Source organism: Salvelinus alpinus, chromosome 4 (assembly GCF_045679555.1).
Source record: "Salvelinus alpinus chromosome 4, SLU_Salpinus.1, whole genome shotgun sequence".
Taxonomy (NCBI): Eukaryota; Metazoa; Chordata; class Actinopteri; order Salmoniformes; family Salmonidae; genus Salvelinus; species Salvelinus alpinus.
The window spans coordinates 73,445,737-73,589,915 of NC_092089.1; the positions used below are offsets into that span (position 1 = coordinate 73,445,737).

The 144,179-nt window shown below is 42.1% G+C and overlaps 4 protein-coding genes and 1 long non-coding RNA gene across 12 annotated transcripts in view; 3 read left to right on the forward strand and 2 right to left on the reverse strand.

The window, feature by feature from the left end:
- Positions 1-1,333: 1,333 nt before the first annotated feature.
- npm1b (nucleophosmin 1b) lies at positions 1,334-23,026 on the forward strand. Of its 2 annotated transcripts, XM_071398954.1 has the most exons (11): positions 1,334-1,424; positions 1,734-1,816; positions 2,563-2,682; positions 4,416-4,509; positions 4,638-4,729; positions 4,877-4,935; positions 5,051-5,129; positions 6,495-6,593; positions 18,416-18,526; positions 19,617-19,691; positions 21,092-23,026. In XM_071398954.1, the coding sequence occupies exons 1-11, from the start codon at positions 1,373-1,375 to the stop codon at positions 21,143-21,145; spliced, it is 918 nt and encodes a 305-aa protein (XP_071255055.1). In that variant the 5' UTR covers positions 1,334-1,372; the 3' UTR covers positions 21,146-23,026. The 2 variants fall into 2 exon arrangements, with proteins under 2 accessions (XP_071255055.1, XP_071255056.1); XM_071398955.1 differs by lacking the exons at positions 19,617-19,691; positions 21,092-23,026 and adding an exon at positions 19,409-19,576.
- A 6,839-nt stretch (positions 23,027-29,865) lies between these two features.
- fgf24 (fibroblast growth factor 24) lies at positions 29,866-60,798 on the forward strand. 3 transcript variants are annotated; one of them, XM_071398958.1, is made up of 5 exons: positions 29,866-35,483; positions 49,875-49,911; positions 53,460-53,637; positions 55,714-55,820; positions 58,977-60,798. In XM_071398958.1, coding segments are annotated over exons 1-5 (603 nt in total). In that variant the 5' UTR covers positions 29,866-35,481; the 3' UTR covers positions 59,256-60,798. The 3 variants fall into 3 exon arrangements, with proteins under 3 accessions (XP_071255059.1, XP_071255057.1, XP_071255058.1); XM_071398956.1 differs by lacking the exon at positions 29,866-35,483 and adding an exon at positions 46,004-49,714; XM_071398957.1 differs by lacking the exon at positions 29,866-35,483 and adding an exon at positions 46,004-49,714 and having other exon boundaries at positions 53,460-53,628.
- Positions 60,799-111,483: 50,685 nt separating this feature from the next.
- Positions 111,484-127,999, reverse strand: LOC139572514 (uncharacterized). The gene is made up of 3 exons (XR_011674442.1): positions 127,861-127,999; positions 112,433-112,552; positions 111,484-112,319 (listed from the first exon to the last, which is right to left on the reverse strand). It is a non-coding gene; the product is annotated as an uncharacterized lncRNA (long non-coding RNA).
- Positions 128,000-130,788: 2,789 nt separating this feature from the next.
- LOC139574416 (polycomb group RING finger protein 1) lies at positions 130,789-138,601 on the forward strand. 5 transcript variants are annotated; one of them, XM_071398962.1, is made up of 9 exons: positions 130,789-130,950; positions 131,743-131,845; positions 133,312-133,464; positions 133,735-133,806; positions 133,893-133,995; positions 136,470-136,515; positions 136,766-136,852; positions 137,159-137,239; positions 137,752-138,601. In XM_071398962.1, exons 1-9 carry the CDS (start codon positions 130,864-130,866, stop codon positions 137,800-137,802), a joined length of 783 nt encoding a protein of 260 aa, XP_071255063.1. In that variant the 5' UTR covers positions 130,789-130,863; the 3' UTR covers positions 137,803-138,601. The 5 variants fall into 5 exon arrangements, with proteins under 5 accessions (XP_071255063.1, XP_071255061.1, XP_071255062.1 ...); XM_071398960.1 differs by having other exon boundaries at positions 130,789-130,949; positions 131,736-131,845; XM_071398961.1 differs by having other exon boundaries at positions 130,792-130,950; positions 131,740-131,845.
- A 3,200-nt stretch (positions 138,602-141,801) lies between these two features.
- Positions 141,802-144,179, reverse strand: part of lbx2 (ladybird homeobox 2) — a 2,508-nt gene continuing 130 nt past the window's right edge. Inside the window, exons 1-2 of the mRNA XM_071398965.1 lie at positions 143,586-144,179; positions 141,802-142,894 (exon numbers count right to left, since the gene is read on the reverse strand). The exon at positions 143,586-144,179 is cut by the window's right edge and continues 130 nt beyond it. Of these exons, the coding sequence (XP_071255066.1) occupies positions 142,434-142,894; positions 143,586-143,910 (786 nt within the window). The 5' untranslated portion in view covers positions 143,911-144,179 and the 3' untranslated portion in view covers positions 141,802-142,433. The remainder of the gene's footprint in view (positions 142,895-143,585) is intronic.

A 144,179-nucleotide genomic window follows, 5' to 3' on the forward strand; every position in this document is an offset into this window, starting at 1 on the left:
GCAGTCTTATGGCTTGGAGGTTGAAGCTGTTAAGAAGCCTTTTGGACCTAGATTTGGCGCTCCGGTGCCGCTTGCCGTGTGGTAGCAGAGAGAACAGTCTACGACTTGGGTGGCTGGAGTTTTTGATAATTTTTAGGGCTTTCCTCTGACACCACCTGGTTTAGAGGTCCTGGATGGCAGGAAGCTTGGCCCCAGTGATGTACTGGGCCGTACGCACTACCCCCTGTAGCACTTTGTGGTTGGATACCGAGCTGCTGCCATACCAGGCGGTGATGCAACCAGTCAGGATCCTCTCGATGGTGCAGCTGTAAAACCTTTGGAGGATCTGGGGACCCATGCCAAATCTTTTCAGTCTCCTGAGGAAGAATAGGCATTGTCGTGCCCTCTTCACGACTGTCTTGGTGTGTTTGGACTATGATAGTTTGTTTTTGATGGGGACACCAAGGAACTTGAAGCTCTCGACCTGCTCCACTACAGCCCCGTCGATATGATTCGGGGCGTGCTCAGCCCTCCTTTTCCTGTAATCTACGATCAGCTCATTTGTCTTGATCAAGTTGAGGGACAGCTCCTCTCTATAGGCTGTCTCATCATTGTCGGTGATCAGGCCTACCACTGTTGTGTTGTCTGCAAACTTAATGATGGTGTTGGAGTCGTGCTCAGCCACGCAGTCGTGGGTGAATAGGGAGTGCAAGATGGGAATAAGACCCCCGAGGGACCCCCATGTTGACGATCAGTGTGGCAGATGTGTTTTTGCTTACCCTTACCACCTGGGGGCGGCCCGTCAGGAAGTCCAAGATCCAGTTGCAGAGGTAGGTGTTTAGTCCCAGGGTCCTTAGCTTAGTTATGAGCTTTGAGGGCACTATGGTGTTGAACGCTGAGCTGTAGTCAATCACCAGCATTCTCACGTAGGTGTTCCTTTTGTCCAGGTAGGAAAGGGCAGTGTGGAGTGCAATAGAGATTGCGTCATCTGTGGGGCGGTATGCGAATTGGAGTGTGTCTAGGGTTTCTGGGATGATGGTGTTGGTGTGAGCCATGACCAGCCTTTCAAAACACTTCAGGGCTACAGATGTACAGTGTTACTACACATGTATAAAAGCAATATTAATGGCAAGTGTTACACACCATTACAAAACAGCAATATCATACTACAGCAGATTTTCAAATCTCAAGTATCACAGGATTGTTTATAGTTCCTTTGCAATGTCTCCATCTGGTGGACGTAAACCACAGTGGGGTTCCCCCCTTTTTGTCCCACCCAGGCTTTGATTCGATTGGACGAATATGATTTCCATAACTTCCTTTTAGCTATCCCATTGGCTACCTGAGCTGTCACTTGCCTTTACGGAACAGAACAATAACATTCAGGGGGAAAATGGCGGAGGATAGCGTCCCAGATTTAACCAGACCTCAAATGTATTTATTTGGTGAGCACGTCTGTACTGCCAAGATACATTTTAGTGCACAGTTAGTAATAGCAGACATTTTTACTTTGTTACATAGCTATAACTCTCCCAAACACACCAAATGTCTATATTAAGCTAGCAATGCATATGAGCTTCTCGCGCCAATTCAGCAATACCCTCTTTTGTTTGCAAGTTAGCTAGCTAGCAAGCTAGCAGGCTAGCTAGCTAGCTTAATTTGTTATCAATGATACTGTTACATTTCTGTTTTCAATGTAGAATGTCAACAGCTATTTGCTTAGAGTTTGCTAACCTGTGTGTTGTGAACATCAGGTTGTGCACTCAAATCGGACAAAAAGGAGTTCAAAGTCGAGGTGGAGGACGATGACGCGGATCATCAGCTGTCACTCAAAGCAGTAAGATTATGATGCCAGTTCTGAGATCGAGTTTCCATTACAGAATATCATAATATTGTAGCTAGCTAGCTACTTGGCCAACATTTCATCATGGCGTTTTAAAACAATAAAAATGTAGTAGGTCGTGACAACTGATGCATTTCACTATGCTACAACTACCGTGAGGTAATTTAATTTTAATAATTCAGCTAGCTGTATGTTCTTAAATATTCTAAATCAAGTCCATTTATTTTTACACTTTCTGCAGTATATTTATCTTTGCACCTGTGCAGACTGTGCAGAATTTCTTTTGACAAATACAATGAACACTTTTAGTTTATTTAATGGAATATCTAGTCTCTATTTCACCTGTTTCCCTTTTGTTTCATCACTTTTGGAAAATAACAGAAATCCCTTTGTACCAGTACACCACAATACCAAGTTCACCTTTGTCAACATAATGAGTAGAGATTTCTACTAGTCACAGTTCTTTGATGTGTATTTAAAGGAATAACATATTCATCAACAGACAATGTTTTTCTTTATTTTCTTTGTTTTCTGCTCGTTTCCCTACCTTTGCAAATGAGCCCGTTCCTCTCCTCTAAATAGATATCCTCATTGTAACATTCTTTCAGTCACTCTCCCTATTTGCCATCAAGCAAAGATGATGATTGACAGACAAATGAGGGAGACTGGAGGGTGTTGGCGTGTTCCAACATGGAAAAACATACAATATCATATCTGTGAAACAGCTGTTGGTGTTGCAGGTGTGCCTGGGTGCGGAGGCCGAGGATAAGTTTCACACGGTGGAGATCGAGGGCGTCACATACGACGGAAAGACCACCAAAATTCCACTGGCTGTGCTGAAGCCGTCCGTGCTGCCCTCTGTAAGTGTTTTAGAATGATGAATCGCCCTAGTTCGTGCTCTTACTCACCTTAAGCTTTAGGAATGCTCTTTTAACCCTGTCCCTTATTCCACTTTTGTAATAGCGAAAAACACTCCACTCCATTACCATGCAATTACTCAAATAACGTGTTGTTACTGTAGTAATTACAGTGTTACTACACAGGTCTACACAGATGCTACAGGTATTTTTGGCCATGACCCAAGTCACAACACTGGGCTGGATTCAATGAACCACACAACCTATTACTATCTTTCCTCACGCTACATTTGTGGCTATAGAGACAGCGACCTACGCTTGTTATTTAGTAAATACTTTCTTAACTCTATTTCTTGAACTGGATTGTTGGTTAAGGGCTTAAGCATTTCACGGTAAGGTCTTCGGCGCATGTGACAAATAAAATTAGATTTGATTATGACAAGGCCATGCCAGTGATGGGCTAATTCTCCATGATGTTAGCCTGGTTTCTCCTTAAGCAAAGATGGGCAACTTTGATGGGGGTAGGGGCCACAAAAAAAATCTGAACTCATGTGGGGCCGCAGTGGCTTGGGGGTCTATGTACCCACATCTATACCCAGACATGCAGTCAGAGCCAGCCTTAGCCTTTTGGGGACCTAAGTGCATTTTTTGGGGGGAGCCTACCAAAACAATTTATAATAATAAAATATTGCCGTTTTAAAGCAAGTTTTCTGTAATTCTACACATTTTAACATAGGGCGGAGAGAAGATATAGATATTTTATAACTAACTTAATACAAGAGAAAAATGTGCAGTTTTACAGCTAATTTCCTGCAATTCTACACATTTTGCCATAGGGTGGAGAGAAATCTTTGCCGTTTTTAAAATGATATCTGAGTGAGAGTGACTAACAAAATCAATGGGGGGCCCCCAGCTAGACTAACTTACCAATAAATAAAACGTGCTATGTGACTGACACAAGTTAAAAAGTGATGCACAACCACATTTCAAAATTGCAGCTTGTGTATTCTAATATTCTAACTCTCAGCAGTAAGTTGAGACCCTGACTGAATTCCCCCTAAACATTTTGTTTTTGGGGGGGGGATTGATCCACGATCCTAAAAAAAGGCCGCTAGTCGCCCATCCCTGTCCTAAAGTAATCCAGTTTCTGCATATTAAATGGCAAAAATCTGACTGCCGCCCTGATCCAGAGGTCCAGAGAACACTGTCGCCGTTTCTGACTTCTATTGTTGTAACATGCTTGGCTTGTTGGCTGCTGCTTGGCTTGTGTGTGTTTTGGTTCTGGTTCAGGCTTGAAAACACTAGCTGTGAGTGGATAATTGTGTTACTTTATGGACGTTATCACTACCTGAACACTTCAACAGTAGTTACTCTAATACCTACACCTGTGTTTTGTTTGGTTACCATCACCACCAGAACAATGGCCTGGCACTTAGGAATTCACATTCACAACTGGCTGCACCCACAACTTTTATATTTAACAAGCAGATACAAGTGAATAGATGTTTTGATTTTAATATGGTAATACATTAATAGATCATTTGATAAGACCCTTTTGCTAGCAGATCCATGGGATTCCTTCCCCATGGGGAAAAAGCTAGTTGAATTTACATTCTCTAATGTCATTTGTGACGTTGTACTTCTACGTTTGATAGTTTCAACTGCTCATAAATGTGAAACAATTAAAAATATTGATACTTTTATTCCTAATTTTAATGCTCTCCCCTGTTTTGCAGGTGAGTTTAGGAGGGTTTGAGATCACCCCTCCAGTAACCTTCCGTCTCCAGTCTGGCTGTGGACCAGTGTACATCAGTGGACAGCATTTTGTCAGTGAGTGACTCTTTATTTGCAGTCTGCTGGTTTAGTTGTTCGTATACTCTCTTCGGGCTTGATATAAGGTGACATTTTGACAGTACAAGACATCAGCGCTGAATGCGTAACCTAATCTCAACTTGTAGGTGTGAAGGACTCTGATGAGGAAGAGGAGGAAAACAACACATCACCTGTGAAGAGGCTGTCAAGCTTGACCTCAGGGAAGCGTCCTGCTCCGGTATGTTCCTCCTGCTGTGTTAACTCATGCAACAGGCACATAATGGGAGAAATATATTGTATTGTATTCAACTGCATACATACCATATTCCTCATCAGGCCTTGTTAACAACAGTTTTACATACATTGTGTTTATTTCCCTTTGCAGAAGAAACTGAAAATGGAGTCAGATGATGATGATGATGACAGCGATGAAGATGACGACGAGTATGAATGTTCTCGTTTGTATTTCCGGTTGTTTGGTGTGTCTTGCATCATGTGCCTTTGATGGGCCCCCATTAGATAGCCTGACAAATAGATTTTCTTGTTCTATTCATTGTAGTGATGATGACGACGATAGTGATGAAGATGAGAGTGAGGTGAAGGTACAGAAAGTTCCAGCCAAACCAACCATAAAGAAAGTAAGCCCTGTTATTCTCTGTTCTCAAACGTAGCGACCACAAGACCTTGACTAATGACACTGGGTATAGATGATGTACCTTATATGTCCACTAGGTGTCATGTTAGACAAAGACTTGTCCATGTAGACTAGTGCCAATAGGAGATCCAACAAGTAGTATTATGTCATCTTAGATAGCTAGGATTGTGACACATTTCACCAGACCTTGGAATAGCCACAGGATAAGATGTTTCACAACATAATGTAAAATGTTGTAGGCATATTTTATTGTCTTACATCAAGTCTCATTTGTGGTATTGCATATCAGTGTCAAAGACCATTTTGTCAAATTCTTGTTATTATTGCAAGTCTGGTAAACTAGACATGTTTTTAGTGCTCTGATTTGCACTCGCTGACCGGCGGCCATTTTGCTGGAGACGAAGCGGGGGAAACTTTTTCATCTTGTTCCCTCTAGTACCCATCTGGTTTTTCGAGACTAAAACACAGGGTCTGCGGGTATAATGATCGGATTTCTCCTCTGTAATCTACCTGAACACTCACTGTTTCACCAGCACCGTGCAGAGCGAGACGCAGTAAAGACAACTTGAGAAACACAGCCCACACGTCTAGGCTTGGGAATTCCCATTTCCTTAACCCCCCGCCCCTGCCCCCTCTCCTCGATAACTTACCTAGGCCTACATGTCCTGTCCCTCTGTCCTCCTGCTGTCTATCTTTCGCTTTCATTCCTCACTTTATTCTCACACACCGCCCCCCTTCTCTTGTCCAACAGTTTCTCATTGCACCTGGCCTTTGTCTTAGAACAGTGTGTGTGTGTGTGTTTGTGTGGCTGTGTATCGTTGTGTGTGTTTGTGATTTGAACTGTGCCAGGCCGAGAGAGATGAAAGCGAGGCAGATGCACATACCTGATGTGAGCACTGATTGTAGCCCCAGGGCCAGATGACAGCTGAGCCTTTCTGTCACCTGTTGATTTATTCTGCTATCCCCCTCTACAGACACACATCTTTATTCTACTTCCTCTTCTTTTCTTTGCTCTCTTAACTCTTTGTCATGCTCATACTGTATTATAGTGATGAGCAGTGACAGCATGGGTATTAATACGCTTCCTGGGTTGAAACACTGAGAGGATGGCGAGCATACTAATTACTGTTCCCCCAATACACTATTTTACTAATTTCCCATTTCCCTCCTTTTGAAGATCTGACTGAAGTAGTTTATATAGACAGGCAGGCAGTCTATTTTGACAACAGCAACACTTTTTTTGCTGTCAACATGTCGTCATCCCAAATTAAAAGATTAGTGGAAATTGGATTTTCTATTTTGTATGGTGCTTCCTGCATGTCTCCTAACTAGTTCCGTTGTCTCTCAGAGCCCGGAGCCTTTGGGGAAGAAGCCGAAAAGTGTGACATGGGCGCAGAATGGCTCACCAGGGAAACAAGGGGGACCATCAGCTAAACCTCAAACCAAGGTAGGTCAACTCTTACACCTGTTTAGACCTCTTTAGACCAACATGAAACCAGAGTAATTACTCACATCCAAATGAAGCACTGGTGTCTGCTCCCAAAAGTGGTCTTTTCATTTGGCAGGTAAATCGTAGAGTTTTCAATCTATGGGTAGGCTGGACACCTGACATTTTTAACAATGCTTTTTTCTGATAAAAACTAGTTCATTGCATCTGGCGTGGAGCCCAGTTTCATAATATTACCATATGTCCCAGCTGCTTGCCGTAGTTTTGAAGTAATCACGGAATAACAGGCCTTATTTTAGGACATTTTTCACCCTGCCAGCTCCTATTAGTTCTCTTGACCACCAACTCGCTTTCCGAACGTTCTATTTCCAGCTTATTGTTCTACGTCACAATGTCTGCTTTGATATTGTTGGCAATGAGACCTGCCCACGTTGCTGGTAGTTAAAATGTAAACAACAACAAAAAATTAGGTCGTCCCATTGTTTTCTATGGGGGAAATATAGGTATGTCTGCCTATTTCGCCAAATATCTCGCAGTGTATATATTTTCCTTTTTTTAAATAAATTGGACACCATTTTAATCACGAGAATCTCCTTTCTAATTATATAAGGCTGGGCAGTGTATTCCGTTGTCATCAAACGCTAGCCACGAAATACCTTTTGCCCTTGGAACGCTGAGCTCCCCCCATTGTTTTCCTATGGAGAGGCATGCTGGTATATTTCGCCAAATATCTCGCAATGTGTATATTTAGATTTTTTCAAGTCGGACACCATTTTAATCATGAGAATCTCCTCTTTAATTATGTAAGGTTGGGCAGTGTATTCCATTGTCATCAAACGCTACACCAGAAATAGTCAGAAGTTAAAAATGTTTTCCTACTTCATCGTTATGCAGACATAAGCACACTTGGCACCTTCGAGGTACGGATATTTACTTTCTACACAGGTTGTTATTTTTCAGTTTCGTCCTAAGAACAGATTGTAGTGGTAAAATAAAAGGGGATACATTTTTTGATGCCATTTAGGCTAAATGGAATTCTAAGAATCACTCCAGTCAAAACAGGCTCTGCCAACGTTCGATTCCATTCATTTGCTATGGGCGCACACTCGTGTTCCAGCTTAGCCAACGCTCTTTTGCCATTTTTCAGTCTTGAGTGAATTTTGACTCGTTCTATTGTCCAGCCTACTATGGGATAAGATCATGTGATTCCAAAATAGGCCTGGAGCTGAGGAGGCAAGGAGAGATTCCAAAGAGTTGTTTGTGGTTAGGCAGTTCCAAAGCAGACAGTTTAAAGGGGCAGTCCAAAAGCAGACAGTTTAAAGGTGCATTTGTGGTCTAGGCTTCAAAATAAACTCATGGAAAACACATGTTCTCTGCCAGCTAGTTTAGAGAGAAGAATCTTAATAACAGTGTTATGCTGTTGAACATGAAAAATGGAAGATATCTTTCAGCATATAGGAGTTGTGATGCGCATAGAGCATACACATCAGCTGTTTGTTCCACGAAATTGCTGTTCATGGGGGACAGTATAGAAAATCCTGCCTGCCCTAGCCACATTTATGTTAAGTTTGTCACAAGAGACTACATTTTCTGTAAATAAATCTTATTAATACCTATGTATTTCTGTAGTAGTTACACAGTCACATTTGAATGTTCACAATAAGACACATGCTTATTATGTAAGAGGTGTCTGCTCATAAGACAACTGTTCCAGAAGTACTTGCCAAACCTTCAGCAAGCTGCATTTAATTAAAGCACTGCAAAAGAATGTGATAAATCCAAGTAGCAATTAGCTCAAGACTGGTGCTTAATTACTCAGGTGGAATTTCTTGGACAGCGGCCTTACAAACCCGAGGATTGAACTCTCTCTGTGTTAAACAAACACATCTGACCCCTGAACACGTTTCCCAGGATGGGGTTTAAGACCACGACCTCTCGGCCTGACCTACCGTTTTGAGTTGCAGACCACCTTTGAAGCCAAAACAACCCTCCCTCCCACCTTTGTAACCTTCTCATTTTCCACCCCTCCTTAAGAATGCCCTAATCAGCCCCTCCACCCACCCACGTAGCCCCCCAAAGGAGTCTAGCTTAACTTGAAACAGTAGCAGTGACCTTTTGTCGCAGTCATTTCTCTCTTGTGTTGACATAAAATAGACTAGCCTCGAACAGCAACAGGTTGTTTTTGCCTTAATCAAATTACAAATGTACTTAAATTAATGTATGAGAACCTCTCATTTAGATTTTAAAATCTTCATAGCAGTGTCTCAAAAATTCAATCTCATTTTCTCTCTAACAATATGTCAGGAAAGACGCCTTCAACACTTCCTGTCATGACAAGAAATGATCAAAATCCTCACAGCACGTTGTTTCGGACTGAAAACTGTACCCTTTGTACGTGATGTCAGACACTAATGCACAATGAGGTGAGACTTGCTATGCTAATCACCCGGGGTGGTGCATAGCCCTCGGGGCAGCGTGCGGTGTGGTAGAGCGAACGCTTGCTAATCTAGCTAATTCTGTAATGGCCGCTGTTCACCACGTCATAACAGCCGTTGTTAAAATGCTAGTGGGGATTAACCAACAGGCTAACCTCCGAAACCTCCTCAGTGTTTTCCCTAAGTACATGGAATAACCAGACAAATAAAAAAAAATAGCCAGCCAGGGAGTTCTGGGATGGGGGGGTTTAGTTTTCCTCCATTTCCGCTCAGCTGCCCGCAGCCCTGTTCAGTGAGCACGCAGAGTCACTCTGCTACAGAGCAGGAGGGGAGGGTCGAGGAAAGGGGACAGTGGGAGTTAGAGGCTGAAAGGGAGGAGAGTATGGCCAAAGATGACGCATGGCCTCCTATGTAGGGGCTGAGTGAGTATGGTTGGAGAGTCAGTATCATTAGCTTTTATAACCTTCAGTCTTTTTACTTTTATCATTTTTTGGAGAATATTGAGGCTCTCTCCACTACCAATTGTTCCCGCAGTGAGGATTCAACATCTTCATCACATTTTTTCACAATTTATCTGCAGAACAAAACGCTGTGGTAGCGATTCAGTTCCCGGCGTTCACTTTGAAGACCTGTTCAAAAAGAGGCATTCGTTTGCAAACAACCCATCACTAGGCTACACTGACAAGTCACTTTAGAGATCACTGACGAGTCACTTTAGAGATCACTGACGAGTCACTGGCATGTCTTGACATGGGCTTCAAATCCTAGGAAAATACAAACAAGATCTTTGGTTTACTGTCCAGATGAGAAGCTATGGACATATAACTACGTTGTATGATTTATGAATATCAAAGAGACATAGGAGATTTACTTTATTCAGTCAGATCGACACCTTTTATGGACTAGCCAACACTTCGGTCGTCAATCAAAGCACACTAAATAGCCTATGCACCCAGACTCCATGGCTGGCTATATGAAACACGCAAAATAAAATATATTGTTTCAAAAAACAATAACTAAGTGGATTTCAACTCATCGTACACATTTACATTACATGGGACGTGTAAATTCACTCACAGTAGACGATGAAGAAGCATCATGCTCTCCCTCGTCTGTAAAAAGAAATTTGACTGAAACCCCAGTGCACAAAATTAACCAGTACCGAGAGGCAGGACAGACAGCACACTGACAAACCAGCAGTGTTCCCCTATCATCGCTCGCTTTGTGACTGACAGGCGCCTGTCCTATCAGTAGCTCACTAGAACATGCATATCGTTCATTCTAGCGGGAAAAGGCTATATAGACTTTTCTGACAAGCAAATTTAATATTTTAAATGAAAAGAAGCCTAGTTAGTTTATGGAAACTAACTAGGCTTAGGGAAAACCCTGGCCTCCTGCCAGTTTAACCCCCCAGTCCCACCCTACCTAACCCCGACCCCCTTCCCTCAGCAACCCCTCCACCCCTCTCCACAGCCTCCTCACACCCCTCGCTTCCTGGACACACCTTCTCCCAATTGCTCTCATTATGAGTGTTTGATGTCAGGGGCAGCAGGCAGGTTTCTCCCAGAGGAAGCAGGCGTTTTCTTAGTGCAGGTGACTGGTCATTAGGGTGGCTCGTCAGATCCTTTGCCAGTACCTTTCTCACCATATTTCTTAACTCTTTGTCCCGTTGTCTACGCTTTTTGGTTCCAGGAGAATGGGTCGATATGACTGTCATTTGAGTTTGTTGGTCTAAAGTTGAGTCATCTATGGTGTGTTAGTGCTTTTGATTGATGGAAGTTGAAGCAGGCTGCCTGCTCTGTGATGATGCCTCCGAGCAGACGCCACAGTCATTAAACTGTAAGATGCTCTGCCTGGGATTCTTCTGAGAAGACCTGCATCGTCACTTTTGGCAACTGATGGACACCCAGTTCAATTTGCATCTGTGTCTTGCCTACCTGTTAACGATTATTTTAATCACATCTCAAATTTTCCAGATTTTTCAATTGTGCTGCTTGAATAAAGTTGAGAGGGAAAAAAGTTTTTTTAGTCTTGGGAGTCGGAAGTTTCTCAGCGAACCGTCGTTTGTCTCCTTACCCGCTCTCCAATGCCCCCCTACAAGACACCAAAGGGACAATTACTACCTCACTCAGACTTTGCCGGCAGAAGTGTCATCATGACCATGTGTTTGAATCGGAGACGAGCGATTACCTGAAATGCTAGCGTGCAAGTGATTAAGTCACATGTCCCATCTGTAATCAGTGTCTGGCGCAGATTAAACAGCATGCTCTGTCTATCTATCAGCTGTTTCAGGTCCACAGCTGTCATTTGGAAGTGGAGAGCCGCCCCCAAATAATAAATACGCCGGGCTTTTCTTGGCCGGGAGCCAGTGGCATGTGGGCTTTTTAGAGTCGGAGGTGTGAGGGTGTGTGTGTATATTTGTGCGTTTCTTTTGTCCTCTAATTTTATACCTTTGATCTGTGGGATGAATGTCGATTTCTGCTGAGGAAAGAGAAGATTATTGCATTCTCCAAAGGGAAGAAAAAAAGAACCATGGTCTTGTTTTTTAACCGTTCGGTTCAATCTACTTCTTAAACCCGTGTCTACTTTTGTAAAGAGGCGTAGTTTCCAAAAAAGAGGTTCCTTTATTCATCCCACAATTAAGATACTGTATCTAGTCTCTGTTATTATTTCAGGTAATGATCAGTGTTTACACATTACTTTCAATATGCTTCAAATACAATGGTTTGAATTAGCAACAAGCCTCTTGTCACTGTCCGGATCCACACACTTGTTGTGGACGCACACAAACTGATGTTGCCGTGGTGATTCTGAGTGACATATAATTCGAACGTGTTAACTTTGAATATGCTATCGTCATTGGCTCCCATCACCTCTTTAGCTGCTATCTTCACATCAGTTATTGTACAGTTGAAGTCGGAAGTTTACATACAGATTAGCCAAATACATTTAAACTCAGTTCTTCACAATTCCTGACATTTAATCCAAGTAAAAATTCCCTGTCTTAGGTCAGTTAATATCACCACTTTATTTTAAGAATGTGAAATGTCAGAATAATAGTAGAGAGAATTATTTCTTTCTTTCATCACATTCCCAGTGGGTCAGAAGTTTAAATACACTCAATTAGTATTTGGTAGCATTGTCTTTAAATTGTTTAACTTGGGTCAAATGTTTCGGGTAGCCTTCCACAAGCTTCCCACAATAAGTTAGGTGAATTTTGGCCCATTCCTCCTGACAGAGCTGGTGTAACTGAGTCAGGTTTGTAGGCCTCCTTCCTCGCACACGCTTTTTCAGTTCTGCCCACAAATTTTCTATAGGATTGAGGTCAGGGCTTTGTGATGGCCACTCCAATACCTTGACTTAGTTGTCCTTAAGCCATTTTGCCACAACTTTGGAAGTATGCTTCGGGTCATTGTCCATTTGGAAGATCCATTTGCGACCAAGCTTTAACTTCCTGACTGATGTCTTGAGATGTTGCTTCAATATATCCACATACTTTTCCTACCTCATGATGCCATCTATTTTGTGAAGTGCACCAGTCCCTCCTGCAGCAAAGCACCCCCACAACATGATGCTGCCTCCCCCCTTCGGCTTGCAAGCCTTTTTATGGCGGTTTTGGAGCAGTGGCTTCTTCCTTGCTAAGCGGCCTTTCAGGTTAAGTCGATATAGTAGTCGTTTTACTGTGGATATAGATACTTTTGTACGCGTCTCGTTCCTGAGCGGTATGACGGCTGCGTGTTCCCATGGTGTTTATACTTGCGTACTATTGTTTGTACAGATGAACGTGGTACCTTCAGGCGTTTGGAAATTTCTCCCAAGGATGAACCAGACTTGTGGAGGTCTACAATTGTTTTCTGAGGTCTTGGCTGATTTCTTTTGATTTTCCCATGATGTCAAGCAAAGAGGCACTGAGTTTGAAGGTAGGCCTTGAAATACATCCACAGGTACACCTCCAATTGACTCAAATTATGTCAATTAGCCTATCAGAAGCTTCTAAAGCCATGACATAATTTTCTTGAATTTTCCATGTCAACTTAGTGTATGTAAACTTCTGACCAACTGGAATTGTGATACAGTGAATTATAAGTGAAATAATCTATCTTTAAACAATTGTTGGAAAAATGACTTGTGTCATGTACAAAGTAGATGTCCTAACCGACTTGCCAAAACTGTAGTTTGTTAACAAGACATTTGTGGAGTGGTTGAAAAACAAGTTTTAATGACTCCAACCCAAGTGTATGTAAACTTCCAACTTCAACTGTATGTTTATATCTAACATTCAAAACAGCAAAGATCTTTTCAAAACCTTTTGACATCATGCACCATCATTTATTGATTTAAAAAAATATATATTTGACCTTTATTTAACTAGGCAAGTCAGTTAAGAACAAATTCTTATTTACAATGACGGCCTTGAGCACGGTTACATGTACATACACAATAATATGATTATTGTGCGTAGTCGGATTGATTTAATAGTTTGTTTAAAACCTTTACATGCTTTGCAAGAAGAACGATTTCCATAAGAATCCTTTTCACATGACAAATCTGATATCAGGCTACCGATGGGACTTTTGATAAATGCAGAAAATCGATTAAAATAAGACGTTCTACGGCAGTGGCCATGTTATTTTTGCGATACCGTTTTGATTCTCAGTTCTGACATATGGACTTTGTATGTGAAAGCTCTTTCTAAGATGTGTGCTTTCAGTTTTTCTGAACTCACTTCACTCGTGCATAAAAGGGGGAGGTTTGTGCTACCGGTGCTGGCACATGTACAGATCAAATACACCGCTGGAACATCGATTTAAGCTGTTTACATGTCCTAATAATTAGAGGGATTGCTCAGAATCAGGTGTTTTAATCGGTGTATGCTTACTTTGATTATGACCGATTAAAGATAAGCAGAGTAAGGTGTTTACTTGACTATTGCCATACTCGGCCTACTGCCATAATCAATTTAATATCGAATTATTAGTCTCCATGTAAACGTACTCATTAACCCTTTACACTCGTTTGAATTGGCCTATATGGATAGGGCTAAGTTGAAATGTTTCTAACAGAGAAAATATGAAAAGCATATGCATGACCATCGTAGCAATTGAAAGAGAACAGCTTGGAGATCATGGGGAAATTATTAGACCAAAGTTGAGGACACAACAGTTCACCTGACAAGACTGAATCCAAACACACTGTTACACTGTTGATTTTATGTGAATTTTACATTTACTGTAATTTTCACCTCATTTGTTAACAAATTCTGAAAGTATTCTGGATACATTCAGTAACATGATTAGAATATTCCTGGAAAATGTGGAGTAGATGCAACATAGACCAACACAGGTTCATTCTGTTCAGAACAACACAGGGCATGATGCCATGTCATCTTGTAACTGTACATCAAACATAGTGATCGTGAACGTTGACACTGTACAGTGCCTTCGGAAGGTATTCAGACCCCTTGACTTTTTCCACATTTTGTTACATTACAGACTTATTCCAAAATGTATTAAATAAATAAAAATCCTCAGCAATCTACACAGAATACCCCATAATGACAAAGCGAAACATGTTTTTAGACATTTTTGCTAATTTTTTAAATTATAAAACAGAAATACCTTATTCACCTAAGTATTCAGCCCCTTTGCAATGAGACTGGAAATTGAGCTCAGGTACATCCTGTTTCCGTTGATCATCCTTGAGATGTTTCTACAACTTGATTGTAGTCCACCTGTGGTAAATTCAATTGATTGAACATGGTTTCGAAAGGCACACACCTGTCTATATAAGGTCTCACAGTTGAAAGTGCATGTCAGAGAAAAAAACTGGGAGGTGAGCAAGAACCTGATGGTCACTCTGACAGAGCTCTAGTGTTCCTCTGTGGAGATGGGAGAGAACCTTCCAGAAGGACAACACTCTCTAGCACTCCACCAATCAGGTCTTTATGGTAGAGTGGCCCGGCGGAAGCCACTCCTCAATAAAAGGCACATGACAGCCCGCTTGGAGTTTGCCAAAAGGCACCTAAATACTCTCAGACCATGAGAAACAAGATTCTCTAGTCTGATGAAACCAAGATTGAACTCTTTGGCCTGAATGCCAAGCGTCACGTCTGGAGGAAACTTGGCAGTATCCCTACTTGGAAGCATGGTGGTGTCAGCATCATGCTGTGGGGATGTTTTTCAGTGGCAGGGACTGGGAGACTAGTTAGGATCAAGGCAAAAATGAATGGAGCAAAGTACAGAGATATCCTTGATGATAACCTGCTCCAGAGCACTCAGGTCCTCAGACTGGGGTGAAGATTCACCTTCCAACAGGACAATGACCCTAAGCACACAGCCAAGACAACGCGGCTTCAGGACAAGTCTCTGAATGTCCTTGAGTGGCCCAGCCAGAGCCTGGACTTGAACCCAATCGAACATCTCTGGAGAGACCTGAAAATAGCTGTGCAGCGATGCTCCCCATCCAACCTGACAGAGCTTGAGAGGATCTGCATAGAAGAATGTGAGAAACTCCCCAAATACAGGTGTGCCAAGCTTGTAGTGTCATACCCAAGAAGACTCGATGCTGTAACCGTTGCCAAAGGTGCTTCAAGAAAGTACTGAGTAAAGTGTCTGAATACTTATGTAAATGTTTATTATTTTCTATAATTTACCCCCAAAAATTACAAACCTGTTTTTGTTTTGTCATTATGTAGTATTGTGTGAGTTGGGAAACAATTTAAACCATTTTAGAATAAGGCTGTAACATAGCAAAATGTGGCAAAATGTGGCAAAAGTCAAGTGGTCTGAATACTTCCCGAAGTGACTGTATGTGACATGAGTTTTATGATATGGTAATGTAAGTGCACATTTGGACTAACGAGTGTTTGGCTTGCTTGTATGACATCAAAACGTTATTTATTATAATCCTCTGAATTTACAGCATTTCCCTCACTCAGACAATAAAAAATGTGCAAAAGTTGCCCAATTAGGAGGAGGGATGGGGGCAACTTTTTATCACGCACGGTGCTGAAGTTCAGAACGGCTGTCAGTCAAAACCCATACAGCGCTGTGAAGCGCAGAGCCAGAGCTGTGATGTAATGTATAGCATTTTACTGTATAGCCACTGCATTCCAATTTAGGCGTATGTGTAAATTAAAGGTGATTCTGATCAGTGCCCAAATCTGCCATTTTCAACCCGTACAAGTGTAAAGGGCAACCACTGTAACGTCAAGACGCTAATACGCACAACTGGAGAGGTAATATGATGCTCTTCACAAAACCCTGATAGGAGGTTTAGGTCGGGTGCCGGTCATTATTTTCACTGTACTACGGTGCTGGTGCGGGTATTTTTTTTTTAAGGCATCTGTCAAGTGTTCACTAGGATCAAAAATGTTACTCCATGGTCATAATAAAAGCACTCTTTCTTTTAGTTATTTCTTCAGTCGCCTGACAGAAAGCCTCTCCAAGAAGGTCCCTCTCCCCTAGTTTCAAACACAGCTCCAGCCGTCAATGAAACCCTGCAATCACAGTGGATTCCAGCCGGTCCGGCATGTAGGAACAGGCTCCCTGCTTGTGTAACATGCAGCCGCGGCGTATGGCGTGTCAAAGTGTGTCACACTCACACACTCCTAATTGAGGACCTCTGGGGCCTAGTCCGCACGGCTCTGGACACACCTGTAGCCCTGTTAATGCTATGTTGGCGGAGAGCTCTGTGAGGCTCACACACACTGTGTGTGCGGACGCTGCTTTTCTCATGAGATAGTGACCCGTTTCACAGTGTCAGTCTGGGGGAGTTAACCTGCCACTGAAAAACAAATCTTTTTTCTGCTCCTCTTGGCAAACAACTCTCCCCAGAGCTCTGTTGCTCAACGCTAAAGTCTGGGCTTGCCCTCAACTGCTTGGAAGCAATAAAAGGATAATTTGTACCCACCATATTTGTCAAAAGGTGGTGTAATTAGGGTAGAATGTTGTGTGTGTTTGCTTTAATCCCCTTCCAGCTGGTTGCTCTCACCCCAATAGAGGAACCTTTCTCACTCACAGTAAATAGGTCAGGATAGGGGCTGGAACCAGCGCACTGAGCACAGCCTGGGCTGGCCAATTCACGAGCTACAACCAGTGACTTGATGCCAGTTGGGAATAGGGATGGGCACTTGAAATTATTTCACTATTCAAATAATATGTTATTTTTTCTGATATCCGTGTTGTCGAAATACATGTTTTAAGGATTTTTTTTTTTTTTTTTTACTTCATTGGAGACTTGCTTGCGTGACTCGAGAGAGAGGCCAGTGCACTGCGCTCTGCTTGTTTCAGCAGACGGCTGGGGGAAGGGCGAGAGAGGAGCAGTGGCCGGTGTGTGACAGTCTGTATGGCACGGAGGAAGAGAGATAGCGAAAGCAGCCAAACTGACTCGCGCTAGTAGTTAGACAAACTTGTTGCTGCAATAGGTTATCTATCATCCCATCTGTTAGTACCTGTCTTGACTGCATCAAATCGTTGTAAAGAAACTAGCTAGCTACAGTAGCCAGTTAGTTAGCCAGCTAGCTAGCCTGTTAAACTCTGAGTGGATGTTTTGGGCCCTGTACAGAGCCCTGTGAGAAAATGTTCAACAGAAAATAGCAAGTGACATATCATTTGAAAGTTACAGGTCTTGTCTTTTTGGAAATCAAACTTAAATCTTACTGCCAGACAGGTGATATATTTACATCAATGGATAGGTAGAGACTTCAGCTTCCTCCTCATATATGTAAATCATTCCTGTACGACATTGCACAAGCCCTGCGCATCCATTAGGTAAAAGGTCAGACAGTTTAAAATTATTATTTTTTAAATCCTTTTGGAACAGACATTGTTGACATATTTTATCTCAAACCTAGACCTTCAAATTTCTTATTCCATGGGGACAATTGGGGGACCCCCCCCCCAAATTCTAAATTAAACTAAATTTCAGGTTTAATTTAATGTATGTAATGTCATTTAATGAATGTAATGGTCTATCCTTGTAGGCTATGTAGCAATTTTTAGACAAAGCCTTTTCATTGTTAAATAGGCCTATATGTTTATTTTCAGCTAAAAAATGAATACTCTCCCAAGTAATCGAATACTAACGGCCCCTTTAATATTCGAATAACCATGCCCATCTCTAGTTGGGATCGTGCAAATGGCCTAGATGTCACTCATAGATACATTGACAGGATGTACTTGGAGGGTTTTGGCCAATGGACAGGGGTTTTCTTATAGGGTGAAGGAATACACTAAAAACCTATGTAGCCTACATTGAGACTAGTGATTATTGACAGCCATCTAGACATAGCCTAAGTGTCAACCTTTCAGTTAGGCTGGTTAGTTACTGGAACAAGCACACCACTGAATGATACTGTGAATGATGTTGATCTTGTTTGACTTGCAGACACCAGTGGGAGGAAAAGAAAAAAGACAGAAGGAAAAGTCTGGAGCTGGCCCATCCAATGTTCTCACCGTGCCCGAAATCAAGAGCAAGCTAGTGTCGGCTGCCAAAGAGGTAACACAGTTGTTTTCATGCTTCCAACATAGAGCTTTGAGAAAATGCTGCTCCATATCTTAAAGGCCCAATGCAACAGATTATCGCGATATCAAATAATTTATGGGTAACAATTAAGTACCTTAGTGTAATTGTTTTTCAGTTAAAATGCAACAAAAACAACAAAAATCAACAACAAAAAACTATTCTCGAGCAATCATTTTGCTAGGACTGTCTGGGAGTGGTCTGAGTGAGCACTTATAAGAGGGGCCTAATGTGAGGGATATGTAACCTGAAAACTTATTGGCAGACATGTTTAGAACGCTCTTTGTTATTGGTCTATTAATTTATACCGCTTAGTAATGTCACCAGGCAAGCAAAAACTCCACCAATGTAAAAGATGCCGATTAGAAAGTCCTGTGTAAATTGTATTTCCAACCAGCAACTATCAGGAAATAACACTGATCACATTTTTTCATACTTTTACAGTGTTCATTTCATCAGCTGTTGTACTATATTATACAAAACACAGGAAAAACAGAATTTTGACTGCACTGGGCCTATTAGCAAAAGTCCACGGGTTATCTTTAATAGTGGTGATTCCTCCCTCTGCATGGTTGCATACATAACATGCCATAAACACCGTAGTTGTCTTGGCAACAAAAGTATTTTCTGAAGACAATTCAGCAGTACATATTTAGGGAGAACGGATGTCAAGTTTTTCCCCTCTGAGGCTACAGCGAAGCCTTAGTGGAACACATGATGCACCTCCTCCAGAGTGTGTGCGAATAACCTCTGACCTTGCCAATGGCCACCAGGCCTGTTGTGGGGTACTGACCACTGGCGCTCACACAGCCATGACGTCATACAGAGGGATTAGCTTCTTGTCTTCTTCTCTTACAGCCACTTCAGACTGGATGGACCACACATGTGGACCACATACCGTAGCGCTGCGTCAACTTTACACCGCCACCTCATATTTGCCTCGTGTGAATGATACAGAATTGTAGGCTATACATGTTATGTAATATTGGTAATAATGTTTTTTTCCCTCCAGTTTGATTTAATGTCTCACCCAGATGAAACATATTTACTGGCTCTTTTCCATCAGGGAAAACCTTTTCCAAAGACCGAGCAGAAGTTTGAAAACTATGCGAAAAGTGCTTTCAGGATGTCAGATAGAAAAGTAAGTATTTTTCTTGTCTTGGTAGTGAAAGCTGTTTTTGTAGCAGCAGCATTGCAGTAGATCGTTTAGATAACGATTGCCATTAATTGCCGAATACATTTTTTAATATATAACACCTAGCTTAAAAACAAAAGGTTTTGCCCACCGTGTCCCAGTTATTTCAGATAGTTTTGTTGCAGTGAAATATGTTCATGTTGGGTCTGCGGTCTCTTAAGGGATAGAATGGGAGTAGACCTGCTGAGGCAAAGTCTTCCCCATTTGATATACTGCCGTAGTTCTCTACCAAGTGTCTTTTGTAGCCCTAATGAACGGACCGGAGGTATGCGAATGGTACCAGTCTCTCACATGTTCAAGGTCTTTGACTAAGTGAAGGAATATTTCTCTGGGGGGGACTAGACTCTTGTACTACCTGTTCTTAGAAATGCTGACGTAACGCAGGGACTCTATGTACATTTAAGATTGTTTTTACTCACGTCATTGCAGCACCTAGTTGTAGTTTACTTGCAGTATTTAAGTTAAAGAGTCCTTTTATCTTCACCACATGGGGCCAAGATGGTATTCACTAATCACCATTATATCCCAGTTTAGTTTCTGGGAAACAATTGGAATTGGAATGTTTGTGTCAAACAAAAAAAAGCACTTTTAAATGGGAGTGCGTGCATTTATTGTGTGTGTATGTGCAAGAGTGTGAATGTGTGTGTGTGTGTGTGTGTGTGTGTGTGTGTGTGTGTGTGTGTGTGTGTGTGTGTGTGTGTGTGTGTGTGTGTGTGTGTGTGTGTGTGTGTGTGTGTGTGTGTGTGTGTGTGTGTGTGTGTGTGTGTGTGTGTGTGTGCGCTAGGAAGGGTCACAAACCAGGTTCTCTTTTTATTAATGAGGAACCCTTTGAGATCCCACAGCCTGACATGTTAAGGCCTCCATTACGATTGTGCTGTCAGCAGCAGCAGCAGCAGCAGTTGTTTGTGCAGGTGAAAACTCTATAGACTGCAAGGTGCGGTCAGAGGGAGGCTTGATCCCAGTGTGTAGAACACATCTGTGGAAGCGATTTGGTTCCAAAGACTCTGAGATGTGTCAGACTCCTAGTCATTCTTTCTGGTATGTACTATTGCCCCCACCCAACCCCTTGTACCCCTAAATGCCGTCTCAGTTCATTGTTCCCCAGGCAAGGCAAGGCAAGGCGCCCACTAAAGGCATTCTGTAGTAAAAGTGAGTCATAGACTCATAACTCTCTGCTATGCAGCACGTCATTTGGATGCATTATAATTAGTCTCTCTCTCTCTCTCTCTCTCTCTCTCCCTCTCTCTCTCTCTCTCTCTCTCTCTCTCTCTCTCTCTCTCTCTCTCTCTCTCTCTCTCTCTCTCTCTCTCTCTCTCTCTCTCTCTCTCTCTCTCTCTGTCATACAGGTGGTTAGAGACCTCTGGAACTTTGTACAAACATTGAAAACAGAGAAGAAATAAGTAATTGTATTTCTTACAGTTACATTAGATACGTTTTGCTTTCTCTATGCTTTTATTTCCCCAAGAACGTTGAAGGTGCAATGTTTAAACCCATTACTAAGAGCATCAGTGAATACGTGTAACAATGTCACCCCTGCTAAAGAACTGGTTGTTAGCCTACTGTTGGTGTCCATCAGGATACCCTAGGCCTTTAAACTATGGTGATGTTTTGCCAACTGTTTTATATGTTAAATATGACCCAGCCTATTAAAGGAATAATTCATACATCATTTTCAAATTGCATAGGCTGTTGTCCGTCGACCCAGTTTTAGGTGCATATGTGGGTTATTTAGTTAATTTCACCAGCATCTGGTTAGCTCAGTTAGCTAACCAGATGCTGGTTAGCATTCTTAGCATGTCCATTAGTATCATTTGTGGCAATGCTAGGATAAACATTCCAAAGCAACCACATCACTCCAGAAGATGATTTCATTACCGTTGCTTTGTGAAGTAACTGGGTTGATAGACGGAAGCCTAGGTAAGTTCGGAAAATATGTTATTATCATGTATTTTTAGTGAACTGTTCCTTGAAGGATTGTGTTTGTATAAATCCTGAAGACATTGTTGTTTGTAAATAGTGCGTACAATTAAATGTGCTATGATGGCAGCTTCAGAATACTGTAGATCTGTGTAATTATGGTTATTCGATCTCCTATGGTTCTGGCTTCTGTATTTTAGTTTTTCCTGTTCATTTGAACATTTCTCTCTAGTTTAGCATGTTTCTTTTTGGTTTTTTTAATCCTGTAAACACGTTATGTTTTGGTCTTATGTTCTAGCAAGGTTAGTTGTTAATAGTGTACTGGAAAATATACTGCTAGTCAAGACATGGTTTCCTAGCCCTCTTAAATTTGATGTTTTGGTAAGTGTATTGAGTGTGGAATGATAAGATACTGTTGTTAACCCATTTATGAGTAAAATGTCAAGAGAATGGCAAATGTTTATTAAAGACATTTCATCACTCACTGAGAAAAACGATCAATGAACCACATACTCCATTCACTGCAATTGGATTTTGCGCTTACCCAATTGGATCTTACATGTTTATTATATTTGGGCTGCTTTTCAGTTGCATGGTGTGAAAGTCGACAGGAGGAAGAAAGGCATTGGTCAATTTCATGAGAGTACTTGTAATTTGATTTGCTATTTGAAGGATTCTTGATACGTACGATGCATGTCAGTTCATAGTGGTTGTTTATTTATGGCTTGTTAAGATCAACGTATTTGTCAATTTTTATCTGTCTGTTTTTTCTACCTTTTACCAGAATAAACCAAATCTAACCCTGTGGCGTTTGTAAAACAGCTTCACTTTTAGTAGAGTAATCAGACAGCTGTCAACACCTGGCTTTCACACTTAGGCTCCTTTCACTAAATTCATACTGTAGTCTACACTCAGTTTTTCACAATTCCTGACATTTAATCCAAGTAAAAATTCCCTGTTTTAGGTCAGTTAGGATCACCACTTTATTTTAAGAATGTGAAATTGTCACGCCCTGACCTGAGATATCTCTGTTTTCTTTATATTTTGGTTAGGTCAGGGTGTGACTAGGGTGGGTACGTTAGTTTTTGTATTGTCTAGGGTTTTTTGTAAGTCTAGGGTTTTTGTAGGTCTAGGGATTTGTATGTCTATGGTGGCCTGTTATGGTTCCCAATCAGAGGCAGCTGTTTATCGTTGTCTCTGATTGGGGATCATATTTAGGTAGCCATTTACCTTTTGGTGTTCGTGGGTTCTTGTTCTATGTTTAGTTGGCTGTCTGCACTACTCATATTAGCTTCACGGTTCGTTTTGTTATTTTGTTCGTTTGTTCAGTGTTTGTTCTTATAATAAAGAAGAATGTACGCTTACCACACTGCGCCTTGGTCTCGTCCTTACAACGGCCTTGACAGAAATGTCAGAATAATAGTAAAGAGAATTATTTATTTCAGCTTTTATTTCTTTCATCACATTCCCAGTGGGACAGAAGTTTACATACACTCAATTAGTATTTGGTAGCATTGCCTTTAAATTGTTTAACTTGGGTCAAATGTTTCGGGTAGCCTTCCACAAGCTTCCCCCATAAGTTGGGTGAATTTTGGCCCATTCCTCCTGACAGAGCTGGTGTAACGGAGTCAGGTTTGTAGGCCTCCTTGCTCGCACACGCTTTTTCAGTTCTGCCCACAAATGTTCTATAAGATTGAGGTCAGGGCTTTGTGATGGCCACTCTAATACCTTGACTTTCTTGTCTTAAGCCATTTTGCCACAACTTTGGAAGTATGCTTGGGGTCATTGTCCATTTGGAGAACCATTTGCGACCAAGCTTTAACTTCCTGACTGATGTCTTGAGATGTTGCTTCAATATATCCACATCATTTTCCTACCTCATGATGCCATCTATTTTGTGAAGTGCACCAGTCCCCCCTGCAGCAAAGAACCCCCACAACATGATGCTGCCACCCCCGTGCTTCACGGTTTGGATGGTGTTCTTTGGCTTGCAAGCCTCCCCCTTTTTCCTCCAAACATAACGATGGTCATTATGGCCAAACAGTTCTATTTTTGTTTCATCAGACCAGAGGACATTTCTCCAAAAAGTACAGTCTTTGTCCCCATGTGCAGTTGCAAACCGTAATCTTGCTTTTTTATGTTGGTTTTGGAGCAGTGGCTTCTTCCTTGCTGAGCGGCCTTTCAGGTTATGTCGATATAGGACTCGTTTTACTGTGGATATAGATACTTTTGTACCTGTTTCCTCCAGCATCTCCACAAGGTCCTTTGCTGTTGTTTGTGATTGATTTGCACCTTTCGCACCAAAGTACGTTCATCTTTAGGAGACAAAACGCATCTCCTTCCTGAGCGGTATGACGGCTGCGTGGTCCCATGGTGTTTACACTTGCGTACTATTGTTTGTACAGATGAACGTGGTACCTTCAGGCGTTTGGAAATTGCTCCAAAGGATGAACCAGACTTGTGGAGGTCTACAATTGTTTTCTGAGGTCTTGATTGATTTCGATTGATATCCTTTGATTTTCCCATGAAGTCAAGCAAAGACGCACTGAGTTTGAAGGTAGGCCTTGAAATACATCCACAGGTACACCTCCAATTGACTCAAATTATGTCAATTAGCCTATCAGAAGCTTCTAAATCCATGACATCATTTTCTGGAATTTTCCAAGCTGTTTAAAGGCACAGTCAACTTAGTTGACTTCTGACCCACTGGAATTGTGATACAGTGAATTATAAGTGAAATAGTCTGTCTGTAAACAATTGTTGGAAAAATGACTTGTGTCATGCACAAAGTAGATGTCCTAACCGACTTGCCAAAACTGTAGTTTGTTAACAATACATTTGTGGAGTGGTTGAAAAACAAGTTTTAATGACTCCAACCCAAGTGTATGTAAAATTCAGTTAAGAACAAGTCAGTTAAGAACAAATTCTTATTTTAAATGACGGCCTAGGAACAGTGGGTTAACTGCCTTGTTCAGGGGCAGAACGACAGATTTTTACCTTGTCACATGACAAAGAATATATGACCCTTTTAGCCACCTTAATTGCATCATCAGCATTGGTTATACAGTACCAGTCAAAAGTTTGGACACACCTATGAATTTTTTTTTTTATTTTATCTCACCTTTATTTATCCAGGTAGGCTAGTTGAGAACAAGATCTCATTTACAACTGCGACCTGGCCAAGATAAAGCAAAGCTGTGCGACACAAACAACAACACAGAGTTACACATGGAATAAACAAACATACAGTCAATAACACAATAGAAAAAAAGTATGTATACAGTGTGTGCAAATTAGGTAAGATAAGGGAGGTAAGGCAATAAATAGGCCATAGTGGCAAAATAATTACAATTTAGCAACTAAACACTGGAGTGATAGATGTCCAGAAGATGAATGTGAAAGTAGAGATACTGGGGTGCAAAGGAGATTTAAAAAATAATAATAACAGTATGGGGATGAGGTAGTTGGATGGGCTATTTACAGATGGGCTATGTGCAGGTGCAGTGATCTGTGATCTTCTCTGACAGCTGGTGCTTAAAGTTAATGAGGGAGATATGTCTCCAGCTTCAGTGATTTTTGAAATTCGTTCCAGTCATTGGCAGCAGAGAACTGGAAGGAAAGGCGGCCAAACGAGAAATTGGCTTTGGGGGTGACCAGTGAAATATACCTGCTGGAGCGCGTGCTACGGGTGGGTGCTGCTATGGTGACCAGTGAGCTGAGATAAGACAGGGCTTTACCTAGCAAAGACTTATAGATGACCTGGAGCCAGTGGGTTTGGCAACGAATATGAAGCAACGGCCAGCCAACGAGAGCATACAGGTCACAGTGGTGGGTAGTATATGGGGCTTTGGTGACAAAACGGATGGCACTGTGATAGGCTGCATCCAATTTGCTGAGTAGAGTGTTGGAGGCTATTTTGTAAATGACATCGCCGAAGTCAATGATTGGTAGGATAGTCAGTTTTACGAGGGTATGTTTGGCAGCATGAGTGAAGGATGCTTTGTTGCGAAATAGGAAGCCGATTCTAGATTTAATTTTGGATTGGAGATGCTTAATGTGAGTCTGGAAGGACAGTTTACAGTCTAACCAGACACCTAGGTATTTGTAGTTGTTCACATATTCTAAGTCAGAACCGTCCAGAGTAGTGATGCTGGACGGGCGGGCAGCGATCAGTTGAAGAGCATGCCTTTAGTTTTACTTGCATTTAAGAGCAGTTGTAGGCCACGGAAGGAGAGTTGTATGGCATTGAAGCTCATCTGGAGGTAGGGGTAGCCAGGTGGAAAGCATGGCCAGCCGTAGAAAATGTCTTATTGAAATTCTCAATTATCGTGGATTTATTGGTGGTGACAGTGTATCCTAGCCTCAGTGCAGTGGGCATCTGGGAGGTGGTGCTCTTATTCTCTATGGACTTTACAGTGTCCCAGAACTTTTTGGAGTTTGTGCTACAGGATGCAAATTTCTGTTTGAAAAAGATAGCCTTGGCTCTCCTAACTGCCTGAGTATATTGGTTCCTAATTTCCCTGAAAAGTTGCATATCGCGGGGGCTATTCGATGCTAATGCAGTACGCCACAGGATGTTTTTGTGCTGGTCAAGTGCAGTCAGGTCTGGAGGGAACCAAGGGCTATATCTGTTCCTGGTTATAATTTTTTTGAATACGGCATGCTTATTTAAGATGGTGAGGTAAGCACTGTTAAAGAATAACCAAGCATCCTCTACTGACAGAATGAGGTCAATATCCTTCCAGGTTACCCGGGCCAGGTCGATTAGAAAGGCCTCCTCGCTGAAGTGTTTTAGGGAACGTTTGACAGTGATGAGGGGTGGTCGTTTGACCGCAGACCCATTACGGACGCAGGCAATGAAGCAGTGATCGCAGAGATCCTGGTTGAAGACAGCAGAGGTGTATTTGGAGGGCAGGTTGGTTAGGATCATATCTAGGGTGCCCGTGTTTACGGATTTGGGATTGTACCTGGTAGGTTCCTTGATAATTTGTGTGAGATTGAGGGCATCACACTTAGATTGTAGGACGGCCGGGGTGTTAAGCATGTCCCAGTTTAGGTCACCTAACAGCACAAGCTCTGAAGATAGATGGGGGGCAATCAATTCACATATGGTGTCCAGGGCACAGCTGGGGGCAGAAGGTGGTCTATAGCAAGCGGCAACGGTGAGAGACTTTTTAAAAGTAGAAGCTCGAATTGTTTGCGCACAGACCTGGATAGTAAGACAGAACTCTGCAGGCTATCTCTGAAGTAGATTGCAACTCCGCCCCCTCTTGTCGGAAAATGTTATAGTTAGGGATGGAAATTTCAGGGTTTTTGGTGGTTTTCCTAAGCCAGGATTCAGACATGACTAGGACATCCGGGTTGGCAGAGTGTGCTAAAGCAGTGAATATAACAAACTTAGGGAGGAGGCTTCTAATGTTAACATGCATGAAACCAAGGCTTTTACAGTTACAGACGTCAACAAATGAGAGCACCTGGGGAATGGGAGTGGAGCTAGGCACTGCAGGGCCTGGATTAACCTCTACATCAGAGGAACAGAGGAGGAGTAGGATAAGGGTACGGCTAAAGGCTATAAGAACTGGTCGTCTAGTACGTTCGGAGCAGAGAGTAAAAGGAGCAGGTTTCTGTGCGCGGTATAATAGATTCAAGGCATAATGTACAGACAATCGTATGGTAGGATGTGAATACAGTGGAGGTAAACCTAGGTATTGAGTGACGATGAGAGAGTTATTGTCTCTAGAGACACCATTTAAACCAGGTGAGGTTACCGCGTATGTGGGAGGTGGAACGAAAGGATTAGCTAAGGCATATTGAGCAGGGCTGGAGGCTCTACAGTGAAATAAGACAATAATCAATAACCAAAACAGCAATGGACAAGGCATATTGACATTAGGGAGAGGCATGCGTAGCCGAGTGATCATAGGGTCCAGTGAGTAGTTAGGCGGGCTGGAGACACGGCGATTCAGACAGCTAGCGGGCCGAGGCTAGCAGGCTATCAGAAGGACCTTAGAGGGAAGTCTGTTGTAGCCCCCTCATGCGGTTACGTCGGCAGACCAGTCATGATGGATCAGCAGGGCTCTGTGTAGTAAAAGGGTCCAGGCCAATTGGCAAAATAGGTATAGTAGCCCAAGAAATGGGCTGATGGACCTCTTTAGCTAACAGTCCGGTATGCTCTAGACAGCTAGCCGGCTAGCAGATGGGCATTCAGGGGACGTCGCGACGGAGGAGCCCGTTGAAAAAAAAACTCGGGCGGATTACGTCGGTAGTCCTGTCGTGATGAATCGGCGGGGCTCCATATCGGCAGTAAAAGGTGTCCAGGCCAATTGGCAAAATAGGTATTGTAGCCCAAGGAGTGGCTGATGAACCTCTTCAGCTTGCCGGGAGATGGGCCTAGCATAGGCTAGCTCCAGGCTAATTGGTGCTTGCTTCGGGACAGAGACGATAGCCAGGTGTAGCCACTCGGATAGCAGCTAGCTAGCTGCGATGATCTAGGTGAAAAGGTTCAGAGCTTGCGGTAGGAATCTGGAGATGTGGAGAAAAGAGAAGTCCGATATGCTCTGGGTTTAATCGCGCTGAGCAGACTGGCAGGAGTTGTCCGGGCTAAAGGTTAGCTGATGACCGCTAGCAGTGGCTAGCTGACTACTAGCTAGTAGCTAGCTGGCTTGCTTCTGTTGGGGGTTTCGGTTCTAAAGTAAAGAAAATAGCAGATCCATACCACATTGGGTGCAGTGAGTTGCAAGAGAGTATGTTGAAGTTGAGGCTAAGAAAAATAAAAAAATGATATGCGAATAAAAAAGATAAAACGATATATACACGGGACACGACAAGACAAAGACTCCTGACTGCTGCGCCATCTTGGATCAGTTATCATTCAAGGGTTTTTCTTTATTTGTACTATTTTCTACATTGTAGAATAATAGTGAAGACATCAAAACTATGAAATAACACAAATGGAATCATGTAGTAACCAAAAAAGTATTTTAGATTCTTCAAAGTAACAGCTCTGCACACTCTTGGCATTCTCTCACCCAGCTTCACTTGGAATGCTTTTCCAACAGTCTTGAAGGAGTTCCCACATATGCTGAGCACTTGTTGCCTGCTTTTATTTCACTGTCCGGTCCAACACATTCCAAACCATCTCAATTGGGTTGAGGTCGGGTGATTGTGGAGGCCAGGTCATCTGATGCAGCACTCCAACACTCTCCTTCTTGGTCAAGTAGCCTTTACAGAGCCTGGAGGTGTGTTTTGGGTCATTGTTCTGTTGAAAAACAAATGATAGTCCCACTAAGCACAAACCAGATGGGATGGCAAATCGCTGCAGAATGCTGTGATAGCCATGCACCCCCCACACCATCACACCTCCTCCTCAATGCTTCACGGTGTGAACCACACATGTGTTCACCTACACTGTGTCTCACAAAGACACGGCGGTTGGAACCTAAAATCTCAGGACAGATTTCTACTGTCTAATGTCAATTGCTTGTGTTTCTTGGCCCAAACAAGTCTCTTCTTCTTAATGGTGTCATTTAGTAGTGGTTTCTTTGCAGCAATTCAACCATGAAGGCCTGATTCACACAGTCTCCTCTAAACAGTTGATGTTGAGATGTGTCTGTTACTTGAACTCTGTGAAGCATTTATTTGGGCTGCAATTTCTGATGTGCAGTTAACTCAAAGGAAGTTATCCTCTGCAGCAGAGGTAACTCTGGGTCTTCCTGTCTTGTGGCTGTCCTCATGAGAGCCAGTTTAATCATAGCGCTTGATGGTATTTGCGATTGCATTTGAAGAAACGTTCAAAGTTCTTGAATTTTACGGATTGACTGACCTTCATGTCTTAACCCTTGTGTGTTGTATGTGTTTTTGTTATTCACCCAATGTTCACGGGTCTGATGGACCCACATTATTGGGGTTTTAAAACAATACAGCCATAACAATTTACTTAAACATACTTAATACTTAATATTTAGATGTTGACATAATAATTACAAGCAATATAGACAGCATACATGGTTAATTTTTGCCATTTACCTCTGCCAGATCACATTTATCACATATCACATTGTTTCACACACTACAAAGGGTAAAGAGTGCGAGAGAAGTGGGAGACAGGCAGACCGGCAGGGAGACAGACAAGGAGGAAGACAGAGTGAAGGCACACAGCAAACATTTTTGTTTCATTTGACTTGTTTTCACCTACACACACAGTTTTCCAAACGTTTATTACCCCCAGGTCCATATGTAATATAATATAAATGTGTATGGGGGTGCACAGTGTGCACTCAATGAAAATATGTTATTTTACATGTTCTTCACAGAAAATGAGCCAAGGCCAATGAGTCTCAGGTTGAAAAAATATTTTTTATTTTAGTAAACATTGAAAATGAGTCCCACAGACCGGAATATCACACAGTGGTTAAAGTAATGATGGACTTCCTTTCTCTTTGCTTATTTGAGCTGTTCTCGCCATACTATGAACTTGGTATTTTACCAAATATGGCTATCTTCTGTATACCACCCCTACCTTGTCACAACACAACTGATTGGCTCAGACACATTAAGAAGGAAAACAAATCCATAAAAATGAACTGTTAACAAGGCACACCTGTTAATTGAAATGACTACCTCATGAAGTTGTTTGAGAGACTTCCAAGAGTGTGCAAAGCTTTCATCAAGGCAAAGGGTGGCTACTTTGAAGAATCTCAAATCTCAAATATATTTTGATTTGTTTAACACTTTTTTGGTTACTACATGATTCCATGTGTTTTTTTCAATTGTTTTGATGTCTTCACTATTCTACAATGTAGAAAATAGTAAAAATAAAGAAAAATCCTGGAATGAGTAGGTAGGTGTGTCCAAACTTTTGACTGGTACTGTATATAATGCTGGCTGGGATCACATCAACTCTGACAACAGTCCCCAACACAAGGAAGCCCAGTCATTTCAAATGAAGAAGTCTGGCTCTGCAGGGACAAGGTTGCATAGCCATTGCGTTTGCCATGCAGCCATTTATTGGAAGGGGATTTAAAAATGATTTTGTGGCATTGTTAACACAGAAATATAACATTTATGGACCACTGTTGTCTAGAATAGAGGACAATCTCAGCAAGTGAGCTCACTTGACCTGAGACACTGTCTTAACCATTATCTATCTACAATTATGAACTGGGTGGTTCAAGCCCTAAATGCTGATTGACATTCAGGGCTCGAATACCACGGGTATGATAAAACATGTATTTTTATTGCTCTAATTACGTTGGTAACCAATTTATAACAGCAATAAGGCACCTTGGGTGTTTGTGGTACAGTATATTGCCAACATACCACGGCTTAGGGCTGAATAACATACAGCTGACGGGTTATACACTGTATCGGCAGGATAGAACAGCAGCCTCTGGTAAGACAAGGGGTGACGGTCTATGTATATTTGTAAACAACAGCTGGTGCACGATATCTAAGGAAGTCTCGAGGTGTTTCTCGCCTGAGGTAGAGTATCTCATGAAAGGCTGTAGACCACACTATCTACCTAGAGAGTTTTCATCTATATTCTTCGTAGCTGTCTACATACCTCCACAAACCGATGCTGGCACTAAGACCGCACTCAATGAGCTGTATACGGCCATAAGCAAACAGGAAAACGCTCATCCAGAGGCGGCGCTCCTAGTGGCCAGGGACTTTAATGCAGGGAAACTTAAATCAGTTTTACCTCATTTCTACCAGCATGTTAAATGTACAACCAGAGGGAAAAAAACTCTAGACCACCTGTTCTCCACACACAGAGACGCGTACAAAGCTCTCCCTCTCCCTCCATTTGGAAAATCTGACCATAATTCTATCCTCCTGATTCCTGCTTACAAGCAACAATTAAAGCAGGAAGCACCAGTGACTCGGTCTATAAAAAAGTGATCAGATGAAGCAGATGCTAAGCTACAGGACTGTTTTGCTAGCACAGACTGGAATATGTTCCGGGATTCTTCCGATGGCATTGAGGAGTACACCACATCAATCACTGGCTTCATTAATAAGTGCATCGATGATGTCGTCCCCACAAAGACTGTACGTACATACCCCAACCAGAAGCCATAAATTACAGGTAACATCCGCACTGAGCTAAAGGGTAGAGCTGCCGCTTTTAAGGAGCGGGACTCTAACCCAGAAGCTTATAAGAAATCCCGCTATGCCCTCCGACAAACCATCAAACAGGCAAAGCGTCAATACAGGACTCAGATTGAATTGTACTACAACGGCTCCGACGCACGTCGGATGTGGCAGGGCTTGCAAACTATTGCAGACTACAAAGGGAAGCACAGCTGAGAGCTTCCCAGTGACATGAGCCTACCAGACGAGCTAAATTACTTCTACACTCGCTTCAAGGCAAGTAACACTGAAACCTACATGAGAGCATCAGCTGTTACGGGTGACTGTGTGATCACGCTCTCCGCAGCCGATGTGAGTAAGACCTTTAAACAAGTCAACATTCACAAGGCCGCGGGGCCAGACAGATTACCAGGACGTGTATTCCGAGCATGGGCTGACCAACTGGTAAGTGTCTTCACTGACATTTTCAAACTCTCCCTGTCCGAGTCTGTAATACCAACATGTTTCAAGCCAACCACCATAGTCCCTGTGCCCAAGAACACTAAGGTAACCTGTCTAAATGACTACCGACCCGTAGCACTCACGTCTGTAGCCATTAAGTGCTTTGAAAGGCTGGTCATGGCTCACATCAACACCATTATCCCAGAAACCCTAGACCCACTCCAATTTGCATATCGCCCCAACAGATCCACAGATTATTCCAATCTCTACTGCACTCCACACTGGCCTTTCCCACCTGGACAAAAGGAGCACCTATGTGAGAATGCTATTCATTGACTACAGCTCAGCGTTCAACACCATAGTGCCCTCATCACTAAGCTAAGGACCCTGGGACTAAACACCTCCCTTTGCAACTGGATCCTGGACTTCCTGACGGGCCACCCACAGGTGGTAAGGGTAGGTAACAACACATCCGCCACGCTGATCCTCAACACGGGGTGCCCCTTAGGGGTGCGTGCTCAGTCCCCTCTTGTACTCCCTGTTCACTCATGACTGCACGGCCAGACACGACTCCAACACCATCATTAAGTTTGCCGATGACACAACAGTAGTAGGCCTGATCACCAACAACGACGAGACAGCCTATAGGGAGGAGGTCAGAGACCTGACCGTGTGGTGCAAGAACAACTACCTCTCCCTCAATGTGATCAAAACAAAGGAGATGATTGTGGACTACAGGAAAAGGAGGACCAAGCACGCTCCCATTCTCATCAACTATAGTGGAGCAGGTTGAGAGCTTCAAGTTCCTTGGCGTCCACATCACCAACAAACTAACATGGTCCAAGCACACCAAGACAGTCATGAAGAGGGCACGACAAAACCTATTCCCCCTCAGGAGACTAAAAAGGTTCTACAGCTGCACTGTCGAGAGCATCCTGACTGGTTGCATCACTGCCTGGTATGGCGACTGCTAGGCCTCTGACTGCAAGGCACTACAGAGGGTAGTGCGTACGGCCCAGTACATCACTGGGGCCAAGCTTTCTGCCATCCAGGACCTCTATACCAGGTGGTGTCAGAGGAAGGCCCTAAAAATTGTCAAAGACTCCAGCCACCCTAGTCATAGACTGTTCTCTCTGCTACCGCACGGCAAGCTGTACCGGAGTGCCAAGTCTAGGTCCAAGAGGCTTCTAAACAGCTTCTACCCCCAAGCCATAAGACTCTTGAACATCTAATCAAATGGCTATCCAGACTATTTGCATTGCCCCCCCACCCTCTTTTACGCTGCTGCTACTTTCTGTTTGTTATCTATGCATAGTCACTTTAATAACTCTACCTACATGTACATATTACCTCAATTACCTTGACTAACCGGTGACCCCGCACATTGACTCTGTACCGGTACCCCCTGTATATAGCCTCGCTATTGTTATTTTACAGCTTTTATTACTTGTTTTTTTTAGGTAGTTAAAAAAAACTGCATTGTTGGTTAAGGGCTTGTAAATAAGCATTTCACTGTAAAGTCTACACATGTTGTATTCGGTGCATGTGACAAATTTGATTTGATTTGATTTATCCAGGCACTTTATCCAGTTGCCTTGTGCATAAGAACAGCCCTTGGCCGTGGTATATTGGCCATATACCACACTCCGCGGGCCTTATTGCTTAAATATGACCCATATTATTTTAAATATGGGTCATAAATCAATGTGTCCAATTTATCACTTTGGAAGGGTCACCACTTGGTGGCAGTAATGTCCATGGCTTACTTCAAAGCATGCTTCACATCACTATGAATTGACTGTCCTTTACCTGTACTGGAGCTACAACCTTCCATCCGTGAGCTATGAGGATAATTTCCCCAAGTCAGTGTGTCTGTCCTGTAGCTCGTAGGAAGTGAGAGACTAGAGGATGTAAGCGACATGGTGATGTGTAACTTTATGGTCCGAGGAGAGACTTGGAGGCACGTGGAAATCCCCCTGCTGCGCTTGACTTGAATTCCAGGCCAGGGTTTGACTTCAATGCAGCCTGGAGATACAAAAGAAAACATGACATTATCCCGCACTCTTGTGTTATGGAACGTGACATTACTGGACACATTTGTAACAATCTGTGAGGGGACACCAAGGGCATCTGACCAGCACTGACCATCACTGTTCACATCTGAGATCTATTCTTTGTGCTTTTCTGCACTACTGGATGGACTGGGTGTGGGACAGTAGGGATGCAGAGGATGTGTCATTTCTGCAAAACAGTAGAGTACTGAGTGGTCCTCAGCCATCTGTCCAGAGATCAATGTAGCCTAGTGGTTAGAGCATTGGGCCAGTAACCGAAAGGTTGCTAGATCGAATCCCTGAGATGACAAGGTAAAACTCTATTGTCCTGCCCCTGAACAAGGCAGTTAACCCACTGTTCCTAGGCCATCATTGTAAATAACATTTACATTACATTTACATTTAAGTCATTTAGCAGACGCTCTTATCCAGAGCGACTTACAAATTGGTGCATTCACCTTATGATATCCAGTGGAACAACCACTTTACAATAGTGCATCTAACTATTTTAAGGGGGGGGGGTTAGAAGGATTACTTTATCCTATCCTAGGTATTCCTTACCCAAATAAGAATTTGTTCTGAACTGACTTGCCTGGTTAAATAAAGGTTTAAAAAAATGTTCTTCCATCCTGCTCCTGTGGACCTGTAGCCTAGTCCCAGCCTTGTACTAACACACCTGATTCTGATTCAAGCTATCAAGGGCTTTTGTTAATGATTGGATTAGTTGAATTGTGTGTTTGTGCAAATGCTTACACCTAGTTAAACTGTAATTTAATTGGAATTTAATTGACCTCACCTTTGCAGCCACCTCTGGCAGACTACAGAGCCACGTACGGCAGCCATCTCTGGCAGACTACAGAGCCACGTACGGCAGCCACCTCTGGCAGACTACAGAGCCACGTACGGCAGCCATCTCTGGCAGACTACAGAGCCATGTACGGCAGCCGCCTCTGGCAGATTACAGAGCCACATACGGCAGCCACCTCTGGCAGACTACAGAGCCACGTACGGCAGCCACCGCTTGCAGACTACAGAGCCACGTACGGCAGCCACCTCTGGCAGACTACAGAGCCACGTACGGCAGCCACCGCTTGCAGACTACAGAGCCACGTACGGCAGCCACCTCTGGCAGACTACAGAGCCACGTACGGCAGCCACCTCTGGCAGACTACAGAGCCACGTACGGCAGCCACCTCTGGCAGACTACAGAGCCACGTACGGTACCCGAGGGCTTTATGTGAGTAGCTGAGGTCAACTAGGGCCTTGACCATGTCAAATCTCCCAGAGATTTCTTCTCTTAGAAGTATTGCTATTTCCGTACTTAGGAGACTACTGTACCCAGGCAGACTGACATAGCTTACATTTCACCTCTTACCGATTCGTATTGGCTGCATATTTCACTCAGGATACTTGCTCTCAGAGACATGTTATAAGTAGCCTTCTCCTCTCCCAGCTCAGAGACATGCTATCAGTAGCCTTCTCCTCTCCCAGCTCAGAGACATGCTATCAGTAGCCTTCTCCTCTCCCAGCTCAGAGACATGCTATCAGTAGCCTTCTCCTCTCCCAGCTCAGAGACATGCTATCAGTAGCGTTCTCCTCTCCCAGCTCAGAGACATGCTATCAGTAGCCTTCTCCTCTCCCAGCTCAGAGACATGCTATCAGTAGCGTTCTCCTCTCCCAGCTCAGAGACATGCTATCAGTAGCCTTCTCCTCTCCCAGCTCAGAGACATGCTATCAGTAGCCTTCTCCTCTCCCAGCTCAGAGACATGCTATCAGTAGCCTTCTCCTCTCCCAGCTCAGAGACATGCTATCAGTAGCCTTCTCCTCTCCCAGCTCAGAGACATGCTATCAGTAGCCTTCTCCTCTCCCAGCTCAGAGACATGCTATCAGTAGCCTTCTCCTCTCCCAGCTCAGAGACATGCTATCAGTAGCCTTCTCCTCTCCCAGCTCAGAGACATGCTATCAGTAGCCTTCTCCTCTCCCAGCTCAGAGACATGCTATCAGTAGCCTTCTCCTCTCCCAGCTCAGAGACATGCTATCAGTAGCCTTCTCCTCTCCCAGCTCAGAGACATGCTATCAGTAGCCTTCTCCTCTCCCAGCTCAGAGACATGCTATCAGTAGCGTTCTCCTCTCCCAGCCAGCTGATATTGAATAGGACATAAAAGTATGATAGGGACCCCTGACTATAATCACGATGCTCTGACAACAGTACTGCAGAACATATTTAGTGCTGCAACAATGTTAGTGGAGCATTAGGGGTGCATAGAGGATTACAGCTTTCCTGTCAAGCATACAGCCAAGGTGTTGAACTTTTTGTGACTGACAGATTTGAATGTGTGCACGTTGTTGACCATATATCTGTTTTCTCAAGTTAAGGGCACACCAATGGGCTGAGTGTGGGGTCCCTCCCTCTCACCCTCATTTCAGATATGACCTTTCTTTTGAGAAAACAAGGATCTATATTCCAGTAAGTGACAGGTTGGCACATCACCTAGATACAGCTAAATAAACAAACAAGAAAGAAAATCTATGGAACATTTCAAGCATTCATGGAGAGCTTTCAAAATGGAACTGGAACAATGAGTTAGCCTCGGGGGAAAAGTGATCATGTCGGTATGTTTATATTAGACAGAAAGGAAGCCCTCATTGTCATTGTCAGGGATGTATTTTCACAGTAACCACTTTGACAGTACTGTCTCTTGACAATAATTCCTTGGGTATACTTGTTACCTCCACAGATATGAACGTCTTTATAGACAGAAAGCGGACCAAATGATCTCTCAGTTCATCTTTTAGACTGCTAGATCTTGGCCAACACTACATACCCAGGAGTTCTTTGGGAGTAGGGGTTATCCAGTAGGGGTTATCCAACTTCTAAAAACAGACGTTTGGAAGAGATCGTCTGATGGGGGGGGGGGGGGGGGGGGAAAAGATGTGGAGGGGTTCATTGTCTCTTCCTGTAAGCGTCCCGGTCCAGTAAAATACAGCGTTGGGTACAGCAATAGGCCGCGGTTATTAATACGAGGGGAGGCGCGCTTTGCTCGACAAGCACCAACACGCGGACGCATTACCTCCACGGCTGGCTATGGCAAAGATGTACGCTGCATTCCTCTGCCCACAAACCCAGGCTTTTCTCTAACCAACAGAGCAGAGGAAGTAGTTGGGAGATGTCTCACTTTAGAGCAAGATAGTGAGTTCATGTGTATTTGTTGTGGACTTGTTCAGTAATGTCTGTGCTAACTTGTGTTTTTCTCCCTCTTTGGAGCTTGGATAGGAGTGCATGTGATGGACACATTTACCCTTAGCATGTATCCTCTGTCGTTTCATCAGCTTTTGCTCCAGACCTGCTGCTCTCTCTAGTGCTGAGCAATTAGAGCGCAGCACTTTTAATGATGACATTAAAATGATTTTAGAGGTTTATAATGGAAATTCCAAAGCCAAAAATAATGAACATTCAATTGCCAAAACATTCAAAATATTCCATAGTCTCTGTCATGTACACATTGGGTAGACATCAAAAGAAAAATAGGAAATTACTATGAAATAATATAATATTTCAGTTGTCCATATTACTAGTTTTTTGTTGATGACTATTCTTTTTTATTCCTGAAGCCATCATCTCATATCTGCTTAGGCAGTAGCAGTCAGCCAGCCAGGCCATCTACCGTTATATCTCTGTGCTCCCCATACTGTACTGTCTTTAGTCATCCTATTTAGCTAGGCTAGCCTGCCGAAATACAATATGTTGAAGAGCTATCCGACGAAAACATTTGACTAGTTTCACCGTTAGTAGTGACACACCCCAACATGTCCACCTCTGTAGACTTTGGCCCTAGAATGAGTGACCCTTCTATTGGTCATGTTGTGAATTCATGTAAATTATTAGAGTTAAAAAAACAAAAGCTATTAACGAACCCATAATAAGTAATATCATGTTGTGAGTGTTTAGAAGTACCCTACAACAGCTCTTTTGAGGATATTTTGTTGTAACTGCAATCTGCATGTGGTTACATAGAGTGTCACTGTTTTCTAATGCTATTAACTCCAACTGGAGTGAACACAGGCAAAGGTGATATATGCTCTGTAGAAAAGACTTCCAATTGAGAGCCCTCATTTTCCTCATAAAAGTCCCCTGTTGCTTCCCCCCATTTCAGGCCGACCCCAGCACAAGGCTTGGGCTGTAAATTATTTAAGCAGACATTTGGCTAACATGTCTCACTCACAGCAGTGGAGTTGAATAAAGCAATTTGTCAATCCCCAAACACTTCCAAAAATATGATTATATCTGTAATGATTGCAGCCCTCGAGGTGTGAGGCAGTTTAGCACTTCAGATGTTGTCTCACTTAAACTGTAATGGAGGAACCTGTAGTATTCAAAGAATGATGGGAGCTTATTTCAGCCAAAGCGTATCTGCTCTGGAAGCTCTTATCAAGATGAATTGAACCCATTTACAGCTAAACGGTGTGTGACAAGTGCTATATTTTGCTGCCTCACTTTGTGCCAATGTGATTGCTTCTGCACATTGTCTAAGGTACATGTGTCTGTCAACGCACAACCTCTGTAATTTATATCACAAGGCAAAATATGAAAATACAGCCTATATCATACTAACAGAATCACCTGAACATGTTGAGTTGATCATTTATGTAGAGTACAGTGTTTTGAATATTCTATTTTGGAAAACGCTTTTATTTAAATTGCTACATATTCATAGTATTATGTATTGTTTTGCAATGTACTGTATATGTTCAAATACATATTGTACTGTATATGTTCAAATACATATTGTTTATTAATATAGACACGTAGTTTACTCTCTTGTCCATAATCGTAAGTGTCAACATCACCTCATTAGAACGGTTTGAAGTATAGCAGTCGCTTTTGCTCACAAAATCGAATCAAATCAAATGTGTCACGTGCTTCGTGAACAACAGGTATAGACTAACAGTGAAATGCTTACTTACAATGCAGATTGAAAGAAAATGGAGAAATAATAGAAAAGTAATAATAAATTCACAATGAGTAACGATAACATGTCTATACTCACGGGGTACCTGTACTGAGTCGATGTGCAGGGGTACGAGGTAATTGAGGTAGATATGTACGTACAACTAGGAATAAAGTGACTAGAGAACAGGATAGATAATAAACAGTAGCAGCAGCATACAGTGCATTCTGAAAGTTTTCAGACCCCTTTACTTTTCCCACATTTTGTTACCTTACAGCCTTATTCTAAAATAGATTAAATACACATTTTTCCTCCTCAATCTACACACAATACACCATAATACACCATAGAAATGTATTCAAAATTAAAAACCAAAATACCTTATTTACATAACTATTCAGACCCTTTGCTATGAGACTCGAAATTGAGCTCGGGCCATCCTGTTTCCATTGATCATCTTTGAGATGTTTCTACAACTTTATTGGAGTCCACCTGTGGTAATTTCAATTGATTGGATATGATTTGGAAAGACATACACCTGTCTATAGAAGGTCCCACAGTTGACAGTGCATGTCAGAGCAAAAACCAAGCCATGAGGTCGAAGGAATTGTCCGTAGAGCTCCAGGCAGGATTGTGTCTAGGTGCAGATCTGGTGAAGGGTACCAAAACATTTCTGCATCATTGAAGGTCCCCAAGAACACAGTGGCCTCCATCATTCTTAAATGGAAGAAGTTTGTAACCACCAAATCTCTTCCTAGAGCTGGCCGCCTGGCTAAACTGAGCAATCGGGGGAGAAAGGCCTTGGTCAGGGAGGTGACCAAGAACCTGATGGTCCCTCTGACAGAGCTCTAGAGTGGCTCTGTGGAGACGGGAGAACCTTCCAGAAGGACAACCATCTATGCATCACTCCACCAATCAGTCCTTTATGGTAGAGTGGCCAGATGGAAGCTACTCCTCAGTAAAAGGCACATGACAGCCCACTTGGAGTTTGCCAAAAGGCACCTAAACGACTCTCAGAGAAACACCCTGAGAAACAAGATTTTCTGGTCTGATGAAACCAAGATTGAACTCTTTGGCCTGAATGCCAAGCGTCACATCTGGAGGAAACCTGGCACCATCCCTACGGTGAAGCATGGGGGTGGCAGGATCATGCTGTGGGGATGTTTTTAAGCGGCAGGGACTGGGAGACTAGTCAGGATTGAGGGAAATATGAACGAAGCAAAATACAGAGAGATCCTTGATGAAAACTTGCTCCAGAGTACTCAGGACCTCAGACAGGGGCGAAGGTTCACCTTCCAACAGGGCAACGACCCTAAGCACACAGCCAAGACAACGCAGGAGTGGCTTCGGGACAAGTCTTTGAATGTCCATGAGTGGCCCAGCCAGAGCCTCGACTTGAACCCAATCGAACATCTCTGGAGAGGCCTGAAAATAGCTGTGCAGCGACACTCCCCACCCAACCTGACAGAGCTTGAGAGGATCTGCAGAGAAGAATGGGAGAAACTCCCCAAATACAGGTGTGCCAAGATTGTAGTTTCATACCCAAGAAGACTCGAGGCTGTAATTGCTGCCAAAGGTGCATCAACAAAGCACTGAGTAAAGGGTCTGAATACTTATGTAAATGTGATATTTACATTTTGGGGGGGATTGTGTGTAGATTGATGAGGGAAAAAACAATTTAATACATTTTAGAATAAGGTTGTAACGTAACAAAATGTGGATAAAGTCAAGGGGTCTGAATACTTTCCGAATTAACTGCATGTTTATTTTATTCTATTTATTTCACCTTTATTGAACCAGGTAGGCCAGTTGAGAACAAATTCTCATTTACAACTGCGACCTGGCCAAGATAAAGCAAAGCAGTGCGACACAAACAACACAGAGTTACACATGGAATAAACAAACGTACAGTCAATAACACAATAGAAAAGTCAATGGACGGTGTGTGCAAAGGAAGTAAGATTAGGGAGGTAAGGCAATACATAGGCCATAGTGGCGAAATAATTACAATTTAGCAATTAAACACTGGAGGGATAGATGTGCAGAAGATGAATGTGCAAGTAGAGATACTGGGGTGCAAAGGAGCAAAAATAAATAAATAACAATATGGGGATGTGGTAGTTGGGTGGGCTATTTACAGATGGGCTATGTACAGGTGCAGTGATCTGTAAGCTGCTCTGACAGCTGATGCTTAAAGTTAGTGAGGGAGATATTAGTCTCCAGCTTCAGTGATTTTTACAGATCGTTCCAGTCATTGGCAGCAGAGAACTGGAAAAGGAAAGGCTTTGGGGGTGACCAGTGACATATACCTGCTTGAGCATGTGCCACAGGTGGGTGCTGCTATGGTGACCAGTGAGATGAGTAAGGCGGGGTTTTACCTAGCAAAGACTTATAGATGACCTGGAGCCAGTGGGTTTGGCGACGAATATGAAGCAAGGGCCAGCCAACGAGAGCATACAGGTCACAGTGGTGGGTAGTATATGGGGCTTTGGTGACACAACGGATGGCACTGTGATAGACTGCATCCAATTTGCTGAGTAAAGTGTTGGAGGCTATTTTGTAAATTACATCGCCGAAGTCAAGGATCGGTCGGATAGTCAGTTTTACGAGGGCATGTTTGGCAGCATAAGTGAAGGATGCTTTGTTGCGAAATAGGAAGCCAATTCTAGATTTAATTTTGGATTGGAGATGCTTAATGTGAGTCTGAAAGGAGAGTTTACAGTCTAACCAGACACCTAGGTATTTGTAGTTGTTCACATATTCTAAGTCAGAACCGTCCAGAGTAGTGATGCTAGACGGGCTGGCAGCGATCGGTTGAAGAGCATGCCTTTAGTTTTACTTGCATTTAAGAGCAGTTGTAGGCCACGGAAGGAGAGTTGTATGGCATTGAAGCTCGTCTGGTGGTGTGTTAACAGTGTCCAAAGAAGGGCCAGAAGTATACAGAATGGTGTCGTCTGCGTAGAGGTGGATCAGAGAATCACCAGCAGCAAGAGCGACATCATTGATGTATACAGAGAAAAGAGTCGGCCCGAGAATTGAACCCTGTGGCACCCCCATAGAGACTGCCAGTGGTCCGGACAACAGAACCTCCGATTTGACACACTGAACTCTGTCTGAGAAGTATTTGGTGAACCAGGCGAGGCAGTCATTTGAGAAACCAAGGCTGTTGAGTCTGCCGATGAGAATGCGGTGATTGACAGAGTCGAAAGCCTTGGCCAGGTCGATGAAGACGGCTGCACAGTATTGTCTTTTATCGATGCCGGTTATGATATCATTTAGGACCTTGAGCGTGGCTGAGGTGCACCCATGACCAACATGTGATTCATCAAAAAGTGCAAAAGGAGTCAATGCAGATTTGGTTAACTATAACTAACTATTTAGCAGTCTTATGGCTTGGGGGTAGAAGCTGTTCAAGGTCCTGTTGGTTCCAGACTTTGTGCATCTGTACCGCTTGCTGTGCGGTAGCAGAAAGAACAGTCTATGACTTGGGTGGCTGGAGTCTTTGACAATTTTCAGTGCCTTCCTCTGACACCGCCAGGTTTAGAGGTCCTGGATGGCAGGTAGCTTGGCCCCAGTGATGTGCTGGGCTGTCCTCGCTAGCCTCTGTAGCGCTTTGTGGTCGAATGCCAAGCAGTTGCCATACCAAGTGGTGATGCAGCCAGTCAAGATGCTCTCAGTGGTGCAGCTGTATAACTTTTTGAGGATCTGAGGGTCCATGCCAAATCTTTTCAGCCTCCTAAGGGGGAATAGGCGTTGTCGTGCCCTAGACCAGCTCCACTACAGCAGGGTTTCCCAAAGTTGGTCTTGCCCCCCCGGGTGGTTTTGTTTAATGCCCTATCACTACACAGCTGATTCAAATAACCAACTCATCATCAAGCTTTGATTATTCTAATCAGCTGTGTAGTGCTAGGGCAAAAACTAAACATTCACCCAGGGGGGCCCCAGGACCGACTTTGGGAAACCCTACACTACAGCCCCCTCGATGTGAATTGGGGCGTGCTCGGCATGCACCTGGCTTCAAATGCGATTTTTGGACAGAACATGAAGAAATTGTAGCATACGTGTAGCACTTTCTTTGACCAAAGGAAAGACTGTCCTCTTTATGTGTTCTGAACACTAATTAAACAACGGTTCCCCAGACAACTCATCTAGCAGAGAGAACAGTTGCTGTTTGGCCCCACTTAACGTAGCATCTGCACCTTCACATTTTGCTAAGGTAGGAAACAATACAGATCTTCTTGCAAAGAATATTTGCCATTTTATTTATTTTTCAAAGGATTGACTTATAACTGACAGCACCTAACACCCAGGTGTTCAACCTGGACTCAGGGGTAGACGTAACATAGTTAACATAAATCATTGAGACTCCAATTAGTATGATATGTTATGTTTCATATGTTATGTATTACTTTGTGGATGTCCATCATCCATTTCATATGATATGTTACAATATGTTACGAAATTTGCTAAATGTATGATAGGTTACAATTTCCAATTTGTTGTGGCTAATGTTAGCTAGGTGGATAACGTTAGCTAGGCTAGGGGTTCGGGTTAAGGTTAGGGTTAGGGTTAGGAGTTTGGTTAAAGGGTTAGGGTTAGCTAACATGCTAAGTAGTTAAAAAGTAGTACTAGTTGCAAAGTAGCTAATTAGCGAAAATTGTCCGTGATGAGATTTGAACACGTAATCTTTGGGTTGCTAGACATTCATCTTGTATGCCTACCCATTGCCTAATGTAACCTTCTGTCTTGTGAAACCATACCAAATGTAACATATCATACTAATTTGTGTGTCCTAGATTTACATTTACTAAGTTACAAATAGTCTATGAGACCAGGCTAAGGTGTTATTTTACTGCCTATTTAAGCGAAGTCAATTTATCTATTTTTGCAACATTGCTGTGCATAAATCTTGACATGCATGCATCACTTTGCCCATCATCGCAGTTAATATCATGATGCACATTAGTCAATATAACTAGTGTTTAGTGAGCTTTAGTGAGCAATAAAGGAAATCCATTGATGCAGATTTCACAGCTAAAATGTAGGTTATAACAGTGTTTTCCCTCAAAACGAAGAAACTCAAGCAACAGCAACAGAAACTCCAGAGGTGTCGACTAATCCAGTATTTTACAGTGGGTGGAGGTATCAGTCTGGACGCCTTTTTTTCATCTTCAATTCTACATCTGGAACGGAACATTTTTTCCTTCTGCAAATAACCTCTGCAGCAAAAAACCCAGACAGGTAGTTAGAGCTGATTGGTCATGGATGGATTTTTTTCCCCTCTCTCCTTCTCTCTCTTTTCCTCTCTACAAAGCCCAGAGGCTAGTATTTCACTGATTACAGAGTCCCCCCATTTGAATGGCCGTTTGTGTATTGTCAGAACAAAGGGGTGAGGAGGCTCTAAAGAGGTGCTAGACAGGGGAATGGATTGGGCTCAACCATTAGGCTGAGTGGAGTTGCAGGTTGAGGCTAGCTGCAGGGGCACCCTCCTGCGCTGAGGGGGGGGGGGACTCCTACCTACCGTGGCTGCTGCTATCCCTAAGTAAAGCTACATGGCTAACGGGCGGTCCATCAGAAGGGGCATCTTATTGAACCCTAGTCACACAGATGACCTCGAGGAGTGAAGCGGGACTACTTTCTCAGGACCCACTATTACCTGAGGAAGTATACTCGCCCACCCCACAGTTTAATAGCAATTAGTTGGGTTGATCCATTTTGTTGACAGGTTTTGACCTTTAAACACTCACTAAATACTTTTCGCACGCTGACTTGAAGGTAAGGACTTAAAATCAAAGTGTTTACCGCCTTAGGTGGGTTGACTAGGTCATGAGGTTGGAGGGCTGTGGTGTGGCATCGACACAGGGGTACAATCTCAGAAGATTATTTTTGGATGTGTTTTTAATTTGTTGTTGAAGTTCTAAAATGGTTATGCATTTATAGAAACGTATTTCACTGTAAGCGCAGCTGTATAACAATTTTTCTAACATGCTTTCCAGTCTTCAAAACTGAAAGCTGGGAGTATGGTTTGAGTTAATGCGCTCTGGCCAGGTTGTTATCAGTTATCACTTTTTAGAAGTGGCGGGGACATAATTGTATTTTTTTTTTTTTATCTAGTCGGATAAACACTCCAAACAGCCGACGCTCGGAGGCATCCGCATGGTCCTTAAGCACACCGTTGCCTCATTTTGTATCACATTCCAATGATAAAACTGTGGGGGTGGGGGACAAAAATGCAATTTCAGAATGTGGGGTGGACCTGTCCCCCCCGTCCCCAGTGAAAGTTGCACCCCTGACTGTTATGCCACATTACCAACAACCAGCTCCTTGATTTGGTAATTACAGCAACCCAACAAACAATTAAGGGGTCATTTCATTTCGATGCAGAAAAACTTCAAGAGCTGACAACAAATCAATCATATCACTCAGCATTGGTTTGAAAGCATAAATAAGCACCCAACATTAGCCTCTGCTGTCCAAGTGACTCTTAATATTCTGCCAAAGATACAAAATGGGTCAGAAAGCTAGAAGTATGTGGCTCAAGGACCAGTGTTATGAAATGATTGTTTTTACTACATCATGACACTTTTTGGCAGTTGTGTTTTTCACCATCCATTAACCTGGAGCCTGAGAGTAATTGTTCAGAATCATTAAGAGGAGTTTAGTGAGGCGTGAAAATACATCATGAAATCTATAACATGTGTTAACAACTAGTGACAAGTGAGCCATACTGTGTGTTGGTGGTTTTGGACAATTTAAGACCTCTGTTGAACTGAGAGGGGGAAATATCATCATTAGTGTACTGAAGCTAATGAATATGTTAATATGTTCTGCATGTATCGCGGTGCTCTGAGATGATTTGTCGAGGAGCAACAGTTTAATTATCACCTCACACTCACATTACCTCTTTCTCTCTCTCACACACACACACTGTGGCCCCCAACTTCAAGGCACACACACCCACACACACTGTGGCCGCCAACTTCAAGGCAAAACCTAGATGCCGTAAATGACTCCAAGCAAACAACGTGTGATGGGGGACAAATTACAAAATGCTTCCCTTTTCTTCAAGGCGACGCTTCAAGGCTCTCTCTCCTTCTCTTTCAGCGACACTCTTCTGGGCACTGTCTCCATCACCCTATTGCACAGCGAGGTGTCGCGACCCCGTGGTGACCTGCTCCTGACTAGCCAACGTTACGCCGCGGGACTCCGGGGGCCCAGGGCCAAAGAGCCAAGCCAACAGTGTGAAAGGGGCCGCCAATATACTAATGGGGTGGGGTTGATTCCTGGGAGATGAGAGGAAGAGGCTGTCCCCGCCTCTTCACACGCTCGTTGGGCTGTGACTTGGAGTGAAAAGGGTCTGGACGGCTTATACGAGCCACTAGGCCCTCTTCGGCCGTCCCCTCACCTTGAAAATTCAATAGGATGCAGATGCCCCCCGAAACCCCCCACCCGATATGTTCGTGTCGGAGATGAAAGTGGGAAGTGAGGGGGAGAAAGGAGGTGGCGGGGGGGTTCTTGCACTAATGTAGTACATTGGGCTTCACTTACAGACACTGCCAAGTTCTTTTGTCAAGCTTAAAGGCCTGCTAGGTCCTTTGAACCCCTGGCTCACCGCCCTCGGATAGCTTTTTCCACCCCACCTTTTTTTCCTACCGTCAATGAGATATTCTCCACATTCCTGATGACCGTCTGGACACAGTCTCAGAAACATCTACTGGTAGTGGTGATGGTGGAAAGCCGCAATGCTTTTTGTAGCAAATTCTCATTCGCGGCTGTGGGGTTTAAACCAAGACCTTAAGCTTACCTGCTTGTTCCTTTCTTCACTCAGTCAGTTCAGTAGCTGTGGGTAACCTAATCCTAACTCTTGAGTTGCTGGCTTGACTGCCCATCTCCCCCTCCTCAGAGGGATTGAGACAGCTCCCCATTCATAAAGCTCAACTCTAGTCATTGTCAACCAGTAGGCCCAACCTTCCAACCAATACAATTCTCAATGGTTAGTCACATTTCTGACCAAACTTCATAGCCCCTTTGTGTAAATGCTAAATTGACTTTCCAAGAATAAATCTGACATAAGTCGTAGTTTGTGTGGCTTAATGTGACTGATTAGAGTCAACGGTCAATGTATCCAACCTCCTAGAATAAACTATGGAATGGAAGAGTTACTCCATGTGCCATACATATCTGCTGTAACGTGGTTCTACCGTGAAAATGTGCAGGTAAACAGTGTGCAGGAGCTTCTGTTGAAGCTTGCCACAAGTGTCACACAGGTGAGCACATCAAAGACACAGCTCTGTTCACCCTGTGCCATAGCTCTTCATTTATACTTTCAAGGCATTGTCACAAGCCTGTGCTTTAAAGGTGATGAGTGACTACTCAATGCTGGCTCCTTTGTGCAGTTTCGTAATTATTGTTTATTATGCCTGTGGTTTTAGTCACTTTTCAACCAGCTTCATTTTGGACTGCCAGCCAATGCTTCAAACATAGTCTTTTGTTGATTATAACTTACTTTGGATGTACACCAAATGGAAGCCCCAGGTCAATCTAATCATCAGATGTGCACTCATTGTGTGTTTATTTAACGGTTCCTATCATAAATTATTATATTTTGTGCAATTAGGGTTTTTGAATTTCGTCATTGGAGGACATCGTTTATTATTGGAGTTTGAAATCTGATAATACACATGCATTTTACATAGGTACAGAATTGAATAACATTTGTTGTAATAGCCTATTTTGGAATTATACTGATTCACACAGTCACCCTTGTTCTTACAAGCTATTCAAAGTGCAATCCACTATAGTTTCAATTGATACCACTAACTCTATAGGGACATTTTAAACGCAATGAGGATGGAATGCTGTAGTTCCCGTTGTAATAGGACAATAAATGAAAATCACACAATGGTCCTAAGTGGCGGGAGGGATGTGGGGTCATTCCACTGCGAGTTCAGAGGGCCTCGTAAACACATTCACACCTCTCTTTCATTTAAATGCAGGATAAGTTATAGCACATTATTGAAAAATCGAGTTCCACAACAACCTGCATTTCAATGCTGTCTGGGAGAGCTAAGCCCAATCCACAAACGACGTGGCCTCCAATATAACCACAAAACAAGGGAAGCCGAAAAGTGTCATTGTGTTCTGAAAATACGACTCACACACTCTTTCTCAACTCTAGACAAAGGTAATACAACAAAACATCAGCAAATATATATCTAATATCAATAAATATAATGAACTAATTAGTGATGGTTACGCCATTAATAATATTGGAAAATAATATGGGGGAAAAACTGATTTATGAATCATAAAAAATGTGATTCCAGTTTTCTTTTTAGAAATCCAGTAGGTCTATTCTCCCAAGTAGGGGTGGCAGGTAGGCTAGCGATTGAATTGGGCCAGTAACCAAAAGGTCGCTGGTTCGAATCACTGAACCGACTAGGTGAAAAATCTCTCGATGTGCACCTGAGCAAGGCACTTAAATCGCTCTGGATAAGAGCGTCTGCTAAATGACTAAAATGTAAAGTAGCCTAGGCTATTTTTGTGAACTTGAAATAGGCCTAAACCTGCATTTAAGGAAATATCCCTTATCGAATTGCTCCAAATAAAATGTATATACAGAAGTTTCTAAAATGTTGAAAACAAGTCATCCATTCGTGAGTCCCTCCTTGTAGCCTACCAACTCCCTCCCAAGCACCATCATTTATGACTAGAGGAAAACATTCTCCAAACTGATGGTCTCTCAAAAATTACCCTATCAGGTGCACACCGCGGACAAGTTTCCACCCACCAACAACTAAAAAACTGACTGTGCCCAAATCCTTAGCCGCAGACACTCTACTGACAGGCATTAAACCATCGCCCCTGCTACGAAGGTCTTCCGCTGCGTTTGATTCAGATGTAATAGTTATACTCTATGGATATCACTGAAGTTTTATCACAACTTGAGGTATACCCCATAACTTAAAAAAAAAAATCCTATTCAATTTTACGCACTTGTCCCCTTTTGCCCTTTTTCCAATGTGGAGTCGGAAGATTAACATGATCCATGCAAAGTGCAGATATCCCCAGGTACGCACGGAATTGAAATACATCTGATCTTTGGAGCAGCACCTTTGGGAGCAAAGAGGGTGCGCGCAATGGATTTTTAAACAAGGGGAAATATACTAAGCAATGGTTGCAAATTGAATATTTCCGCGCCCAGCAAGATACCACGGTCTACACAGCCCGTGAGAGCGGAGCGAGGAGATTTGGAGGGGGACAAGAAACAATAGGCTATATTTTTTCCTCTGGATCATTTTTTTTTTACAAGGAAGCACCTAATGTTGCATTCAGTGACATTGTTGCACTCCAGTTGTTTATCATTACACTGGGATTCAAAGGCACCTCCGGAATTGTTCGCATAGTTTAAGGACGCTGGCGGGTCTATCCTCTACTTCTCTCGGGGCTTTAAAACTGTGGAAACAGGTGTATTTCAGCAAGTCAACATGTCTCTTCTGCCTTCGAGGTTCATATACCTGTAAGGATTCCATCTTTCTATTCCTTTCGTTTCTCAAAACACGTACATTCTTACCAATAGAAGTCGCTAAAAGCTAGTTACTACCCTTGTCATCCATTTAGGCTATAGTGTTTATATTTAATGTTATTGCTTGTGATTAACCCCCTCCTTCTCTCTCCAGGTGTTTACATTTTCTGGTCCTCTATTTCCAGCTCCAGGTAGGTTGATTCGATTGTTCAGTTTTTGGACAGTGTGTGTGTGTGTGTGTGTGTGTGTGTGATTTTGCGGCACCCATTCTGGATTTATTATGAACAAATCGTTATCATATAATTGGATACTTGCAAACTGGAAAATACTGTGGTTAGGAGCGCTGGTTCTTTTTCTGAGCTTTGTCTTTTTACTTTTTAATATGACTTTAATTACATAAGATTAACACAATTCCCTAATTAAAGTTGTATTGTTCATTTAATAAAAATACAAGCATAGTAACTCTACCCTTGTTTAAATATGACATTTATGGTAAGGAAATAGTAATGTAGAAGAAACGACCCCACTGCGCACCTTACTCTAATGAACGAGGAGTCCTCGAGTGCATCAGATAAGCGCACAGCGCACCATTGCGCCAGGCAACCAGCGTTGAGGCATGGAAAAAACTGACATGTAGCCTGAAGAAATTTAAAGACATTTAGATCAGGATCATTTGCGATTTTGATCATTTTCAGTGTCGTGGATCTATTCGGTAATAATATAAACTCCACGAATCGCGCGCCTTTTACGCATGCGATTGATTTGTTAAATTGGTTGTCTGTAGCCTACCTTTCATGCAAAACTCAAGTCAAAATCGACATGATGTATTATTATGTAAAGTAATATTCTGCACGGTGTTAGATTCAATTTCTTAACTGTAGCTTAATATGAACAATGAATGTATTTCCGTTTTAGGCATGCTTGTAGGCTATTGGTTATTTTTTGTTCATGATATGTGACATATGAACATGAATGTAAAACATCTAGACATTTGACATTATGTATTTGGTTTAAATTAATGTCAGATATAAAGGGTAGTTAGGAAACCACCATGTTATATTGCTGGATACAGTGAGAGGCAGTGGTTAGCCCACATCCTGCTTCCATGCCTCTGTTGTTGGGGTTAGTTTTATAGTCGAGTCAGTATCATATACCGAGTTGATACCAATCAAACCTCTCCAGGATTACAGAGAACTACTAGAATTGTTTCACCTTTTTCACCCTGTCTTCAATTTAAAGCATATGTGAAAATTTTAAAAATATTGCTTCTATTTATACAGGGCTAAGTAATTACATACAATGCACCCAATCCTTTCCCCTCTGATTGACGTGATAAGATGTCATGAAATCTAGTTTGAAATCTTAAAAAATACTTTGGATTTCAAAAAAACAACACTCATGCCAACCTAATTATTGATGGAGAGGCCAATCCATCCAACGAGGCAGCAATAGGTGAAGACAGAGAGTAGAATCCCCCTTTTACCTCTTGGATTTCACATCTCTGTCAGAGACACCACATCTCTGTCAGAGATGTTCCTTAATAAATATGTCAAGGGATCATGATTATAAAACCTGGCATTCCCATTTCATAATAAAAGTGGACATTTTTACAAAGACACCACTAAAAAACAAGACACAACTGGGTAATGTGAGGGTTTGTGCTCTGATTGTTCCAAAGGAATTGGAACAAACAATGCTAAAGTGTTACTGTCTGATTTCTCCCCTGTCCTAGATAGTAATACAATACTAGTGTTTAAATTCTGATATAGTTCTTACTTTGTATGACTAATTGCTTCTGTAATGAAGATGTGGGCCAGAAGGAAGTCTCATAGAGGCTTTGCTGAAGACAAAACCCTCTAGATAGACCAATACAATTATGTAGCACAACCTTGATGGCAGGTAGACTGTGTTATGCAGATAGTAAAGCGTATCTGAGATGCAAGGGGACTAAGCTTCCCAGTGAAGATGGTGCCAGACTTTTGAAGTTTCAACCATATCCATTTTCGGGCCGTCTTTGAAAAGGGAGACTGGCTCGATAAAAAATGTTGTCGATTGCATTAACCTCAGCCCTCTGCAGAGGCTTGCCTTTTTTCCTCCATGTGAAATGAAACGGTCTACAAAACAAACCTTTATGTTTGTTTAGAGATGGAGAGATTTGGCACAAATCCCTCAGCAGTAGTTATCCCCCCCAAAAATGTTTTAGTTCATGCTGGCTTGGTGGTTAGCTTTTGGGGCGGTGGGGATAGTATGACGATGTCCTTCTAGGTTGTGGAGAGTTATGGATGCTCTATTTAGATGCTCTATTGGTTTTGAATGCTCTTTTGGTGTTGTAGAGGCTCTATTTAGATGCTCTATTGGTTTTGAATGCTCTTTTGGTGTTGTAGAGGCTCTATTGGATGCTCTATTGGTTTTGAATGCTCTTTTGGTGTTGTAGAGGCTCTATTAGATGCTCTATTGGTTTTGAATGCTCTTTTGGTGTTGTAGAGGCTCTATTGGATGCTCTATTGGTTTTAAATGCTCTTTTAGTGTTGTATAGGCTCTATCGGATGCTCTATTATATGAACTTATGAGGTGTATCATAATAACTGTTAATGTTCCTCCCCTCTAAACATTGACTCAATTCAAAGGAAGTTTGATAAAGATATTTAAATAAGATTTGCTTATTGATTAAGATGCATGTTTTCTTGAGGCAAATGACTTTCTTTGAGTTGAATATTAAAAAGTGACATACAATTGTTTCATATTTTGATTAATATACTTGCGATAGTATTTCCAAAACTAACTGTGTTATGTAGTTCCTTTAATGTTTGCTGACACCATTTTTTTTACTGAGAACAGCCATAACGTGGCTTCAAACAACTGGGATTTGTATTCAGATCAGTGGTTTGTTTTCCCCTTTTGTATTAAAGATTTGTTCTACCCTGAGCATATTTCCCCACTCATTCACTAAATGTCATTCATTTGCTGAGGTTAAAATAACAAGGAGTAGGAGAATGTAATGTGTATATAATTAGCCACCTGAGAGAAGCTACATAAAAGGCCATTACTATGTAATTACCACATGATACAGCTGGGGAACAGGATCTTGGCGTGAATTGAGATTTCAGGGGTTTTGAAAGTGTACATTTTCCTTCCCATCCACATATGGGGTTGGGTGACAGGGCGCTCAGGCTGCATGTATTTGGATGTGTTGTCGAAGTCAGCTATTTAAAAAAAAGAAAGTAGGCCCTTAGGCAACTTGTAAGTGCAGAACAGACCTTTGCATTCATTCTAACGGCGTGAAATATTTGAATAGGGGAGTTTATGTTACGAGATGCTCCCTCCTAGTGTGTTTTTATGGTACGAGCTGCCTCTCGCCATCGCATCCATGTCTCCACTGTGATTTATAGGCCTTACTGGGCCCTAGGGCAGATATATTTTTGATGATAGTGTAACAGGTCTGAATGCTTCAGGTGTATAATTGCTAGTGGCTTGCTTGCTTGTGTAAATGGAATACTGGTTTCTCAATATGGCCCCAGGCAAATAGTAAATAGCTGCCTCAATACAAAGACATGCAATAATAATGAAGCACGTAGCATGTTGCGCTTTTGTTCTCTTCAGCTTCTGCAGTATGTGCCCTTTGAATTTGTTCGCAATGCCGCACAGTTAGATCAGCTTACAACATCCAAGCAGAGCTTCATGACAGAGTACCTAGTAAAAGCTGCTCCATGAACACCTGTGTCATGTCTTTCTCCTCCAGGAATCACAACAGAGCTCAGCTGATTTTAGGATCTATATCGAGAACCACACGCGGAACCCGGACGACCTGAGCCGGAAGCAGATCCGCATCTACCAATTGTACAGCCGCACCACGGGCAAGCACGTCCAGATCCTGGGCAAGAAGGTCAACGCCAACGGAGACGATGGGGGCAAGTACGGTACGGGAGAATTCCTGTGCACTTCACTTACAGACACTTGAGCCAGTTCTCCTCATCAATGGTCTTTACTGTGGGAATTATCCCATGTGAACCAGGATTCATTGGACCTATTTTGGACCGCTACTGGTCAGAGTTGGGGTTACATTTCTAACTAGTGAACTTTGACCCTAACTCCGCTACTTACTGATTGCTTGGCTAAGCCATTAAGATGATGAATAGTGTGGGAATTTGAGGCTGTAAGCATGTCTGCCACTGATAAAGCGTGGCTAGATGTATATATTGTCTTCATTCATTGAATCTCAGCTGTGTTCCTTCCACTGTTCTGGTCAGTGACCATACTGAGGTGGGAATACAGCTGATTGTTGTCATGGGAAGTAATTCTGCGTGATGCCTGGCATAGTGGTTTCCAAGTCTACAGAGGGTCTATCAGTTTCTACATTCACTACAGTTTCTACAGTCACTGTGTGCATGGCACATATTCTATTCAAAGTCGGACGGTGGTCTAGGTGCGTTTGTATGGGAGTGCTTGCCTGTTTGCGCTCACATGTATGATTTGCCAACAAACAGTCAGTCGGCTGTAATGTTGCCGGCCCGAGTCGACCTCACTGTTGTGTCGACTGTGTTCAGTCACAGATATGCTGAGGCGAGGTTTCCTCTCGTTGCTTGTTAGAGCTTGAGTGGAAGCAGATTCAATGTTTCCCATGAAGACTTGCCAACCCTGCCCCCTCAGCCCCAGTACCTGGCACCTGTGAACTCCCTGACACTGATTTAACAGGAGGCTTGGGAAGACACTCTTCTCTCATCTCTGCACTAATCCTCACTCAGTCATAACAGCAACCGCACAATGGAGGGTCAGAAAGCACGGCTGAGAAATGGAGCCGCAGCTACAACAAGGTCAGCTACCCCACATATACACGCGGATAAGAGGGAGTTATAATTCTCCTCAGGCAGGAGTGCTTGCCTTCAAGAAATGTGGTATATATAACGTGTCACATGCAATCCCACATAATTGATGTCACCGTTTGTCCTACTAGGATAGCATCTTATATCTATATCTAAATGCATAGGTATTTGTAAAAATGTGTTAAAATCCACGTCAGTGCTGGTAAATGTTTTTTAAAGGAAGTTGTTGTACCTGTAGTTTTCAGTTGCACTCGCACAAGTCCGCCCTCGGCACAGTCGTTTGAGAGCCAGCACTGAAAATGCTGTGGGGCTTCTATAGCTTGGCTACAGTGAGCAACACTAAACTAAAACCACTTCAAGCCAGGCTATCACAGTACAGCTTGCTTTTTACCTTTGTAGTATGAAAGGGATGGAAGAGGGTCAGCTAAGTGGGGACTTGTGGCGCTCTCTGTCCCAGCTTCTCCAACTCCTCTCAGGAGCTCTATTGTATTTCTCAAACCAGGCCTCCTGTGAATTCAGAGAAGTCTCACCACTGTCATGTTATCCTCGTTTCTCCCTGGTTGAGAGGGATGTCTTCTTCCCTCTCTCTCTCTCAACGTCAGTTCTCAGACGAGTTTCCCACTCCCCTTCCCATCCAAGATTGTTTAAAGGGACAATTTTGGAGATGCCCCTCCCCACACCTCCTGGCTCCCCCCTCATGCCTCCGTTCCCTTGAGTGCCACTGAATAGACCAGTGTGTTAAACAGATGGATCATCTTTAACTTTTTGATTGAGTGAGCACAGACTAAAGAGAACCTGAAACCTAATCCTGAGGGCGCGTAACCCCTCCAGAATGTTTGGCAGATCTCTTGCCCGCGAGGAGCGAACAGAAACAAAGCTGACCCCACAGGGGTGAAGGTTGTGACAGAGCAAAAGAAGCCGCTGGTGTGCTTGTTTAGAATGGATCATTTCAAATGTAACGGCAGCTTACCATTTTGTTTTGGCACATATGTTGTTGTGTAAACTTTATCACTGCAGGAAGATGATACTGCATTGGTTTCTACCTCTCTGGGGTTTATGGTAAATTATCAAACAAATTTTTAATCGGTTAAAACTGTTCATGGACTGTATCAACTCAATGCATGTAAGTGTTTGAAAATAATTATCAAGTTGTGTTTCTCTTTCACCGTCTAGCTCTTCTTATTGTTGAGACGGAAACCTTTGGGAGCCATATTCGAATAAAAGGGAAGGAGAGTGGGCATTACATCTGTATGAACAAGAATGGCAAAATAGTTGGAAAGGTAAGCATATCCTTGGTTGTCACTCTCTTGCCAAAGAACGAGGAAAATCTAACTCAATGAAATACAATTGGGCCTATTCTATTTTCTTGTGTTTTCTAGTGATAATAACAGAGAACACCTAAAGAGACACCCCAGTGTGCACATTACTATACCCAACCATAGAAACATGGTTTTATGTGTGATTAAGTTCCCTTTTTAGCAACACTAAGACATTCATAATAATACACATCAATGTATGAAGAATCTACAGGTAACTGCCCAAATAATGGAAACACTTGAGTAAATGAGGGATATAAAGTATGTTGAAAGCAGGTGCTTCCACACAGGTGTGGTTCCTGAGTTAATTAAGCAATGAAAATCCCATGATGCTTAGGGTCGGTCATGTATAAAAATGCTGGGAAGACCATTATTTTGGTTACCATGACAATGCCCCAATCCACAGGGCACGAGTGGTCACTGAATGATTTGATGAGCACGATAATAATGTAAACCATGGCCGTGTCAGTCACCAGATCTCAACTCATTTGAACACTAACGGGAGATTCTGGAGCGGCGCCTGAGACTGCGTTATCCACCACCATCAACAAAACACCAAATTATGGAATTTATTGTGGAAGAATAGTGTCACATCCTTCCAATAGAGTTCCAGACACTTGAATAATTTATGCCCAGGTGAAGCTGTTCTGGCACATGGTGGCCCAATGCTCTATTAAGACATTTTATGTTGGTGTTTCCTTTATTTTGGCAGTTACCTGTATGTTCACTTGCGTAACATACAAGCCATAATGGAGAGTGCTCACTCAGTATAAAAATGATTAAAAACCCTTTGATAAGTAACCCGTGCCTTTCTTTTGACACTTCATCAGTCAATTATAGACTGCAATCCTCACAATGATCACAATGCTTTGAAAGTCTAATGCCCACATAGGAGGGACGCCATTGCAATTATACCTCTTGTTCACCAGGTGGCGCCATGTAAAATAGCAGCATGTACACTCCCCTCTGTATTTGTCTGGACAGTGAAGCTAGAATTATACATTTGGTCCGACACTACAGCATTTTGGATTTGAGATCAAATGTGTTATATGAGGGGACATTACTGAATTACTGAATGTCACCTTTTATTTGAGGGTATTTTCATACTTATCTGTTTTACCGTTTAGAATTTAAATCACTTTATATATCGAGCCCCCCCATTTGAAAAAGTTTTTGTTCATAAGTATTTGGACAAATGAACTTATAGTGTATTGAAGTAGTCACAAGTTTAGTATTTGGTCCCATATTCCTAGCACGCAATGACTACTTCAAGCTTGCGACTTTACAAACTCGTTGGATGCATTTGCAGTTTGTTTCAGTTTCGGATTATATTTTGCCCAATAGTACCTGAATGGTGAATAATGTTTTGTGTCATTTTGGAGTCACTTTTATTGTAAATAAGAACAGAAGATGTTTCTGAAAACTTCTACATTAATGTGGATGCTACCATGATTACGGATAATCCTGAATGAATCCTGAATAATGATGAATGACAGAGGCATAAAGATCATACCCTCAAGACACACGAATCTCTCACCATTACCAATAACAGGGGAGGTTAGCATTTTTGGGGTGGTATGATCTTTGTTCATCTGTAACTTTCTCACTCATCATGATTCATTCATGATCATAATCATGGGAGCATCCACATTAATGTAGAAGTGTTCAGAAACATATTCTATTCTTATTTACAGTAAAAGCGACTCCAAAAGGATACATTATTCAACATTCAGTTCCTATTGGGCAAAAGATAATCTGAAACACAACCAAAACAAGCTGCAAATGCATCCAACAAGTTTGTAGAGTCACAAGCTTAATGTAGTCATTGAATATGAGACCAAATACTAAACTTTTGACTACATTAATACATTATAAGTGAATTTTGTCAAAATATTTATGACATCTTAAAATGGGGGGCTAGATATATACAGTGCTTTTATTTCTAAATAGTAAAACAGATATGTATGTAAATACCCTGAAATAAAAGGTGACATTCTGTACTGTTGCCTCATATAAAATTTTAAGGGCTCTATTGAATAAGATCCGCTTTACCCAACATCTGCATCGTGGTTGTTTTGGCGGTGTCGGAGGTGGAACTGCTTTACAACTGCCAAATCCACAAGAGGCTCCTGGCATTATACCTAAAGCGGACATTGCCATTGGCTGCACGGAGTTGCATTAAAGGGATACGTCAGGATTTTGAAAATGAGGCCCTTTACTTCCCCAGAGTCAGATGAACTTATGGATACCATTTTTATGTCTCTGTGTCCAGTATGAAGGAAGTTAGAGGTAGTTTCGCAAGCCAATGCTAACTAGCGTTAGAGCAATGGCTGGAAGTCTATGGGTCCCATAGACTTCCAATCATTGCGCTAACGCTAGTTAGCATTGGCTCGCGATACTACCTCTAATTTCCTTCACATTGGACACAGAGACATAAACATGGTATCCACGAGTTCATCTGACCAAAATCCCGAAGTATCCCTTTAAGAGAAATCTCATGCAGCCTTGTTTACAAGTCAGAACACAGGATTGTGACATGTGATCTACACCTCCATTAGGCTGATGGAAATCCTAATTATTTTGTCTAATGATTTTCAATTTGGGCGTAATTATTTCTATATAGCCTACACTTTCTCGTTCTGAACTTCTAACGCAAGCGGGACTGGTGTGGCTCCATGACAATGATCAAGAGCAGCTGCTCACAGATTTGACAGCTCCAACACAGTTACACCTCAGACACAGCCAAAACAGCTATGCGGGTGTCGGTTATCGCCGGTTAACGCTTGATCTGATTGAGTCTTGCTTCCCTGTCTAAATACATGCATAGGGGAGTGTACATCACAAAAAAAGTATTATTCTTTTTAAACACACACACAGCTTAAACTTACAAATGCAAGGTGTGAAATGTCCAGTAACGTTTCTGTGTCCTTAAAAGAGCTATACCTCAAATGCAACTGTAGTAGTTCCATCTCTTTCTGGCTTATATGACATATAGCAATGTTCTTTGGCAGTAGGTAAAGTAGATTTCCTTGATGTTTTGCCATTGTGGAAGGCGGAAGTCATTGTTTCACAGTGTTAGAAACCAGGTGCTAAGTGTCTAACATGTTGTTTTCTTTGCAGCTCAATGGAAGGAACCAGGAGTGCGTCTTCGTGGAAGAATTCTTGGAGAACAACTACACAGCTCTCGTGTCAGCCAAGTACAAAGGCTGGTACCTGGGCTTCAACAGGAAGGGGAGGCCCAAAAAAGGATCGCGGACCACACAAACACAACAGGAAGTGCATTTCATGAAACGCCACCCAAAGGGTAAGGTGGATCCACTGGAAGAGTTTCGTTTCACTACAGTAACTAAGCGGACACGAAGGGCACGCCGCCTAAAACACAACCCCAAAACAAACTGATTGTCCAATGGACAGCACACGCACTGTTGTTTCAAAGGCCATGTAAAGCTTGTTGCCTTAAAACCCCTTAAAGACTTATGTAAAAAGAACGACGACAAAAAATTAAAAAAAATTCAGAGGTTTTATTTTTATATTTCAGGAACATTGAACATCTCCCAACTGTTGGATGTTTCTGGGTAATTGTTATAATGTGTCTGTTATTTTATTTATACTGGATAAACTAAGGACGACAAAGGACCCTTATCGCCACCATCTTCTGCTCCTTTGAATTGCAAACTGAAGGCATCCTTCTGACAATGAGGGTGGAAGCATGAGTTTATAAATGTTATAAAAATCATCCACTAGATTTTATTGGAATACCTGTCAGTTTTGTTTGTGTTACCCCAGACAACATGGATCCCATATTTTCCACTGGAATCGGGACGCCATGGAGACGAAATGGAGAGAGGTGACAATGGCAGGTGAAACAGTTTACCTAGATAACTGCGTAGCTTTGAGTGCAACATGTGACAGTGCCCCCTCTCTCTCCCTCAACTCGCCCTCTGTTGATACCTTCTGACTCGTGGCCTACTCTGGATGGAATGCGCTGAACACGTTGTGCACAGTGTGATTTCTTTGACATTTTAGTGTGCAACCTATGATTCAGCCGAACACAACATGCTTTGACTAGCCAGACATCAGACAGACGGGGTTATAGTTTTGTTTAACCTGAGTTGATGTGGCTCAGAAGTTAACTGAGACAGAAACACTGACACTGTTAAAATGGGAAATGTAATATCCCACCTTTTGCCTTCCTTTCCTTAGTGTGGTAGAATGGTTGAAAAAGACTAATGAATACTGGACAGCTTCTCAAACATTGCCGTACAAGTATATGAGGTTATCTTATATATATATATTTTGACACAGAGCAAGCTATCTGGTATTATTACCATCTGCATCCACCAATTTACCCTGCTTTTCATAGGCCTACAACCAAAAGGTGGATTGTATCACTGGTTGTTCATGGTGCACCCAAGCACCCATGTTCAAAGAGACATCCCCAAAACTCTTCATCTCTAACATTGTGTTCAATCAAGCCAGTTATATTGTCGAGAGCACTGAATTGTTATAATGCGTACTAGGAAAGGTATATATTCATCCTACCCACCCACTATCTCCGTATTGTAAGACCTAACTCTTAAACCCTGAGAACCATACAACGAGAAATATGCTTATTTTGGATTCGGGGAACAGGTTGCGGCCATCACTAGACCTGGCAACCAGAGGAGTTGTGATCCCTACAGAACAATGTTGACCATTTTACCAGTGACGACAAAGTTCAGCCTCTATTCCTGGGTACAGCTGTAGTAGCCTATATATTTGTCTACCACCTGACAGGTTTTGTATGAGATGCTACTAACAACATGACACATTTATGAATTTTTAAAATGTATGCAAAAATAATTTTATGACTATTATAAGATATTTATTGCCTTTCTTTGTAAATACAATGTGATGAATTTATTTGGCCTCTGTTAATAAAATGAGGACTATATTTAAAAAAGGTATTCTATGTGTTTATAGTTGTGGGGCAAATACTGTACATGTGCCTTTTCTCTCCTAGATATTGGGGTTATATAAATTCACTGGTAACTACTTTCCCATAGAACTTTAGACTAATGTTGTAGCTATCACTTGGTCAGACATTGAGTACATTCCCTTCTCTGCATACTGCCAAGGTATGCATTTTCATATACAAACCTTAAAGTGTGAAGGCTTCTTCTAACAGCAGTAGATTTCTATGTTGAGAAAGGTTGCATTGCGGAATCATTGGAAGAGCTAACCCATTTAATCCCGAATTTTTCCCAGACATGAAAATATCCAAATCAAGTGTCATTAGTAACCCTTTGAAGTAATCAATCATTCTTTTTTGAAATTTTAATGGAAAAGTAGGTGAAAAAGTGTGTTTTATGGTCGGTCACAATTGTGACCGGTGGGATAATGTTACGTATACTAAATTAACATATTTCTCCTATGCAGTTATCAAAGTTCTTATAAATCCCAACCCAGTTATTAACACATTTAAAACTCTGTCACTGGCTGTCCCCAGCCTTGCCTCTAGAATGCCCCGTCACATTCTAGTGTGACTATTTTACACATCAAAAACCCTTATACAACACGTTATGAACACTGAGAGCAAAGACAAAAAACAACCATCAATGTATTTCAACATTGTTACTTTATTGTAACATTGTTACTTTAGTGCAACATGTATTGAAACATTAATATTGTAACTTTATTGTAACATTTGAACTTGTACTTTAGTGCAATATTCATTGTAACATTTTAGTGCAACATTCACTAACAACTGTATAGCAGTCGTGTGATTCATTCCCACTGAACATAAAGGTAACATTTAGGATAGAGGTAGCCTGTAGAATATGCATTCAAATAGAGGCCTACACTGAACAAAATACAATTATATATATACAGTGGGGAGAACAAGTATTTGATACACTGCCGATTTTGCAGGTTTTCCTACTTACAAAGCATGTAGAGGTCTGTAATTTTTATCATAGGTACACTTCAACTATGAGAGACGGAATCTAAAACAAAAATCCAGAAAATCACATTGTATGATTTTTAAGTAATTAATTTGCATTTTATTGCATGACATAAGTATTTGATACATCAGAAAAGCAGAACTTAATATTTGGTACAGAAACCTTTGTTTGCAATTACAGAGATCATACGTTTCCTGTAGTTCTTGACTAGGTTTGCACACACTGCAGCAGGGATTTTGGCCCACTCCTCCCTACAGATCTTCTCCAGATCCTTCAGGTTTCGGGGCTGTCGCTGGGCAATACGGACTTTCAGCTCCCTCCAAAGATTTTCTATTGGGTTCAGGTCTGGAGACTGGCTAGGCCACTCCAGGACCTTGAGATGCTTCTTACGGAGCCACTCCTTAGTTGCCATGGCTGTGTGCTTCGTGTCGTTGTCATGCTGGAAGACCCAGCCACGACCCATCTTCAATGCTCTTACTGAGGGAAGGAGGTTGTTGGCCAAGATCTCGCGATACATGGCCCCATCCATCCTCCCCTCAATACGGTGCAGTCGTCCTGTCCCCTTTGCAGAAAAGCATCCCCAAAGAATGATGTTTCCACCTCCATGCTTCACGGTTGGGATGGTGTTCTTGGGGTTGTACTCATACTTCTTCTTCCTCCAAACACGGCGAGTGGAGTTAGACCAAAAAGCTCTATTTTTGTCTCATCAGACCACATGACCTTCTCCCATTCCTCCTCTGGATCATCCAGATGGTCATTGGCAAACTTCAGACAGGCCTGGACATGCACTGGCTTAAGCAGGGGGACCTTGCGTGCGCTGCAGGATTTTAATCCATGACGGCGTAGTGTGTTACTAATGGTTTTCTTTGAGACTGTGGTCCCAGCTCTCTTCAGGTCATTGACCAGGTCCTGCCGTGTAGTTCTGGGCTGATCCCTCACCTTCCTCATGATCATTGATGCCCCACGAGGTGAAATCTTGCATGGAGCCCCAGACCGAGGGTGATTGACCGTCATCTTGAACTTCTTCCATTTTCTAATAATTGCGCCAACAGTTGTTTCCTTCTCACCAAGCTGCTTGCCTATTGTCCTGTAGCCCATCCCAGCCTTGTGCAGGTCTACAATTTTATCCCTGATGTCCTTACACAGCTCTCTGGTCTTGGCCATTGTGGAGAGGTTGGAATCTGTTTGATTGTGTGTGGACAGGTGTATTTTATACAGGTAACGAGTTCAAACAGGTGCAGTTAATACAGGTAATGAGTGGAGAACAGGAGGGCTTCTTAAAGAAAAACTAACAGGTCTGTGAGAGCCGGAATTCTTACTGGTTGGTAGGTGATCAAATACTTATGTCATGCAATAAAATGCAAATTAATTATTTAAAAATCATACAATGTGATTTTCTGGATTTTTGTTTTAGATTCCGTCTCTCACAGTTGAAGTGTACCTATGATAAAAATTACAGACCTCTACATGCTTTGTAAGTAGGAAAACCTGCAAAATCGGCAGTGTATCAAATACTTGTTCTCCCCACTGTATATTTAAAAAGCACCACTGCACAATGAGTGCTTATATATATATACAGTATATCATAGAGTTAGGCTTCAGAACCAAGTGCAAAATTAGTTTGTGCATCACTATTTTGAACTGTGATCAGTCAGTCCTACTGTCATACAGTATGTCTTGAATTAATTGACCTTCTTTTCCAAAAACATTTCAGTCATTTTAATTGTCTTTTTCGTCGACTTTTCTTTTTTTACCTAGAGTCCGTTGTATTGCTTCTCCTCACCCTTTATCGACTTTTCTATTTTTATTTTATTGTCTTTTTCAGCCCTTTTTCATTCGATCTTATCTCCTTTTCTACTGTCCATGGTATATCTTGAAGCACTCAGTGTGCAGTGGCGCTTTGCATTTCTCACATGCCTAGGTCACTCAATGGAGGGGGGTGGGGGAGGTTGTGGATGGGGGGGTGAGGGGTGGGTCATCATCACTGATAACGTTGTTCCTGTCATGATCTGTTTGCATATGTTCAGCATATGCATTCAACAGCCTGACTGGCAAATGGCCTGTCCATAGTCCATATCTGACCCATCGCTATCACGATCACTCAGGACAGCATCTTTCTCATTTTGAGGGATAACTGCAATGTTGCATGCCTTGTCTGGGCAGTCACCTAGATCCAACATATCCAGAACTTGACTCAAAGTGAAACTAAAAGAAAGAACAGAGTGGAAAGTTAGGTAAAACAAGAACTATGTATGTGTATAACTATGTGTATACCTAGACACACTGTGTTATCCCGCCGGTCACTATTGTTGCCGTCAACATGTTTACACATTCTATGACCACACTGAACAAAGTTGAGTAATTGCAAATGAATGTATCAATACTAGACACCTTAAAGATGATGTGTACCAAAAATCTTTGTCCTAACTTTATGTTAACATACTTTACCAACCTTTTGTTTGGGAGCTTTGATGCAGCCATCCTCTTCTCATGGTGCAACCAGGAAGTAAATAGCTCTGGTCATGTGACAATTCACACTAAACATGTGACACTGCACATCTTTCATTGAGACCCTTTATTATTTCAATATTTGCTGGAAATACATTGATAGATCATTCAGTAACATTTTTAGAGCCTTATAACTGAAAACGTTTTTTACGGTCACTATTGTGACCGATGGGATTAAATAGGCTAATCTAAGGATTGGAAATGTGTGTTAATGGCTGACAACCTAACCGTGAACTTTGACGGTACATTAGCTGGTCCATGCTAAGACGTTCTCCAACAGATCTTAGATGTTAGTAGTTACCTCTCATCACCTCTTTAATATTTGAATATAATTGATGTTTTAGGAATACTGCATGTACTGACTGTAAGGCAATTTTATCTACAAGGAACAAAAGTATTATTATTGTTTTTTTTGTTGGTCCACATGATGCAAATATACATTTTTGTTAATCTAACATCTGAGTTAAGATGTGGGTTTGCAGACAGTGCCCGCATAACCTTTCACATTACGCAAATTGCAATCATAACTGGTATGTCCTAAACTTATAAAATCTGAGATAAATTGCTTGGAATGTTATGTGGACATCAAAGTCAAGGCTGAAAACCAGGATAAAGGGAGTTTGGTATCATTGAAATTGTGGAAATATAGAGAGATATTTTAGCATTTTGGTGTAGCCAGTGCACTGAAGGGCTCCTTACTGGCTCAACTAAATCAAGAAAGAGGACATTTTGCCATGAGTCCATAACAGTTGAAAGACAAGGAATGTTGAGAAAATAGCAGCGAGTTCTCTGCTGTGAACATTCTGCTATTCTGTATTTCCACACAGGTCTTTTATTAGAAATGCTATGACTGAACATTGTGTTACTTTAATACAAATGATAATACTTTTATACAAAATGTTGTAAGCCTCTTTTTGGCACAAAGGTTTGAGACATTTTTCCTCCTTAAAAACAGGATGAAGGAATGTGGAAAAGCATGTCTTATAATGTTGTGCGCTGGAATGGTGTTTACAGTAACCGTCAGACTGAAAAATGGCAGTTTTGAACAAAAAACATATTTTGTTTAAGTTCCTACTGATGTTATCAGACACCCAGTAGGCTAGCCACCTAGCTACCCCAGATGAAGACTCTATTCCTTAATTGGATTTAGATGTCTTATACATGTCTCATACTCTGTCTGCTTTTAAAAGTACTGTTTTGTATGTGACATGAACATTTTCCCTACCAGAACTCAAAGAAACTAGTATTCCATTCACGCGTGTATGTTTTTTAGGGATGCTCAGTCATGCTTTGCAGTTTCTCATAGCACCTTTTATTTCATGTATGGTACTCGTACACTTTCATTACGGAATCCCTTAACAGGTTCATGACCAGGGCTGGTGATTTGTCAATTTAGTATATCAAAATACAAATATTGTGCTTGTGCAAATGACTTACAGGGTAGTAATAATAAAATAATGATATGCATATTAATAATGTCCCTCAACAATCTACACTGAACAAAAATATAAATGCAACAATTTCAAAGATTTGACTGAATTACAGTTCATATGAGGAAATCAGTCAATATAAACACATTCATTAGGATCTTATCTATGGATTTCACATGACTGCAAATACAGATATGCATCTGTTGTTCACAGGTACCTTTAAAAGAAAATGGAGCAGCGTGGATCAGGAAACCAGTCAGTATCTGGTGTGACCACCATTTGCCTCATGCGGCGCGACACATCTCCTTCACATAGAGTTGATCAGGCTGTTGATTGTGGCCTGTGGAATGTTGTCGCACTCCTCTTCAATGGCTGTGCGAAGGTGCTGGATATTAGCGAAAACTGGAACAGAGTATCCCAAACAAGCTCAATGGGTGACATGTCTGGTGAGTATGCAGGCCAAGGAAGAACTGGAGTATTTTCAGTTTACAGGAATTGTGCACAGATCCTTGCGACATGGGGTCGTGCATTATCATGCTGAAACATGAGGTGATGCCAGCGGATTAATGGCACGACAAGGGGCCTCAGGATCTCGTCACGGTATCTCTATGCATTCAAATTGCCATCGATAAAATGCATTTGTGTTCTTTGTCCGTTGCTTATGCCTGCCCATACCATAACCCTACCGCCACCATGGGGCATTCTGTTCACAACTTTGACATCAGCAAACCACTCGCCCACAGGACGCAATACACACTGTCTGCCCGGTACAGTTGAAACTGGGATTCATCTGTGAAGAGTACACTTCTCCAGCGTGCCAGTGGCCATCGAAGGTGAGCATTTGCCCACTGAAGTCGGTTACGACGCCAAACTGCCGAACTGCAGTCTGGTCAAGACCCTGATGAGGACGACGAGCACGCAGATGAGCTTCCCTGAAATGGTTTCTGACAGTTTGTGTAGAAATTCTTCGGTTGTGCAAACCTACAGTTTCATCAGCTGTCCGGGTGGCTCGTCTCAGACCACCCAGCAGGTGAAGAAGCCGGATGTGGAGGTCCTGGGCTGGCGTGGTTGCACGTGGTCTGCGGTTGTGAGGCCGGTTGGGCGTACTGTCAAATTCTCTAAGATTACATTAGAGGCGGGTTAGTCTGGCAACAGCTCTGGTGGACATTCCTGCAGTCAGCATGCCAATTGCATGCTCCCTCAAAACTCTGTGGCATTGTGTTGTGTGACAAAACTGCACATTTTTGAGTGGCCTGCACAAGGTGCACCTGTGTAATGAGCATGCTGTGTAATCAGCTTCTTGATATTCCACATCTGTCTGGAAGATGGATTATCTTGGCAAAGGAGAAATGCTCACTAACAGAGATATAAACACATTTGTGCACAAAATAGGAGAGAATTATTTAATTTTTTTGCGTATGGAACATTTCTGGAATCTTTTATTTCAGCTAATGAAACATGGGATCAACACTTGTTGCGTTTATATTTTTGTTCAGTATATTATGAAAGAGAAAGAAGAGAGATGTAATCCAAAGAAATAGAGGTTAAGAGGCAAAACAAGCTCTAAACGAGCACCAATGGTAACAAATGTATAGAACCTTTTGGAATGAACCGAAGACATTTTGCATAAACCTCCTGCCAAGCCTTTCTTTGAGTTAACCTTTGATCACTGGAGGATAGACTTGGAACTGAACCAATAACTTTGAAATGAAACATGAAATCCTCGTTCCAAATCTTTTCTCCAGGGAGCTGAAACTTTAAGTGCAGTAGGGGAAAAATAGTTTATTCTATTATCAGATTTTGTATTACCTAGTGAAAAAAATTCAAATAAATAATTTATGAACTCAATGCATCTCATAACATCATCCATCAACATATAAAAACATATTAAGAAAGGCATTACAACGGCCTTTGTCACTGTCTAGAGAAAATGTGCTTTATTTCTGGTGGCACATAAGTCAAAGAAATGTCATTGGAACAACCAAAGTCTTCCTCAGAATTTAAGCACAAGCAAGCACACACTTAATAAGAAGCCCTGTCAACAGAAATTTGGTGGAACACTATTTGATACATAGAACAACCGTTGTCTCTCAAATACTACTTGACTTACCCTCAGGTTAGGGAAAACAAAGACAAAACCAAAATGGTCACCAGGCTCTACTATAGCCATTTACTGTAGATCTATGTCACGTAATTTACCATTGAGACACCGTAGTGCAGTCTTTCTTACTCTAGCTAAATATTAAACCGTACTTGACTGGTCTTCTATTATGACTGAAAATTCCACAAGGGGAACATTTTGTGATTCTCAATGTTTTTATTGTTTGTCTTTGGACCTACAGCTGAGCAGTGTTTTTACAGGATTATAAATCTGCGTATATACTATTTTTTTTGCTGAAAACCGTCTCAGTTTTCTTTTAATAATAGATGTTTTGATGGGTATGAAGCCTGTTGCTTTAGCCGTTGACCCATACTAAGTGGTTAGTTAGAAAAATATCATTCTATTTATAGTAGTTTGATGATAGATGTTACACAGTACATGTACAATATGGTTAATTTAATGGATGACATGTTTTTTTTAAAAATAAAACACCGACATATAGGTCAGATTGCCTATTGATCCTAAATGTTTTGTTATTTACAGGGATTTTTTTTTTTACTGGTATTTTGATTATTTTTTAGGTGCTCTCCAGATTGTGTCCCTCCATGCATATCTCTTCACATCCTTGGCACACACAACCTGCTGGGTACCCCTCGCTGAGGAAAAAAGGGACCTCCAGAAGGACTTCCATAGTCCTGAATACCCCCCCCCCCCTCCAATACTCCCCCTTCTTCCTCTCCCACCATCAGCAGCTGCCAGGTGACACACCTCATTAACTTCCTCTTTCTCCTATTCTCTTTCTCCCTCATTGTCTTGAGATATGAGATGAGCCTTTGTTGGGAGTTTTGCCCCTTTTTTTCTTGGGCAGTGCAGGGCCCATAATTAGTGCTTTGCGCTGGGCGTACTTTCTCACAGGGCTATGACACAATTAATCAGCATTTTCCCACCAATTGGCAAAAGCCCCTTGACTCTTTCAAGGCCAAATCTGAGCCTCTTCAAAGGAGCAATTCTTTTTGGCCATGGGATCATCTATACACTACTAGAGCAAGTGAACTGAGATTTTGAGCGAGGGTCACAAGAGCAAGACTAACTGGATATATTTAAGGACTTGAGGCAACATTTCTGACGTACTTCTACTGGTGCTCTTGTGTCTCATTTCTTTCTCAGTATTCTTATTTGTTGATAGCTCATTTAATCTCACTACATAGAGTCAGATTTTCTTATATCCCAACGTTTTGTGCTAAAAATAAATATATTACTCATTAGGATGCATAACTCCAAACATGGCCAAACAAACAACCTGTGCACAAACAACAAATGTAACAAAAATATGAACAATTGTTAAAAACAACCAGGTCATTAGTACGTTATTACCTAAAGACCAGTCTTTCTCTCCTCTTTTCTCACATTCTCTCTCTATTTTTGTCCCTTTCTTCATCCATTTGAATTTTTAATTGATGTTTGAGTTTATTCAGCTGTGATTACTGAGTAAACAATGAAACAAGGTCATTAATTGGAGGTTATTTAAATGTGCGGCCCCTCCAACATTTTGGATGGATGAGGGGTGGCCGTATGGTTGTTTGCTAATCCACTTAGAGACCACCCTGCCTATAAATGCCTCGCCTGATCGGCATAACGTTATATATCAGATAATCAACTTTCTTGTTTAAGGTAGTAGTATAAAAATATCTAGCTGTTTTCGTTGAGCAGTTATAGCTAGATCGTTTACATTTGACAAATCCTCGAAATGTCTGAAAGAGTCGGTGCTAGGCTTTTTAATGAGGAATCATAGATCATTTAAATGTTATACTCATCATCATAAATATCTGAAAGGCTTTGTCTTTCCAAAGACAACAATAGTGGCAAGTGGGGTGCCAGTGACAAAACAAAAATGTTATGCAACAAAGTGGATTCCGTCCCTGTCTTCCCAACATAGGAAGCGGACCAGGGACCCTCCACAGTATGAGTTCCAGTTCCCATCTGGCACATTGGCATTATCACATTGATAAAGTGTGTGAAGCAGATAAGATCAAGTCAATATCATCCTGCTCATTTCCGCACTGTCACCTGGTATAAAAGCCCATCATTGGTCACTGAACTTCACACTCTGCACTTCAGGCCTTGTGGGACAACAGTGGCCTATTGTGGTTGGTCAGTCCCTGTAATAATGGACCATGGGACTGGGTTCTGCCTGGAGAAGATGGATACCTCTCAAGCCAAGACAGAGGAAAGGCACAGACAGAGGGAGCAGAAGCAACTGACAAAAAAAACAACTTCCCAGACCTTTCACCTGAGGTCGAAACTCTGGTCCTCCACTGCTGATCTGACATATGTTTTAATAAGCCAAGACAAGCACTCTGTCACTAATGATGTCAAGTGATTCCCTAACAAAATCCCCTTTTTAAATGGAATGAAAGACCCATGAGGGGGAGGCCGGGTAGGGAAGTGGGGTGACCGTGGAGAGGGACAGGTTTGGGAGTGCAGTGGGTGGGTGGGTGGGGGGGTTCAGTGCCCCTCGCCACTATCATATCGTTGTACACAGAGAAAAGGGCTCACTTTTTATTTACTCCGGTGGTTATTGCCAGAATATTGCTTTTAATTGCTGTCCTGGATTTCCAGCTACCGTAAAGGGGAGTCAGAGACAATTAATCAAAGTAATGGAGCATAATGATGTCTCAGAATGGCCCCGAAGCCCAGGTCAGGGGTTGGACAATGTGAACATTCAGCTACTTAGCTTCCTTTGCTACTTCCTGACAAAATCTGTTTACCCAACACCAATTAAGATGCCTCTCCGTGCGCTGTGGTCAATGGGTTTGACGAAGGGGGTCGTCCAACGACTTGACATGTCCCTGAGCACGAACAAGCTGGCCTGTGTCCTCGCCCTGATAATTGGTGTCCCTTGCAATGTGCCGCTTCCCAGGGCTGTCCTTTGTGTCCCGTGGAAGTCCTAAATGAGGGGAATCAGGGCTTTAATGGGACTCCTGTGAGTTTTAAACAAACAGAGAGCGACCCCCTACTGTTCAGCATGTTGCTTAGAACAGCAGGGAGCTCACAGGCTTTTGCTAGGAGCCAGCGGCCGTGGGGCCCGAGGCCTCTTGTCCAGTCCCATTGTGCATGAGATAGCCTTTCAAGTGCTATAGGCCAACAGTGGGTTCCTGTAGGGAGCACTGAGGTTTGTTCTCTTGTTGTGTCACTCCATACAGGATTAGAGATGGTATTATGTTTAAATGGAACTCTCATTAACCTTATTGTCTCTAGAACAAACACAGGATTAACAATGGTGCCTGCTCTCTACGTATAGTTTACTCTTGCAATTCAAGTGATATACTAATGTTTTGGTGTAAAATCGGTAAGGGAAGGAGAGAACGGTTTAGGTCCTATCATTTACCTGTATCCCTGATGTCAGGAACATCGTTAAGTTGTTGATTTATCAGAGTAGCGTATAGTTCCCTAAGCATGATCCCTTAGGGACCCAACCCATTCTAACAACTAAGACATGATTAACATTTACCTCAAAAACAGTGTGACCATTGACTTAGAACGCAATTAGGATCCTCTACCAAACAGATTTTCTAACCTGCTAAAGGCATAACACCGGCATATCCTCCTGGGTCCATTGTGATGATTTGTCAATGGGGCTCTTCGCTGGGGTGTTGATGTTGTGTGCCTAATGTGTTTGCCTTGGCTGTGATGAACGGGATTAGTGGCTGTGTGGTGGTCTATGTGGATCACAGACTACTGGACTTTGAAAGCATACTTGCCTACTTACTCATGTGCAATCCAAAGGACTCACATACATAGGAACCCTTCTTTCAACACATAGTTGACCCCACGCAAATACACACCCCCACACACACACACACACACACACACACACACACACACACACACACACACACACACACACACACACACACACACACACACACACACACACACACACACACACACACACACACACACACACACACACACACACACACAGGTCGTTGCAAGTGTTTGGACACGCATGCACACACATGCATGCGCACACACTGAAATACACACACACACACACACACACAAACCACACACACACACACACACACAGAGGTCGTTGCAAGTGTTTGGACAGTGTCCGGGGTCAAGGAGAGAAACGATACACACCAAATAAATCTTTTCTCAGGTGAACGCCGACTAATAACCCATGGACGGCTGCACAGATTAGCTCAGAGCTTTCCTGAAGCGTCATGTTAAAAACAAAACTTTGTGAGATTAGGTATACTGTACTTGTTTAGATATTTCATGGAACTGACGCGACAAATAGTTTGCTGTATTAACTTAAGTCTCTCATAAGAAACAGTTCAAACCTTTTCCATGTGAGCTTGTTCTTTCAATTAATGTGGAACAGAGTTGTATGCATTGATTGTACTGTACTGTATGAGTTAGAAATGCAGGTAAGTTAAACGTGACGACCATACTCTACCCTGTCTCACCTACAGGATGTTGGATGTTGAACAAGGCTGGGATGTTTCATTGTGAAGAACAATCTCTTTTAACCCAACATGTCATGTAGGGAACATAAAAAGGGCCGACACATGTATGCGACCTCCTCGGTACCCTGCCTGTGTGTATTTACAGTAAACTGAACCAGCCTTCATCTTTTCAACCAAGCTCCTGAGGTGTACCCCACATAGGACCCAGCTGGCTTTGTTTGCACACCCAGGGGACTCCATCAAGACGGTGAAACTGAGATACGAGGTCTTGGGTTACCTCTTAATGAAACGGATCAACATGGCCCAATCACAACAACACAGCCGACTGTGGGCACGCAGCCATGACTGAGGGACGTCACCTGAGAACCTGACAGGTTGCGCAACTGCCTTTTGTCGACACCGTGGCACCTTCAGAGAACGACAGTTCATTGGGAGCTAGCTTTGCCGTAACAAGTTCTCTCATAGACCTCCATGTATCTTAAAACTATGATCATGCAAGTTTGGCAAACTGTTTTGAGAAATGTTGATGGCTGATCACTTGCAAACAGAATTAGGAAATGGATGTCAACCAATGTTGTTGATCACTCTTCTATGCGTATTGTATTCTTGTGACCAGAGCCATATATTTAGACAAAAATGAATTTTGAATATTGGTCTAATTCAAGATATTCAGTTGCATCGCATTGTTGAAATATTCCCCATGTAATGTTAATGGGGAATGTTAATGGCTGCCAGAGGATGTTGTAGTGTCATGTAAATGCCTCACAATGCATAAACCTCAACGCTCTAACTCTCTGATTGTTACCACATTTGGGCATTCAAACCCAGCCAGAACCTGGCCCATTGCGCCTCACTTAGGGCAAGCCTTCTGATTTATCCAGACTTTTCAACAATGATACCTTACATACAGTAGTGGTAATAATTGGTAATAATGGTAATAATTCCTTGGTAATAATTCTGGTCGGCATCAGTGTCAACTATCAGAGTCCAGGGGAATTCCCACTAGGTAATTCATGACTGAGGCGTAATGAATGTAGAGTAGGTTGCTGCATCCACAGCGCTCCATCATGTAGAGCTCTGGCAGATGTCCTCTCTGTGTGCTGGAAGCAGAGCTTGACTGCCTTCAAGTCTCGATTTGCAAGTCTTTCTTTCTTTCTTTTTTCTCTCCATGTAGTGGAGTACTGAGTCCTTCAGCTAGAGAACCCCCTCATGTCAAAGTCACATTTTTCCCCTCACCGGTCACTGGGAACCAAGAATATCATTAATGTACCACTAACTGTCTACCTGAGACATGCATTCCTGAACATGAGTAACAATGCCTGGTGGAAATAAAGATCAAATGAAAGGAGTGCCACATCTACTGTGTTTTAAGAATGCATGTTGTGATTGATTTACCTAAAGGTCCAATGCAGCCATTTTTATCTCAATATCAAATAAGTACCTTACTGTGATTGTTTTCAATTAAAATGGCCAAGAAGAAACAAAAATAACTTCTTATCAAAGAGCAATTTCTCAGGCCAAAATTTTGCTAGGACTGTCTGGGAGTGATCTGAGTTGGGAGGGGAAAACTAGTTGTTATAGTCAGAGAGGTTTGGAACTCCCTTTGTTATTGGTCTATTAACTAATTTATCACCTGGTGATGTCACTAGGCAGGCCAAAACTCCATCCACCAAAACAGGCTGAAATTTCAGGCAGCCTTTTCAAACAGCTCTTACACTAAAAGGGCATTATCATAACTTTCAAAATGTCACAGTATTATTCCAACCTCATAGTGTAGAAATATATATAAAACAAAGGATAAATCACATTTTTGACTGCCCTGGGCCTTTAATATAGCAATGAGACACACTTACAAATATCATACAGTACCAGTCAAAAGTTTGGACACACCTATTCATTCAAGGGTTTTTCTTTATTTTTACTATTTTCTACATTGTAGAATAAAAGTGAAGACATAAAAACGATGAAATAACACATATGGAATCATGTAGTGTCCAAAAAATTGTTAAACAAATCAAAATATATTTTATATTTAAGATTCTTTAACATACCCACCCTTTTTCTTGATGACAGCTTTGCACACTCTTGGAATTCTCTCAACCAGCTTCACCTGGAATGCTTTTCCAACAGTCTTGAAGGAGTTCCCATATATGCTGAGCACTTGTTAGCTGCTTTTCTTTCACTCTGTGGTCCAACTCATCCCAAACCATCTCAATTGGGTTGAGGTCGGGTGATTGTGGAGGCCAGGTCATCTCATGCAGCACTCCATCACTCTCCTTCTTGGTCATATAGCCCTTACACAGCCTGGAGGTGTGTTTTGGGTCATTGTCATGTTGAAAAACAAATGATACTCCCACTAAGCGCAAACCTGATGGGATGGCATACCGCTGCAGAATGCTGTGGTAGCCATGCTGGTTAAGTGTACCTTGAATTCTACATAAATCACATACAGTGTCACCAGCAAAGCACCCCCATACTATCATACCTCATCTCCATGCTTCACGGTGGGAACCACACATGCGGAGATCATCCGTTCACCTGCTCTGCATCTCACAAAGACACAGCGGTTGGAAACAAAAATCTCAAATTTGGATTCATCAGACCAAAGGACAGATTTCCACCGGTCTAATGTCCATTGCTCGTGTCTCTTGGCCCAAGCAAGTCTCTTATTATTATTGGTGTTCTTTAGTAGTGGTTTACTTTTTATTAATTACTTTTTTTTTTATTAACCCCTCACCACCCCCCTCTTCGGAGGATAAATATCTTTGTTTTTTTTTACAGCTTTCTTTGCTACATATACATACATTTTACCTACACATTTCTTGAGTAGTGGTTTCTTTGCAGAAATTCGACCATGAACGCCTGATTCATGCAGTCGCCTCTGAACAGTTGATGTTGAGATGTGTCTGTTACTTGAACTTACTTGAACCCAATTGCTTCACAATTGGGCTGCAATCTGAGGTGCAGTTAACTCTAATGAACTTATCCTCTACAACAGAGGTAACTCTGGGTCTTCCTTTCCTGTGGCGGTCCTCATGAGAGCCAGTTTCATCATAGCGCTTGATGGTTTTTGCGACTGCAGTTGAAGAAACTTTCAAAGTTCTTGACATTTTCTGGATTGGCTGACCTTCATGTCTTAAAGTAATGATGGACTGTCGTTTTTCTTTGCTTATTTGAGCTGTTCTTGATATAATATGGATTTGGTCTATCTTCTGTATACCACCCCTACCTTGTCACAACACAACTGATTGGCTCAAACTCATTAAGAAGGAAAGAAATTCCACAAATTAACTTTTAACAAGACACACCTGTTAATTGAAATGATTTCGAGGTGACTACCTCATGAAGCTAGTTGAGAGAATGCCAAGAGTGTGCAAAGCTGTCATCAAGGCAAAGGGTGGCTACTTAGAAGAATCTCAAATATAAAATATATTTTGATTTGTTTAACACTTTTTTGATTATTATATGATTATTTCATTGTTTTGATGTCTTCACTATTATTCCACAATGTAGAAAATAGTAAAAATGAAGAAAAACCCTGGAATGAGTAGGTGTGTCCAAACTTTTGACTGGTACTGCAAGTCTTATACTACAGCAAATACAAAAAAAAGAATCTATACTAAACAAAAATATAAACGCGCTGGTCCCATGTTTCATGAGCTGAAATAAAAGATCCCAGAAATGTTCCATACGCGCAAAAAACTTATTTCTCTCAAACGTTTTGTTTGTCTGTTTACATCCCTGTTAGTGAGCATTTCTCCTTTGCCAAGATAATCCATCCACTTGACAGGTGTGGCATATCACAAAGCTGATTAAACAGCATGTTCATTACACAGGTGCACCTTGTGCTGGTGCCATAAAAGGCCACTCTAAAATGTGCAGTTTTCGAAACACAACACAATGCCACAGATGTCTTGAGTTTTGAGGGAGCGTGCAATTGGCATGCTGACTGCAGGAATGACCCCCAGAGCTGTTGCCAGATAATTGAATGTTAATTTATCTACCATAAGCCATGTCGTTTTAGAGAATTTGGTAGTACGTCCAACCGGCTTCATATCCACAGACCACTTGTAACCACGCCAGCCCAGATTGTCTGAGACCAGCCACCTGAACAGCTGATGAAACTGTGGGTTTGCACAACCAATACTTTCTGCACAAACTGTCAAAAACAGTCTCAGGTAAGCTCGTCTGCTTGCTCGCCATCCTCACCAGGGTCTTGGCCTGACTGCAGTTCGGCGTTGTAATCAACTTCAGTGGGCAAATACTCACCTTTGATGGCCACTGGTACGTTGGGGAAGTGTGCTCTTCACAGATGAAACCCGTTTTCAGCGTGTATGGCGTCAAGTGGGCGAGCGGTTTGCTGATTTAAACATTGTGAACAGAGTGCTCCACAGTGGCGGTGGGGTTACGGTATGGGCAGGCATAAGCTACGGACAACAAACACAATTGCATTTTATAGATTGGCAATTTGAATGCACAGAGATACCATGACGAGATCCTGAGGCCCATTGTTGTGCCATTTTTTAAGGTATTTGTGACCAACAGATGCATATCTGTATTCCCAGTCATGTGAAATCCATAGATTAGGGCCTAAAGCATTTATTTCAATTGACTGATTTCCTCATATGAACTGTAACTCAGCAAAATATTTGAAATTGTTGCATGTTGCGTTTATATTTTGTTCAGTTTATGTAATTACCATAGTAGCGGACAAGTAAATACACGCAGCTATGAGTACATTCACGCTCGCTTGTTGGGATATTCTTGGAAAACAGAATGAACAACGGTAAGTGCTATGTAACTGCCTGTACCAAAGTCCTACTTCAAGGTAATTACATAGGTAATTTCCTTATACATGCCCTTATAGTTTCCTCATAGGCCCAAGCAATACAAAGTGTTGCCAAACAAGGTTTACGATGTGGATCAACAAGAAATTCACAGGCTTTCTCACAGCACAGGAAGGACATTGTTTTAAATGACTTCTGTCATAACACCTGATGGATGGTGACTTGGGAGCTTACGGGGCATTAAATGGCCTCCGTGGCATCACCCAGGTGGGTGCTACACATTGGTAAGGGATGTGAGTTGCCCAACGCAGGATCTCACACATGCATCTGTGTGGCGACAATAGGCTGTTTCACACTTTACCCAATAGAACAGAAAAAAGGTATCCTGTTTCAGAAGTGTACAGTAAGGCAGTTAGGCTTCATTTGGATGGGATCAGTCTTCATCCATCTCCAGACTTCCCACCAGGGTGTCCTCTCTGATCCAGCCTCCAAATTAGAGGCTTCGGCTGGAGCGTATCTGTTTCCTGTAAAGAAAGATCTGTATAGGTACTTAGGCATGGCTAAGGGTTTTATCCTACCCATTAGGTCAACTTTGACTTCAACAACAGTATCAGGCATGATGAGACCCATCTTTTAATTTGACCAGGCAGTGAAGGTGAAGTATAGAATCGGTCACAGCCTACATTTCATGAATAACGCTTTAAAGATGTAAGGGCAAATTTCACTTTATGTATTGTTCACTGTGTTGATTATAGATCAACTATGGATAATCAAAGATCAGTAGTAAGCAATAAAACAGGGCTCTTCAGATCTCTGGGTTGGGGGTCAAGTTTGGTAGTTGGCCTGGCTACCACGCAATTCCTTGTGCATTTAAACAGCTTCACATGTCCAATGAGGTAAATTCACGATATTAAATTCACCCAAAAGTTCAATTCTAACTTGATTGATTAACATGTACACGTTAAATAATTTTACATTGCTCGCACATCTCCTTTTGGCCAGTCAGTAAAAGCTCTGAGTTTATGAGTCAAGGTATGTGATTATTATCAACTAAATTAAAGCAATCTTTCTTCCCGACAGTACATCACCTCAACATAGCTGGTCTGAGGTAGACGTTAACTCAGAGGTGAAGCTTTGATCAACAAAGTCAACGAAGTAGTGCAGACAGAGGCACCAGTGATTAGTCAGAGAAGGCAACCCAAGAGGGACTGTGAAGGTAGCAAGCTGCCATTGCAACCCTCCTTATGCATAGGTCACATCCAGGGTGTCCATGTTCCAAAATGAAAGGGAAAGTGTTGAAATTAGACAGTGCCCATATTTTCTATTCATTGAGGACAATGGCTAGTTCTACACTACACATGACATGGGACAGGGACTCCTCTCCACATTAGATCACTTAGAAGATCAGAAAATTATTTTAGTGTGAACTACACTACATGACCAGAAGTATGTGGACACCTGCTTGTCGAACATCTCATTCCAAAGTCATGGGCATTAATATGGAGTTGGTCCCCCCTTTGCTGCTATAACAGCCTCCACTCTTCTGGGAAGACTTTCCACTAGATGTTGGAACATTGCTGCCGGGACTTGCTTCCATTCAGCCACAAGACCATTAGCGAGGTCGAGCACTGATGTTGGGCGATTAGGCCTGGCTCGCAGTCGGCGTTCCAATTCATCCCAAAAGTGTTCGATGGGGTTGAGGTCAGGGCTCTGTGCAGGCCACTCAAATTTTTCCACACCGATCTGGACAAACCATTTCTGTGTGGACCTCGCTTTGTGCACTGGGGCATTGTCATGCTGAAACAGGAAAGGGCCTTCACCAAACTGTTGCCACAAAGTTGGAAGAACAGAATTGTCTAGAATGTCATTGTATGCTGTAGCGTTAAGATTTCCTTTCACTGGAGGGGCCTAGCCCAAATCATGAAAAACAGCCCCAGACCATTATTCCTCCTCCACCAAACTTTACAGTTGGCACAATTCATTCGGCCAGGTAGCGTTCTCCTCACATCCACCAAACCCAGATTAGTTAGTTGGACTGCCAGATGATGCCAGAGAACGCATTTCCACTGCTCCAGTTCAATGGTGGTGAACTTTACACCACTACAGCCGACGCTTGGCATTGCGCATAGTGATCTTAGGCTTGTGTGCAGCTGCTCGGCCATGGAAACCCATTTCATGAAACTCCTGAAGAGCAGTTCTTGTGCTGACGTTGCTTCCAAAGGCAGTTTGTATCTTGGTAGTGGGTGTTGCAACTGAGGACAGACGATTTGGAAATGCTTTAGCACTCCGCGGACCCATTCTGTGAGCTCACAATAACAGCACTTACAGTTGACCGGGGCAGCTCTAGCAGGGCAGAAATATGACGAACTGACTTGTTGGAAAGGTGGCATCCTATGACGGTGCCACGTTGAAGGTCACTGAGCTATTCAGTAAGGCCATTCTACTGCCAATGTTTGTCTATGGAGATTACATCACTGTGTGCTCGATTTTATACACCTGTCAGCAACGGGTGTGGCTGAAATAGCCGAATCCACTAATTTGTAGGGTTGTCCACATACTTTCGTATATATAGTGTATGACTTGGACCATCACCTACCATGCAGTAAGCGTCATGTCTTTGCTACACTCTCAAAAAAAAAAGTCCTATCTAGAACCTTTAAGGGTTCTTCGGCAGTCCCCAAAGGAGAACCCTACGAAGAACTCTTTTTGATTCCAGGTAGGACACTTTTGTTTCCTGGTAGAACCCTTTTTGGTTCTAGGTAGAACCATTTTAGTTCCATGTAGAACCCTTTCCACAGAGTTCTAGTTCTGCCAGCAAACCAGAATACATGGTTCCTTTCATACCAGAAGGAACAGTATGCCTGACCCCACATTTTTTATTGATTACCTGACATAACATCTCTGGTGGGCAATTCCCTTTCATATCCCATGACTGAGCTCTAACACAAGGACACACAGAGTGGGTTTGCACTGATACATCGCTTAGCGGATGTCTTCAAACCGCTCACTGCCTGTTCGGGACTTTCCACAACAGCTACAGTCATTAATCAGCTCCAAAAACAACGTCAAACTCCTTCTGTCACATTTTAATGATTCATTCCCTGGAGAGAGAAAAAATATCACCTCTGAAGCTGGGATTTCACCATTGAACAATTCAAAGGCAATTTGTAGATGCTACTTAGTCATGTATTCTGGTGGAACGAATTAACAGATTGTGAAGGATAATTTTGTTTACACAGGTTTTGTTTACACAGTGTACACTGTCAATCACAGCTTTTGACCACTTCAAAGCTCCAAGGGAAGAATGAAGAGATTTTTTTTGAACGGTGGGCTGAGGATAGCACGTTTAAGTTGAAGTGTAAAAGTGGCCTTTTGCAGTGTATTCTTCCTGGATATATGTACATTTATCATAATTTGTATTCAAATGGTCAAAGAAATGGAACATGAGACAGTAATATGTAATACATTTAAAATGAAGCATGAATTACATTTCCTGTGCCTGTTTTGTCTAAGATTTTCTTGAGGGTACTTCTTTTGGATCAACAATGTTAATACCTCGATAAATAATTTAGATTTCTAAACTTCATCAATTGCAAATGTCATCAATGTAATTTTTGCTTAGTTCTAAAGACAGAATTACAACAGTAAAAGGTATGTTCCTTGATCCACATCAATGTATTTTTGTAGACAACTCTGAGAAACATACATCAGGAGAAGTTAAGAGATGAAATCCATTTTCTTAAATTCCTTGGCACAAAAGTTAGCCTAACCATAACAATATAAAACAGTATCACTTAACGGTGTCAGAAAAGCATTGCAGATGTGCCTCGTAGAGTCTGGGTAAGGAAAAGATTATATTTATGTATTTATCTTACATCTGGGGTTAAGCCATGTCATTTGTAACAAAGACATAACATGAAACCCAAAGCCTTTTCTTCAAGTATTTTGCTCTTAAATAGTTTTTCTATTCTCACTAAATTCACAATTTAATAAAGTCTGGTTTACATTCAAATGCACTCCATAAACAAACAAAAAAATCGCACTATTTCTCAGCTGCAGTCTAAATAAAATATCACACTATCCAATCTCTTTCAAAGTGTTTTGAAGTCTGGTTATTTTATCAGTTTTTATGGGTGAGTGGAGGGAAGACTAAATAAGTGGAATGTCTGAAGGTGGGAGGGTTCCAAGAGGTCATAAAAGAGAGTTTCTCGCTCTTCACTTGACCTAAAATGCCAAATGAAGGTCCATCTCTCTCATTTAGCTCAGTCTGGTCTGGATGTAGGTGTTCCACAACCACCCAATAGTAGGCATCATCACTAGTAGTTTTTCAATCTCTAGGAGATGCAGAGCTTACAAATCAATAGGACATCTTTATGTCCTCACGGACATGATAAAAAAACAATTATTGGTCGCTTCCACAGATTTGCAGATGTTATCGCAGGTGCAGCGAAATGCTTGTGTTTCTAGTTCCAACAGTGCAGTAATACCTAGTAATATATAAAAAAAACAGTACACACATAAACAGAGATAATAAGTTACACAGTATGAGCCATGACTAGAATACAGTACATACAGTTGAAGTCGGAAGTTTACATACATCTTAGCCAAACTCATTTAAACTCAGTTTTTCACAATTCCTGACATTTAATCCTAGTAAAAAATCCCTGTCTTAGGTCAGTTAGGATCACCACTTTATTTTAAAAATGTGAAATGTCAGAATAATAGTAGAGAGAATGATTTATTTCAGCTTTTATTTCTTTCATCACATTCCCAGTGTGTCAGAGGTTTACATACACTAATATGAGTATTTGGTAGCATTGCCTTTAAATTGTTTAACTTGGGTCAAACGTTTCGGGTAGCCTTCCACAAGCTTCCCACAATAAGTTGGGTGAATTTTGGCCCATTCCTCCTGACAGAGCTGGTGTAAATGAGTCAGGTTTGTAGGCCTCCTTGCTCGCACACGCTTTTTCAGTTCTGCCCACAAATGTTCTATAGGATTTGAGGACAGGGCTTTGATGGCCACTCCAATACCTTGACTTTGTTGTCCGTAAGCCATTTTGCCACAACTTTGGAAGTATGCTTGGGGTCATTGTCCATTTGGAAGACCCATTTGCGACCAAGCTTTAACTTCCTGACCGATGTCTTGAGATGTTGCTTCAATATATCCACATCATTTTACTTCCTCATGATGCCGTCTAATTTGTGAAGTGCACCAGTCCCTCCTGCAGCAAAGCACCCCACAACATGATGCTGCCACCCCCGTGCTTCACGGATGAGATGGTGTTCTTCGGCTTGCAAGAGTCCCCCTTTTTCCTCCAAACATAACGATGGTCATTATGGCCAAACAGTTCTATTTTTGTTTCATCAGACCAGAGGACATTTCTCTAAAAAGTACAACCTTTGTCCCCATGTGCAGTTGTAAACCGTAGTCTGGATTTTTTATTTGTGGTTTTGGAGCAGTGGCTTCTTCCTTGCTGAGTGACCATTCAGGTTATGTCGATATAGGACTCGTTTTTACTGTGGATATCGATACTTTTGTACCGGTTTCCTCCAGCATCTTCACAAGGTCCTTTCCTGTGTTCTGGGATTGATTTTTACGCACCAGAGTACGTTCATCTCTAGGAGACAGAACCCATCTCCTTCCTGAGCGGTATGACAACTGCGTGTTTGGTGTTTATACATTCGTACTATTGTTTGTACAGATGAATGTGGTACCTTCAGACGTTTGGAAATTGCTCCCAAGGATGAACCAGACTTGTGGAGGTCTACAATTATTTTTCTGAGGTCTTGGCAGATTTCTTTTGATTTTCCCATGATGTCAAGCAAAGAGGCACTGAGTTTGAAGGTAGGCCTTGAGATACATCCACAGGTACACCGCCAATTAACTCAAATTATGTCAATTAGCCTATCAGAAGCTTCTAAAGCTATGACATAATTTTATGGAATTTTCCAAACTGTTTAAAGGCACAGTCAACTTAGTGTATGTAAACTTCTGACCCACTGGAATTGTGATACAGGGAATTATACATGAAATAATCTGTCTGTAAACAATTGTTGGAAAAATGACTTGTGTCATGCACAAAGTAGATGTCCTAACCGACTTGCCAAAACTATAGTTTGTTAACAAGAAATTTGTGGAGTGGTTGAAAAACTAGTTTTAATGACTACAACCTAAGTGTATGTAAACTTCCGACTTCAACTGTTCGTATAAAGTGGGTGAAACAGTATGTAAACATTAAAGTGACCGGTGTTCAATGACTCTATGTACATAGGGCAGCAATCTCTAAGGTGCATTACGTAATACATATAGGATTGAGATGTGTTGCAGATCCAGGCTACAACACCCATGCTGTAATCTTGACCACATTCATGTGATACAAGTGTTCTACATGTACTGTGTGTTACCTTTGGATTTCGTTAGGAGAGAGGAACAGACTGAGGCCACGAGAGCAGAGTAGAGACCTCTTGTTCTCCATCAGAAGAGGAAAACTAATACCTTATGGACAATTGCCAGTTACAGCTTATAGGGATGGTGATGTAATGTTTATACAATATAGGAATATTTCACATCGCTGTCAAAGCTCCAACTCACCTGTGTTTATTGAATCCCCAAAGAATCTTCACAGCCCAGAACCGAGGTAGAGACAATAATCAGTCTGTGACAGAGGAAGGGTCTGCTGGGTTCAGGCCTACTTGAAAGAGACCACTCTGCTGAGGCCACGCTGGCTGAGGCTCAAGGGGAATGGGGAGAAGAGATATCTCATCTGCCAGACAGAGCACTAAAATGAGACTGTTAAATAAAGTTGAAATGAGAAAGGAGGGCCTCTGCTGTATGTGTGGGTATTTTATCGAACCCGAGGTGTTCCCCCCCAGAGAGTTGTCCCCTAGCAAAATTCTGCTCAGTCCATAAGGAGGAACAGCTGTGCTCCAACCAGTTCATTTGGAGGAACAACTACCCATGTGCTGTACATCTGTGGGACTGTCAGTGGAGGCTCCTCCAAGGAGGTAGGGGAGGACCACCCTCCGCAGTGAATTTCATACAAATAAAAACAGTGAAACATTAAAAACGTTATCCTTTGTAGATAAAACTATACAAAATATATTCACGTCACCAAATAATTTATTAAAACACACTGTTTTCCAATGAAGGTTTACAGTAGCCTCAACAGCACTCTGTAGGGTAGCACCATGGTGTAGCCGGAGGACAGCTAGCTTCCGTCCTCCTCTGGATACATTGACTTCAATACAAAACCTAGGTGGCTCAAGATTCTCACCGCCTTCCATAGACTTACACAGTAATTATGACTAGGGCTGTTGCGGTGACTGTATTACCGCCACACTGGCGGTCACGAGTCATGAAGGCAGTCAAATTCCATATGACTGTTTAGTCACTGTGATTAGGCTTCTCCAACCTCTGATGCTGCTGATGGTCATTAGGAGCCTACCAAACTTGATAACTGCCTGGTACTCAGCACTCTATTTTCCCTCTAATCACTCTGACATCAATGCAAATGTATTTCAAAATCTAATCAAACACTTCATGGGAGCCCATGAGCTCATGTTGCTCAACATCTCAATAGGCTAGGTAATTGCGCGAGAAAACAGAGTGATGTTCTCTACTGAATGGAGGAGGATCAGCTTTCTATAGGCTAGGCCTACTAGATTTATTTCTCAACATTCCTAATATTAAGCACATTGCTTATATTTACAACAGGAGTATAGCCTACCTGGCTGGCATGAATATAAAACAGCGTCTCCATTAGCTATTTAACTGTATAGATGACATGTTTTTTCCCCCGCTGCCCATGTTTTGATACAGGTGCTGTCACACCCTGATCTGTTTCACCTGTCTTTGTGCTTGTCTCCACCCCCCTCCAGGTGTCGCCCATCTTCCCCATTATCACCTGTGTATTTATACGTGTGTTCTCTGTTTGTCTGTTGCCAGTTCGTTTACTCAAGGAGCCCACCTTGCATCTGATGAACTCCGGAAGTCCCCTGCCTGTCTTGACCTGTCGTTTGCCTGCCCCTGTTTAAAGAATACACTTTTGTTTCTGCACCTGGGTCATACATTAAAACGTGATAGGTGCATGATAATGGTCCATTCTAAATCCCCCAAAAATTCACACATACTGTATATTATTTAGTATATGTAAAGACAAGATTAAATCAAGAATAGTTTGATGGGTGACAATATTAGCCTATTACTTGTGAATGATATATTATCACTTGTGAATGATGCCTTGCATAACAAACAATGCCTTTTTCTGCAACTTTTTCGAATCATAGTCGCACACCTCATGTATCCTAGCCCATAGGCCTATATGTTTTAATAAGGTTTGTATCACAACAAAGTGGCCAATAACTTCTTAAAATTAAGCACATTAGTCCGCTTTACAAGGGGTGTAGAGAATACCTGGCATACACAAGCAGCGTGTGAGTTTCAAGTTTGTGGAAGATCATTTCCCCCATAAAAATGCACCTTTATGATTAAAGCATTACACTTTTGATAATGGTGTTTTCCGCTAATGGAACATTCACGCTTATAGTCTACTACCATGTGCGCATTCCTGCGCTTATAACGTGAAGAAATAGCCTAATAGTTGATTAACATTTTAAGCTGAACATTCTGATCTGTTGTGTCAGCCACATTGTGTAAAAAAGGTATTTTGATGCTAGTGGTTGTATTAATTTGGGATCACAGAATAGAATAGGTTGACCTTTGTACTATGGGTGATAGTAGGTTGACATAGTGCTTTTGCTGTTCGTCAGGCCTACTCATCGTGTTGGCTGACGAAAAGTAAATGTGGACAGTTCTTCCAACATCTTCAATATGCACCCCGGAATTGTATAAGGATGCACGCAGTTGCGTCCCCAATGTGTCTGTCTTCACTTGTAGCCTGTGAGAAAGACCCGATCATGTGATGGAGTACACTCAGGGAGAAGGGCACAACGGCCGCTGGCCGCAAAAGGCATGGATTTTTTTAGGGTGCATTACTTCACCGTGAAATTCTAGGCATTATCAAGTGCTTGTCAAGTTGTGAATGAGTGACTGATGTAGTGTACAGCCTGCACAAAAAAAACAAAGCAGAGCTCATGCCTTTTCAAGCTTTACAATGTATTAAAAATCAAAACATACAGCCCAATGTTTGTAGAACAGTTAAAGTTAATAACTCTAAATTAAGCATATAGGAATACCTATTTCTTTGTTAACCGCTCAACACAGAATAACCGCATGTCCGCACTCCCTCAAATCGTTTGGAAAAAATAGCCTTTCAATTTTATTCAGCTTTGTTCAATTGTATTCTTCATGCTATAAAATAATGCCAAGGAATTCTTAGCAATTATTGTCTGCTAAATGAACTAGTGTAGCCCACAGCCATTTGGCATAGACCTAACACAAGGACAGCTCAGAGTATGCTATTTTGTTCTTCTGTTCTTCTGAAATAGACTACATTTTCTTCATATCATGCTTCTTTAGACCTGTCTAAAATAAATAATGGATTTATTGTGAAGGTGTAGGCTATATTGAATGGATTTATTAAACTTTTAAAAATGCAGATGTTCCAAAGGTCAGCATCAGTGGCTTGTAGGAAGCCAGAAGATGCTAAATGTGTTTATGTTAATTACCGTGAGACCGATAGTTATTTGCTTGACAATCACCGACTGATGAAATTTCGTGACCGCCACAGCCCTAATTATGACAACTTCCGGAGGACGTCCTCCAACCTATCAGAGCTCTTGCAGCATGAACTGCCATGTTGTCCACCCAATCAAAGGATCAGATAATTAATTTACTACTTAAAGCATAAGCTACCGCTAGCTAGCACTGCATAAAATGTGATGAGTAGTTGACTCAAAGAGAAAGACAATAGTTGTACAGTTTTTAAGAAATTCATTTCTTCAAAATTGAAGAAATTAGCTAGCCGGCTATGACTATCCAACACAACACTGGAACTCTTCCAAGTCAAAGTAAGCTTTTGGTTTGACTAAGTTATTGCCGTGACAACGATGTAGGCTGTGTGTAGCGGTTATGATATGGTTTGGCTTGGAGAGGTTTTTTCGCCTGGTCACATACAGCGTATGTGTTGTGCATTGAAGTCCACAAGTGAAGGGAAAAGGTGAGAGGATGAGAGCGCGTAGATGAATAGAAGGAATACAATGTGGCTGCTATGAAAGTGAAGTGTGTTTACGTATGATCAGGGGTGTATTCATTCTGCCGATTCTGTTGAAAAAGTTTGTTAAACAGACGCAAACAGAACAAAACGGGGATAAACATACCTGAATTTATCCAATAGAAACTCTCGTTTGCAACTGTTGGACTAATGATTACACCCTAGATCAGCTAGATGCAGGCAAGAGTGTGCAAGGCTAGGTTGTAGCAATGTCATTACTGGTATGTGTTTGGATTTGTGTATGTATGTGTCTGTGTGAGCTTAAGAACACAGAAAGTGTTTAACTCCTGTCACTAGCGCTCCTTCATTTGGTTAAACTCATTTGCAGTGTTCCCTCCATTAAGCACATGCAAAGACAGAGGATTACGCTTAGCGTCACCTCAGCACAATGACACAATCAGTCATGACGACAGGGACATTTTGATATGACTTGTTTATCTGACGGCGAGCGAAGCATGGCTTTAATGGGCCTTCTTGAATGACTGCATATTAGCGAGCGAGAGAGAGCAAGTGAGCGGGGTCAGAGGTTTTGCATTGCTCAGTCATGTTCTCATCAAGCCCTGTGCAAGCAGCCATGCCAAGTCCAGGCCTCATGCTTTATGTAACGCTGTGAGGTGGAATGCTCGGCTCTGCTCAGAATCAAATCCGCCTTTGTTTAACAAAACACCCACTAATCTGTGACGTCGGAATATTTTAGTCAACTATTTTGATGGAATCAGCTGCCGTCAGGTAAACGCAGAGCACCCAAATATTTTGACAGATTCCAAGGTTACTGACATATTTTGATGAAAGTTGGAACAAAATATTTTGATAAGGAAAACCCTGGAAGATTAAATTAATGGCACATTGTCGAGTTGATCCGTAAGTTTCTGGGGCATGATGGAGGTATATGGAATCAATATATGGCTTAGAATTTGGCAATATATCCAGGGTTTAAGAAAATAAAATAAGATATCCCATCATTGAACACATATCTTAAAAACAAGATATCCCATTATTTGATCACAAAGCCGTAGCAACGTAGATCGGTACTTAAAATAAATACATCTGATGAATACTTTTCAACATAAGGAGTTGTCTGTCTCTGACGGGTCACATATTAGAATGAAATAACAAGGTTTATTTACTCATATATCCAACTTCCACCAGGAACCAAGAAGTTATCATAAGCGCGAGACTGGTATAAGGAACCAATTTTACATTTGGCCTTAGGGTGAATCATATCTAAACATCACCCACGATGACAGGGGAGACGTTGTGACAATAGGTGAACAATGATGAACAAGAGTCACGGAGTTCAATGCACACAGTCAATGGAACATCAAAAAACTGGCCAAAGGTTTGACTCTACCTTGGCCGGCTCGAACATAACTGCCGTTCAGAGAAAAGAATGACAAGAACATGACAGCTGTCTGTCCATGTTCAAACTGTTGCCTCATGATAAATGATGGTGCTGTACTGGATGACCGCCGTTTAGCAAGCTCTGACCCAACTTTGCGATTTATCTTTTCTTTATTTTCACAAAATGTATCTACTATTATTTCTTACAACTGACAATAACTTTTGAATATCATATCGACAGTTTATTACCCCAATTCCGGCTTCAGATCATGACTCAAACTCAAACAGGAAGCCCCCGTGACTCGCTACGTTGAGAAACGGTCACCAGAATCAGAGATAATGCTACAGGACTGCCTTGCTAGCACTGATTGGACTATGTCCAGAGACTCTGCTGATAACATTGAAGAGGTAACCACCTCCGTCACCAGCTTCATTAGAAAATGTATCGGCGACGTTGCCCCCGTGGTGGGGTTTCGCTGCTTCCCCAATCAAAAGCCCTGGATTAACACTGAGGTTGGCGCTAAACTAAAGGACACTGTTACTGCACACAGAGCTATCGTAGACAACCCTGAGGCTACGGCCGAGGACAGGAATTAGCACAAGAAGTCCTGCTATGACCTCCGCAGAGTCATCATATGAGGACAATATAGGAATAAGGTTGACTCATACTACACAGGCTCTGATGCCCGACGCATGTGACAAGGGCTACAGTGTATTACGGATTATAAAGGAAGACCCAACCGCCCAATGGTGCCTCTCTACCAGACAAACTCAAGGCATTTTTGCACTCTTTGACAACAACAACATTGTGCCGGGTGTGAGGGCCGTCACCGACCTAGAGGATTGGGTGATCTCGCTCTCTGAGGCTGACGTGAGAAAGGTCTTTAGTCAGGTCAACACCTGCAAGGCCACGGGCCCGACAGTATTCCAGGGCTCATTATCAGAACATGCGCTGAACAGCTGGCAGGCATATTCACAGTAATTTTCAACATCCATCTGTCCCAGTCTGTTATCCCCACGTTTTAAGATGACCACCATCTTTCCTGTCCCCAAGAACTCTAAGGCTTCAAGCCACAATGACTACCGCCCTTTAGCACTCACTGCTGTAATCATGAAGTGCTTTGAGAGGCTGGCTATGGCACACATTAACTCCACCATCCCAGACCCACTCCAATTTGCATACCTCCCCAATAGATCCATAGATGACGCAATCTCAATTGCTCTCAACACTGCCCTAACCAACCTAGATAAGAGGAATACCTACGTGAGAATGATGTTCATTGACTACAGCTCAGCGTTCAACACCATTGTTCCCTCCAAGCTTGTCACCAAGCTTAGGACTCTGGGTCTGAACACCTCCCTCTGCAACTGGGTCCTGGACTTCCTGACGGGCCGACCCCAAGTGGTGAGGGTAGGCAACATCACCTCCCCCACACTGACCCTCAACACAGGGGCCCCACAGGGGTGTGTGCTTCGTCCCCTCCTGTACTCCCTGTTCACCTACGACTGCGTGGCCACCCACGACTCCCACACCATCATCAAGTTTGCTGACGACACAACGGTGATAGGCCTGATCACCGGCGATGATGCTTCAGCCTACCGGAAGGAGGTCAGTGACTTGACAGTGTAGTGCCAGAACAACAACCTTTCCCTTAATGTCAGTAAGACCAAGAAGCTGATCGTGGACTACAGGAAACGGGGGGGAGACCACACCCCCATCCACATCGACGGGGCTGCAGTGGAGCAGATGGTCCAAATCACTAAAGACTTAAAATGGTCCAAACACACGTGCACAGTCGTGAAGAAGGCGCGACAGTCCTCTTTCCCCTTAGGAGGTTGAAAAAGTTTGGCATGGGCCCTCAAATACTCAAACAATTCTACAGCTGTACCATTGAGAGCATTTTGACTGGCTGCATCACTGCCTGGTATGGCAATAGCCCTTGATCACCGTAATAGCACCTGGTATGGCAATAGTCCTCGATCACCACAATAGCACCTGGTATGGCAATAGCCCCCGATCACCACAATAGCACCTGGTATGGCAATAGTCCTTGATCACCACAATAGCACCTGGTATGGCAATAGTCCTCGATCACCGCAATAGCACCTGGCAACCACCCAAGCCATAGACTATTCTCTCTGCTTCCGCATGGCAAGCGGTACTGGTTCATCAAGTCTGGCACCACCAGGCTCTTGAACAGCTTCTATGCCCAAGCAAGAAGACTGATAAATAGCTGACAAATATCTACCCAGACTCTGAGTTAACTTTGAATCTTTATTGACCTATTTCTGCACAGTGCACACTCACAGGGCCCTACACACTCACACACACACTCACTCCATCATCTGCTCACTCACAAATAATATGCACATACATTTATACCGACTCTACACACACACACCAACTCACATCCAAGCTGCTGCTATGTTTATCTTATATCCTGTTGCATAGTCCCCTTACCGCTATACGGGGCTCCCGAGGTGAGCAGCGATCTAAGGCACTGCATCTCAGTGCTAGAGGCAGACACACTGGTTCGATTCCAGGCTGTATCACAACCGGCTGTGATTGGGAGTCCCATAGGGCGGCGCACAATTGGCCCAAAGTCGTCCGGGTTTGGCCGCTGTAGGCCGTCATTGTAAATAAGAATGTGTTCTTAACGGACTTGCCTAGTTAAATAAAGGTTAAATTTACCTCCATTACTCCAGTATTTCTGCACATTGTAAATATGGAATTAGAACTGACCCTGTATACAGTATGCTTACTTACTTATTGTGTTCTTCATATTTCTTCTTATTTCTTGTGTTTTTTTCTAGTGTTACATTGTTATTGATTATTGCATTGTTGAGTTTGCAAGAAAGGCATTTCACTGTACTTGTGCATGTGACATTGAATCTTGAAACTTGAAATCCTTTTCAGTCGAGGTGACACTCGATGATAATCGTAATAATGCATGCATTGACACTAATTTAAGAATTGTGGCCTTTGGTAGTGCTTGGAGAAAAAATGGGTGCCTGAATGTGTGTAGTACATCATCCTGATATGACTTGCTGCACAATAGTAAAATCAATGGGCATCGCTGTGCCCACCTGGAGCCACACTGCTATTTTACCTTACAAACTCAGTGGATAATTGTACTCTCCTGTCCCCTATCATCATTGCCCAAAGTGAATCACTACTGGAATTTCTGCCTTTGAAAGATGAAGACAAATGGTGTATTCTACTTCTATAGGGAACAGCCATTGAGAAGTGTTTCTAGGATAAACATTACGTGATACAAAATACCAGATTGCAATAATTATGATCCTCTAAACATAAAGCATTACAAGCATGGATTAAATAGACTATAGAGCCTAAAGGACAAAGAGAGTTTAAGGCAGAAATCTGGACTAAATGCACTAACTTCTCATTTAAAATTAAACATATTTGAGTTTTTGAAAGAATGTTTTACATTTCATTGGTGTGAAAGAAAATGAAATTGCTTGTCCTGTGTGGAATCCACAACTGACTGATTCTTCACAGTGAAGTTAAAACATAGTGTGGTGAAGTGTTTTGAATCACGATTGATTTTGGCTGGCTGCAAAGGCTCACTAAGATCTACCCTCGCTGCAAAGGCTCACTAAGATCTACCCTCGCTGCAAAGGCTCACTAAGATCTACCCTTGCTGAAAAGGCTCACTAAGACAGCGCAACATAGAGGGCATGGAGTAACTATATCAATAATACCACTAGCTGCCATTAGCATACATTTGAAAGTGTTCCTTTGATCCAAACAGGTTTTATGACCAAAAGGGTAGGCCTCACTGAAAAAATTACTCAAAAAGAAAGACATCTATTTATTTTACCATGAGTTTGAGTTTTATACCGTTACAAAATTAGTTTTTTGTTCAAAATAATAGTTTACAGGCCTGGACTGCTCATATATAATGCCTTCCAAGCTTTTCTCCTCATTCAATCCAACTACTGTAGGCCTAGTTGGATTATTCAGCACATTGCACTGGCACACAGTAGCTTTTGTGTGCACTGTACTGGATCACTGAGCAAGGGGAGGGAGAAAGAAAGCGTATTCTTTCCTCTTTCCAGTTCTCCTTTTTAGCGTGTGTATTATTCTCCTCACTACCTCATATACAGATGTAGGATCTTAATTTGAGCCAGTTTGCTACAGCAGGAAAATAATCCTGCAGCAACAGAACATTTGTATTATTATGGGGATTATAATCTATGGCCATTTTGCAGGGGTTGATACATTTTTCGTGAGGAAAAATCTAATCTGAACTTTCAAAACTGAAATTATAATAATAAAATGAAATAATAATAATGAATAATGAATCAATAATTACAAACATCAGAAGCCTTTTTAAACCTCAAATACACTACAAGTTTTAAGTGTCCTACATTGCAGGAAAGTTCTTCTGCAACAGGGGGATCAAATTAAGATTCTACATATGCATAGAACCTTTTCAGAGATGAGGGTACTTTGCTTTTGTGGGAAATCACAGGCTGTGGATTCGCTTGCAGCACCCATGTATCTTGCACCCATGTTTGTTTTGCATATGATTTTAAGGGAAAATGTTGTACTATAGACAATATTATAAGCTATGGATTTTAGTGATAAACTCAGTTTTTTATTGTGCTCATCATTCCACTTTTGATGACACATAATACACATATCCCGGACTGTAAAATGAATTACATCCTTTTACTAAAGAAAAGCAATAGCTATTTAAAGTTGGGGGTGCACTTACCAGAGGTTCCATCCTTCAGGTGAACCATCCAATGGTAATCTTTTTTACTAGGGGACACGTCTTTTTAAAGAATTTCATTTTTGTGGGACATTTGATATCACACAGTTTTGATTCTCTGGTTAACAAAGACGTAGCTAGATAGATGAGGCCTATGAGTAATTCCCTAAATTATTCTCCTATGATGGGTGGAAACACACTAATCTGGCTGTCATGGATTGGTGGATGGGTCAAACTTCTGATGCCAGCTTTAGTTCATTTAGAGAGACCCCATCAACGACCATTCGTTTCCAATTGATACCGTATCTCAAATCCTTCCAGCAGGCTGATTAAAAGCCAATGTTTAGGACACTACGGTGAACGCCCATTTCTTTTGCTTCATGACATAGTGCCTCCCTTCAGAGTAAGCGAACATTATAGAGTGTGAGCAGAACACATGTGGCGGCTGTCAATGATGTAAAAAGGTATGTGAAATGTCACTGTCAGACAAGAGGGAACTCTACCCATCACCTCTTACTACCCTCAGATCGCCTTTCTCACGCTATGGGGTCCACAAAGTCTCTTCATGCCCCCTTGTCTGAATACTCACCAGGATTCGTTGACATTCCACGAGGGTGTCCGTCGCTGTTGGTGTGATGTCACTCCTAGGCGAAGGGCAAGAAAGCAGCCTTAGGGTGAACCTAAACATCTGAGCGAATGTGCAACTTTGTTTAACAAGGGGAGGGGATGTCCTCATGGAGAAACGCCCACCCTCGTTGGAACATCTGAGGAGTATTTGCTCTGATAAGTTTGTGACCTCTTGGTTGGTGGATCAAAGGGCGGCAGTGCTTTCAGCGAGGACCATGTGGCTCACCCAGCCGTATGCATAAGGAGGATATTTTCTAAACAGTGGTATCAACTGCAGTGGGACGTTAGGTGCATTGCCTCCTTGACTGCAGTACTTGACCGCATGGAAAGCTGTGGATGTCGGAGATGCCTCAGGACAGCTAATCTTGACAGGTTGGGGCCTTAACAGACAGCAATCAGTTGCTAACAAGCAGCCCTTGAGCTATCAAGGTCCAGGAACCTAATAACATTGGCTATCTGGTGTTAACGCCTTTTTATCCACTCCTTCCACCTCCATCTCCCCACCCACTCCCTGGCCCTTTTTCTCCTTGTAACACACTGTTACTGGGCTGTGATTGATTGTTTGGAAATAGCAGTAATGTAGCCAGGCAGGAATGCCATTACTGTGAGATTCACACACCCCTACGAAATTCCAGTGCGCCGGTGAGACAGAGCGTCAGAGACAGACTTAAAAACGCCTGGAATTTACATTAATTCATGTTTAAAAGCTCAGGGAGGAATTATTGCTCACTGTTTACAGAAAGGCGTTCCAGGAATCAATTGACCTCTTTTTTTCTCTCTTGCTTTCCCTTGGTCTTCTCCTGGGTCCATTTGGAGGCTCCAAAGCAAACACTCTCTTTCATAAACAAGCTTTTAGGCCTGTCCTCTCCGACTGTCCGTCTCATAAAGTTGATGAAGCTTCACGGACCACTGGCTTACATGAGAGTGAAGGTTAAGTGTTGCGCCGCACTGTAGTCAGTAGTCACCTGTAGAAGAAAGGGGGTCTCTATGACAAATCCTTTTACTTGGCTTCAGACAAAAAAAGAAAAGCAGGAAGTATTAGGAATAGAAATCTTTTGATCATCTTACAATTCTTCCGTTTTGACAGCTGTGTCCTGACGTTGTGTCTGTAAGATGGACTTTTGCTCTCTGGATGACATCCATCTGTCTTGACACACACAGCACAGGTCTAATCAAGGTCTAATCAAAAATCAGTGGCTGCCGTTGATTTGCTGAATACCCGGGCTGCAAGGTGGTTGGAGTTTTGTAAACAAAGTAGAATGATAGAAATACGATGCCAAGTTTTCGACCCGCCAGTATTTTTTTCTTTAAGATATATAAAGCAATCTATGCATTTATACAACAGCATAAATACACCTATTTCACTTTTGCATGTCAAAAACCGACTGACCATAGCTGCACATGCTGCCATTGTTTTAAACAGATTCAGTGGTGTAAAGTGCTTAAGTAAAAATACCTGAAAGTATTACTTAAGTAGTTTTGGGGGGTATCTGTACTTAACTATTTATATTTTTGACCATTTTTACTTGACCACATTTCTAAAGAAAATAATGCACTTTTTACTTCATACATTTTCCCTGACACCCAAAAGTACTCGTTACATTTTGAATGCTTAGCAGGACAGGAAAATGATCCAATTCACACACTTATCAAGAGAAAATCCCTCATCATCCCTACTGCCTCTGACCTGGCAGACTCACATGCTTCTTTTATAAATGATGTCTGAGTGTTGGAGTGTGCATGTGGCAATCTGTAAATAAAACAAAAAACAAAATGGTGCCGTCTGGTTTGCTTAATTTAAGGAATTAGACATTTGTATACCTTTACTTTTGATATTTAAGTATACTGTAGAAATTACATTTACTTTAATTACATTTACTTTTGATACTTAAGTATATTTAGAACCAAATACTTTTAGACTTTTACTCGAGTTATGTTTTACTGGGTGACTTTCACTTTTACTTGAGCCATTTTCTATTAAGGCATCTTTACTTTTACCGAAGTATGACAATTGGGTACATTTTCCACCACTGATTAGATTATACTATTTAGAACGAGCAGCCAGCTCACAAACTAACGGGTGCACCAGGAGGAACGTAACAAGCGTGCAGATGCAATAAGTGAAAACACATGATCTAACTGGGGATATCTAGCTAGCATAATGTCACAAAGCATGATGTGCTAGCCAATTAAGTTTAATTCTGAAATAACTTCATATTTTTGAGTTAGTCAGATATTAGTTTAGAAAGACAAGAAATTGGAATGTGAGCTAACTAGCTAGCTAGCTGTTTATCATTAGAAGAAAACGGGTTAATTTGACAGCTAGTGGGTGGGAGAGAAGGGAAAGAGGTGAATATCTTTTTTGTAAAGTTGCGAATCTGTAAGTACCTGAAGAAATGTGTCTGGGGTATACTGTGCTCTCTAACTAGATGGTATACGGTGCGCTCTAAGTAAATGGTATTCTGTGATATGGGGAGTGTCGACCAGTGATTGAGATTGAGGCTTTTGAATTTCCGAGTCACACAGACTCCTAAATAGGTGAAAGTATTGGGAGCTACTGCGAAAATCTGGAGATTCTATCGCAAGGGATTGGGAGAGATGTGATGGGGTCTGATATTTACAGTAGGAGGTTGTCAGCATACAGAGACAGTTTGTGGACCTGCCCTCCTCGACTTATACCTGTCATCCCCAGATGTACAGAACACACTTTATTGCAAAACCTTAAGACACACACATGGACATAGCAAGAGGGGACTAGTAGAAGTGGTTTCTAGGAAAGACGGAATTAAAGAATATAATACACAGTGGTAATAAGGTGATAGCAATGTGTTATGTTAACCGTAATATAGAAAGATAGCTTGGAGTTTGATGGCTATATCAAAAAGGAGCGGACTCATTGAACAGCCCTGACGATTTCCTTTATTTGATTTAACCTTTATTTAACTAGGCAAGTCAGTTAAGAACAAATTCTTATTTACAATGACGGCCTACACCGGCCAAACTCAGACGACGGTGGGCCAATTGTGCGCCGCCCTAAGAGATTCCCAATCACGGCCAGTTGTGATACAGTCTGGATTCAAACCAGGTTGTCTGTAGTGATGCCTCTAGCTGAGATGTAGTGCCTTGGACCACTGTGCCACTTGGGAGCCCAAATGCAGGGAGAAATATTGTGAGAGGGTGCTGTTAGTACGAACAGATGCTTGAGGAGCTGAATACAGGACCTTTATCCACGAGACAAAAGTAAGGCCAAATACAAATCTTTCAAGTGCAGTAAAAATGCAATACATTCAAAGGCCTTCTGGGGAAACAGAAGAATTTGGTGAGTAAAGAATATGAAATAAGCGCTGTAGATTACCAAATGATTGTCTGCCCGTGATAAAGCCTGCCTGATCCCGATGTATTATTGTAGACATAACTGCTTCTAGTTGGATAGCCAGAACCTTAGTAAGTATCTTATAGTCACAGGAAAGCAGGCTGACGTGGCACTACGACTCACATTTCAGCAGGTCTTTCCCCTTTTTCAGGAGGACTGATATTATGGCCTGTGACATGGTTGGGGGGAGTGGCCCCTTCGTAAGTGCCTCAGCGTAGACATTGCACAATAAGGGTGTCAGCTTAGGATACATATATTTTTAACTCAATTGGGTAACCATCTGGACCCGGGGCCTTACCCGTTTTCATTGATTTTATTGCCCGGTCAAATCACTGCTACAGAGATGGGCTTCTCAAAGAATCACAAAAAAATTGACAGTGTGGTTAAAGAGCAATCATTTGCTTCTGATGAGTAAAGGTCCTTATAGATATTTTCTAATTGAACATTAATACACTTTTGGTCTGAAGTCATCACACCTGCTGGAGGTTGGGATTTCAGCTATTAGGCCAGATGCTGCTGATTGCCTTGGTGATGGTCCCCGAAAGAGGTGGCGAAAGAGGTGGCGGTTAAATATAGGTACATATGTCGGGGTGGCAGGTAGTTTAGTGGTTCAGCGCATTAGGTCAGTAACCAAAAGATCACTGGTTCTAATCCCCAAATCTGCTATGTGAAAAATATGTCGATGTGCCCTGGAAAGCACCTAACTCTAATTGCTCATGTAAGTTTCTCTGGATCAAAGTGTCTGCTAAATGGATTTTAAATTGATCACTCTTTTGTCACAAAGAATTTTCCTGCTGCATGACGAAATTCAAATGAGCCTAGTGAGCCCCTGAAAATGAGCAGTTCTCTTTATCTCCATGTGGGGGAAGTCAAGTCATTGGGATCAGGGCTTGCAATCAAAATAATTTCCTTGCTCAAACGCTGAAACGCTGGGCCTAGGTCCTATGACTGCAACATTCAAATGTACAGAAATGCATCTGAAATGCAGCCACACATCAACAACCATTAGAACTAGACCCCCCCCGAATGACTTGATTTATTTATACATTTCAAATATGCACAGTCGAGTGATATTTTACTTCAGATCTTGATAAGAAATGACCATACCTTTTGGATAAAATAAATGGGAAATGAAATAAAAGCTTGTCAAATAAATAATACAATACCAACCAGAGGGTTATCTTTAAAGACTGGTTGCAAGCAGGATTAACGTTAAGGCAACACCGATATCCTCTTTTAGGGAGCGGTAATGAGGTGACCAATGACCAACCATTGGTGATTTTAGTACGTATTGATGGTTGATGGAGACATCAGCTGGCGATAATCTAGTGTCATCGATGGCTGCAATAGGCCCCTTGATATTTGATTATATTCCAATAGGCTACATTCTAGCCTGGCTATTGTCACATAATGAACGATGTGGAAACTGTTAGTAGGCTACGCTACTGTTGTGTGATGAGCTGATTTGGGCCATCAGTTGATTGACAGAATGATAAACTTTCCTCCAGTGTGGATGCTCGTCCACGTTTTATTTAATTTGTATTATTTTTGTGGTACCTTTTAACCCCCATTTTCGTGACATCCATTTGGTAGTTACAGTCTTGTTCCATCGCTGCAACTCCCGTATGGACTCGTGACAGGTGAAGTTGAGATCCATGCTTCCCCCGAAACACGACCCTGCCAAGCCGCACTTCTTCTTGACACACTGCTCGCTTAACCCGGAAGGCAGCCACACCAATGTGTTGGAGGAAACACAGTACAAGTGGCAACCGTGTCAGTGTGCATGCGCCCGGCCCGCCACGCCACAGAAGTCGCTAGAGCGCGATGGGACAAAGACATGTAGTCTGTAGTGACACCTCAAGCACTGCGATGCAGTGACTTAGACCGCAGCGCCCGTCCCCCACATTTTATAATTTGTCAATATAGTTCTGTTCTTTGGTGTGGATTGAAAGCTTGTATTGTGTGGCTTCAATATTTCATTACATAAAGTGATTTTGTTGAGCTGAGACACTTTTCTTTGATGTGTAAATTATCAGACTATTCGTTTCACTTATTGAAAACATTTAGATAAATGCAATTAACTTGTGGGCCTAATGTAGGCTCAGGCTGGTCACTAGATTGCCCAGCACTCATGAGGCTCAGAGACGGAGCCCGCTGCTTAGATCAGGGTTTCCAAAACTCGGTCCTGGGGCCCCCCCTGGGTGCACATTTTGGTTTTTGCCCTAGCACAACACAGCTGTTTCGTTGGTTATTTGAATAAGCTGTGTAATGCTAGGGCAAACACCAAAATGTGCACCCAGGGTTAGACCACTGTGCTATGGCAGCTCACAATGCTCTAGCAAACACTCAGTATACTATCAATAATGATGATACACAGGCGCGCCATATTTATTTTTTAAAGCCTTCCCAAAACCACAGCCCTAAGCTTATCCACTAGGAAATGAATGCCTAAATTGTTAACTTTTGTGTTGTTTCTGTTTTAACCCTGTTACCATGTGTAATAAATGCGTAAAAAAAATCTATGTGTCAAAGGGCAGTGGACCGGATTCAAATCCATGCTGACTCTGGCATACTGTATGTGTACTGAGGTCAGTGGCTGTAACCGCAAGACCACACATGCACTGAGGCATCCAAGATCATTTATTCTGCCTATTGCTTTCCTTAAACATATAATAAAACAATTGATAAAAAAATACAGTATTTTCCCAAATGAAAAATACATCTACCCCCTACAAATATGTCAATGTATTATAATCCACATAAGAATTCACAGGAGACACACTGTAGCCTGCACCTAGCCTACATAAGGTATGGTACTGCATTGTATACAAACACCTCTTCCAGCTGGTCCCTTACGCCAATTCTAAGTATTTCTTCAGATGCAAGATTATTTTCCTCCTGCGACGGAAGGGATCAAAATAAAACTTGACGTCTGTACAATCGTCCCGGCACCTCTGTTAGAAGGCGTGGTTGTCACACCCTGATCTGTTTCACCTGTCTTTGTGATTGTCTCCACCCCCCTCCAGGTGTCGCCCATCTTCCCCATTATCCCCTGTGTATTTATACCTGTGTTCTCTGTTTGTCTGTTGCCAGTTTGTCTTATTTGTCAAGTCAACCAACGTTTTCGTGTCAGCTCCTGCTTTTCCCCAGTCTCTCTTTTCTTGTTCTCCTGGTTTTTCACCCTTGCCTTTCCTGACCCTGTACCCGCCCGCCTGACCACTCTGCCTGCCCCTGACCCTGACCCTGAGCCTGCCTGCCGTCCTGTACCTTTGCCCCATCTCTGGATTACCGACCTCTGCCTGACCTGACCCTGAGCCTGCCTGCCATCCTGTACCTTTGCACCTGTTGCTGTAATACATATTGTTACCTCGACAAGGTCTGCATCTGGGTCTTACCTTGATACCTGATAGTGGTATGGACCAGTAGGAAGACAAATGTACAGAACACACTTTATTGCACACACTTAAGACACACACACAGCAACGTAGTAAGAGGGGACTAGTAGAAGTGGTTTCTAGGAAAGAAGGAATTAAAGAACGGCTGAAGGCTAACATGGCAACCAATATAAACAGCATGTACAGATACAACTGTTAGTAGGGCTAGGCTAACCGTGTTGGCTGCTGGGGCTAATATAGCACACGGTAGTATATATAAATTACACGCTAGGCTACAAATTGGGGCATAGCACAGTGATATATGCCGTTTACAATTAGTGGCAACGCTAATATGTGAACAGTAGGCCTCTAGAATATGACCATGGGGGATGCTATCTTAGGTTGGGCAATAGATAGGTTGTTATGTAGTATTAATCTAACAGTCAAACTATACATACACAACATGGATAAATAGCAGTGTCCTGTCCTAGTTCACTTACATAGGTTAGTGATGCACTAACACTAGCGTGTGTTGGAAGAGTCCAGGGCTGCAGGAGAAAGGTCCATGGGTTGTGGCCCAGCTGTTGGTTTGCAGGGCAGAGCTCCTCACTCTGCCACTGCTGCTGAAGACTGAGAGAAAGAGGCAAGTATCGGGGATCTGTGATTGGCTGACCCCATAGTTTGATAAGGCAATCCTTACAACCTGGCCTAGCAACAGAGATGTGTTGTGCCCGTTTATGGCCCCTTAAGGCATCAGTATGCTTCAGTTCGGCTGGCGCATAGCAAAAGTAAAATAGCCGAACTGAATGATTGTGCTGCATACTCCCTTAAAAGACCTTTGCTTGAAAAACGAGAATCTGTCATTCATTTTGACGTTTTTGTCAAGATCTTAGTCACGAATTTGACATCTAACTAAGATGTTCAGTGCAGTTTTTCTCAATGAAAAAATGTGCATGAAAATGAGTCGTCTCTTGTTGAATGACAACAAAGACTTAATTGAACGATAGGACTAAAAACAAACAAAGGATAACTAATGTAAAATATACTGTTTCCGTAGAATGTATATAAAAGTAAAAGCTGGAAGTAGAAGCCTAAGTATTGTTGTCCATTAGTTTACTCCAATTGGGAGAGGGGTGGTAGGTTTAGGAGAAAATAATAATGGAAAATATATTTTCACAAATATATACAGTACCAGTTAAAAGTTTGGACACACCTACTCATTCCAGGGTATTTCTTAATTTTTAAAAACTATTTTCTACATTGTAGAATAATAGTGAAGACATAAAAACGATGAAATAACACATATGGAATCATGTAGTAATCAAAAGTGTTAAACAAATCAAAATATATTTAATATTTGAGATTATTCAAAGTGCCACCCTTTGCCTTGACGACAGCTTTGCACACTTAGCATTCTCTCAACCAGCTTCACCTGGAATGCTTTTCCAACAGTCTTGAAGGAGTTCCCACATATGCTGAGCACTTGTTGGCTGCTTTTATTTCACTCTGCAGTCCAACTCATCCCAAACCATCTCAATTGGGTTGAGGTCAGGTGATTGTGGAGGCCAGGTCATCTGATGCAGCACTCCATCACTCTCCTTCTTGGTCAAATAGCCATTACACAGCCTGGAGGTGTGTTTTGTGTCATTGTCCTGTTGAAAAACAAATGATAGTCCCAGTAAGCGCAAATCAGATGGGATGGCGTACCACTGCAGAATGCTGTGTGCATTGAATTCTAAATAAATCAGTGACAGTGTCACCAGCAAAGCACCCCCACACCATCACACCTCCTCCTCCATGCTTCACGGTGGGAACCACACATGCGGAGCTCATCTGTTCACCTACTCTGCATCTCACAAAGACACAGCGGTTAGAATCAAAAATCTCAAATTTTGACACATCAGACCAAAGGACAGATTTCCACCGGTCTAATGTCCATTGCTCTTGTTTCTTGGCAAGCAAGTCTCTTCGTCTTATTGGTGTTCTTTAGTAGTGGTTTCTTTGCAGGAATTTGACAATGAAGGCCTGATTTACGCAGTCTCCTCTGAACAGTTGATGTTGAGATGTGTCTGTTACTTGAACTCTGTGAAGCATTTGTTGGGGCTGCAATTTCTGAGGCTGGTAACTCTAATTAACTTATTCTCTGTAGCAGAGGTAACTCTGGGTTCTCATGAGAGCCAGTTTCATCATAGAGCTTGATGTTTTTTGCGACTGCCCTTGAAGAAACTTTAAAAGTTCTTGAAATGTTCCGGATTGACTGACCTTCATGTCTTAAAGTAATGATGGACTGTCGCTTCTCTTTGCTTATTTGAGCTGTTCTTGCCATAATATGGACTTGGTCTTTTACCAAATAGGGCTATCTTCTGTATACCACCCTACCTTGTCACAACACAACTGAAATTTAAAACATAAATGTACTTTTAAGAAGGCACACCTGCTAATTGAAATGCATTCTAGGTGAATGCCTCATGAAGCTGGTTGAGAGAATGCCAAGAGTGTGCAAAGCTGTCGTCAACTTTAAAGAATCTCAAATATAAAATATATTTTGTATTTGTTTAACCCTTTTTTGGTTACTATATGATTCCATATGTGCAATTTCATAGTTGTGATGTCTTCACTATTATTCTACAATGTAGAAAATAGTAAAAGAAATTAAGAAAAACCCTGGAATGAGTAGGTGTGTCCAAACTTTTAACTGGTACTGTATATATTTAAAATAATATATATATTTATAAAACATCTATATGGGGGATTGGAAATTATGTAGACAATTACATTGATAGAAGCCACAATCTATTTGCAATATTAAAGCTCATCAACACCCCCCTCAAAAATAAATTATACAGCAGTGACTGTTGACCAATCACTGCTGAAGGGGCGTAGACTTTGGCTCTGAACGTGGGCTTGCCTCCAGAAAAAATGTTGTGTGCACAAACAGCCCCCCCCCCCCAAAAAAAAACACAAAGTCCAAAACGAACCAAAACATCACAAAATGTTGTCATAAACTCTACCCAACTTTTTTGTCTGCAATGCATGTGGACGCCTTTAGGCTCCAGCGGGGTGCACCTACTTGGTGCAGTTAGAAGTCCCACAGAGTTAGAAGTCCCACAGAGTTAGAAGTTCCACAGAGTTAGAAGTCCCAAAGTTGTGTCTCTGTCCCAGGGCTAGAGAGAAGGTTTGAGAGAGGGTTTTCTACAATGCTGGGAATAGGCTAGCCAGTGAAGGGCAGGTCCTCTCTGGATGCTTTCCCACATGACCGCGATGTCATTGTGTGGCCGCGTGCCGATCTATTGCTGATTAGCACAATGGCCTGAGGTTGGGCGTGACGTGATACTGACAGTGATGTCATGGAGTCCAAGAGCTTCGCAGGTCGACTGCAACATTTGCGTCCAGAGGACCTCAAGTCATTACTTATTGACCTGGTTTGGCACTGATATCGATTTTCCGTTCGGTTCGTCAACTCTCCGTCCGCTCCCACACAGCGATGTTTTCTGAGACATGATGGCATTACCCATAAGACGTGCTTGGTGGGATGAACGAGCCTGATACGTCTGTGAGGCCACTGTTTTCACTATGTGGGACACCAGGCTACTTCAGTCATAGCACTAAATCATAGGTCATTTATTTCAGGTACCCTTCCCTATGCAACTCTTTAACAGGGTCTCAGTTATCATGTGCTGGGGTATCCCCTAACTGTGTGTGTTTGTGTTTGTATTAGTGTGTGTGTGTGTGTGTTTTTTTGTTTACCAGAAGTCCTCACAAGGATAGTAAAACAAGGAACATTTGGACAAGTGGGGACATTTTGCCAGTCCCCACAAGGAAAAATGCTATTTTAGGCTTAGGGTTTAGGTTTAGGATTACAATTGGGGTTAGAGTTAGAATTAAGGTTAGGGTTAGGGTTTACGGTTAGGTTTAAGTTTAAGGTTAGGTATAGTTTTAGGGTTAGGGTTAGGGTTAGGGGTTTGGGGTTAAGGTTAGGCTTAGGGTTATGGGTTAAGGTTATGGTTAGATTTAGGGTTAGGGAAATTAGGATTTTGGATGGGAAACAATTATTTAGTCCCCACAAGGATACCAATACAAAACTATGTGTGTGTGTTGAGAGGGGTGTTGTTCAGGCCACCCAACCACTTAGATACTCCCAGTGGCGCCGTTCCTTCATAAACTCAATGAACTTGCATAGTGGCATCGTTTGCTACTTGTGAGTGTTTGAATGGGCTAGTCTGTAAGTATGTATGAGTGTGTGTTAGAGAGTATGTAAGTGTGTGTTAAGTGCCTTTCCTGCTAGTGTGGGGGCCTTTTCTTCTCCCATTGTTCACACAGTGACTGGATACAGCTGCTGCAGCTCCTATGGTACAAGAAGCGCTTCTAGCACCAGTCCCAAAGCTCACTTCTGCTACAGAAACCAGGGGAGAGCGAGGCCAGCGTATATCTGCTTACAAACTATTTGCTAAATGTTTTATTCCAGTGTCTCAGATGACAACGGCACAACTGTCTGAGTTGGCAGCTCAGCCTACGCGTGTATCAGTCAGGTAACAAGTACAAGCATGCGGGAGGCAATCGATCAACACACAAGTTGAATGATATGTCAGCAACACAAAAAGCACGACAAACGGTTTACAGACACCCAAAAGCTGAAGTCAAGTTGTAATGCAGGAGGGAGATGAATCACAGGTCCAGATCATCAGCTAAGAAGAAAGTATTGTTGATACTTATTGTCAGAGAGCAGTGAAGATATCATTAATTTATGTATACACTAGGTGAATAATAGGGGGCGCTGTTTTGAAGCCACCGTGCCTCCATCTTGCCTCTACCCAACCATTCTAAAAAATATTTTGGAAGCTATAGAAATGCATTTATTCATGTCTATATTCATGTTTGCCACATTTATTCTATTAAAGACACCTTAATGCATACTTTGAAATTATATTATGTGAGCTAAACATCAAAATAAGATTTATTTTATTTTATTAAAACAGCATAATTTTTGGAGATCACTAATGTTAGTGAGTCCAATACAACAAAAAAGGACTGCTCCTACTTGGGAGTGCCAATATGGCCGACCGGTGGCTTCAAAGCCTCTAAATGGCCAATATATACAGTGCTTTTGGAAAGTATTCAGACCTGTTGACTTTTTCCACATTTTGTTACGTTAAAACCTTATTCTAAAACGGATTAAATTAATTAATTTTCTCTCATCAATCTACACACAATACCTCATAATGAAAAAGCAAAAATAGTTTTGGGATTTTTTTGCAAATTTATAAAAAATAAAAAATAAACAGAAATATCACATTTGCATAGTAGGTATTCAGACTCTCTACTCAGTACGTTGTTGAAGCACCTTTGGCAGCGATTACAGACTCAACTCATCTTGGGTATGACGCTACAAGCTTGGCACACCTGTATTTGGGGAGTTTCTCCCATTCTTCTCTGCAGATCCTCTCAAGCTCTGTCAGGTTGGATGGGGAGCGTCACTGCACAGCTATTTTCAGGTCTCTCCAGAGATGTTAGACTGGGTTCAAGTCCGAGCTCTGGCTGGGCCACTCATGGACATTCAGAGTCTTGGCTGTGTGCTTAGGGTCGTTGTTCTGTTGGAAGGTGAACCTTCGCCCCAGTCCTGAGCGCTCTGGAGCAGGTTTTCATCAAGGATCTCCGTTCATCTTTACCTCAATCCTGACTAGTCTCCCAGTCCCTGCCGCTGAACAACATCCCCTACAGCATGATGCTGCCACCACCATGCTTCACAGTAGGGATGGTGCCAGGTTTCCTCCAGACGTGACGCTTGGCATTCAGGCCAAAGAGTTCAATCTTGATTTCATCAGACCAGAGAATGTTGTTTCTCATGGTTTGACAGTCTTTAGGGACCTTTTAGCAAACTCCATGCAGGCTGTCATGTGCCTTTTAGTGAGGAGTGGCTTTCGTCTAGCCACTCTACCATAAAGGCCTGATTGACGGAGTGCTGCAGAGATGGTTGTCCTTCTGGAAGGTTCTCCCATCTCCACAAAGGAACTTTGGAGCTCTGTCAGAGTGACCATCGGGTTCTTGGTCCCCTCCCTGACTAGGAAGAGTCTTGGTGGTTCCAAACTTCTCCCATTTAAGAATAATGGCCACTGTGTTTTTGGGGACATTCAATACTGCAGAAATGTTTTGGTCTCCTTCCCTAGATCTGTGCCTCAACACAATCCTGTCTCGTAGCTCTACGTACAATTCCTTTGATCTCATGGCTTTGTTTTTGCTCTGATATGCACTGTGGGACCTTATATAGACAGGTGTGCGCCTTTCCAAATGATGTCCAATCAATTTAATTTACCACAGGTGGACTCCAATCAAGGATGATCAATGGAAACACAATGCACCTGAGCTCAATTTCGAGTCTCATAGCAAGGGTCTGAATACTTATTTATTTCAGTTTTTTGTTTTTAATACATTTGCAAAAAAAATAAATGTTTTTGCTTTTTCATTATGGGATAATGTGTGTAGATAGCTGAGGAAATTGTTTTATTTAATCCATTTTAGAATAAGGCTGTAACGTAACAAAATGTGGGAAAAGTCAAGGGGTCTGAAAACTTTCCGAAGGCAATGTAGCATCAGCAATCCAGGGTTTACATACATCATTGGAGGATATACCTAGGCTATTGTGCACTTTTGAATCTTTGCCAGCCTTTTGTGGGGTTGAATAGGCAGATTGAGGCAGACATATTTTGTCAAAATCAAGTGGTTGTGAAAGCAGTGGGATTGGGAGGCATGGAACCAGAGGTTCTGTAACTGTATACAGTGTGTGCAGCGAAGCCTCCCGACAGAGTAAACCTGCAACATTTTGATTCCACCTTGAAATCTGGAATGAGATGATGAGTATCAAATGGAAGATCTGGATAAGATCTAGTTATACAACCAAATGTGGTGCAACTATAGGCAACCCCCCAGGGCCAAGTTAACTGGGATGATGTTTTCTCAATATAGCGAACAACGCAATGAGCAAACCATACACCAGTCAACGATTGGTCGCCATCATTTAGACTTGTGATTCAGCAAACCAACCATTGTTGCCAATCAGTCACAAAGTCCCAAAGTGGTTCCCTTACAACCAATTGTAATTTCAATGCCAGATGTACCTCAGTACTTTTGCAGGAAGCTGAACAAATTAACCTTCATAAAAGCTATAATTGGAGCAGCTGGATTTGTAATGTTGATCCTCTGCTTGTACCATGTGATGAGGAGGAGGATAACTCCAAAGCTACAACAGCTGTTTGAACTAGTACAAATATTCACTGCAATTCATGAGTCACCAAACGTGGAATGTGTACAAGACAGGATGTACTGTAGGTTCACATGCAAGAGCGGTGTTTAGAACTTCGTAAAATAAAACCACATTGGCATCTTTGAATCAGTCTAGGATGTGAATCATGTCTATAATGAAACATGCAGAGACTCATCATCACATGAAAGCGTACAGCCACTGACAATGATTTAATTATCCCTCGACTACATTACTATGCAATTGCTGAAGTGCCATGTAACAACAAAGTCGTTAATGCAGAAATAACAGCAACTAAATGTGGAACACTCACAGTGTTAACATGGTGAGAATAACATTAGTGCATGAGCATTCCAAACTGTCACAAGCCATATAGTCAGCAGAGCAATTCCATGTATTGCATAACAATCACCACATGCTTAGTTTTGAGATGACAGAGTGCTAACTGCAAGGACACGGCTTCTATAAGATTCAGATTCAGTTGGAACTGTCTTCACTAGAAAACTGTATTCTCAAGATAGCTAGTCTAGAGCTGTCAAACTTGCCTCTTAACAAGCATATTTAAGTCATATCAAGTTTTCAATTCAAGTGTTAGATTGAATTAGCCCAATATGCAGTGAGATTTTAATTGAGTGTTGAATTGGGTTACTTTGATTCTCACAGATTCAGCATGAATCCCATATAAAACCTGAATTAATGAACTTTGTAAATATTTTTTAACTGTGATGAAATGTTAAATATCAACGTGCAAGCAAGCCTGTCTCATGTCAGATCTTTCTCTGTGTTAACATGTTCTCTGTGTTAGTAAGTGCAGCATGCCACTGTCTCATGTTGAAAGCAGGTTGCTCATGCATGATTAGACTGTTCAGAAAACTTAGCTGTAGGAGTGTACCAAGTTGACATCTGGTCTTCTCTTTCCCCCTCTGTGAACAATGTAGCTACACCTTCTCCCAGTTACTTCCATAGAGATAGTTAGAGGACACAATATTGCTATCTGTCCTATTATGGTGTCTGTGAGAGCATGGGCAGCGCCATTAAGGCCATCTCCATTTTGAAGTAGTACATATGTCTTCTCCTACTTCTATAAGTTGGTAAACAAACTGAAAGGGTGCACACTGCCACCTGGAGTGTGTTGTTTGAACAGGTATAAAGCCAAGGTTTGAGATTTACTGCCACCTGCAGTTTTGGAATGTTTGCTCACAAGTATAATTAATTGGCTGATCCCTCCTGATGACCTAGATGGAATTATGTGATCCTTCCTTAACCCATATGAAGTCCCACCCAGTTGACTACTTCAAAAGGGTGAACGTCCTCAATGGCGCTGCCCATGCTAAAATGGGCTTTTGGGCACTAGAGTCCTCTACCTATCTCTATGGTTCCTACCCACCTTCTGCAGGTGAGGGCTGTATAAGCCCTGCCTTAGGCCATCACAGCTACATAAACTTTGAGCTTAACATAGAAGAAGACTGTTCTGACACATTAGATCCACTGTCATCTCCACATACTCAGAGAGAGCTCGTTTTCCAGAGGCTTTTTTAAGGATTGCTGCCAAAGCTAGGTCATCAGACAAATATGTTCGAATTATCTTTTGCAAAGGTCAAATATTTATTTAATTCACACCCACTTTTTGATATGATAGCTGAAGCATGCTGGCCAGGTAACATGGTGAAGACTTGAGTTAAGGCAGATGTTTGAGGGCAGTTCTTCAAAAGGAGTTTTTAGCCAATTATCAGATAAAACAACTTTTATCTATTCTCTATAGGTAACATATACAATGTTGTCGACATAGATAACACTTGAAATGATTATCACTTCTCTCTGCTGCGTACATCACATTTAAGAACTGGACCTTATGTTTTCGTAAATTATTTCCTATGGCTCCCTTGCGTTTTTGAGAGTTCAAAATCAGTATAGTTCCTCACAGCTAAATATGTAGCCTAGTTTACAACACATAGGTTGTTGTGGAAATACATATGTTCCCTGAGGCTGTGTGTGGCAACCACACCTATGGTACAAGATACAGCTTCCATTCATCATCACATGAAAAGGTCAATAATAGAAATGGATGAATGAATACTGTATTGATCCTCAATGGGGAAATGTGTCTTGGCACAAGTAGCACGCAGAAACACAATATAGAAACTAATCAAATAGATGTGTGTAGCAGCTGGGTAAACAAACAAGCAACACAAACATTGCTGTGGCAGGTTTGATTTAATCAGATCCCCATTATAACAAAAGTGCGTCATAGCTTTTGCATAGGTGTCAGTTCAATGTTTGTCAATAAAATCATTACAGAGCCAGACCTGTCACTGTTCCCCCCTGCTAAATGACTTAAATGTAAAAATGAACAGAATCATTTGACTGTAATTTCGATCCTCTCCCTCAACCATTTGAGAGTGTGTCATCTCTTCATTCGGACCCAGTTCCTCTGTTTGCGACACAGCCTTTTTTGCCAGGAAGTGCCGGTTCCAATAGTGAAATCACATGTCCTGACTTCTTCACACGGTCGTCTACTCTGTGGCGAGGCCTTCTCACTCTTTAACCAGCTGAATGCTCCTACGATCTTTCAAGGCCTGCCAGATCTCTCCAACTCGCCGGCCCAGCCTGGCTCCGACTGCCTCTTCACCATGTAGTAGGAGCTCAGAAACAAAGGGCCTGCTCCGTTACCTAAGAGGGAGCAGAGGCTGCGCCAAACCCACACACAGACGCCAAAGGGGGGTCCACCGAAGGCTCTGCAAGACCCCATACCTGTGTCAGAGCCTATTAAGGCTGAGAAGGACCCCAGAATAAAGTGGACATTTCTTTTCTCTCTGCTTCTCTCCACTTTGTTTCTGTGGGACCTTCGAAACGCTTCAGTTCTTATTCTCCCCATCACCGACAAAAAGGCCTGAGGCTTGGTCCTTTTGGGAGAAATTCACGAGAAGGAGCCATCCAAATGACGAAGAGTTGGCCAGGCAACTTCTCCCTTGGTTGCTCTTACCAGTAATGCATTGCAGAGATGGACGAGCCGATAGGTTGTGAACATACATGTGCAGGGCCTCTGAGTAGGAGTGAAATGAGGAGTGGTGGTGGGAATGTCACACTGTTTGCTTTCCTTCACACACTTTAGGGCGTGAGTGTGAGTGTGAGTGTGAGTGTGAGTGTGAGTGTGCGTGTGCGTGTGCGTGTGTGATTTGGCAAAAGAGATTTGCAAATATAACAAACAATGAACACCAAGTTGAAAACTGCTTAACAACCAGAAACATACCCAAGACATGAATATATTTCACATCCACAAGTGAAAATACTACGATGTCTACCAGCACATTATCTCTACATATTTATGACTACATCTTACAAAAAGTCATAAATACTCCTCTCGGAATGTCATCAAGCATATTGCATGTGTTTTATCAGTTGTAATCAATCCACAAGGTAAGGAATGCAAAGAAGTTCACAAATTCTATCATGGACATTCTGTTTGGGCGAGGTAAAACACTGATACAAAGACTGATGATACGTTATTTCAACAGTTTTAATATGCAGTCAGGGTAGAGACAGCAACGTTCTAAATGAGTGCTAATTGAGGACACTAAATTATCATTATATACGACTGTATTATATAATATCTAGTCATGCATGTTGTTGTTGTTGTTTTGTGTTGCGGTGCCATGTGTCGTTTTGTGTTACAGGCTTTGTCCTCATGACATACTGAGCATGTAAAGATACAAGTAATTATCTAACTGATAATAAATGTATTATTAAATGTATGTAAATACATTTCTAGATCCGAATCTGTGCTTCAGTTCACAGATCTACAATCATCTCGGCCAACCTAAATCCTGAGCTTTGGTATTGGAGAGGGGTTACTGAAATTCCTTTCTTAGATCAGCAGACTAATACGTTCATATATATATATATACAGTATATATTATTTTAAATATACACACCAAAAAAAGTTGACACACCTACTATAATAGTGAAGACAGAAAAACTATGAAATAACACATGGAATCATGTAGTAACCAAAAAAAGTTTTAAACAAATCAAAATATATTTTATATTTGAGATTCTTCAAAGTAGCCACCCTTTGCCTTGACGACAGCTTTGCACACTCTTGGCATTCTCTCAACCAGCTTCACCTGGAGTGCTTTTCCAACAGTCTTGAAGGAGTTTCCACATATGCTGAGCACTTGTTGGCTGCTTTTCCTTCACTCTGTGGTCCAACTCATCCCAAACCATCTCAATTGGGTTGACGTCAGGTGATTGTTGAGGCCAGGTCATCTCATGCAGCACTCCATCACTCTCCTTGTTCAAATAGCCCTTACACAGCCTGGAGGTGTGTTGGGTCATTGTCCTGTTGAAAAACAAATGATAGTCCCACTAAGCGCCGTCATTGTAGGCCGTCATTGTAAAAAAGATTTTGTTCTTACAGTGGCAACAAAAAGTATGTAAACCCTTTGGAATTACCTGAATTTCTGCATAAATTGGTCATCAAATTCTCAAAAAGCTAATTGGAGTCAGGGGTCAGCAAACCTGGAGTCCAATCAATGAGACGAGATTGGAGATGTTGGTTGGAGCTGCCTTGCCCTATAAAAAACAATCACAAAATTTGAGTTTACTATTCAAGCCTGATGTGAACCATGCCTCGAACAAAAGAGATCTCAGAACACCTAATATTAATAATTGTTGACTTGCATAAAGCTGGAAAGGGTTACAAAAGTATCTCTAAAAGCCTTGATATTCATCAGTTCATGGTAAGACAAATTGTCTATAAATGGAGAAAGTTCAGCACTGTTGCTACTCTCCCTAGGAGTGGCCGTCCTGCAAAGATGACTGCAAGAGCACAGCGCAGAATGCTCAATGAAGTTAAGAAGAATCCTACAGTGTCAGCTAAAGACTTACAGAAATCTCTGGAGGATGCTAACATCTCTGTTGACAAGTCTACGATACGTAAAACACTAAACAAGAATGGTGTTCATTGGAGGACACCACGGAAGAAGCCACTGCTGTCCCCAAAAAACATTCCTGTGCGTCTGAAGTTTGCAAAAGTGCACCTGGATGTTCCACAGCGCTACTGGCAAAATATTCTGTGGACAGATGAAACTGCAGTTGAGTTGTTTGGAAGGAACACACAACACTATGTGTGGAGCAAAAATTCACAGCACACCAACATCAAAACCTCATCCCAACTGTAAAGTATGGTGGAGAGAGCATCACAGTTTGGGGCTGCTTTGCTGCCTCGTGGCCTGGACAGCTTGCTATCATTGACAGAAAAATGTATGAGTTCATCAAGACATTTTGCAGGAGAATGTTAGGCTATCTGTCCACTAATTGAAGCTCAACAGAAGTTGGGTAATGCAACAGGACAACAACCCAAAACACAGAAGTAAATCAACAACGGATTTGCTTTAACATAATAAAATACGGCTTCTGGAGTGGCCCAGTCAGAGTCCTGACCTCAACCTGATTTAAGATGCTGTGGCATGACCTCAAGAGAGCAGTTCACACCAGACATCCCAAGAATATTGCTGAACTGAAACAGTTTTGTGAAGAGGAATGGTCCAAAATTGCTCCTGACCGTTGTGCAGCTCTGATCCGCAACTACAGAAAACATTTGGTTGAGGTTATTGCCGCCAAAGGAGGGTCAACCAGTTATTAAATCCAAGGGTTCACATACTTTTTCCGCCCTGCACTGTGAGTGTTTACATGGTGTGTTCAATAAAGACGTGTGTTATTAGTTTAAGCAGACTGTGTTTGTCTATTGTTGTGACCTAGAGGAAGTTGAGATCCAATTTTATAACCAATTTATGCAGAAATCCAGGTATTTTCAATGGGTTCATTTACTTTTTCTTGCCACTGTAACGGACTTGCCTAGTTAAATAAAGGTTAAATAAAAAATTACAATAATAAATAAAAGCGCAAACCAGATGGGATGGTGTATCGCTGCAGAATGCTGTGGTAACCATGCAGGTTAAGTGTGCATTGAATTCTAAATAAATCACTGACAGTGTCACCAGCAAAGCACTCCCACACCATCATACTTCCTCCTCCGTGCTTCATGGTGTGAACCACACATGCAGAGATCATCCGTTCACCTACTCTGCATCTCACAAAGACACAGAGGTTGGAACCAAAAATATCAAATTTGGACTCATCAGAACTAAAGGACAGATTTCCACCAGTCTAATGTCCATTGCTCGTGTTTCTTGGCCAAAGGCAAGTCTCTTCTTCTTATTAGTGTCCTTTAGTAGTGGTTTCTTAGCAGCAATTCAATCATAAAGGCCGGATTCACGCAGTCTCCTCTAGACAGTTGATGTTGAGATGTGTATGTTACTTGAACTTTGTGAAGCATTTATTTGGGCTAAAATCTGAGGTGCAGTTAACTTTAATGAACTTATTCTCTGCAGCAGAGTTAACTCTGGGTCTTCCTTTCCTGTGGCGGTCCTCATGAGAGCCAGTTTCATCATAACGCTTGAATGTTTTTACACTTGAAGTGCAGTTTTTACACTGCACTTGAAGAAACTTTTAAAGTTCTTGAAATTGTATGGATTGTATGACCTTCAAATTGTATGACCTTCATGTCTTAAAGTAATGATGGACTGTTGTTTCTCTTTGCTTATTTGAGCTGTTCTTGCCATAATATGGACTTGGTCTTTTACCAAATAAGGCTATCTTCTGTATACCTCCCGGGTGGCGCACCTCCCGGGTGGCGCAGTGGTCTAGGGCACTGCATTGCAGTGCTAGCTGCGCCACCAGAGTCTCTGGGTTCGCGCCCAGGCCCAGGCTGGGCTGGGTTCGCGCCCAGGCTCTGTCGCAGCCGGCCGCAACCGGGAGGTCCGTGGGGCGACGCACAATTGGCATAGCGTCGTCCGGGTTAGGGAGGGTTTGGCCGGTAGGGATATCCTTGTCTCAGTATGTAAAAAAAAATAAAAATACAAAAAAAATAATAATATTATAAAATGTATGCACTCTACTGTAAGTCGCTCTGGATAAGAGCGTCTGCTAAATGACTAAAATGTAAAAAATGTATACCACCCCTACCTTGTCACAACACAACTGATTGGCTCAAACGCATTACGAAGGAAAGAAATTCCACAAATTAACAAGACACACCTGTTAATTGAAATTCATTACAGTTGACTACCTCATGAAGCTGGTTGAGAGAATGCCAAGAGTGTGCAACGCTGTTATCAAGGCAAAGGGTGGCTACTTTGAAGAATCTCAAATATAAAATATATTTGTTTAACACTTTTTTGGTTCGTTTATGATTCCATATGTGTTATTTCATAGTTTTTATATCTTCACTATTATTAGAAAAACCATTGAATGAGTAGGTGTGTCCAAACTTTTGACTGGTACTAAACTCAGCAAAAAAATAAACGTCCCTTTTTCAGGACCCTGTCTTTCAAAGATAATTCGTAAAAATCCAAACACTGTTTCCCATGCTTGTTCAATGAACCATAAACAATTAATGAACTTGCACCTGTGGAACGATCGTTAAGACACTAGCAGCTTACAGACGGTAGGCAATTAATTTCACAGTTATGAAAACTTAGGACACACTAAAGAGGCCAGGGTCCCTGCTCATTTGCGTGAATGTGCCTTAGGCATGCTGCAAGGAGGCATGAGGACTGCAGATGGGGCCAGGGCAATAAATTACAATGTCCATACTGTGCGACGCATAAGACAGCGCTACAGGGAGACAGGACGGACAGCTGATCGTCCTCGCAGCGGCAGACCACGTGTAAAAACACCTGCACAGGATCGGTACATCCAAACATCACACCTGCGGGACAGATACAGGATGGCAACAACAACTGCCCGAATTACACCAGGAACGCACAATCTCTCCATCAGTGCTCAGACTGTCCGCAATAGGTTGAGTCAGGCTGGACTGAGGGCTTGTAGGCCTGTTGTAAGGCAGGTCCTCACCAGACATCACCGGCAACAACGTCGCCTATGGGCACAAACCCACCGTCGCTGGACCAGACAGGACTGGCAAAAAGTGCTCTTCACTGACGAGTCGCGGTTTTGTCTCACCAGGGGTGATGGTCGGAATTGCGTTTATCATCGAAGGAATGAGCGTTACACAGTCCTGTACTCTGGATCGGGATCGATTTGGAGGTGGAGGGTCCGTGATGGTCTGGAACGGTGTTTCACAGCATCATCGGACTGAGCTTGTTGTCATTGCAGGCAATCTCAACGCTGTGTGTTACAGGGAAGACATCCTCCTCCCTCATGTGGTACCTTTCCTGCAGGCTCATCCTGACATGAACCTCCAGCATGACAATGCCACCAGCCATACTGCTCGTTCTGTGCGTGATTTCCTGCAAGACAGGAATGTCAGTGTTCTGCCATGGCCAGCGAAGAGCCCGGATCTCAATCCCATTGAGCACGTCTGGGACCTGTTGGATTGGAGGGTGAGAGCTAGGGCCATTCCCCCCAGAAATGTCCGGGAACTTGCAGTAGCCTTGGTGGAAGAGTGGGGTAACATCTCACAGCAAGAACTGGCAAATCTGGTGCAGTCCATGAGGATAAGATGCACTGCAGTTCTTAATGCAGCTGGTGACCACACCAGATACTGACTGTTACTTTTGATTTTGACCCCCCCCCCCCCCCCCTTTGTTCAGGGACACATTATTCCATTTCTGTTAGTCACATGTCTGTGGAACTTGTTCAGTTTATGTCTCAGTTTTTGAGTCTTGTTATGTTCATACAAATATTTACACATGTTAAGATGGCTGAAAATAAACGCAGTTGACAGTTAGAGAACATTTGTTTTTTTGCTGAGTTTATATATATATATATGAACTGCAAGCTATTACTTTGCATTGCCACCTGCTGGTGAAGAGTGAACCAATTCCATATCACTTAAAAAATGGCTATTGAGAAAGCCCAGAGCACAGCGCCATTTCCTGTGTTGTATCCATTATGACATTACTAACATCTACATCTACAAGAGAATATGTTATATTCCATTGAGCCCAACTGAAAGTCTATAGGATTATCTAGAATCAGGTTGTTTACAACTTGTTCATAAAACATAAAAAATACACCCATATAGAAGATTTGTAGCAGATTTTCAGAGAACATGAGACTATTCATAACTCAAATGTTACTGTTATCATCACCACCGCCAGCCAACACTAAAAACCCCGGCATTACACTCATGTTAAAAATATGTTTCTTCTTCCCTGTCTCCTTAACGGGTGCAGCACTAGAGAAATACTCACTGATTTAAAATTCCAACCATTACATTTCCAATTAGCTTGTTTTTCATTGTTTCATTGTTTTTTATTTGTTTTTCTTTGCAGTGAAGAACATAGCGTTGCATTCTGTATCTGAAATGTGCTTTATAAATACAGCTTGATTTGATTTGATATGAAGGGTACATGTGTCTGGAACACACGGACACTCATATATCAAACTGACTCAAATGGGAGACATTTGGCCTAGAGCGCTGCGCAAATGAAATATGACCGAGTTCGATTTACAGTGTGAGGGTTCTGCGTTTAGGTGATGAATGAGCTTAGTATCCTACCCAGGGCCTCACACGAAGGAGTGTCTCTGCTCAAGTCCACTGTGATGATCATAATGATAATCAGCAGACCGCTGTAGCTGATACCTGCACTGTTTCTGTCCTGCACCCTAGTCAAAGAAAAGGAGCAGGTGCATGATGTCCTCAGAGTGTGTGGGTGTGTGTGTGTTCAGCTCTTGTAATTAGTATATTTTCTCAAAAATGTCAATCTGTTGTTTATTTGTATGGGGAGTGGCACAGCTGCTTTTTCATCCAGTAAGCATTGCCACAAGTGTCTTTCAGCTGCATCGCCAGAGGGATGGAATTCAGTTGAACACTGCACAGCATTGCGCAAAAATAACATTTCCGCTGTGCAGAGAAAATGCATGCATCGATTAAAATCTAAATATTTGGTTTTCAATGAGTAATCATTACAGATGCACTTATTTGATTTATCACTATTGAGGTTTCCTGCTAGGCTGGGTGATATTTGAAGGTCATATCTAACTCTAGGAGTCATACTACCCTCCAGCAACAATAGAGATATGGAGCTCACTGGGCTCTTTCAACTGCCTTAGACACTGTTATCTCCTCAAAGCCCCGTCCTAGACACTTGGCTCTAATTGGTTAAACACCACCAGTTCCTCACATCACCACAAATCTGTCTCTTGATATATAGACCCCTATCTCCACGGGCGCTGTGCTCTTCACACATTGCTATGACTGATTGAGCAGCTCAGCAGATAAATGTGAAAATCCATGCATTGGGAAAGGCACAGCTCAGATGACAGACCACAGTTTATCACACTGAGGTATTTGGATTGTTTACAGCAAATTGTTCGCTATGTGAATAAAGTAACAAAAGTAAAGAAAAAAGCAATTGTTTCAAGTTTACTTCCATATATGTGGTAATTTACCATTTGTAATTTTATTTGTATAGCACTTTTCATTTACAGGCAGAAATCACAAAGCTTGATGTCTAGTGATGATTTGTTCCCTCTTGCAGAAATATGCAACTGTCATTACAGCCATCCTGTCATTACAGCCATTAACTGATAAAAGCATTAGAAAAGACTTTTACTAGTCCAGAAACTATGTGAACTTTTCAGCAGTCTGTGTTTGATCAAAGTCCAGTCCTAGTCAATCTGGTCACAGTCTTCATGGTTCAGTGCAAAGAACAGGGCTTCTGCAGTTGATCCCCATTCCAATATGGGGAAAATGTTACTGTTTTTATTAGTGATGGTGCAGTTAATTGAAGAACATGAATAGGATATAGAAAAAGGAGACTTCTTACGGCAATCACATTTTTCAGCCTCTTTCATTGATTGGCTGAATTCAGTCACTCTTTTTTTCAAAAAAAGTTTTATTGCATTTTAAAACACAATCCACCCACTCAACTATCCAAGCCCCCCCCCTCCAAAAAAGTCCTCCCTGGAAACCTTAGTAATTGTTTGCATTGCTAAAGTCTACCAACCTTGCCAGCTGGCATGCCAGCTATGATAGTTAGACAAGCTAGCTACTCTAACTTAATTGATAGCCTGAAATGGCTTCTTGGTACAGTGGGGAGAACAAGTATTTGATACACTGCCGATTTTGCAGGTTTTCCTACTTACAAAGCATGTAGAGGTCTGTAATTTTTATCATAGGTACACTTCAACTATGAGAGACGGAATCTAAAACAAAAATCCAGAAAATCACATTGTATGATTTTTAAGTAATTAATTTGCATTTTATTGCATGACATAAGTATTTGATACATCAGAAAAGCAGAACTTAATATTTGGTACAGAAACCTTTGTTTGCAATTACAGAGATCATACGTTTCCTGTAGTTCTTGACTAGGTTTGCACACACTGCAGCAGGGATTTTGGCCCACTCCTCCCTACAGATCTTCTCCAGATCCTTCAGGTTTCGGGGCTGTCGCTGGGCAATACGGAGTTTCAGCTCCCTCCAAAGATTTCCTATTGGGTTCAGGTCTGGAGACTGGCTAGGCCACTCCAGGACCTTGAGATGCTTCTTACGGAGCCACTCCTTAGTTGCCATGGCTGTGTGCTTCGTGTCGTTGTCATGCTGGAAGACCCAGCCACGACCCATCTTCAATGCTCTTACTGAGGGAAGGAGGTTGTTGGCCAAGATCTCGCGATACATGGCCCCATCCATCCTCCCCTCAATACGGTGCAGTCGTCCTGTCCCCTTTGCAGAAAAGCATCCCCAAAGAATGATGTTTCCACCTCCATGCTTCACGGTTGGGATGGTGTTCTTGGGGTTGTACTCATACTTCTTCTTCCTCCAAACACGGCGAGTGGAGTTAGACCAAAAAGCTCTATTTTTGTCTCATCAGACCACATGACCTTCTCCCATTCCTCCTCTGGATCATCCAGATGGTCATTGGCAAACTTCAGACAGGCCTGGACATGCACTGGCTTAAGCAGGGGGACCTTGCGTGCGCTGCAGGATTTTAATCCATGACGGCGTAGTGTGTTACTAATGGTTTTCTTTGAGACTGTGGTCCCAGCTCTCTTCAGGTCATTGACCAGGTCCTACCGTGTAGTTCTGGGCTGATCCCTCACCTTCCTCATGATCATTGATGCCCCACGAGGTGAAATCTTGCATGGAGCCCCAGACCGAGGGTGATTGACCGTCATCTTGAACTTCTTCCATTTTCTAATAATTGCGCCAACAGTTGTTTCCTTCTCACCAAGCTGCTTGCCTATTGTCCTGTAGCCCATCCCAGCCTTGTGCAGGTCTACAATTTTATCCCTGATGTCCTTACACAGCTCTCTGGTCTTGGCCATTGTGGAGAGGTTGGAATCTGTTTGATTGAGTGTGTGGACAGGTGTCTTTTATACAGGTAACGAGTTCAAACAGGTGCAGTTAATACAGGTAATGAGTGGAGAACAGGAGGGCTTCTTAAAGAAAAACTAACAGGTCTGTGAGAGCCGGAATTCTTACTGGTTGGTAGGTGATCAAATACTTATGTCATGCAATAAAATGCAAATTAATTATTTAAAAATCATACAATGTGATTTTCTGGATTTTTGTTTTAGATTCCGTCTCTCACAGTTGAAGTGTACCTATGATAAAAATTACAGACCTCTACATGCTTTGTAAGTAGGAAAACCTGCAAAATCGGCAGTGTATCAAATACTTGTTCTCCCCACTGTATCTAGTTATGAGGTTGGGCACGTGCCTATGTGCCCCCTATGGCCATGACGCCTCTGAGGTCATACACCCTCCAGATCAACCACACACATCTTCAAATCTCCACTACATGGAGCCGGACCTCAGTCCTCCTGCAATCAGCCCAGAGAAGGTGACGTGAAAAGGAGAGCCCCAAGACTTGATGGGAGATCACTTTTAAGAAAGTCTCTCTTTCGACTAAACTCTCTTCTCTTTAGCCTAAGTGGTCTTTGTTCGACATTTTCCCCTCAGTCGTTTCTGATGAGGACTTGGGGTCAGTCTGATTGTGGCAGGAAACACTGCGCTGATCAGAGGTGCAATTTGAGGGAAAATGAGGTTGCATCAGATTACCTCATCATCTCTGTGGCCGGGGCAGGGAGAGCAGAGAGCCCCTAGGCTGCTCCGAAGCTTCTTCTCGGGCCAGAAGTTGCACACATGGGAAGGGTGTGTGTGTGCTGGGGGAACTTGGACAGACTCAAGGGAGGTGATCATTAGAAAAAAATCAGAGGATGAGAGTCTGGGAGGTATGGGAGACGGGGTGGGATGTTTTGTCTAAACCCTGGTGGTCACTATGATGCAACCTTGGCATCATCTTCTTTACTTTGACTCTTCATAACAGTAGTAGTAAAACACAGTTTCAAATAATACCTTCATACTGAATGGCTGACTTGAGAGAAATTCTGAAAATGCCACAAAGCACAATGCTCCAGGGTCTGCACTATGAAGCATTTTAATCATATCTCTTACGTCATCATAATATAGGGCACTATAACTCCTGTCCAAGAACAAAAAAACAACCAAGGCAAGCTTCTGAAAGAATCCATTGTCCAAATATTTACCAGCCTCCTTTTGTCCTGGTCCCTTTAATCAGATCATAACTTTGATCCACCCACCTATCAGGATATTAAAGGCTCTTGACTCACAAGTTCTCCATTAGCTCGTAAATTTGGCCACTGTTGCGCACAGGTTGTCCTCTCCAGTGTTCCACCATTTTAGCTCGGTGCCAAGCCACGCTGCACATGCACACACAGAACAAAGATCCAGCCCGCAAGTACAAATTCCTGCTTTCTTCTTTGGATCAAATAGGCTTTGAGCAATAGCAAATTGTTTTGTTTAAACTTTCTTTCACATGCCTCATTGCCATGCCTTCTATCTGTTTGTCTGTATTAAAATCGTATAAATCAATCAAATCTAATTTTTATTTGTCACATACACATGGTTAGCAGATGTTAATAAGAGTGTAGCGAAATGCTTGTGCTTCTAGTTCCTACAGTGCAGTAATATCTAACAAGTAATCTAACAATTCCCCAACAACTACTAAAAAACACAGCGCTAAAGGGGTGAAGGAGAATATGTACATGTAAGTATATGGATGAGCGATAGCTGAGCGGCATAGGCAAGGTGCAGTAGATGGTATAAAAAACAGTACATACATGGAATTATGAGTAATGTAAGATATGTAAACATTATTAAAGTGCCATTATTTAGAGTGGCTTTGTTTAAAGTGACTAGTGATACATTTATTAAAGTGGCCAGTGATTGGGTCTCAATGTAGGCAGCAGCCTCTCTGAGTTAGTGATTACTGTTTAGCAGTCTGATGGCCTTGAGATAGAAGCTGTTTTTCAGTCTCTCGGTCCCAGCTTTGATGCACCTGTGCTGACCTCGCCTTCTGGATGTTAGCGGTGTGAACCGGCAGTGGCTCGGGTGGTTGATGTCCTTGATGATCTTTTTGGCCTTCCTGTGACATCGGGCGCTGTAGGTGTTATGGAGGGCCGGTAGTTTGCACCTGGTGATGCGTTGTGCAGACCGCACCACCCTCCGGAGAGCCTTGCGGTTGAGGGAGGTGCAATTGCCGTAACAGGCTGTGATACAGCCCGACAGGATGCTCTCGATTGTGCATCTGTAAACGTTTGTCAGGGTTTTGGGTAACAAGCCAAATTTCTTCAGCCTCCTGAGGTTGAAGAGGCGCTGTTGCGCCTTCTTCACCACACTGTCTGTGTGGGTGGACCATTTCAGTTTGTCTGTGATGTGTATGCCGAGGAACTTAAAACTTTACACCTTCTCCACTGCTGTCCCTTCGATGTGGATAGGGGGGTGCTCCCTCTGCAGTTTCCTGAAGTCCACGATCATCTCCTTTGTTTTGTTGATGTTGAGTGAGAGGTTGTTTTCCTGAAACCACACTCTGAGTGCCCTCACCTCCTCCCTGTAGGCTGTCTCGTCGTTGTTGGTAATCAAGCCCACTACTGTTGTGTCGTCTGCAAACTTGATGATTGAGCTGGAGGGTGAACAGGGAGTACAGGAGGGGGCTGAGCACGCACGCTTGTGAGACCCCAGTGTTGAGGGTCAGCGAAGTGGAGATGTAGTTTCCTACCATCACCACCTGGTGATGGTAGTCTGTCAGAAAGTCCAGGACCCAATTGCACAGGGTGGGGTTGAGACCCAGGGCCTCCAGCTTGATGATGAGCTTGGAGGATACTATAGTGTTGATTGCTGAGCTGTAGTTAATGAACAGCATTCTTACATAGATATTCCTTTTGTCCAGATGGGATAGGGCAGTGTGCAGTCTGATGGCGATTGCATTGTCTGTTGACCTGTTGGGGCGGTATGCAAACTGAAGTGGGTCTAGGGTGGCCGGTAAAGTGGAGGTGATATGATCCTTGACTAGTCTCAAAGCACTTCATGATGACAGAAGTGAGTGCTACGGGGCGGTAGTCATTTAGTTCAGTTATCTTCGCCTTCTTTGGTACAGAAACAATGGTAACCATCTTGAAGCATGTGGGGACAACAGACTGGGAAAGGGATAGATTGAATATGTCCGTATACACACCAGCCAGCTGGTCTGCGCATGCTCTGAGGATGCGGCTAGGGATGCCATCTGGGCCAGCAGTTTTGTGAGGGTTAACACATTTAAATGGTTTAAATGGCCACAGAGAAGGAGAGGGGGGTGGGGCAGTCCTTGTTAGCGGGCCGTGACGGTGGCACTGTATTATCCTCAAAGCGGGAAAAGAAGGTGTTTCTTTTGTCTGGGAGCGTGACGTCGGTGTCCGTGACGTGGCTGGTTTTCTTTTTGTAGTCTGTGATTTCCAATAGACCCTGCCACATGCGTCTTGTGTCTGAGCCATTGAATTGCAACTCCGCCTTATCCCTGTACTGGCATTTCGCTTGTTTGATTGCCTTGCGGAGGGAATAACTACACTATTTATATTCAGTCATATTCCCAGACCTCTTTCCATGGTTAAATGCAGTGGATCGCGCTTTCAGTTTTTCGTGAATGCCGCCATCCATCCACAGTTTCTGGTTAGGGTAGGTTTTAATAGTCACAGTGGGTACAACATCTCCAATGCACTTCTTCATAAACGCACTCACCGAGACAGCGTATAGATCGATGTTGTTCTCTGAGGCTGACCGGAACATATTCCAGTCCATGTGATCAAAACAATCTTGAAGCGTGGCTTCCGATAGGTCGGACCAGCGTTGAATGGTTCTCATTACTGGGACATCCTGTTTGAGTTTCTGCCTATAAGACGGTAGGAGCAAGATGGCGTCGTGGTCAGATTTTCCGAAGGGAGGGCGGGGGAGGGCTTTGTATACATCGCGGAAGTTAGAGTAGCAGTGGTCGAGAGTATTGCCCATGCGCGTAGCCCAATCAATATGCTGGTAGAATTTAGGTAGCCTTGTTCTCAAATTTGCTTTGTTAAAATCCCCAACTACAATAAATGCAGCTTCAGGATATATGGTTTCCAATTTGCATATAGTCCAGTGAAGTTCCTTGCTGGCCGTCTTGGTGTCCGCTTAAGGGGGAATGTACACAGCTGTGACTATAACTGATGAGAATTCTCTTGGTAGGTAAAATGGCCGGCATTTGATTGTAAGGAATTCTAGGTCGGTTGAGCAGAAGGACTTGAGTTCCTGTATGTTGTTATGATTACACCGTGAGTCGTTAATCATAAAGCATTAACCTCGCCCTTCCTCTTCCCATAGAGGTGTTTATCTCTGTCGGCGCGATGCATGGAAAAGCCCGGTGGCTGAACCGATTCCGACAACATATCCCGAGAGAGCCATGTTTCCGTGAAACAGAGAATGTTACAATCTCTGATGTCTCTCTGGAAGGCAACCCTTGCTCGAATTTCGTCTACCTTGTTGTCAAGAGACTGGACATTGGCTAATAGTATACTCGGGAGCGGTGGGCGATGTGCACGTCTACGGAGCCTGACCAGGTGGCCGCTTCGTCTGCCCCTTCTGCGGCGCCGTTGTTTTGGGTCGACTACTGGAATGAGATCCATTGTTCTGGGTGGTGGTCCGAACAGAGGTGGTGGTTCTTGGTGGTGGTCCGCTTCAGGAAGAAAGTCATATTTCTGGTCGTAATGTTGGTAAGTTGATGTTGCTCTTATATCCAATAGTTCTTCCCAGCTGTCTGTAGTAAGACTTAAGATTTCCTGGGGTAACAATGTAAGAAATAATACATAAAAAACGAAATAGTGCATAGTTTCCTAAGAACTCCAAGCGAATATATAGATATATTAATGGTAGATTTATGACTAGGGAGAAGACAAACTAGAAATATTGTCTTAAAAATATATACACTGTCAATTGTTATCTAAAGTACCCACTTTGTGTGTTTAGTTGTCAGAGATCCCACTATAATAACACCAGACACCCAAACAGCAAGGTGTGTGAGTCGTAGGTGAGCAAAGCCCTCCGTTTTCACATTTCAACGCAGAACAAACAGTCTGTCTCGCTAGTCGAATCTCTAGCCCTAATCTCCCTTCTTCCCATACCACAGGAAGCCCCCCATCCCCCTGCAAGCCCCCACCCTAAAGCCAAGGGCGAGCAGAGCACGCAGAGGCACACACCTCTGCCTGCGAAGAGCAAACAAGGGGATCTATAGTTCACCAAAGCAGGCCCCGCACTCAGGCCTGGGCAAAGGTAAACAAAAGCACTGCGGGGCCATAATTGATGGCACCATTCCCTTTCATACAGTAAATAGATGTCAAACAGTGGGGACAAGGCAGCCAGATTACCCAAGATTTGCAACACCACCAGATTACCCAAGAATTCCTGCTTTTGATCTCCCACCACTTAGCCTGTGATTCCCTGTCATTATTTCAAGTGGCTGCTTTTTTTTTGCCAGAACAGTTATAAAAGGCTCTAACGATTTCTTCATTTTGCACTGTGGTGTGGTGGGGCAGACACAGCGGTCAGGTTCACCTTATAACACCTGTCCATGCATTTGAGAACAGAATAAAAAAATTGGGCTATGCTGTCATGTCGCTATTGAGATTAATGGGCAAATCGGCTTGCTCACCCTTGAGTAAAATAAATAAAGAAGTAAATGTGTGTTGATGTTTATTAACTCCTATGACTCTAAGGTTGCTTAATTGCATTGTCAATATCAATCATCGAGTCTGAATGTGAATGAAATGACACGAACAATGAGAATGATGGAAATCTGTGAGCTGAAGTATGCACACTTTTAATGGAATTAGAAGTGTGCATACTGGAAAACACAAAGAGTGATGGGAAATTGTAATTTCTCCTTAAGGAGTTTTAAGTGGCAGGGCCGGCGATGGCTCTCAGCAGCCAGTCGCATGCTACGGAAGGAGATACTGAAACAAGATGAAAGACAGCCTGCATGCAGGGACAAGAGAGAAGATGAGACAGAGAGAATACATGTCTCCAAAACAATTCCATTATTGACACAGTGCAGGCAATAAGGGCCCTTTTTTTAAAACCCCATCAAAGTTCTTTACGGGAGGCCATAAAGAAAATAATGTGCTAGGCTACAGCTACTGGCTCGTGCAGCATCAAAGGATTGCCGTTATCTCTTAGCCAAGCTCCCAAATTTTTTTTTTTTGGGGGGGAGGCATCTCTGTGATTCTGCACGCTTTGATGTGCCGATTATCTGGACGCGTCAGCGCAACGTAATTGGGCTAGGTGAGTAACCGTGTTCTGCTCAACCTGCATGCTGCCTGGGATTTGGCTGCTGCTCCTTCAGGTTCTGTGTCGAGCATGTTTTCCCTCGGCCCCCCATCCTCTTAAATGTCTGTGAAGATAAGATGGGTGTGGGGTAATTGAGAAGGTTCTCCGTGTGGAGATACAGCAGATGGGAAGTGTGATGCCTGTTCCTTTTGGGGTTTTACGAAAGAGAGGTGATGCTGTGAGTCCTCTGTTGGCCTTGTCTAGTGCACGCTGGACACAATGGCATTGAAGTGATATTTACTGTAAATACCAAACTTTCACCATGACATGATTATTATAGCATAACACCTGTTGAAATGCTGCAATACCTTAGATGGTCAACAAGCACAACGCTCCCAGATAACCGTGGAGAAATGAGTTTGTGACTTTCGCAACGCAGGGGTGTAATTTTGTTCGACGAGGAATTGTTGATGAACTCTGGGCACATGTAACAAATCACCTTATCAAGAACTGATTGTGAGAGACAACCTACTCCCTTCATGTAAGGGAGGTAAGAGGCCCAGAAGGGAAAGATGAGGAAGAGGGAAAAAGAAATTTGGGGAGTTCTGGGGTTTCACACACGAGCCAGAGAAATCAGAAAACAATGGCAAAGTGTTGCTGCACTAGGTCCTCCCACTAGGTACTCTACTAGGTCCTCCACTAGAGAGAAAACGAACAAAAACACAGCCAATAGACAGGTTGACTGACACCGTCATGAAAATGATGCGCGCACATCGATGGGTCCGGAAACAGTGCTTTGTTATGATTCTGAACGGTCAGTTAGCTAACAAGAATGACCAGAAGCTGCCATGTGGGGAATCATAGGTGGCTGGTTTCAGCTAGTTTCATCTTGTTCTTAATACCATGTCTTGTTTTGAGATGTTTGGACTGATTTCATGTCCATGCTAATATGGCTCAAATTCGCTAGCTAGCTAGCTAACCAACCCCTGTAACGATGTATTTGAGAGACAACAAGTTCTCAATGTGCAAAATGTATTTATGTTTTCAATAGACATTTGGAGACAATATATAGTTTATATGTTGTCAACAATCCTAGCCAACCCTGTCTGTTGTGCCCCATAGTGGCGCACGCTTTGATTTTGTTGCTGAACTACCAACCTTTCTATAGGCTTGTTTGAAGTTTAGCAAGTCCACTGGTCCCTCAGGACTCAGTGGCAGAAAGCTACTCACTCATTCACTCACTAAATTCACACACTTGCACACACACTCATCCACCTACCTGGAACTTTGCAGAGACAGGGCTGCTTGTCAAGGATTACAATCAGATATGACTACTCAGCCCAGCTTGGTTGACCAATGAGCTAATAGGCTATATATACCCACCAAAAGAGCATGTATGTTCTAAGAGTACGTAGTAGACAACGTGCTGTGAGTTTCCTGCCAGGAAGGCCTAAAGGGCCTTGAACTACATCATCCATTCTGCCCTCCACTTCAAAAACAGCCTTTGGAGTGCTGCCTGGGGGTTTTGGAGTGCTGCCTGGGGGTTTTGGAGCGCTGCCTGGGGGCGTTCGCCATTAGCTTGCCACTTGGCGGCCAATTGCGGGGAGCAGCGGAGACAAAAGCCACGCCCACCCCTGCATGCTCTGATTGCTCCGAGAGGGCCGGGGATAAAAAACAACCTATGTGCCCCGGTTGGGACGGGGCCTCGTTTTGGCATGGCAGAGCGCAGATTCCCCCGCAGAATGTTTGTTTGGCTGTTTTTGGCACAGGCCGTCCAGGACTGGGTCTTTATCAGTTATTGGATGTCAGTCAATTGATTCAGTGTGCAACGTTGGAGGATTCTTTCCTGTTTTGATGAGGACGTTGACATTCCACGGTACTAATTTAAAGCAAATATTCAATTGGGAGACGAGACCCCACACTCAACGATGTGCTGCAGGCTATGTTCTAGTGCTATCTCAACAACAAACATGTTTCCTCTTTCTGAGCCAATGCCTTACTACAGTGCACACCTGAACTAGCCGTTTCATATGTCAAATCAGAAATAAAGGTGCACTGTATTTCCTGCCAACTATAGTCTTGATTTTCTAACCATGATATTTGTCTATAAACCTATTTATTATCTATTACATCCTGCCATGCAAATTGTTGGGTGACATGTTACACACGGTGCACTTATATGGATGGTGTTTCATCTTTGGACCTCTCCGTCTTGCCTGGCAGGTGTTTGAATCAGATAAACTCATAATTTCAAATAAAAGGGCTGAGAAGTCAAGCGGATTTACAGACTGTCCAAGAAAAAAAGGGCCCCATTGTCTATGTCCTACGTGAAGTAATGAGAATAAATGAAAGGCTCAGTGCGCCCTCTCTGACATCTCTCTCTCTCTCTCTTCCCATCCCTATCTCTCCTGGCTGACGTGTTTTGCCATACTGTGATCTCCTGTCTCCGGGCCCTCAGGTAATTTGTATATTGCATGGAGTCAAAAGCTCTGTCAATCAGATAAGCACTGACCTAGCAGGCCTTATAGATAAGACATTACACAGCAAGAGGGAACGGCAGACAGTGGGTACACAAGGCCGACTATAAAGGCTCAGTGAAGCGAGGCTGATCACGACGGCTTTTCAACCACATAGGGCTGCCAAGAATTAAGTATCGCTTGTCCTCTTCTTGCCATCTCCCAATTTAGATTGACTGGATCAAATCTGGATCTGGTGGATACTCGTCTTTCCTTTTCAGGTCCAGAACACAGTTTAGACAGGTTATATGATATATGTTATATATGTTATATGATGTGAGTGGGCCTCTGCAAATAAAATAAAATAAAATTGTATTTGTCACATGTGCCAAATACAACAGGTGTACTTAACCTTGAAATTCTTGCTTACGAACCCTTCCCAACGATGCAGTTAAAAAAATAAAATAATAGTGACACAAGAGGAATAGAATACACAATAACGGAGCTATATATTTTATTCCTCTTGTGTGACTATTTTGTACGTCTTACTCTGCATTGTAAAATTCTAACTTTAGAAACCTTTTTAAACCTTCAGTAAAATTCCTCTGTAAACGTAAAACGTGTTATGTGTAAATCATGTACATATTTCCAGAATCAATTAAATGCAGCTATTAGGCCTACAGCTTTTTGACATTACACCAAATGGGATGCAAAAGACACTGCATGCGTATATTCCATTGGCTTACCAAACAACAAGGTGCTTCAAAGGGTGAGACAACATGAGCTTTTGTTCAAGACAACATTTGGGTGGTGCACAGATAGAAAGCCACTGGGGGATTTCACTACAAATTCTAAATAAACGTTCAAGACAGCCCAGAGCACTTTCCATCAATGAAGGAGCGACTCAAAAGTTAACTTACATGATTTTTTAATTTTTATAGATGCTACTTCTCTGAAACTTGTCACAGCAAACCTGCGCTCAAAGTGACCATACAATATCATTCCATATGGTACAAATGACATCTTTTAAAAGGCAATATGTAGTGGTGATCTCTAAAGATTCACCTAAGGGACAATTGGTTAAATTTAAGGACATAATTGATATAGTTTTATAACTAGGACTGTTGTTACTGAGAACACCATCTCTTCTAAATATGTCACAGTGTAGCCTACCCCTGTGGATGAGTAGCCTATGCTCTATAACCGTAGTGGTGATTGCAATCTCCAAACTAAGATGTTGGCCAACAACTAACGTGAAAAACTATTTATATGGACAATTTCTACCCAATAAATGTTGCTGTTGTCTAACAATATTGAGTCGTATGCTTCCAGTGCCATCTACTGACAAGAGACAGGTAGCACAGAGCCTACCATTCAAGACTATTCAAAAACGTTTCTGTGTGTGAGCCCAACAGTGAGCCATATGGCTCTTATGTCATAGAAGGTGCCAGTGCTGTCACTAGTAGGCCTACTTAATTTCTCCATGCAAATATTATTTATTATTGGAAGTAGTATAGCTTTGTCCTACACGCAGCGTACAACCCATCATGAGAAGCTGTATGCTAAGAAATGCAAGTTGAGTAACAGGACTAACCGTTCTGTAATTTGTGTTCTGCTTTTAGTTTAGTATTTTTCGAGGTGTTATTCATTAAAATACTTAACACATAGTTTTGAGTAGGAAGCGAGTGAGAAAACAGAGTAGGAAGCGAGTGAAGGATTAGAGGGCAGGACACGATGAAAGATGATTGAAATTCAGCCACAGAACGGACTTGGAGCGTGCTCTTGAACACACTCCTTCCACCCGGAAATACGAATAATTCCCAAAGATGGCGGAGCAAGGGCCAATGGCGATAGCTATGCGGCTAAGAAATCAACTCCAGTCCGTATATAAGCTCGACCCGTTACGAAATGAGGTAGGTACCAATTAATTTCGGACTCTATAGACCAGTGAGAATTGTTTGAGTTGATCAGAGCTGGATCTAGCCGCATAACTAGTTACGACGAGGAAAGGCAGCAATGCGAGCGCTTTCTCCCGTCCCTAAGTGATGGGGAGAGAGCTGCCTACCATGTGTGCGCAGGCGTGTGTGTGGAAGAAGTCTACTCGTGTTGTTGTTCTGGGCAGCTAATGCAGGTAATTCGTGCAAATGTGTACCCTTCAAACTACCCATTCCCCCCGTTGTACACCAGAAACGCGGTGCATTGTTTGTTAAAATACTAATGTGCGTTTTGCATGGATAAAATATTTTGACTGATGTTAGTTCTTACACTTATTAACTAGTAGCAGCTAATTGTGTTTGCTAGGCTAGCTAGCTTCTCGTGACGGGCTTGTCAAACCTTGCTTGTAAAGTGACTGTCTTAACGTTACCTGTGTCCAATATTTGCAATTCCGTGTGTAGCGTACTGGGTTGCTAACTATAACTTTATAAAGATATAACGTAAGGTTAGATGCTACACTTATTTGCTATTGTGTTAGCAATCATAACTAGGTACAATGTTGCAGTCACCTGACACACCCACCTGCTCAAAGTAGTGGAAAAGAGCACGCGCAATGTTATTCGAATGAACTCACCAGGCTCCTCTAGAATATCATCATTCTGCTATTTATTTATTTTTACTTTTACACCAAGTAGCAACAATGTAACGAAACTGCATGGGATACTTTATATTCTTGAGATTTCAATAGCAACTTAATATTGTTGCAGGAGGAAGTGAAGTTGAAGATCAAAGACCTGAACGAGCACATAGTGTGTTATCTCTGTGCTGGGTACTTCATCGATGCCACAACTATTACCGAGTGTCTGCATACATGTAAGTGGGCCTAGCCTGTGTTTTCTATGTTTTGGCTTATGACGTTACCTCTCTAAGAAATAGGCAAACTTTTATAGACTTGTGAACTAGCCGCCTTACTGCCTGTGAATGCGTACAAATCAAAGTTTGTTGGTCTCGTACACAGATTTACAAGTACAGCGAAATACTTATGTTTCTAGCTTCAAAAGTGCAGTAACACTATAATAACGAAAGTATATGTGGACACCCTTCAAATTAATGGATTCGGTAATTTCAGTCACAACTGTTGCTGCCGGGTGTATAAAATCGAGCACACAGCCATGCAATCTCCAAAGACAAACATTGGCAGTAGAATGGCCTACTGAAGAGCTCAGTGACTTTCAACATGGCACGGTCATAGGATGCCACCTTTCCAACAAGTCAGTATATCAAATTTCTGCCGTGCTAGAGCTGCTCTGCTCAACTGTAAGTGCTGTTATTGTGAAGTGGAAATGTCTAGGAGCAACAACAAGTCGGCCATGACGTGGTAGGCCACACACTCACAGAATGGGATCGCCAACACTCACTACCGAGTTCCAAACTGCCTCTGGAAACAACATCAGCACAATAACTGTTCGTTGGGAGCTTCACGTGAAATGGGCTTCCATGGCCGAGCAGCTGCACGCAAGCCTAAGATCACCATGCGCAATGCCAAGTGTCGGCTGGAGTGGTGTAAAGCTTGCCGCCATTGGACTCTGGAGCAGTGGAAACGCATTCTCTGCAGTGATGAATTAAGCTTCACCATCTGGTAGTCCGACAGACAAATCTGTGTTTGGTGGATGCCAGGAGAACGCTACTTGCTCAAATACATAGTACCAACTGTAAAGTTTGTTGGAGGGGGAATAATGGTCTGGGGCTGTTTTTCATGATTTGGGCTAGGCCCCTTAGTTTCAGTGAAGGGTAATCTTAACGCTACAGCATACAATGACATTCTACACTTCCTACTTTGTGGCAAGTTTGAGGAAGGCCCTTTCCTTTTAAAGCATAACAATGCCCCTGTGCACAAGGTTAGGTCCATACAGAAATGTAATTTTGATCAGTGTGGAAGAACTTGACTGGTCTTCACTGAGCCCTGACCTCAACCCCATCGATCACCTTTGGGTTGAATTGGAATGCCGACTGTGAGCAAGGCATAATCCCCCAACATCAGTGCCCAACCTCACTAATGCTCATGTGACTGACTGGAAGCAAGTCCCGCAGCAATGTTCCAACATTTAGTGGAGAGCCTTCCCAGAAGAGTGGAGGCTGTTATAGTGGCAAATGGGGGACCAACTCCATATTAATGCCCATGATTTTGGAATTAAATGTTTGACGAGCAGGTGTCCACATACTTTGTCATGTAGTGTACATAGTAATATAAGTTTGTATAGTGCATTTTAATGTTATTATAAAATAACCTCCTTTTTCAGGGACATTAATGGCCAATGTCTCTTCTGCTTCTATTTCAGTCTGTAAAAGTTGTATTGTGAAATACCTCCAAACCAGCAAGTATTGTCCAATGTGCAACATAAAGATCCATGAAACCCAGCCTTTATTGAACCTGAAATTGGATAGAGTGATGCAAGACATTGTCTACAAACTGGTTCCAGGACTTCAAGAAAGTAAGTACATTGAAATTCATACAATAATACTTGTTCTGATTTTTGTTACATAGTACTTTAATGGTTTTATTGTTTCTCCTGTTTACTTAGGGAAAAAGCTCTTAACTCCTAATCATCTAATTTGATAAGTTCTCATACAATGAGAACTAGTGTAACAGTGTTACTTAAACACCTGCGTCATTACATTATCAATTTAGCTTGATAAAAATGTATATTTTTTATTTTACGTGGTAGTATTTAAGGTCCTTATTTTCTGTTCTTTGTAAACAGGTGAAGACAAGAGAATAAAGGAATTCTATCAGTCGCGTGGGCTTGAGAGAGTTGTCCAACCGTCTGGGGAAGGTAAGCCTTTAGATTTTAATTCGATTTTTCATGTTTTGTGAATCTACAGCTTCTACTTTTACATGGTATCTGTGTGTCACCCCTAGACTCCATACCAGATGCAGGATTACCTTTTACCAGCTTTGACCATTCCAAGGCCCACTTCTACAGATATGACGAGCAGGTCTCGCTTTGTCTAGAGAGGCAAAGGTAAGCTTTCGTGCCATGTCTTGACAACTACAGTAAGTAGCCTACTGTCTATTCTCAGACCGCAGGTGGATTATCACTGATACTTAGTGCTTAAATTCAGTTTTTTGTTTTTACATCCCCCCCCTCAGTGTTTCCGGTAATTGCCAACTATTGTCCAATAAAAATACATAAAAGCCAACAAATAAAAACATTGCCACCCTAGAATATATCCTGTTTGCATTGGCTCTGCATGGAAATTGGTTCAGATTGTCTTTCAATCGCATCATCTATGTACTCTGCCTGTCTGTCTTGAGCTCTCTTTAACATTTCAACTGGTACCGGCCTGCAGAGTTTCCTGCGCCAGTGAGTCAGTGTGACGGGCAGAAGTGTTTAAGTATTTTATGATGTTTTGTAAACTGGTGACAATGATTTGAGCTATAATAGCCTACCATGCAAAAGGCAGGTGTCCTGCTGGCTTGTCAATATGCTGTTGAAACCTGGACGTTTTACTTCATGAGGCATGTCTTACTTTGCTTCAAAGTAGCCTGTAACCAAAATCCCATCACAGAAATGTGATGGCAATTATTTGATGAAGACTTCCTCATGTGTTCATGTACTATGGGTTTTCTTTCATTGTCTAGCAGCCAAATGTATTATCCTAGTCATTTTAGCAACTCACGGTAGTTCTTTATCTCGCCTCTTTCAAAATTTCAAAGGGATGTTTCTATCTGCCCATGAATTAACACACAATACCCCATAATGACAAGGCAAAAACAGGTTTAGAAATGTTTGCGATGTATAAAAAAAATAATAATTGTGAAAACATTTACATAAGTATTCAGACCCGTAACTTAGTACTTTGCCAAAGGTGCTTCAACAGTGATTACAGGCTCTGGTCTTCTTGGGTGTGACGCTACAAGCTTGGCACACCTGTATTTGGAGTTTCTCTACAGATCTACAGATCCTCTCAAGCTCTGTCAGGTTGGATGGGGAGCGTCACTGCACAGCTATTTTCCGGTCTCCAGAGATGTTTGATCGGGTTCAAGTCTGGGCTCTGGCTGGACCACTCAGACATTCAGAGACTTGTCCCGAAGCCACTCCTGCGTTCTCTTGGCTGTGTGCTTAGGGTTGTCCTGTTGGAAGGTAAACTTTCGCCCCAGTCTGAGGACCTGAACACTCTTGGAGCAGGTTTTCATCAAGTATGTCTCTGTACTTTGCTCTGTTAATCTCGATCCTGATTAGTCTCCCAGTCCCTCCCGCTGAAATGTCCCCACAGCATGATGCTGCCACCCATGCTTCACCGTAGGGATGGTGCCAGGTTTCCTCCAGACATGCTTGGCATTCAGGCCAAAGAGTTCAATCTTGGTTTCATCAGACCAGAGAATCTTATTCGTTGTGGTCTTCCTTTCGGTGGCTTCTATCTGGCCACTACCATAAAGGCCTGCTTGGCGGAGTGCTGCTGAGATGGTTGTCCTTCTGGAAGCTTCTCCCATCTCCACAGAGGAACTCTGGAGCTCTGTCAGTGACCATTGGGTTCTTGGTCACCTCCCTGACCAAGGCCCTTCTCCACCGATTGCTCAGTTTGTCTGGGCAGCCAACTCTAGGAAGAGTCTTGGTGGTTCCAAACTTCTTCCATTTTAAGAATGGAGGCCAATGTGGTCTTGGGGTTCTTCAATGCTACAGAAATTGTTTGATACCCTTCCCCAGATCTGATCCTCGACACAATCCTGTATCGGAGCTCTACGGACAATTCCTTCAACCTCATGGCTTGGTTTTTGCCCTGACATGAACTGTCAACTGTGGGACCTTCTATAGACAGGTGTGTGCCTTTCTAAATCATGTTCAATCAATTGGATTTACCACAGGTGGACTCCAAGTTCTAGAAACAGGATGCACCTGAGCTCAATTGAGTCTCGTCGCAAAGGGTTTGAATGCTTATGTAAATAAGGTATTTCTGTTTTTGCTTTGTCATTATGGGGTATTGTGTGTAGATTGAGGATTAAAAAAAATATCAATTTTAGAATAAGGCTGTAATGTAACAAAATGTGGAAAGTCAAGGGGTCTAAATACTTGGCGAATGCACTGCACATTGCAGCGCCTAAAACTTTAAGAAATAATTATCAACATTTTAAGCTGAATATTCTGATCTTGTTCCATCAGCCTTGTTAATTGATACAGCGTATACCTACACTACTTTGACACACATTGTGGGGATTAAGGAGTATGCAATACCCACTGAAAAATAACTGGGTATACAGCTTATACCTGCATATACCCTCCACTACACCACTGATTGGCAGTGAGCACTTCAAAAAAAACGAGCTTAACCTTCACACGGTGACATTCAAATGGGTTTCTATTAGATATAGCCGGTAAATTTCACATTTTAAAATGAAAATCCGTCACATGTTTCCTGAAATTCTGTCCATTCAAAATGCCCCTTAAAATCCCTCCCAGTGTTTCATGCTTAATCATGTACTCTCTTGTCCCTACAGTTCATCTCTTTCTGAAAAAAAAGATAAGACCAAACTGACTCTTCAAGTAAGTTGTATGTGGAATGGAACCACATGCCACCAGAGGTCTGTTAGTTTAACTTCCAGTGGTCTGTTCTGTTTGGATCGGGTCTCCAAAAGCAATGCTTCCCTCAATTGCTTTTGCAATTGTATTTAATTTGAGTATCTGTCAGTCCCTAATAGAATTGCCCACACATTTCTTGGTATTTCCGTTTTTAATTCTGTAATCACGTGTGGAATTGGAGTTGTAGTAATGTTGCTCTGCCTCGTCTCTGCAGCAGAAGTTTGTGCGCTGCTCGGTCCGAGCTGAGGTGAGACACCTGCGTAAAGTGCTATGTCATCGACTGAATGTGGAGAAGCACCAGGTCAGTTGATTGTTTAAGAGGGACATATCAGCACCATTTTACATTACATGTGCAGTGTACCTATTTGCAAACAGTCCAAAACTACAACACAGGAACCATGTCCTATGACTACAAAAGTGTAGCCTATTAGGTAATCCCTTGTTGTGCAACTTTTCAGTCGAGTGCTTTGAATATTATACACAAGTTGTATTTTGAGTATGTGAATGTTTCAGAGAATTGGAAGTGGAGCATATGTGCGCTTGTACAGTTGACCCAGGACCAGTTGTCATGTTTTGTCCTCACTGTGTGGTCTCCATTTCATCACAGATCCAGATGTTGTTCAATAATGAGTCCCTTCCAGATCACATGACCATGAAACGGCTGTGGATCTCTCACTGGTTTGGCAAGGTACCTCCAAGTTGAGCCAACAATTTCATACTGAATTCCTTTACACTTGAACTTTCTTTTTCCATTTGGACGTTCTGCGGTGGAAACGGCATTGTTGGATTTAAGGAAATAAATAATATTCCAAATCAATATTCTGTAGTGACTTCAAATTATACAATGTCTATGGCAATTTTACTCTCAATTCAAACATGTTTTCTAGCACAAGAAAGTCATTGTATGTTACTTAGAAAACGACATTGTTTGGGGGTAAGACATTTTGTCTCACACAATAATTAAACATAAGAGTGCATACATATTTAAAGTTAAATCATGCTGACACTGATCTCACTGTACATCTTCCTTCATAAATCCAAATAATGAATTGTAGTGCGAGAAGAGAAAATACTTTTTGACTTACCTCAAATCTTGTAATAGGGTTATAATTGATTTGGGAGTTTCTTCAGATTAGTTGGATTTATGTTCACGTAGGATCACTTGAGACATATGTAATTAATTGAGTATTTTTATTCCAGGCTCAACCGTTGGTCCTTCACTACACTATTAAGGACAAAAGGACAAGATAGAACTTTTCTTGCCTGGCTACCCATCCACATCACTCTGGCCAACTGATGTTTCTTGTCCACCATGAGTCTGGGTTTGCCCCCCCCCCGGACAATTTCTAGAATGCAAACACATTCTGATTGGTCCCAGAAACCGATGGGTTGGGCCAGCGCCGGCCTACATGATGTCATCAACTTTGATACTCTTTGTTAGACGATCCAATCGCTGATATATTTGTTTTGTAGAAAGGCCTTCATTTTGAAGTCAGACAAACAACTTCTAGGATGGCAGTTTCAGACTGAACGTATGTAGCGATCAATAGACTCATTGGTTGTTTGGCAACAACCACAACCAACGTGTGTGCGACTATGGGGCAAAACAGACACGGTTGGCTTCGATTGTTGACATGTAAACTAGTCTCGATGTGCAAATGTATTTGTTTTATATAAGCAATGAGCACTTGTCTCTTCATACATTAGTTGTTGGTTAGCTAGTGAATTTTTGCCATCTTAGCATTGACATGAAATCAGTCAAACCTCAAGACACGGTATCAAGAACGGTATAGCTGAAAAGAGCCACCTACGATTCCCCACATGGCAACTCTTTTCGTTGTTGCTAGCTAGTGACCATTCAGAATCCTCACAAAGCACGGCTTCCGGCCTCAGAATTACATTTGGGGTGAGTTGTCAGGCAAGGACTTCCCCCTTTCTAATGACCTCAGCAGCTGTATATATTTTGTATTAAATATATTCTATTTTAATAGTGTGTATATATTTTGCTTGTTTTGTATTTTTGAAAATAAATATTTTAAAGTTGGACAAATGTGCAGCGTTTTTTTTTTTACGGTTATCTGTGGAGATTTGCACTTTTTTTTATTTTTTAACGGTTGCTATGTTCAATTATAGGAAGCCAACATCAGAATGGAAGCAACTATCAATGAACCTGTGCAATGTTGTCTCAAATCAGTCATGGAAGTTATAACCTCAAATAAAAGCATTGAAGCTTTAGTAGTGCATTTATTAAAGGAATGAAATTATGTACACTTTTATAGACCAGAAAATTAACCTTGTCACTAAAATTGTAATTTATTAGTTGACATTTCAGTGGTGCAAGTCTGGAATTATCAAATTGGAGTAGTGCTAAACTAACACTGAAGAACTCTAAATTCTGGTAAATAATTTTGTTCTCAGAAGCACCTAAACTCCCATGAACTGTACAATATACAGTGGAACTGACGTTCTGTACATACTTGATGCTATTTTACAGCCCCTTTATGGTTTGTGCTGATGAGTCACGCTGGATAGGAGCAGCTGATGTCCAGGCATGCCAGTATTGGGAATCGGTGCTAACTCAGTCCTTTTGCATAAACTCACTATTCTCAAAGCTATACCCAAATCTCATACTAGATACCTTTGTTTTAATATGACTGTCAGACGATTGGTTCTAATGTTCTTTCTTCATTAAGTGATAACATCCCACTAGGTGGCAGACTTGATTCATTCTACGCATTACTTCACTTTTAGGTTGACTGAGAGACCATCCCTATGAGGGGCATTATCAGTGGAGCTATGGTGCTGCTTGACATGTTTAGAAATTTTTTTCTCATGCCATCTGTGTCTTTCTAATATTACTCAGTCATAGAGGATGATTTGTGCCATTGAGTCAATGTTATTCTCAGTCATGGCCTTTTTTTTTTACACACACCATACATTCCATGTAATATTTTGTAGCACAGTATATTTGGGCTTTAAAACCAACTGATGGGTATCTGTAACCATATCAAAGGGCATCTTTTCGTGCAAAACAAAGTATGTTGAGCAATACATATCCACTGTATGCTAAAGAAATGACCAGCTATTTACTTAAAGTATATGATGAAATTGTAATGATACAATAATGACCTATTGTTTATTTGGGATTCATTAAAACATGCACCACTAGGCACCATGCAGTTACCACTTGTTGAATTCTTTGAAGTATTGTTAGTAGAAAGTACACATTAAATACCATAAAGTGTCATCTCAAAACTGATATAAGTACATAGCCTACTTCATAGAATGTGCATATGTGAGTACATTCCTTAACTAACCATCAAGAACAGTGGTGCCAGGCCAATGTCATCATGGGCTGTGGGAGTGGGGATATTGCATGTGCATAAGATTTGTAGGCCTAAACAAACTCAAGGTACCTAAGTGTGGCTAAACAACCTCCCTTAAAATTATTACTTTTGATCACTCAGTTGTTATTCTCCATAAGTGTTCATTTGCAAATACTTGAAATTGTGCATGCCACAACCAGAGGGTTATACAACAACGCAGGATAAATGAGTTAGCCAGCTAACTTTGATTTAAAAAAACAAACAGAAATAACAGATTTTGTGGTTAATTAACTAAGCTAAAAATATGTTTTTGGTTGTTGAGTCAATTAGACATTGCCCATTAATGGCTTATCTTGCCCCCCCCCCCCCAAAAAAAAAAATTAAAAAGGTTATTCCACATTTTTTAGGCAAGTTAGCTGGGTAACTCACTGATATTCTTTGTAGTATACCCCTCCAGTAAAACATTTGTAAGCCTAACAATGTGTAGGCCTACCTCCACTGTAATTACACTGAACCTGCCAATGTAACTACTATGTTAACACACAGGAATTATTAGGGACACAATGTAAAGAGCCCATGCTTAGAATCTATAGTTCAAGTAAGACTTGACCAGTTGAGCACAAAGTAGCCTGTTCATCTGTAATAATAACTATTGCTATGGTTATTTCATTGTTAATACATTACTATTAGAAATAATTATTACACTCACACGTTTCCCCCTTCTTCGTTTAGCTGGCATTTGATTAAACAAATGGTTCTGAGCATTTGTAACAAAAGCCTGCCCCCCGGAAAGACTGCTTATTCTATTTTGTGGTACAGATATTCCAGCATGCCTCTTGCATTTGTATGAAAAACATCAGATGAAAGCCGTTGATTTAACGTTGTTAGACTAAGGTAACGTTGTGATAAATATTATGAATTTTACATATGTTATCGAATGACATGTAAACGAAAGCTTGGTTTTATTTGCCACATACCAATTATGTATCATTATTTGTATTCAAGCTTCTGTAACATTTGCTGTTCATGTAGACTGCTAAATAGTTTCCCTTTCAAAATATTGTGATGTGTGTGATGAGGCAAGCAGTGAATCAGATGCCTTATATCGCGTTGTGGGTCACACTGTTCTTTACCCAAACCTAGAAAAAACCTGTAGGCCTATCAGGCAAGGTCTGGCTGAGTCACTCCAAAGTGCACCTATAAAAATCTAGTTGACTTTTCAACCACAACGATTCCAAGCGATTACAATTGTGAGCACTGTCTGAAGAAACTCCCTTGATCTGGTTACAAGTGTTACAAATGTGCCGAGAGATATTCAAGCAGACTGCAGTTAGAACAGCAAGGATGCGGGGGAGAAAGGCAACAACCCTCCTATTTCCACCGCCTCCTATTGAGATTTATTCATTAGGAACCCCATGCTAATCAATTGCTATTCATGGTCGTTTTTCTAAAACACACCAATTTTTAGAGACGCAGATGTGCGTGCCATAATTGCTGCCGGCTCAGTGAAAACTGTTTATGTACGGTAAGGCGGGTTAACCTAATCAATCATGTTGACCACTGTGTTAAAGACAATTCTTAAACCATATGGCAGTGGAAAAGTCGCAACATTCTTTTCTGCCGCCCCGGGTCCTTACCAACTTGTGTCAACTGTCAGGGAGGGAGTAAAAGGGAAGAGCTTGTTTAACTGCCGCTAATTGTGCAACTTTACGCACAAAGCCACTTTACACACAAAGAGCAGTAAGCCTTCAATCAACAGAAGGATATTCAGATGTTCAAATCACGTGTAATAACCAATATTTTGATGTTACCATAAGGAAAACAATATTCAATTCTAGATAAATGTTCACGATAATAAAATGTTGCCTTGCCATTGTGTTATGTCACAAATTGTAGGCTAAACCAATACACATCGAAACAGATGTAATTGCAGATAATATCATGAAATATCATACCCTTTATTTACATAATGTTGATTAAATAGAATGGTACAATAAAATTAGGCATTCGTTATTTAATTTATATACAGAACGTATAGCGTGTAAAAGTTTTGGCATATGTTTAACTGGATATTGATAATGGATTTTTACATGACTGCTATTGCTTGGAAACACTTTTTGTTTTTTTAATAAAATGTACATCAAGATTTAACCTACACTCCACTTACATGGGCATTTTAAAAGTTACAATTGGGTCTGAATTTGGGGACATTCGAGTTGAACATCTTTAATGTCCTTTAGCAGCTGAAAACGGATGAATTGTTAAAAAATTGCACCCCCCCAAAAAAGATACATAGAGAAAAAACACACACTTTGCAGTCTTGATCGTGTACTTTAACACTAAGTATGTTTCATTACCTATTGAAATAAATATGTATTTCTCAAATAATTTGGTGAAATTGAAACGGGGACATCTAGAAGGCTTTACAGTCCAATTAATTAAATTAAAATGGAGAAGAGGAGAAAGTAAACTTTCCTTTTAAGTTTAACTGCTATCAACGTCAATATCCGTGCAAAAGTTTTGAAAAATGCGCTTTCTTAAAACATGGGCCTACTGTCAATCGTCCACCTCAATCTCTTCGTCCTCCTCTGAGAATTCGTCCGTAGTTTGGTCTCTGGATGAGGAGGGGGACTGAGGAAATGCTCGGTGTCCTTGTGACGACGGGGAGATGCTAGGGGATATTGCTCCAGAGCTTCCTTGCAGGTCGTCAATGTCTTCCATGTTGACTAGCTTTTGCAGGGTTTGTGGTGGGACTTTTTTGAGCGACTCCACGTCTGCTTTCATCTCTTCCAAGTCTCTCTTGAGCTTGGCCCGTCTGTTCTGAAACCAGGTGATGACCTGAGCGTTGGTTAGCCCCAGTTGCTGAGCTATCTGGTCTCGATCGGCCGGAGACAGGTATTTCTGGTACAAAAAGCGCTTCTCAAGTTCATATATCTGATGGTTGGTGAAAGCTGTCCGGGACTTTCTCCTCTTTTTTGAGGTTTGCCTCTGTCCAAAGGCGTTTACATGCTCACGACCTTTAGGGAAACGGAAATACAGTCACTTTCCAAAACAATATCAGAACAACATGTCTACAAGTGTCCTAAAGTGTGCAATGATAGAATCAGCAGCGTTGTAATTGAGGTCTTGTTTTATCGAATATGTAAAGCAGATGCAAACAATTGTTGTTATTATTTTGGGTATGGTTTGGTAATAACTTGCGTACAACATTCTATCGAGACAATATGCAACGAATAACAGATTCATGTTTTACATTGTCCATGCATCATTAGGATTAAAATATTTATCAATATCAGGATTGAAATAATTAACATGCTACCCAATAAAACAGCCTATAAAACGTTGCAACTTAATTACATTTTAAACCAGGAAGCACAATAGATGTCAGTTTAGAGAGGCCTCCTTTTCCACCCCAATAAATTGCAGGTTTCCTTATAGCCTGCTGTTAATTATCGCACAAATACAATTAAACTATGAATTAATAGCCAAGGGTAGATAACATCACACAGACTGGGCTTGGCAATAGCTTGAGACATATTGCAATGCCTTTAGAACCACACTCACTGTAAACGTTTGACAACAGTTGATACGATAGGTTTTCACCAATGGCTATTTCGATTATTATGCATGCTTAGGCAATACAATCACTCACTGAATCTGTAAATGTAAAATGAAAACGTTATGTCAATATTGAATATGAATCATTACCTTCAGCTGCTTGTATAACGCTGACTTCCAGACCTTTAAATGTTTTGCTGGCTAGTTCCTCCAGAGCGCATAACGGCGAAGAGGGAGTGCTAATACCGTTCCTTGCTGCATTTGAGCCGGACACTTTTTCAATAACTCTCGGCGGACAGAGATTTGCAACTGACTTCTTCACCGAGGGTTTGCTTAGGATATCCTCAATACTGAACGGCGTCAGAGGCTTGTTTGAGTTGGCCGGGGGTGGAAGCTGGTCCAAGGGACCCCGTCTCCTCTCCTCACCGCCGGACTGCAACACGGAGCCTGCCTTCATGTCTTTACTGGAGGTCATTGCAGTCCCAAGGAATTACTGCTGACAAAGGCTGATTATTTCATTCAAATTGTCGTTAAAAACGTCCACAAGTGTTTCCTTCAAGTGTCGTCTTCTTCGCAGCCCACTTTTTATCACTTTCAGTCGAATTATGCAACTACACTTTTCTGAAATGTTTTCTCCAAAATAACCATGGTTCGGGCGTAGGTTGCAGTTTCACAGGCAACCAAATCGTATTTCCTTGCAGAGAGAGACAGTTCCTCTGCGAAGTTCCATGAAGTTCTTTAGAA

Excerpts from the sequence above, each read along its gene's own strand:
- fgf24 (XM_071398956.1), top strand. The coding sequence starts at position 49,683 with ATGTCTCTTCTGCCTTCGAGGTTCATATACCT. Across the intron at positions 49,715-49,874 it reads CCTTCGAGGTTCATATACCT|GTGTTTACATTTTCTGGTCC; the intron begins GTAAGGATTCCA and ends TTCTCTCTCCAG. Across the intron at positions 53,638-55,713 it reads AGACGATGGGGGCAAGTACG|CTCTTCTTATTGTTGAGACG; the intron begins GTACGGGAGAAT and ends TTCACCGTCTAG.
- npm1b (XM_071398954.1), top strand. The coding sequence starts at position 1,373 with ATGGCGGAGGATAGCGTCCCAGATTTAACCAGACCTCAAATGTATTTA. Across the intron at positions 1,817-2,562 it reads ATCAGCTGTCACTCAAAGCA|GTGTGCCTGGGTGCGGAGGC; the intron begins GTAAGATTATGA and ends TTGGTGTTGCAG. Across the intron at positions 2,683-4,415 it reads AGCCGTCCGTGCTGCCCTCT|GTGAGTTTAGGAGGGTTTGA; the intron begins GTAAGTGTTTTA and ends CCTGTTTTGCAG.
- LOC139574416 (XM_071398960.1), top strand. The coding sequence starts at position 130,864 with ATGGCGGAGCAAGGGCCAATGGCGATAGCTATGCGGCTAAGAAATCAA. Across the intron at positions 130,950-131,735 it reads CTCGACCCGTTACGAAATGA|GCAGGAGGAAGTGAAGTTGA; the intron begins GGTAGGTACCAA and ends CTTAATATTGTT. Across the intron at positions 136,516-136,765 it reads AGACCAAACTGACTCTTCAA|CAGAAGTTTGTGCGCTGCTC; the intron begins GTAAGTTGTATG and ends TCGTCTCTGCAG.